The sequence below is a fragment of the Amblyraja radiata genome, chromosome 5, assembly GCF_010909765.2.
Source record: "Amblyraja radiata isolate CabotCenter1 chromosome 5, sAmbRad1.1.pri, whole genome shotgun sequence".
Classification (NCBI taxonomy): domain Eukaryota; kingdom Metazoa; phylum Chordata; class Chondrichthyes; order Rajiformes; family Rajidae; genus Amblyraja; species Amblyraja radiata.
In genome coordinates this window covers 106,415,121-106,559,299 of record NC_045960.1, presented here as the reverse complement: position 1 = coordinate 106,559,299, position 144,179 = coordinate 106,415,121, and the positions used below count along the sequence as shown (strand labels likewise).

Genomic DNA, 144,179 nt, shown 5'->3' with positions numbered 1-144,179 from the left:
TAAGTTTGAGAACAAGGAGAGGGACGGCACAGTGGTGCAAGCTGGTACAACCGCTGCCTCACAAGTCCAGAGGCATAGGTTCAATCCTGACCTCAGGTGCTGTCTGTGTGGAGTTTGCATGTGCGGTTTTCCACCGGTGGCTCTGGTTTTAACATAGAAACATAGAAAATAGGCGGAGGAGTATCGGTCCTTCGAGCCAGCACTGCCATTCAATATGATCATGGCTGATCATCCACAATCAGTACCCCATTCCTGCTTTTTCCACATAACCCTTGATTCCGTTAGCCCGAAGAGATAAATCTAGAGGGCCTGTCCCACTTTGTGATTTTATGGGCGATTATGGCCGTCAGTGACTGACACCAGATGTCGCCTGAAAACCGTCGAGTCGTACGACAGGATGCGACACCCCTGCGTCAAGGTAATAATAATAATAATGGATGGGATTTATATAGCGCCTTTCTAATACTCAAGGCGCTTTACATCGCATTATTCATTCACTCCTCAGTCACACTCGGTGGTGGTAAGCTACTTCTGTAGCCACAGCTGCCCTGGGGCAGACTGATGGAAGCGTGGCTGCCAATCTGCGCCTACGGCCCCTCCGACCACCAGCAATCACTCACACACATTCACACACATTCACACACAGGCAAAGGTGGGTGAAGTGTCTTGCCCAAGGACACTACGACAGTATGCACTCCAAGCGGGATTCGAACCGGCTACCTTCCGGTTGCCAGCTGAACACTTAGCCCATTGTGCCATCTGACGTCACTCTGCGTCACCATGCGTCACCAATTTCCACGTGTCACCATGGGGCAGGGCGCGCGGCACCATGCGTCACCATAGGACAGCGTGCGACAGCATACGGCAGCATAGGACAGCGCCTGCGACCTCACAGCCGTCAAGCGGCGTCAATGTACGTCCACCGCGACACGATATACGGCAAGATTCGACAGGTTGCGTCATCTGGGGCGCGTGACGCCAGTTGATTAACCAGCTTCCCTATAAAAGGGGATGCGCCGCGACGCATCATGGCGCACGGGTGACGCGTGGTGAAGCACGGTGATGCAAAATAAATTAACATAGGCAATGACCGTGCGTCATCACGCATCGCCCGTACGTCATCGTGCGAACGGGCGCACGGCAAGACACGCAGATGTCGCGCAAGGATTTTGAATATTCCAAAATCCTGGGGCGGCAGGGAGATACTGTCGCCTAAAATGTTGCCCAAGTGAGACAGGCCCTTAACTCTCTTGAAAACTCTAACTCTCTCTTTTTCTCACACGCCCCAAAGAGGAGCGGGTTCGTAAGTTAATGTGCCCTCTATAAATTCCCTGCAAGTGTGTCGGGAGTGGATGAGAAAGTGGGATAACGTAACACTAGTGTGAGCGGGTGATCGATGGTTGGCATGGATTATTGATTATTGATTAATTAATTGAAAGATGCAACATCGAAACAGGCCCTTTGGCCCATTTATCAATCATTTGGAGTTCATGACAGCCATGAATTCATGGCAGCCATGGCTTTATTGCCCTCTTGTGGTAATTTGTACATTTTGTCCAACTATGAACCTGAATTTCATTCTACAACAAACATCCTAGCTGGCTTCTGTTTCCTGATTGTAAAATCCAATTGTACAACTCTGTTTTACTTTTGGCCCTTTTCCAGATTTCACAGAATTCAGCGATAGTTTTAGTTTCAGTTTAGGTTTTAGACTTCAGAGGCACAGAGCGAAAAACAGGCCCTTCGGCCCGCTGAATCCGCGCCGTCCAGCGATCCCCGTACACTAGTTCTATCCTGCACACTAGCAGCCATTTTACAGAAGGCAATTAACCTACAGACCTGGAGTGTGGAAGGAAACCGGTGCACCCGGAGACAACCCACGTGGTCACGGGGAGAACGTACAAACGTCAGGCAGACAGCACCCGTGGTGAAGATCGAACCCGGGTCTCTGGCGCTGTGAGGCAACAGCTCTACCGCTGCGCCACCGTGCAGCCGCAGGTATTTAGGTTAATTGGCTTCAGTAAAAATTGTAAATTGTCCCCAGTGTGTAGGATATTTATATGTTATTTATTAATATTTTTATTTCAAACAGAATAAAAAAATAAAAAGCAAGTATGAAACAGTATACAAAAAAAACCAAAACAAGAATTATTTCTAAAGTGTCATAAACAATATTTATAAACAAATGAATCGTATGTGTCCGAAAAGGAGCAGGAAGAAGGCTAATTCCCACCCCTTATAATTCGAGCGAAGTCCGCGGGAAGTTTGCCCGTGACGTACGGCGTCGAGGTGGCTGCGGGCCGGCAGGCCATTGCCGCGCGGAATTTTTGAACAAGGTCAATTTTTCGGAGCCCCGCGCTATGTCGGGACCAGCTCCGCACAACTCCATACGGCTCCGGCGATCGAAGTGGGACCGGCTCCGCGAGGCCGTACGGATCAAGCGACCACGTTAGGTCGCGCTTGCCGCATGCAGGCGCATACTGGTGGGACCGGCCCTTTAGGTCGCGCTTACCGCATGGAGTCGCATGCTCGTGGGACAGGCCCTTTAGTCATATATACAATCCATCAACCTATAGTCACCCTTCCCAATACAATCAGTGTAACAAATATCCCACTCAAAATATCGCAATCAAAATAGTGCTAGTGTCGGGGTGATCGCTGGTCGACGTGTACTCGGTGGGCTGAAGGGTGGGTTTCCCCACTGTATCTCTGCAGTCTGAAGTCTGAAGTATATTAGTGTCACATGTATTGAAAAAAGTGAAAATCCTTTGTTTTCATGCTCTCCAACCAAGTTAGATATAACCATATATGAATGGTGTTCGTGTGGAGTTTCTGACTTCCTGAGTTGAACTGACGGATAAATTCTGTGATAAATAGTTTCTTCTGATTATTGAAGCCACAGTGTATTTGCAAGCATCGATGTACCAGTTGAGGCATCCCTGGAGAAATGGAATAGGTGACGTTTCGGGTCGAGACCCTTCTTCATACTGCGTCGGGGGAGAGAGGGAAAATGGACATATGATGGGGTTCAGAACAAATCAGAGCTGGCACCGATGGCCAAGGAAAAGTGGAGCCCACAATGGTCCATTGTTGGCTGTGGAAGGGGCGATATCAGAGGGATATATGGATGCGAAGAGTGGAACTGGCAGGTCGGCTTGGTGGGGGAGGGGCGGAGAGAGAGTGGGAGTGCAATGGTAACTTGAAATGAGCTAAATCAATATTCATACAGCTGGGTTGTCAGCTGCCCAAGTGAAATATGAGGTGCTGTTTCTCCAATTTGCCTGTGGGGCCTCACTCTGACAGTGGAGGAGGCCCAGAGCAGAAAGGTCAGTGTGGGAATGGGAGTGGGAGTTAAAGTGTTCAGCAACGGAGCAACCATGTACCATCCTATACATCCAAGTCTCTGCCTCAGAGGGCGGTGGAGGCCGGTTCTCTGGATACTCTCAAGAGAGAACTAGATAGAGCTCTTAAAGATAGCGGAGTCATGAGGATATGGGGAGAAGGCAGGAACGGGGTACTGATTGGAGATGATCAGCCATGATCACAGTGGATGGCGGTGTTGGCTCGGAGGGCCGAATGGCAATAGACAATAGACAATAGGTTCAGGAGTAGGCCATTCGGCCCTTCGATCCAGCACCGCCATTCAAAGTGATAATGGCCTACTCCTGCACCTATTGTCTATTGTCTACATTTAGATCGAGAGAAATAGATCAGGTAAAGGCAAAGAGTCTCTTGCCCAGTGTAGGGTGATTGAGAGGCAGATTGCATTGGTAGAAGGTGAGGGGGGAAAGATTTAATAGGAACCTGAAATGGGTAACTTATCCAAACAAAGGGTGGTGGGTGTATGGAACGAGCTGCCGGAGGAGGTAGTTGAGGCAGGGACTATCCCAACATTTAAGAAACATTTAGACAGGTACATGGATAGGACAGGTTCGGAGGGCTATGGGCCAAACGCGGGTAGGTGGGACTAGTGCAGTTGCTCCAATGTCTTTGTCTACGTGCCCAGGCATGGCCCCCACATTCAGTTGCCTGTGCAGAGTGATACTGCCAGACATTTCGTTGCTGGCATTTCATATCAGGACCGTATCCAGACAGAGAGGTGACGTTTCGGCAGGTGATATCCCAACATTTAAGAAACATTTAGACAGGTACATGGATAGGACAGGTTTGGAGGGATATGGGCCAAACACAGGCCCATATGTAGATGGGACAAGTTCATGAGGTTAATTCCCGGGATGGCGGGACTGTCATATGTTGAAAGAATGGAGCCACTGGGCTTGTACATACTGAAATTTAAAAGGATGAGAGGAGATCTTATTGAAACACATAAGATTTTTGTATTTAATTTTTATTTGAGGAAAAGAAATTACAGTACACCTGACAAATTGCATTACATTTCCCTCCATTTTGTTTTTTATATATAATAACAAAATAACCCTTACCCACCCTCCCTAATATATAAGATTATTAAGGGTTTGGACACGCTAGAGGCAGGAAACATGTTCCCAATGTTGTGGGAGTCCAGAACCAGGGGCCACAGTTTAAGAATAAGGGGTAGGCCATATAGAACAGAGTTGAGGAAAAACGTTTTCACCCAGAGAGAGGTGAAACTGAGGAATTCTCTGCCTCAGAAGGCAGTGGCGGCCGATTCCCTGGATGCTTTCAAGAGAGAGTTAGATAGAGCTCTTAAAGATAGCGGAGTCAGGGGATATGGGGAGAAGGCAGGAACGGGGTACTGATTGGGGATGATCAGCCATGATCACGCTAGAATTCAGAAGATTGAGGGGGGATCTTATAGAAACTTACAAAATTCTTAAGCGGTTGGACAGGCTAGATGCAGGAAGATTATTCCCGATGTTGGGGAAGTCCAGAACTAGGGGTCACAGTTTAAGGATAAGAGGGAAATCTTTTAGGTGAGAAAATCATTTTTTACACAGAGAGTGGTGAATCTGTGGAATTCTCTGCCACAGAATGTAGTTGAGGCCAGTTCATTGGCTATCTTTAAGAGGGAATTAGATGTGGCCCTTGTGGCTAAAGGGATCAGGGGGTATGGAGAGAAGGCAGGGATGGGATACTGAGTTGGATGATCAGCCATGATCACATTGAATGGCGGTGCAGGCTCGAAGGGCCGAATGGCCTACTCCTGCACCTATTGTCTATTGTCTTTGTCTATGGCCGGTGTGGGCAAGTTGGGTCGGAAGGGCCTGATTCCACGCTGTATCTCTGCTATGTGATATTGGGCCACTTGTCTTGACTCTTGCTTTGTTTTCGATGCAGGTGTTACAACTGCGGAGGCCTCGACCACCACGCGAAGGAATGTAGTCTACCTCCTCAGCCAAAGAAGTGCCATTACTGCCAGAGCATCACGCACATGGTGGCCAACTGTCCCCTCAAAACTCTCCCCCCCCAGCCCCTCGCCCCTCCTCAGGGAAAGCACGAAGCCGATCCTCAGCCTTCCACCTCCACCCCCTCCTCCCACCAAGCCGCCCTCCCCAGGGGGGAAGCAGCGGGGGCACAAGGCCCCCCGGCCCCGTCTCGCCCGCAGGAGGAGAAGGCCGAGTCGGAAAACTCCACCAAGTCATCCCACGAGGCCGCCGCTTGTCCCGAAGAACCCACCAGGAAAGGGTCCGCTGTTCAGAAACGGAAAAAAACAGAGAGCAAGTGACCTCCTTTGAATTTTTTTGTCAAACACACGCACACACACTCACACACACACACACACACACACACACACACACACACATATATATATATATATATTATGAGAGAAAAGAACAAATAGGATCTCAAACTACCTCAAAACTTGCAAAAGTGAAGGGGAAGTAAAATCACACGCGCTGCCAGTCCTTTCATTGGGGGATGAATGAGCTGAGTCTTAATTCAACCCGTGAGAGGTGTTGCCGTTTGGATTAAATTCACGCACGTCCAATGTGCTCTATTTTTTACCTAAATATGCAGGATAGAGGCCTCTCCCTCCGTACCACGCACCCGGCCTAGCGCGGCCTTCGGGTGCTCCGGCGGTGTGCGTTCTTTTTGGCTTTTCTAATATCTTTGATACCGTGCGTACTCTTCGCCCAACTCTCGCCCCCAACTCCGGACTTCGACCCAAGCAATACGAATAACACTACGACCAGACCCGGTTGCACAGCTAGCTCCACCCACGAGCCGGATCGATCGATCGATCGATCGACGATGCCCTTAACACACGTTGAATACCAAAGGAAATCGAGACATCGATGCTGCCAGAGTTAGGGCATCGAGTCAATCACCAAGTGTCTGGCTGGATGTCTGCTGATTTTATGTGACAATAAATAATACACGGCTGTGCGTTTACTTCTCTGTGCAACACCGCTGCTGAGGTAAAAGCCTCTTGTCTTGAACTTGGATATCGGTTCGTTGAAACTACAGATAATGTGAATGTGTTTGTGTGTCTGTGATGCAAATGCCTTTTTTTTTTGAGGTGTGGGGTGGGGGGGGGGGGGGGGGGGGGAGGAGGGGTTTATTTTGTTCATTGTGTCTTAAACTCGAATCTGTGAACACTGTAGAATACTTTCATATAAATATATATATATATCTATGTCCCGATATATATAGGTCTACATTATAAAAAGAAAAAGATTAGGAATTAGTGTGCTGAAGATTTGAATGTCACGTCACTTCTGCTGGTGTTCGGTAGGCAGCAGGCAACTTTGTTTCTGCAAGAGATGCAGTATTAGTTCAACATTTTTCTCTAAAAGGTCCACCTAATGCAAGATGATTCCAGCCTCAATAGGTTGCCTCAACCACATGAACTTGGAATTTCCATTGGTTATCAGCTTCCACTTAAGAGTGTGGCACTCGGAGAAGAAACCACTTCAACCACAGCCTGATGAAGGGTCATAGGATGAAGAGTCATGGAGTGGAAACAGGCCCTTCGGCCTGACTTGCCCACACCGGCCAACATGTCCCAGCTGCACTCGTCCCACCTGCCTGCATTTGGTCCATATCCCTCCAAACCTGCCGTATCCATGTACCTGCCTTAACTGATTCAATAGACAATAGGTTCAATAGACAATAGTTGCAGGAGTAGGCCATTCGGCCCTTCGAGCCAGCACCGCCATTCAATGTGATCATGGCTGATCATCCCCAATCAGTTCCCCGTTCCTGCCTTCTCCCCATATCCCCTGACTCCGCTATCTTTATGAGCCCTATCTAGCTCTCTCTTGAAAGTATCCAGAGAACTGGCCTCCACCTCCCTCTGAGGCAGAGTAGGCCATTCGGCCCTTCGAGCCAGCACCGCCATTCAATACGATCATGGCTGATCATCCACAATCAATGTTGGGATAGTGTGCAAGAAGGAACTGCAGATGCTGGAAAATCGAAGGTACACAAAAATGCTGGAGAAACTCAGCGGGTGCAGCAGCATCTATGGAGCGAAGGAAATAGGCAACGTTTCGGGCCGAAACCCTTCAGATAGTCCCTGCCAAAACATAAACTCTCATTCGAGGAGAACGGTCCTGATCTGAAATGTCAGCTATCCAAGCTCAGTTTAAGGAAACAGGGTGGAAACAGGCCCATCGGTGTGCGTAGGGCAGTGTTAATATGCGGAGATCGCTGGTCGGCACAGATTCGGTGGGCCAAAAGGGCCTATTTTAGTGCCATATCTCTAAACTAAACTAAACTAAAGATCTTGCTTATGTGGAAATCACTCCGAGATATTAGTTTTAATTAGTGCCCATGATAATCAAACTTATATTATTAGCAAAAAACGCAGGAAATAGAACCACAGTGATACAGCGTGGAAACAGGCCCTTCAGCTCAACTTGCCCACACCGGCCAACATGTCCCATCTACACTAGTCCCACCTGTCCGCATACTCCTCTAAATCTAAACCTTAGGCAGTAACAATCATCAAAGCTGGGCTTTTCCCAACTGGAACAGAACAATCAGGAAAGGAGTTCCTAACAGCATTAGCTGATACTATCCCCCCCCCCCCAACAACCAGAAAAGACTCAAATCCTCCAGCTTTCTCTCCCCCTATCTGCCAGAGGAGGTGGTTGAGGCTGGGACCATCCCAACGTTTAAGAAACATTTAGACAGTTACATGGATAGGACAGGTTTGGAGGGATATGGACCAAACGCGGGCAGGTGGGACTAGCGTAGCTTGGACATGTTGAGTCTGAAGAAGGGTCCCAAACCAAATTGTCACGATCAGTCCGAAGAAGGCTTTCCGACCAGAAACATCACCTATCCACGTTCTCAAGAGAAGCTGACACACCACAGCACAGTGTGTCCTTTGTGTAAACCAGCATCTGCAGTTCCTTGTTTCCAGTGTTAGGTCGTTGGGTGTACGAACATTGAGCTCATAAGTTCATAAATTCATAAGTAATAGGAGCAGAATTAGGTCATTCGGCCCATCAGATCTACGCCGCCATTCAATAGATCTATCTCTCCCTCTTAACTCCATTCTCCTCCCTTCCCCCCATAACCCCTGACACCCGTGCTAATCAAGAATCTATCAATCTCTGCCTTAAATATATCCATTAATGGCCTCCACAGCTTTCTGTGGCAATGAATTCCACAGATCCGCCACCCCCTGACTAAGTAAATTCCTCCTCATATGCTTCCTAAACATACCACCTTTTATTCTGAGGCTGTGCCCTCTGGCCCTAGACTCTCCCACTAGTGGAAACATCCTCTCCACATCCACTCTATCCAGGCCTTTCACTATTTAGGTAAGTTTCAATGTCCCCCCCCCCCCAGCCCCCTCAACCTTCTAAACTCCAACGAGTACAGGCCCAGTTAGACACCACTGAGACTCTGTGAGAGGCATCAATGTGGAGTGTCACTGCTCTCTGCTTTATAATGCACACCAGAGAGTTATGTTTCCAAAGGGCAATTGCTGGCAGTTAACAAAAGTAAAAGGAATGAGCCGTAACAGAGCATGAATCAACGGTGGTGCAGCGGTAGAGTTGCTGCCTTACAGCGCCAGAGACCCGGGTTCAATTCTGACTGCGGGTCCTGTCTACGGAGTTTGTACGTTCTCCCCGTGCTCCAGTTGCCTCCCCAACTCCAAAGGCGCGCAAGTTTGTAGGCTGATTTTAAATTAAACGAACATTGCCAAGGTTGAGTCTGAAGAAGGGTCTCGACCCGAAACGTCAACCATTCCTTTTCTCCGGAGATGCCGCCTGACCCGCTGAGTTACTCCGGCATTTTGTAGGTTAATTGGTTTTGATAAAATTGTTAAATTGTCCCTCGTGTGTAGGATAGAGTTAGTGTACAGGATGATTGCTGGTCGGCGCGGACTGGGTAGGCCGAAAGGCCTGATTCCGTGCGGTATTTTTAAAGTATAAAACTAAAATTTTCTCATTCGCTGCTCATTAAAATCACTGGGGGTGTTAGAAATTAATTCATTTCACTGAGCAGTTTAGTTTTGTTTAGTTTAGTTTAATTTAGAGACACAGCGCGGAAACAGGCCCTTCAGCCCACTGAGTCCGCACCGACCAGTGATCCCCGCTCACTAGCACTATCCTACACACACACACTGAGGACAATTTACAATATACTGAAGCACATTTTTTACCGAAGCCAATTAGTCTACAAACCTGTACGTCTTTGGAGTTTGGGGGGAAACCTGAGTTCCTGGAGAAAACCCACGCGGGTCACTGGAAGAACGTACAAACTCCGTACAGACAGTACCCGTAGTCAGGATCGAACCCGGGTCTGTGGCGCTGTAAGGCAGCAACTCTACCGCTGCGCCATCCTGCTGGTTCAGTCTTATTTTTTGGTTGATGCATCTAAGCAAGTCCTGCATCTTAGCAAGACCTGCCTCGGTGCTGCTGAATGCGATTGAAGGCTTAGTTTAAACAGTCACTTTTCACTTCCCACTATTAATCAAGTTATAAAATTTCATTAGATATACTGTGGAAAAGGAAAGGGCAAGAACGTACAACAAACTGAGGTCAGGAACTGAACTGACCTTGGCATCTCATTATAGTTAATGGAATTGGGATGAAGGTCGCTCCTTTGAACTGCTATTTAAATGGCATTTCAACACATCCCAAGTGATGCTGGCAGGAATGCTCGAATTTCTTTGTAAAACGCCCAGCGATAAACATGACTGAATGAGGGCAGTGCATCGCTTAAAACCCGGGTTGGATTTAGACCTGCTACCACCAAGTTCCTAACATTAACACGGTTCACCGGGATAACGTTACATGGTGGAACCTGCAATTTGCGGTAGGTCGGAAAGAAGGGGAGAAGCCATAACCGGGCTTTAAAAGCAAAGGGGAGTTTTGAACGGCATCTGCCCAGTGGTGAGGTCATGTGCGTTGATGTGATTATATATTTGCCACAGGGAGACTACTTTGTACAAATTCAGGGGGGGGGAAGAGAAGCTATTTGGCTGCACCCTTTCAAAAATACCCCCGGAGGCTTGAGTTCATGTGAAAGCTGATACCGCAGGAGACTTCAAAGTGGATGTATATTGGTCAGGCTGGAATCTGGTCGGCATTAGCCGGACAATGCAAGTATGATAAATTAAGTGTGGCAAACATTTCTGTTCTTCGACACGAGGAAGAGATTGTTGCTTTCCACCTCCGTGGCACTGAGAACAAAAGTTGCTACTCAGTGTGTGTGTGTGTGTGTGCGTGTGTGCTACAGACAAGCATGTACTACCTGAATGTGCGTGGATAGAGCCTGTTTGAAACACTTTAACCCAACGAAGTGTCTGTGACTGAAGTACACAGGCCCCTACTGAAGCTGTCTCGATGTTATACACAGCGAAACGTCCCCATAATCTGAAACCTCGACGATATTGAATGTGTTGTACCTATCGAGAAATGTGCGTTTACGTTATGTAAGGATTATTTCTTTATTTAAAAGTGTATAGACAAATCCAGAGCAGTGCTGCTTAATCTACATGTGTAGGCCTTTTTTTTTTTAATTAAAGAGAAAGAGATTAGGCAAGAAACAACAAGGATAATGCAAGCTCTAAGTCACTTTGACATGGTAAACCAAAGTTTCTTGACCTTATTGAATGAAGAAAGCGTGAATATTTCCTTAGTCGGACAATTCCCTGCTTACAATGGAAAGTTCAAAGCTGAGATAAGATTCTTAGTCAACATGGCCCCAGGCACCAAAACGTTCTTCTCCTGGGGTGCAAGTGAAAAAGACATTGCCAAGCACGTGAAATATCACACTGCAGGGAACTACTGGTGTATCACACTGAACTCGGACCGAGAGCACAGACCAAACATATCTGAAAAAAGACAAAAAGATTGGTTTTGTATTTTTGTATATTGTAATGTTAAGGATCAATATTACTCCAAAGTATATCTCAGGAGAACGGACTTTACTCAGGGAATATACCAAGTAGGTTTATTTTTATTTACAGATTTAAGTACTGGTGACTTATTCAAAAGTACTTTGAACAAACCAAATAGTTTAAGAGACTGATATCGATATCTATATCCACACACTGTTGTTAGTAACTACCTCTGAGCTTTACATAGCCCTATGTTTCTGATAATCAAATTGATGGCATCTTTTTTTGTATTTGTTATTTTTGTATTAAAATAATAACGGTAGAATTGTTTTATTGTACTGAATGCTTATGTACTCACTGATCATAATCCAATGGTTTTGTTGTTGTTGTTGTAAGACTAGCGCAAGTGGAATTGTTACGGTATGTTTTGACTTGGTAAAACAGACCTCTTTTTTAATTTTCTTTCCCCCCCGTTTACAGCAAAAGGCTACCTCATCCCCTTTTCTGTTACAGTTTCTCCAACTTTTTATTGCCTTGCCTTGACGTTAGTTGTCGAAGCACACTTTCAGTGAATTGCCGCTTCAAGCTGGAGAGAAGGAGCAAAGGTACTTTTTGGATTCTGCTCCACTTATCTGGGTGTCAACTTACTTTTTTCTGTGAAAAAAGGTAGGGTGTGTTTTTTTTTTTTTTAAGCTCACAAGTCATGGGAGCAGAATTAGGCCATTTGGCCCATCGAGTCTACTCCGCCATTCAAACATGGCCGACCTATCTCTCCCCTCTCAACCCCATTCTCCCCTGCCTTCTCCCCACAACCCCTGATACCCCTTATTATTCAATCAATCTCCACCGTTACAATACCCAATGACTTGGCCTCCACCGCCGTCTCTGGCCAGAATGTGGCAAGGCAAGGATGATCTTAGTTCCAGCAAAACTCGCAAGAGACTTACGCATTTTTTTTAGTAGAACTACAATGTCGCCATTGAGAGAGAATGTAACGTTATTCATCTTTCAGTCCCACAACACGTTCGTTCAGAAGGCATCGTGGACAGCAACGATCTGCGCGTAATCTAGAAATGTATGCAATTTGCGAGATGCAGAGAATTCATGATTGGTAGGAGGTCGTAGAGAATAATTCCATTAAATACCGATATTTACAAAAGTCCGCGTCTTCAACTCTTCTTCCATGCATGTTAATTTGATGGCATTTTGCGACTGTATGTAACGCGAAAAGCTTCACCGTATATCGCAGTATTTATTTACGGGTGGTTGATGTCGATTGCATTTTATTTTTAAGCAAAGCTTTCTTTGTCCCATATCATGTGCTTTATGGGCCTGTCCCACTTCCGCGACTTTTTCGGCGACTGCCGGCACCCGTCATAGGTCGTTGCAGGTCGGCGAAAATTTTCAGTGTGTTGAAAATCCAGCGGCGACCAGAAAGGCGCTACGACTCTTTGGGCGACTGAGGAGACTACTCACGACCATACAGGCGACACCCTGGCGACATGTCGCGGGATGAAGCCCGTATGGTCGTGAGTATTCGCCCAAAGAGTCGTACCTTGTTCTGGTCGCCGCTGGGTTTTCAACAGGTTGAAGATTTTCGGCGACCTGCAACGACCTGTGACGGGTGCCGGCAGTCGCCGAAAAAGTCGCGTAAGTGGGACAGGCCCATTAGTTTCGATCAGTAGTTGGGCTTCAAAGTGTGTGCATTAGTGGGGTGATTGTCATGCACAATTAAGAGAAGATCTGGCCAAATTCAGAAGTTCATGCTTTAATTCGTAAAGGTGTCAGGGGTTATGGGGAGAAGGCAGGAGCATGGGGTCAAGAGGGAGAGATAGATCATCCATGGTTGAATGGCAAAGCAGACTTGAAGGACTGAATGACCTAATTCTGCTCCTATCACTTATGAACTGTAATGGTTTGAAGCTAACAATAAAGGAAATCCAGCAACTTCAGTGACCATAAGTTCTAGGAGCAGAATTCGGCCATTCAGCCCATCAAGTCTACTCTGCCATTCAATCATGGCTGATCTATCTTTCCCTCTCAACCCCATTCTCCAACCTTCTCCCCATAACCCCGACCCCTGTAATATTTGAGAATCTGTCAATCTCCGCCTTAAGAAAAACAATGACCCAAAAAATCTACAGCCTTCTACAGCAATGAATTCCACTGATTTACCACCTAAAGAAATTCCTCCTCATCTCCTTTCTAAAGGTACATCCATTGATTCTGAGACTGTGGCCACTGGTCCTAGGCTCTCCCGCTGGTGGGAACATCCGCTCCACGTCCACTCTATCCAGGCCTTTCCATCACGCAGATAGGTCAGGAATTCTCATCGGGAGGAAACTTCATTTCTGTGCTTTCTGAATCTGAATCTGAATCTTCTGAATCTCTTGGTTCTTACCAAAGATCCTATAGCGAGCAAGATAGATCACTCGACGAAAAAGACGTAGTACGGTCAAGGGCAGATCCATGGGTAATTTGCGGCCCCATTTCCGTAACCGGCTTCCGTCTCCGCACCAAAGATCCCGTAGCGGAGCAAAGATACTAGTGCGGAGACGGAAGCCGGTTACGGAAACATCCTCGTAAAAATAAAAAGTTACTTGGTAAAAATCTTCTCCTCACTTTCTGAATTTGAACTTATTAACACAAACTGTTCCCCCGCAACGTTGATTACACTGCGAGTCAGGTCGGGTCAGGTTACTGAAATGGATGACAAAAAGGCCCACGTTCCGCTCCGTTGCGTACTACACGTCAGCCCATTGCATTTAGCAGGATTGGTCTATCTTGCTCCGCTATAGGATCTTTGGTTCTTACCGCTCAGATATTGGGTTTCCTTTAGCTCAATGACACTCCCAAAAGTTCCTCCTTCACTGAGGACCAGCGGCCGACCATCTTTTCCAAGAAATATCTCCCCGACCCTTGCAGGATGGAAGAGAGCCCCTCTCAAAGAAGAGACACGCAACGGTGGAGTAACTCAGCGGGCCAGGCAGCATCTCTGGAGAACATAGACAGGTGACGTTTCAGGTCCGCTCCCTTGTGTGTGTAGTCTCTCCACTGACAGGTTAACACACAACTAAAAGCTTTTCACTGTATCATGGTAGACGAGACATTAAACTAAACTAAACTAAAAGAAGGGTCTTCTATACTTCAGGGCAACGGTGCTTTACATAGAAACATAGAAAATAGGTGCAGGAGTAGGCCATTCGGCCCCTCGAGCCTGCACCGCCATTCAATATGATCATGGCTGATCATCCAACTCAGTATCCTGTACCTGCCTTCTCTCCATACCCCCTGATCCCTTTAGCCACAAGGGCCACATCTAACTCCCTTTTAAATATAGCCAATGAACTGGCCTCAACTACCTTCTGTGGCAGAGAGTTCCAGAGATTCACCACTCTCTGTGTGAAAAATGTTTTTCTCATCTCGGTCCTGAATGACTTCCCTCTTATCCTTAAACTGTGACCCCCTTGTCCTGGACTTCCCCAACATCGGGAACAATCTTCCTGCATCTAGCCTGTCCAACCCCCTAAGAATTTTGTAAGTTTCTATACGATCCCCCTTCAATGTTCTAAATTCTAGCGAGTACAAGCCGAGTCCATCCAGTCTTTCTTCATATGAAAGTCCTGACATCCCAGGAATCAGTCTGGTGAACCTTCTCTGCACTCCCTCTGAGGCAAGAATATCTTTCCGCAGATTTGGAGACCAAAACTGTACGCAATACTCCAGGTGTGGTCTCACCAAGACCCTGTACAACTGCAGTAGAACCTCCCTGCTCTTATACTCAAATCCTTTTGCTATGAATGCCAACATACCATTCGCTTTCTTCACTGCCTGCTGCACCTGCATGCCTACTTTCAATGACTGGTGTACCATGACCCCCAGGTCTCGTTGCATCTCCCCTTTTCCTAATCGGCCACCATTTAGATAATAGTCTACTTTCCTTTATCAGTCACATATGCAACTGCGCAGTGAAATTCTTTTTATATGTATTACACATGCGGGTGCCGCCATTTTTGCCGCCATTATTCAAAGTCCGGTCGGCCCGCGCAGTTGATGTACTGGAGCAGTTCCTGTGAACCGACGTCCCTCTCCTCGCCCGGCCATCTTTGTGTCCCGGGGGCGTCTCCTGCAGCCGGCGTTACCCCCCTAAGACCCTTCAAGATCCTTGAAAAGGGTCCTGACCCGAAACGTCACCAATGCCTGCTCTCCAGTGATGCGGCCTGACCCACTGAGTTCCTCCAGCATTTCTGTGCTTTTCCTTGGTCAACCAGCATCTGCAGTTCCTTTGTTTCTACTCTCTCAAAGAAGCCTTGTCTCTGATCAAGGGGGATGTAAACTGGATGCACGATCACATCTCTTCGCCAGAATGAGTTGTCTATAATGAACAGAGCAACCACTGACTCCACCTCAAGTTCCTTGAGTTATGGGCATTTGTTTTAATTTATATTGCCTGTGAGGGCATTAGAGAATTTGAAGTTACCATTTGTGGTTAATTAGTTCTACCACTAAACATTCCTCTTTTATTTCCATTTAGCAGTGTTACTTTGCCAATATTAAGGTGAACTAAGCAGATTGTAACTCATTATTGTGGACCATAGGGATAGGGGTGGTGTCATGAGTTCATAAGAGACAGGAGCAAAAATTAGGCCATTTTGGCCCATCGTCCACACCGCCAGTGAATCATAGCTGATCTATCTTTCCCTCTCAACTCCATTCTCCTGCCTACTGCGCAAAACCCCTGACACCCTTACTAATTGTGAATCTGTCTCTCTCTGCCTTAAAAATATCCATTGATTTGGCCTCCACAGTCTAATTGGGTAAATCCAAGATGGCGACCAATGTGTGCTCATCACAGAAGTTGATCTGCAATCACGCATTATAATCATAGTCATAAAATGATACATCGTGCAAACAGGCCCTTCGGCCCACACCGGCCAACATGTCCCATCTACACTAGACTCACCTGCTTGCATTTGGCCCGTATCCCTCTAAACCTGTCCTATCCATGTACCTGTCTAATTGTTTCTTAAATGTTGCGATAGTCCCAGCCTCAATACCTCCTCTAGCAGCTGGTTCCATACACCCACCACATTTTTGTGAAAAAATGACCCCTCAGATTCCTATTAAATCTTTTCCCCCTGACCTTGAACCTATGTCCTTTGGTCCTCGATTCCCCTATTCTGTGTGTGTGTGTGCGTGTGTGTGTCTACCCGATCTATTCCTCTCACGATTTTATTCACAATCGTCCCACTCTTTTAAATACACTATAAATGGCTCGATTGTAATCATGTGTTGTCTTTCCGCTGACTGGATAGCACGCAACTAAAAGCTTTTCACTGTACCTCCCAACATGTGACAATAAACTAAACTGAACTGAACAAGGCTGGGTAGGAAAAAGCATGGCGCCTGGGTGGGAGGGGAGGGGGAGATGTCAAACTGCGGGGGGCAGGGATTTACAGGTCGGGGAGCATCGGGCCACACGTGCGGTGCGCCTGGGATGCGCAAGGTACTCACGCCACCATCATGCCACTTGCTCTCTCCACCTAGTGTGCCACCCGCCTCCCCTAGCGTGCCACCCGCCAGTTTAGTTTATTGTCACGTGTACTGAGGTACAGTGAAAAGCTTTTGTTGCGCGCTAACCAGTCAGTGGAAAGACAATACATGATTACAATCGAGCCATTTACAGTGCACAGATATATGATAAGGAAATATCATTTAGTGCAAGTTAAAGTCAGTAAAGTCCGATCAAAGATAGTCCGAGGGTTTCCAATGAGGTAGATAGTAGTTCAGGACTGGTCTCTGGTTATGGTAGGATGGTTCAGTTGCCTGATAACAGCTGGGAAGAAACTGTTCCCGAATCTGGAGCCAGCCGCCACCACGATCGGATGCCGCAGTCCGTTATAACCGAGATCCGTTATAAAGAGGTCCGTAATAACGAGGGTAGAATGTATTTCTAATTTCACCTATTAATGTATGGAAACTGTCTTCTTACTCTATATCAAAAAGTTAACTGTTATTTTTGTGTTGTTAAGTTTCACAACTGATAGGAGCAGAATTAAGCCATTCGGCCCATCAAGTCTACTCCGCCATTCAATCGTGGCCAATCTATCTCTCCCTCTCAACCCCATTCTCCTGCCTTCACCCTATAACCCCTGACACCCATACTAATCAAGAATCTATCCATCTCCGCCTTAAATATATCCAAAGACTTGACCACCACATCCTTCCATGGCAATGGATTCCACAGATTCACCACCCTCTAACTAAAGATTTCATCTATTTATGGCGTTAAATTATCATCACTGGTTTTAAACATGCCTTGGCGGCCATTTTAGATTTTCATTCCACACGTTTACAATATTTTTACGGTTGTGTTATGTGTTGGTTGGTATTAAAGAACATTGGGTATTGTACCACTGCAATGCAGGTATGTCATATCTGTTTGGGGTCAACTATACTGTCTAAATATTGGATCACAACACTGATTATCTTCTTTGGCATTAACTAGTTCTACGTCAATACTTAATTCAGAACTGATGTCTTTTATAATTAGCTTTTGGCCTTCACAAAGCCTGGAAATTATTTTACTTGATTTAAAAAAGAATAAATGTATAAGTACCATTTAATAAATGATTCCATTCCCGTACCTTACAAAGTCTTGCAGTCTATTTTCATTAAAAATCACATTATTTCGACACTTTGATTTTAGTGATGGAAATGAACATTGCTCTTCTTCCAGTCCCCCTTCATTGCAGGAAGGACAGGGGGGCTTTGGAGAGGGTGTAGAAGAGATTTGCCAGAATGCTGTAGGAAGGAACTGCAGATGCAGTTCCTTCAGGTTTAATCTGAAGAGAGACGCAAAAGGCTGGAGAAACTCAGCGGGTCAGGCAGCATCTCTGGAGAAAAGGGGAATGGGTGACGTTTCGGGTCGAGAAGCTTCTTCAGACTGAGAGTCAGGGTAAAGGATGCTGCCGGGATTAGGGGGGGCATCAGCTACAAGGAGAATTATGGATAGGACAGGTTTAGAGGGCTATGGGCCAAACGCAGGTAGGCGGGACTAGTGTAGATGGGTCTTGTTGTGGGCAAGTTGGGCTAAAGGGCCTGTTCACACGCCATGAGAGATTGGACAAACTTGGACTGTTTTAGTTTAGTTTTAGTTTAGTTTAGAGATACAGTGCGGAAACAGGACCTTCGGCCCACCTGGTCCATGCCTACCAGCAATCCCCGCACATTAACACTCTCCTACACACAACAACAACACCGTAACACACCTAACTTCGGAACGCTGGAGGCACAGGAGAGACCCGACAGAAATATATAAAATATACTTTTATTTAATATTAATATTATTTTATAATAAAATAAAATATAATTTTTGATTAGTACAGGTGTCAGAGGTTATGGGAAGAAGGCAGGAGAATGGGGTTAGGAGGGAGGGATCGATCAGCCATGATTTAATGGCGAAGTAGACTTGATGGGCCGAATGGCCTAATTCTACTGCTATCACTTACGACCTTATTAAAAATATCAGAGTGGACAGTCAGAACCTTTCTCCTAGGGTAGAAACGTCATAGACAATAGGTGCAGGAGTAGGCCATTCGGCCCTTTGAGCCAGCACCACTTTTTTTTTTAACTCAACATTTATTGACATAACAAAATGCACATACAGACAAAACAAAGGATCACACAAAAGACAATCGCTAAATGGCAAAATACGAATCACCTAACCTCTATTAGCATCGCATCAAATCCTCTTAACATTCTATCATAAAAGCATCTTATTCACAGGCACCAGAGCAAGCTCATCCATTCATTTCCTTAATCAATCTTGGCATTTGTAATCGTACCGGTTTCCATATAGTATACATTTTTCAATCATTCCCTCCTGGTGTTGAACAGCACCACTTTAAGGTAAGAGGGACAAAGTTTAAAGGAGGGACATTTTATATCGGCACCAGGATATGCAGAGAATGGAGGGGAAATTGATCCAGTGCAGGCAGATGAGATCAGTTATCTTGGCATCTTGTTCAGCACAGACATTGTGGGCTGAAGGGCCTTGTCTTATGACGTACTATCCTATGTTCCATGTTCTCCTTTGGCATTTAGTTTAGTTTAGTTTACTAAAGTTAAAAGTTTAGTTATCTTTAGTCAGCGGAAGGACTATACATGATAACAATTGAGCCATCCATAGTGTACAGATACCTGATTAAAGAAGTAATGCAAGATAAAGTCCAGTAGAGACCAATTACAGATAGTCTATGGGAAGGTCACATAAGTTTGCATTAGAACCATATTCTATTCAACATCATTCCCAAAGAGTCGGTACAAATTGCAACCAAATAAACCTCAGGAACATAGAAACATAGAAAAATAGGTGCAAGAGTAGGCCATTCGGCCCTTTGAGCCAGCACCACATTCAAGATGATCATGGGTAGGTCAGGGTAGTGGTTAGGGAGGATCAGATGTTGGAGAGATAGAGAGGATCAGGATATCACAGAAGTTCGGCATGGACTTGAAGGGCCGCGATGGCCTGTTTTCCATGCTGTAATTGTTATATGGTATTAAGGTCAGCTTAAGACAGGGAGATGTCAGGAATATTCAAGATTGTGTTGGTCAGAGAATGCTTTAGTGATGAGGATGAACATTGCTTTTCTTGATCGAGGGGTAGTGAGTGAAGCATTGGACCTGTTATCCAGAGAGGAGATATGTATGCAGTGTTTGATAGTGTAGGGATATTGGTGAAGCATTTAGTTTCGTTCAGTTTAGTGTAGTGTGCCGCAGTGTAGTGCAGTTTAGTTTCTCTGTGGATTGTCACCTTGACGTGGTGGAGAAGCTTACATAGAAACATAGAAAATAGGTGCAGGAGTAGGCCATTCGGCCCTTCGAGCCTGCACCGCCATTCAATATGATCATGGCTGATCATCCAACTCAGTATCCTGTACCTGCCTTCTCTCCATACCCCCTGATCCCCTTAGCCACAAGGGCCACATCTAACTCCCTCTTAAATATAGCCAACGAACTGGCCTCAACTACCTTCTGTGGCAGAGAATTCCAGAGATTCACCACTCTCTGTGTGAAAAATGTTTTTCTCATCTCGGTCCTAAAAGACTTCCCCCTTATCCTTAAACTGTGACCCCTTGTTCTGGACTTCCCCAACATCGGGAACAATCTTCCTGCATCTAGCCTGTCCAACCGCTTAAGAATTTTGTAAGTTTCTATAAGATCCCCCCTCAATCTCCTAAATTCTAGCGAGTACAAGCCGAGTCTATCCAGTCTTTCTTCATATGAAAGTCCTGACATCCCAGAAATCAGTCTGGTGAACCTTCTCTGTACTCCCTCTATGGCAAGAATGTCTTTCCTCAGATTAGGAGACCAAAACTGTATGCAATACTCCAGGTGTGGTCTCACCAAGACCCTGTACAACTGCAGTAGAACCTCCCTGCTCCTACACTCAAATCCTTTTGCTATGAATGCTAACATAACATTCGCTTTCTTCACTGCCTGCTGCACCTGCATGCCTACTTTCAATGATTGGTGTACCATGACACCCAGGTCTCGTTGCATCTCCCCTTTTCCTAATCGGCTACCATTCAGATAATAGTCTACTTTCCTGTTTTTGCCACCAAAGTGGATAACCTCACATTTATCCACAATATACTGCATCTGCCATGCATTTACCCACTCACCCAGCCTATCCAAGTCACCTTGCAGCCTCCTAGCATCCTCCTCACAGCTAACACTGCCCCCCAGCTTCATGTCATCCGCAAACTTGGAGATGTTGCATTCAATTCCCTCATCCAGATCATTAATATATATTGTAAATAGCTGGGGTCCCAGCACTGAGCCTTGCGGTACCCCACTAGTCACTGCCTGCCATTCTGAAAAGGACCCGTTTACTCCTACTCTTTGCTTCCTGTCTGCCAGCCAGTCCTCTATCCACATCAATACTGGACCCCCAATACCGTGTACACAGATATAGTTCAATAGGCTGTTATTGTTCAGAGTTTGTTTGAAGTTGTGTTTAATAGCCTGAAGGCTGATGGGAAGTAGCTATTCCTGAACCAGGATGTTGCAGATTTCAATCTCCTGTACCTTCCAGCTGAAGGCAGTGGGGAGATGAGTGTGTGGCCAGGATGGTGTGGGTCCTTGATGACGCTGCAGCCTTTTCGGGGCAGCGCCTGCGATAGATCACCTCGATGGTAGGGAGGTCAGAGCCGATGATGGACTGGGAAGTGGTTATAACTTTTTGCGGCCTTTTCCGCTCCTGGACGCTCCGGTTGCCGAACCAAGCCACGATGCAACCGGTCAGCATGCTCTCTACGGTACACCTGTAGAAGTTCGAGAGAGTCCTCCTTGACATACCGACTCTCCGTAATCTTCTCAGGAAGTAGAGACGCTGATGTGCTTTCTTTATAGTTGCATCAGTGTGCTGGGACCAGGAGAGATCTTCAGAGATGTGCACACCCAGGAATTGTAGCTCTTGACCCTTTCCACCATCGACCCGTTGATATAAACGGGACTGTGGGTCCCCATCCTACCCCTTCCGAAGTCCACAATCAGTTCCTTGGTTTTGCTGGTGTTGAGATGTCATTGACAGGTTATTGTGCTGGTACCATTTAGTCCAACTTGAAAGTCTTTGGAGTGTGGGTGGAAACCGGAGTAGCCGGAGAAAATCCACACTGTCACAGAGAGAACGTACAAACTCCGTGCAGACAGCACCTGTAGTCAGCATTGAACCTAGGTCTCTGGCGCTGTAGGGCAGCAACTCTACTGCTGCGCTGCCATGCCGCCCATTCACAGGGAAAATTGAAGATATTTCATGACTGAGATGTTGAGCCGAGATGTTGGCACATATATCAACACTGTCCAATATTTGGGATTTGTAAAGGCTGATAGAAAGGGTGGTGGGAAGTTAAAGAAGCAATGAAACCAAAGTGCAGGGAATGATAGTGGGAGATTTGGGATGTTATTGTGTTGCCAGAGGAGTTAGTTGAGGCAGGTACAATTGCAACATTTAAGAAACATTTAGACAGGTACATGGATAGGACAGGTGGGGAGGGATATGGACCAAACGCAGTCAGGTGGGTTAGTGTAGATGGGACATGTTGGTTGATAGACAATAGGTGCAGGAGTAGGGCATTTGGCCCTTCGAGCCAGCACCGCCATTCACTGTGATCATGGCTGATCATCCACAATCAGTACCCCGTTTTTGCCTTCTCCCCATATCCCTTAACTCCGCTATCTTTAAGAGCTCTATCTGACTCCCTCTTGAAAGCATCCAGAGAACCGGCCTCCACCGCCCTCCGAGGCAGATAATTCCACAGATTCACAACCCTCTGGGTGAAAAAGTTTTTCCTCATCTCCGTTCTACATGGCCCACCCCTTATTCTTATGTGGGCAAGATGGGCCAAAGGCCTGTTTCCACACTGTACCACTCTATGAATTGGGTAGGTATGTTAGGGGAGGGGATCTGTAATGCAATTCTGTCAGGGTATTGTTTAAAATCGCAAAAGTAGCTCAGTGAGTCAGACAGCATCTGTGGAGAGAACATGTTTTGGTGCTGTTCGCATCGGGACCCTTCTTCAGACTGATTGCGGTGAGGAAAAGCAGGAAAGGAGAGATGAAGGCAGGGCAAGGCCTGGCAAATGCTAAGTGGATAGAGGAGAGAGAGGATTTTGATCAGCAGATGGGTGGACAAAGGCCAGAGATGAAAAGAAGACAAAAGATGTAAGATAAGGAGAGGAGTAAAATGTGAAGCCAGATGAAAGGATATGGGTAGGAAGGAACTGCAGATGCTGGTTTACACTGAATTTAGACACAAAGTGCTGGAGTAACTCAACGGGTCAGGAAGCACATTTCGGGTTTAGATTGTGGTCTCGACCCGAAACGTCACCTCCTTCTCTCCAGAGACGCTGCCTGTCCCGCTGAGTTACTCCACACTTAGTTCACTAAACTAAGTTAAAAAGTTTAGTTCTCCTTAGTCAGAGAAAATACTATACATGATGACATCTTTAGTCAGAGGAAAGACTATACAAGTATTCCTTCTCTCCAGAGATGCTGCCCGCCCTGCCGAGTTACTCCAGCATTTTGTGTCTATGTTCGAAGGGATATAGATGGCAGCAGGGCCGGATTTAGATGAAGAGAGGCCCTAAGCTGTTCCACTTGTGAGGCCCCTCCCAATCCCCCACCCCCACGACTAGAGGAAGATGGTCCACCAGATTGACACCGATTTGCAACAGAGCGTGGCCAATGAGATAAGGAGCTGGAAAGCTGCGCTTATTTATTTATTTATTGCCAGTGCTAGTGTCGAGTTATTGGCTTAAAACACTATTATTCTGAAATGGAGGGCAATGAAAATGACTGAAGGGTTGTTGAAGAGACTACAGTGCGTTGTGACAGCATATGTTAGAAAGGCCTATGACAGTGTCAAAAATATTATACACCTTGCAGGGCTCTCATTTAATTTATTTTCTCTGTTGTCAGCCGGGCAACCTTGGCAGCTTTTTAAGTTGCCAAATGACAGTTTAGGTGGTCATTCAAGACGGCTTACATGACACGTGCGATAATGTGCTCGGACGAAGTGCGTAGTTACCAGTCGGAATTATGCTCAATGACGCATTCACATATTATTTCTGCTGCAAATAAAGTCACAAACTAAACATATTCACCAATCAAGACATGATATATACCACAATGACATGCAGCAAAATTATAATACGGTATCTCAACTCTTTTTACACATTGAAATGAATGCAATTTCTATTATTTCTTTCCACTTCCAAACGAAAATGTGGTTGGATTATTCAGCGTATGATCAACCTCGGTGAGACCAAGCGCAGGCTTGGCGATCGCTTCGCACAACACCTCCGCTCAGTTCGCAATAACCAACCCGATCTCCCGGTGGCTGAACACTTCAACTCCCCCTCCCATTCCGAATCCGACCTTTCTGTCCTGGGCCTCCTCCATGGCCAGAGTGAGACCCACCGCATATTGGAGGAGCAGCACCTCATATTTGCTTGGGTAGTTTACACCCCAGCAGTATGAACTTTGGCTTCTATAATTTCAGGTAGTCCTTGCTTTCTCCCTCCTTCCCCTCCCATTCATAGCTCTCCCACAGCCTACTGTCTCCGCCTCTTCCTTTCTTTTCGTGTCCCCCCCGACATCAATCTGAAGAAGGGTCTCGACTCGAAACATCGTCTATTCCTTCGCTCCATAGATGCTGCCTTACTCGCTGATTTTCTCCAGCTTTTTTGTCTACCAATGGGATCTCACCACTGGCCACATCTTCCCATCTCCTCCCCTGTTGGCTTTCTGCAGAGACCGCTCCCTCCGTAACTCCCTGGTCAATTCGTCCCTTCCCACCCAAACCACACCCTCTCCTGACACTTTCCCTTGCAACCACAGGAAATGCTACACCTGTCGATTTACCTCCCCCCTCGACTGACTCCATTCAAGGACCCAAGCAGTCTTTCCAGGGGCGGCAGAGGTTCACCTGCACCTCCTCCAACCTCATCTATTGCATCCGCTGCTCTGGGTGTCAGCTGCTCTACATCGGTGAGACCAAGCGCAGGCTTGGCGATCGCTTCGCCCAACACCTCCGCTCGGTTCGCAATAATCAACCTGATCTCCCGGTGGCTCAGCACTTCAACTCCCCTCCCATTCTGAATCCGACCTTTCTGTCCTGGGCCTCCTCCATGGCCAGAGTGAGTCCCACCGCAAATCGGAGGAACAGCACCTCATATTTCTCTTGGGTAGTTTACACCCCAGCGGTGTAAACATTGACCTCCAATTTCAGGTAGTCCTTGCTTTCTCCCTCCTTCCCCTCCCATTCCCAGCTCTCCCACAGCCCACTGTCTCCGCTTTCTTCCTTTTTCACTCTAGTTCTATGTTATCCCACTTTCTCACTCAGTCCCTGCACATTAGTTTCACAGAGGCCAGTTAACCTACAAACCCGCAAGACTTTGGAAACATAAGTGATAGTCTACTCTGCTATTCAATCATGGCTGATCTATCTTTCCTTCTTAACCCCATTCTTCTGCCTTCTCCCCATAACCCCCGACACCCGCACTAATCAAGAATCTATGAACAGCCTTCTGTGGCAATGAATTCCACAGATTCATCACACCATGAGTAAAGAAAGTCCTCCTCAACTTCCTAAAGGAACGTCCTTTTATTCTGAGGCTACGGCCTCTGGTCCTGTCCTCTCCCTCTGTTGGAAACACCCTCTCCATATCCACTCTATCCAGGCCTTTCACTATTCAGTAAGTTTCAATGAGGCCCCCACCCCCTCATCCTTCTAAACTCCAGCGAGTACAGGCCCAGTGCCGTCAAACACCGTCAAACGGAATGCGGGAGGAAACCGGAGCACCCAGAGGAAACCCACGCGGTCACGTGGGGAGAACGTGTGAAGTCCACACGGGCACAGCACCCAAGGTCAGGATCGAACCCGGGTCCCTGGCATAGCGAGGCAGCGACACTGCCAGCTGCGCCCACCGTTTAGCGTCACGTTCACGGTCCGTTTTCGATCGCTACATCGCTTCGGCCCTATCCTCACATTTTTCGCTCTTTTGTCGTGGTTTATCATGGATGCCTAGAGTCGGGAGTGAACAGAAGTATGTAGATGATTACAGCCCTGACATCAATGGAAGAATGTTTATTGGTACGAGGTGAGAAGGGAAAAATGTTCAGTGGACATGCTGGATCATATCCCTGACAACACCATCGCTGTCAGACAAAGCAATCAGTTTCTGCCCTCTCCTCTGACTCCCGCGTGCTTTATGCCTTCCACTCCCTCAAAGATAACACGCTAATCATTCTGCTGCAAGATAAACGTCTACTTTAGTTTAGTTTAGTTTAGTTTATTGTCACGTGTACCGAGGTACAGTGAAAACGTTTTGTTGTGTGCTACCCAGCTGGCGGAAAGACAATACATGATTATAATCGAGCCATTCACAGTGTACAGATACATGATAAGGGAATAACGTTTAGTGCAAGGTGAAACCAGTTCAAAGTTAGTCCGAGGGTCACCAATGAGGTAGATAGTAGCTCAGGACCGCCCTCTAATTGTTGATAGTTGTTGAAATGCAGATGCTGATAAGGAAATTATTATTGCACAATTTTTGTTATTTATTGAACCTTTTTGTTTCTCTTCCCCCCGTTATGTATTGTGTTTACATATTCACATATTCTGTCGTGCTGCAGCAAGTAGGAATTTCATTGTCCCATCCGGGGACATAAGACAATAAAACACTATTGACACTTGAATCTTGGAGTAATGTTGCGTGTAAAACCCCTGTCCCACGGTACGAGTTCATTCCAAGAGCTCTCCCGAGTTTGCCCTGATTCGAACTCGGAGATTTACGGTAATGGCCACTCGTCGGTACTCGGGGCTCTCGTGGACATTTTTCATCATGTTGAAAAATCTTCACGAGTCTTCCCGTGCTTACCTGCCGTTAGCGAGTCTTCCCGAGTACCTGCCGTTAGCGCTAAGTGACGTCCCCGAGCTCCGACGGACCCGCTACGTTCATTCTCCGTGCTTACCTCGAGTTTCATTTTTTTTTAAACTCGGGAGAGCTCTTGGAATGAACTTGTACTGTGGGACAGGGCTATATATAAGACAATGTGAATGGCAATTACTGCTACTGCAGTAAGTTCATGTCGATGATTCCAACACCCTTGCAAACCCAGGCGATTTCTTATCAAACAAGTTCTGGAGTTTGTGGAAGGCAAGCCAGCATCATTTAAAATAAAAACGTATTGAAACCTGGAGTGCCTGTTGTTGTGTAATTAGATCAGAAGATCCAGAGAGATCAATTTCCTCCAGGGAAATAAATCAGGATGTTGTCAGTGCAGGAAGTTGCAAGAGCCTTTGAAATTTCTGGGACGATGAGGTAAGAGCGCAGGGTTTAACTTCGGAAACGTCCAACCCCCTTTCCACATATCTTGTCCAGCGTAACGTTTCACATAATAAATTGCAGCACACTCACGCTATAATCGACCGGAAAGTCAACCGAGTTCAAGCCGCCTCGGAATCGGTCACCTTAAAAAAAAAAAGATCGCCTGGTCCCTGGGAGAAACCCGGAGCTAATGAACAAAGATGCAACAATTACGGGGAGATTTGCAGCGAAACCCTTGTCATGTTTGTCAAGGGCTCGTGGCCTCAAAGAGGCTGAGAGGTTGTGCTGCTGACAGCTATTTCCTGTAGGAAACAGCCTCGTTGAAACATGGATGAGTCAGTGTTCTGCATTCATGACTCCACTCCAGCTTTCCTGGAATTAATTTCTTTCAAGCAAATTAATCCCATGTCGCCGAGACAATTACTGGCTTCTGCGGTGAAGGTTTGAAAGGTACCGAGCTACTATGTTGAGTGCCGAAATCAAAAGAAATATCACATTGAGCGCTGGATTTCGAAGGATGCTTCTTGGAGAGTTTACTTTAGAAACATAGCAACCTATAAAAAAATAGGTGCAGGAAGAGGCCATTCGGCCCTTCGAGCCAGCATCGCCATTCATTGTGATCATGGCCGATCGTCCCCAATCAATAACCCATGCCTGCCTTCTCCCCATATCCCTTGAATCCACTAGCCCCTAGAGCTCTATCTAACTCTCTCATAAATCCATCCAGTGATTTGGCCTCCACTGCCCTCTGTGGCAGGGAATTCCACAAATTCACAACTCTCTGGGTGAAAAAGTTATTTCTTACCTCAGTCTTAGTTGAGAGATACGGCGCGGAAACAGGCTGTTCGGCCCACCGAGTCCGCGCCGACCAGCGATCCCCGCACACAGTCCAGTTCAGTTTATTGTCACCTGTACCGAGGTACAGTGAAAAGCTTTTGTTGCGTGCTAACCAGTCAGCGGAGGGACAGTACATGATTACAATCGAGCCGTTTACAGTGCATAGATACATGATAAAGGAACAGCATTTAGTGCAAGGTAAAGTCAGTAAAGTTCGATCAAAGATAGTGCGAGGGTCATACCAGCACTATCCTACACACTAGGGACAATTTTACATTTTATACCAAGCCAATTAACCTGTACGTCTTTGGCGTGTGGGAGGAAACCAAAGATCTTGAAGAAAGCCCACGTGGTCACGGGGAGAACGTATAAATTCTGTACAGGCAGCACCTGCAGTCAGGATCGAACCGAGGTCACTGGCGCTGTAAGCGCTGTAAGCAGCAACTCTACCGCTGTGCCACCGTGCCGCTCAATGTTGAGTGCCACAATCAAAAACGTATCCCATTGAGTGCAATTTCGAAGGATATTTTTGTTGATAGATTTTATTTTGACCACATGCTTGTCCTGACAGGGCGGCACAATGGCGCAGCGGGTGGAACTGCTGCTTCACAGTGTCAGACCTGACCTCGGGGTGTTGCGTGTGTGTGTGGAGTCTGCACGATCTCCCTGCGTCTGTGTGGAGTTTGCAGATTGTCCCTGCCAATTTCACTACTACAATTTGATCGATCGATTTAAAGATACAGCGTGGCAGCGGGCCCTTCGGCCCACCGGGTCAATGCTAACCATCGATCACCCGTTCACACTAGTTCTATGTGATCCCACTTTCCCATCCACTCCCTGCATACTGGGGTCAATTTTACAGAGGCCAATTGATCTACAAGACCCTGCATGTCAATAGACAATAGACAATAGGTGCAGGAGTAGGCCATTCGGCCCTTCGAGTGTTTGGGGCTTGGGAGAAAGCAGTGCGTTACCTCCGGTGCTCCGGTTTCCTCCCTCATCCCAAAGACATGCAGTGTCTGTAGGTTAATTGTCCTCTGAAAATTGGCCCTAATATGTAGCGAGTGGATGGGTAATTGAGATAACATGGAACAAATGATCGATGGTCGGCATGGATGACGTGAGCAGAAGGGCTAGTTTCCGCGATGTATCTTTAATTCACTAACCTTGCAGTGAAAGTCGGAATAATATCAAAATTATATATATTAATTTATTTTTTTTTTAAATTATTTTTATTAGAAGTACAGTAAATTACAATAATACACAACACATATATCTTAATACATTTTTTGTACCGCTTTATTTATATATTTCAATAGGGATAACGATCTTAACACTTTTGGTTTCTTACTGTGGGTTTTGCACTTAAAAGAATGGCAAGGGGCGGCACGGTGGCGCAGCAGTAGAGTTGCTGCCTTGCAGCACCAGCAACACAGGCTCGATCCGGACTATGGGTGCTGCCTATGTGGAGTATGTGCGTTCTCCTCGTGACCTGCGTGGGTTTTCTCCGGGTGCTCTGGTTTCCTACCATTCTCCAAAGATGTGCAGGTTTGTAGGTTAATTGGCTTGGGTAAAAATTGTGACTCGTCCCTAGTGTGTGGGATATTGCTAGTGTACGGGGTGATCGCTGGTCAGCATGGGCTCGTTGGGCCGAAGGGTCTGTTTCCGCACCGTATCTCTAAACTCTAAAGTCTACCTTATCTATGGCACTGCGATTGTCCGTAGTGTGTGTAGGATAGTGTGTGTGCTGGGATCGCTGGTTGGTACGGACTCAGTTGTTCGAAGGGAGTGTTTCCACGCTGTATCTCTAAATTAACTGAACTAAGCTACACTAAACTCATCTCAACTCAACTAAACAAAACTAGGACAAGGGGTCACAGCTTAAGGATAAGGGGGAAATCCTTTAAAACCGAGATGAGAAGAACTTTTTTCACACAGAGAGTGGTGAATCTCTGGAACTCTCTGCCACAGAGGGTAGTCGAGGCCAGTTCATTGGCTATATTTAAGAGGGAGTTAGATGTAGCCCTTGTGGCTAAGGGGATCAGAGGGTATGGAGAGAAGGCAGGTACGGGATACTGAGTTGGATGATCAGCCATGATCATATTGAATGGCGGTGCAGGCTCGAAGGGCCGAATGGCCTACTCCTGCACCTAATTTCTATGTTTCTATGTTTCTAAACTCAACCATGCCTCTCATAATTTGATATACCACTGTTATTTAGAATGAAATCTCTAGAATTCTCTGCCACAGAAGGTGGTTGAGGCCAGTTCATTGGCTATATTTAAGAGGGAGTTAGATGTGGCCCTTGTGGCTAAAGGGATCAGGGGGTATAGAGAGAAGGCAGGTACAGGATACTGAGTTGGATGATCAGCCATGATCATATTGAATGGCGGTCCAGGCTCGAAGGGCCGAATGGCCTACTCCTGCACCTATTTTCTATGTTTCTATGTTCTATGTTTCTATGAAATGGACTGCCGCCTGTCCTGCTGAGTTACTCCAGCATTTAGTGTCTATCTTCAGAGTATACCAGCATCTGCAGTCCCTTCCTGCTCAACTCTCTATGTCTGACAAGCTTAGAAGGTAAACTCGGTAACGTTACATTGAGCCATGTGTTTCAAAGCGCAGCGGTAGAGCTGCTGCCTTCCAGCGCCAGAGACCCGACTACGATCCTGACCACGGGTGCTGTCTGTACGGAGTTTGCACGCTCTCCCTGTGATCATGTGGGCTTTCTCCAGATTCCTCCCACACTCCAAAGATGTACAGGTTTTCTAGGTTAATTGGCTTTGAGTAAAAAAAAAAATTGTCAATTGTCTCCAGTGTGTAGGATGGTGCTCGAATACGGGGTGATCGCAGATTTTTTTTAATCAAAAATATTTATTCAAATATTAAAATAGTATTTACAACAATAAAACAAAACAGAACCCACCACCATAGTACGAGACAAACAAATAGACAAAGTAAACTACTATACAACTATATTACAAACCTTGTCCAGGGTACATACAACCCCCCTCGGTACCCAGCGGTCCCGGAAATCCCCCAGGGTGCCCGTGGACAGTGCGTAGTCCTGTTCTAGTACCACCCGGGTGCGGAGGGGCAATCGCTGGTTGGCGCATATTCGGTGGGCCGAAGGGCCTGCTTCCACGCTGTATGTCTAAAGTGTAAAGTCTAGTCCAAAGCAGTGAACACTCACTGCAATTAAAGTGTAAATTGGACAGCTTATTCGAAAAGCGCACGTGCATAATTAAACGGGGAATTCAGGAAGTGCTTGGCACATTTCGCCTCAGCTGACCCTGGAGTAGAAGACTCATACCAGGATTCTGCAGAACAACTTTGCTTTGAAACACATGGTTCAATGTTACATTCCCGAATTCACCTTCTAAACTTGTCAGACGTATAGACTAGTGTAGGAAGGGACTGCAGATGCTGGTTTACTCCGAAGATAGACACTAAATGCTGGAGTAACTCAGCAGGACAGGCGGCAGTCCATTTCATTCTAAATAACAGAGGTATATCAAGTTATGAGAGGCATGGTTGAGTTGAGTTTAGTTGAGTTTAATGTAGCTTAGTTTAGTTAATTTAGAAATACAGCGTGGAAACAGTCCCTTCGGCCAACTGAGTCCGTACGAACCACCGATCGCAGCACACACACTATCCTACACACACTACGGGCAATCACCGTGCCGTAAACGGTTTCTTTTCACAATGGCAGGCAGTGACTAGTGGGGTACCGCAAGGCTCAGTGCTGGGACCCCAGCTATTTACGATATATATTAATGATTTGGACGAGAGAATTGAGTGCAACATCTCCAAGTTTGCGGATGACACGAAGCTGGGGGGCAGTGTTAGCTGTGAGGAGGATGCTAGGTGACTTGGATAGGCTGGGTGAGTGGGCAAATGCATGGCAGATGCAGTATAATTTGGATAAATGTGAGGTTATCCACTTTGGAGGCAAAAACAGGAAAGTAGACTTTTATCTGAATGGTGGCCGATTAGGAAAAGGGGAGATGCAACGAGACCTGGGTGTCATGGTACACCAGTCATTAAAAGTAGACATGCAGGTGCAGCAGGCAGTGAAGAAGGCGAATGGTATGTTAGCATTCATAGCAAAAGGATTTGAGTATAGGAGCAGGAAGGTTCTACTGCAGTTGTACAGGGTCTTGGTGAGACCACACCTGGAGTATTGCGTACAGTTTTGGTCTCCTAATCTGAGGAAAGACATTCTTGCCATCGAGGGAGTACAGAGAAGGTTCACCAGACTGATTTCTGGGATGTCAGAACTTTCATATGAAGAAAGACTGGTAGACTCGGTTTGTACTCGCTAGAATTTAGAAGATTGAGGGGGGATCTTATAGAAACTTACAAAATTCTTAAGAGGTTGGACAGGCTAGATGTAGGAAGATTGTTCCCGATGTTGGGGAAGTCCAGAACAAGGGGTCACAGTTTAAGGATAAGGGGGAAATCCTTTAGGACCGAGATGAGGAAAACATTTTTCACACAGTGGTGAATCTCTGGAATTCTCTGCCACAGAAGGTAGTTGAGGCCAGTTCATTGGCTATATTTAAGAGGGAGTTAGATGTGGCCCTTGTGGCTAAAGGGATCAGGGGGTATGGAGAGAAGGCAGGTACAGGATACTGAGTTGGATGATCAGCCATGATCATATTGAATGGCGGTGCAGGCTCGAAGGGCCGAATGGCCTATTCCTGCACCTATTTTCTATGTTTCTATGTTTCTATAAATAAGGTAAACTTTAGACTTTGGAGTTTAGAGATATGGCGCGTAAACAGACCCTTCGGCCCAACGAGTCCATGCTGACCAGCAATCACCCCGTGCACTAGCACTATCCTACACACTAGGGACAAGTTACAATTTTTACCGAAGCCAATTAACCTTCAAACCTGCACGTCTTTGGCGTGTGAGAGGAAACCGGAGCACCCGGAGAAAACCCACGCAGGTCACGAGGAGAACGTACAAACTCCACACAGGCAGCACCCGTAGTCTGGATCGAGCCTGTGTTCCTGGTGCTGCAAGGCAGCAACTCTACCGCTGCGCCACCCTTGAGATCACAATCAGAGCCTTTTAGCCATGATGGAAATGTCGAAGGCAAGTGGACATAGCTTTGAATTGAGAGGGACAAAGTTTAAAGGAGATATATGATGCCAGTGAAAAAAATGATTTAATCGCCCCATATTAAAAGGACAGACATCGTAGGATGAACATCCTAATAGAAAAATATTTCAATGCCACATTGGAGTCCATTCGGCCCATTCGAATTGATGCTGGCTCATTTCCCCCATGCAATCCCATTCCCCCATGTAACCTTTCCCTATAATTTATTCCTCTACATTCCCATCAACGTTAGTTTAGTTTAGAGATACGCATGGAAACAGGCCCTTCGGCCCACCGTGTCTGCACCGACCAGCGATCCCCACACATGAACACCATCCTACACACACGAGGGAGAATATTTATATTTACATCAAGCCAATTAACCTACGTCTTGGGCATGTGAGAGGAAACCAAAGATCTCGGAGAAAACCCATGCAGGTCACAGGGAGAACGTGCACTCTCCGTACAGACAACATCCGTCGTCAGGATGGAACCCGGGTCTCTGGCACTGTAAAAGGGCCTGTCTCACGAACATGCGCGCTCAATGCGGCAAGCGCGACCTAACGTGGTCGCTTGAGCCGTACGGCCTCGCAGGGCCGGTCCCACTTCTATCGCCGGAGCCGTATGGAGTTGTGCGGAGTTGATCCCGACATCGCGCGGGGCTCCGAAAAACTGACCGTTAAAAAATTCCGCGCGGCAACGGCCTGCCGGCCCGCAGCCGCCTCGATGCCGTACGTAGCGTCTCGACGCCATACATCACGCACGAATTTCCCGCGGACTTCGTTCGAACTTCACGTGACTCACTCGACCTCCGCGCGGCCCCCGCTTCCGGTTTGGTTGCGCTCACCGCATGCAGGTCGCATGCTCGTGGGACCGGCCCAGTACGGGGGTCACTCGACCTCCACGCGGCACCCGCTTCCGGTTTGGTCGCGCTTGCCGCATGCAGGTCGCATGCTCGTGGGACAGGCCCTTAAGGCTGCAACTCTACTGCTGCGACTATTATGTCTCTCGTATTTTAATACTTACATTTAGAATCTGTGAGAAGATGTAAAATTGTTGGTAGTCATTGTAAAATACTATGTGCATTTATCCCTTTTATTTCTCTCAGAAATAGGGTTATTTTTCTCTTTACGCTCAATATACGATAGTCTTCCAATCTCTGCTACTGCTGAGCCACGGCTAGGACTCATGAATCTCACCACTGCCATCATCAGGCTGTCTACTGCACTGCATCTGACTTCCCTTTCACCCAGAGCCTTTTCAACTCAGAGAACAAAGCACAGGAACAGGCCCTTCGGCCCACTTAGTTTGCACCGAACATGATGCCAAGTTAAACTGATCTCATGGGTCTGCACATGGTCCATATCCCCCTTTGCCCTGCACTTCCACGAACCAATGTAAAAGCCTCTTAAACGCCAATTTAGTCTAGTTTAGTTTTGAGATACAGCGCGGAAACAGGCCCTTCAGCCCACCGAGCCCGCGCTGACCAGCGAGCTCCTGCACATTAACACTATCCTACACACACTATGGACAATTTGCATTTATACCAAGCCAATTAACCCGAAAACCTTCTATGTCTTTGGAGTGTGGGAGGAAACCGAAGAACTCGGAGAAAACCCATGCAGGTCACGGGGAGAACGTGCAAACTCCGTACGGACAGCAGCCGTAGTCGGGATTGAACCCGGGTCTCTGGTGCTGTAAGCGCCCCTGTCCCACTTAGGATTGTTGAACAGAAACCTCTGGTGACCTTGCGCCCCACCCAACGTTTCCGTGAGGTTCCCGGAGGTTTTGGTCACTCTCCCTAATGGTCGAAAGTTTCCGCGTAGTCGAGGCTTCTTCTATGTTCCTGCGATTATTTCAACAAAATCAAAACCGGCCTCGACTAAAAATAGGTTGCCGTTTGGTCGAAGCCAGTGGAGTGAGGTCGCTATTTACTTACAGGCAGTCGAAGGCCATCTCTTTCGCTGACTGGCCATTTTGATTGGCTCATTGGAGTTTTCAGCAAAGATCCTATAGGATCTTTGGTTTTCAGGACCTAGAAGATCTGCCGGAAGATAAAATGCACGCTAACTTTATTAAACTTCTTAAAACTGTCTCCACTCCTTTTCCTCCCCCCCCCTTCTCTCTCCCCTTCTCTCCCTCCCTCCCGCGCTCTCTAAAGGACTTACCGTGCTCTGTGGCAGCCGTTTACCTTCCTCTACATCACGCAGACAGCGCTCCTCCGCTGTCCCTGGCCTCCCCTTCGCTGTGTGTGTGTGTGTGTGTGTGTGTGTGTGTGTGTGTGTGTGTGTGTGTGTGTGTGTGTGTGTGTGTGTGTGTGTGTGTGTGTGCGGTCGGTAGCAAAGATCCTATAGGTCAGTAGATGCAGCCCACGCTTCGGTCGAGGCTTTCCAGGCAAGTGACCAAAACCTCTGGCGACTCATGGAAAGCTTGGGTGGGGCGCAAGGTCACCAGAGGTTCAAGAGCTCAAGTGAATTTATTGTCATGTGTCCCTGTATAGGACAATGAAATTCTTGCTTTGCTTCAGCACACAGAACATAGTAGGCATTTACTACAAAACAGATAAGTGTGTCCATATACCATAATATAAATATATACACACATGAATAAACTGATAAAGGGCAAATAACAGAAAATGGGTTATTAATAATCAGAGTTTTGTCCGAGCCAGGTTTAATAGCCTGATGGCTGTGGGGAAGTAGCTATTCCTGATCCTGATTGTTGCAGTCTTCAGGCTCCTGTACCTTCTACCTGAAGGTAGCAGGGAGATGAGTGTGTGGCCAGAATGGTGTGGGTCTTTGATGATGCTGCCAGCCTTTTTGAGGCAGCGACTGCGATAAATCCCCTCGATGGAAGGAAGGTCAGAGTCGATGATGGACTGGGCAGTGTTTACTACTTTTTGTAGTCTTTTCCTCTCCAGGGCATTCAAATTGCCGAACCAAGCCACGATGCAACCGGTCAGCATGCTCTCTACTGTGCACCTGTAGAGGTTGGAGAGTGTCTTCCTTGACAAACCGACTCTCCGTAATCTTCTCAGGAAGTAGTGATGAGCTTCCTTGATAATTGCATTAGTGTTCTCGGACCAGGAAAGATCTTCAGATATGTGCACGCCCAGGAATTTGAAGCTCTTGACCCTTTCAACCATCGACCAGTTGATATAAATGGGGCTGTGGGTCCCCCTCCTACTCCTTCCAAAGTCCACAATCAGTTCCTTGGTTTTGCTGGTGTTGAGGGCCAGGTTATTGTGCTGGCACCGTATGGACAGTTGCTCGATCTCTCTTCTGTACTCTGACTCATCCCCATCAGTGATACGTCCCACAACAGTGGTGTCGTCAGCAAACTTGATGATGGAGTTCGCACTGTGACTGGCTACGCAGTCATGAGTATAGAGTGAGTACAGCAGGGTGCTGAGCACGCAGCCTTGAGGTGCTCCCATGCTGATTTTTATCGAGGCTGACACATTTCCACCAATACGAACAGACTGTGGCTTGTGAATGAGGAAGTCGAGGATCCAATTGCAGAGGGATGCGCAGAGACCCAGTTCTGCGAGTTTGGTAACCAGCTTGGAGGGGATGATTGTGTTAAATGCCGAGCTATAATCGATGAATAACAGCCTGACATATGAGTTTGTGTTGACCAAGTGGTCCAGAGTGGTGGAGGGCCAGCAAGATCGCATCCACCGTTGATCTGTTGTGGCGGTAAGGGAACTGCAGTGGGTCCAGGTTTTTGTCGAGGTAGGAGTTGATTTGCTCCATGATCAACCTCTCAAAGCACTTCATCACCACCGGCGTTAGTGCCACTGGTCGATAGTCATTGAGGCACGTCACCTTACTCTTCTTGGGCACTGGTATAATTGATGCCCTTTTAAAGCAGGTGGGAACCTCAGACCTCAGAAGTGAGAGGTTGAAAATGTCCGTAAAAACTCCCGCCAGTTGTTCCGCACAGGTTTTTAGAACACGACCGGGTATACCATCAGGTCCAGGTGCTTTTCGGGGGTTCACCCCTCTGAAGGATTTCCTGACGTCGGCCTCTGTGACTGAGACTGAAATGCCATCACAGCGAATGGGGGATCGGGAAGGCACATCAGTATTCTCCCTATCAAAGCGTGCGTAAAACGCATTGAGCTCGTCAGGGAGTGATGTTTCGCCGACATTCGAGCTGCCTCCTGGTTTCGCCTTGTAGGAAGTGATTGCATTCAGGCCCTGCCACAGCTGCCGAACATCTGTCTCATCCTCCAGTTTGGAGCAGAAGTCCCTTTTGGCCTTTTTGATGGCCTTACCAAGGTCGTATCTGGTCTTCATGTAGGCCACTGTATCATCGGACGTGAATGCCCTGTGTCTGGACTTCAGAAGAGTGCGGATCTCAAAGTTCATCCAAGGTTTCTGATTTGGAAACACTCGGAAGGTTTTTGTAGGGATGCAGTCCTCCACACATTTCTTTACGAAGTCTGTAACGACTGTGGCGTATTCATTCAAGTCCGTTGCCAAGACCTTGAACATTGCCCAGTCTACAGACTCCAAACAGTCCTGGAGTTGTTCCTCTGCCCCCCCTGACCAGCTCTGGGGTGCGCTCTTCATTTGCTGCCTGTAGGCAGGAAGAAGCAGCACCGCGGTATGGTCGGATATACCGAAGTGAGGGCGAGGGATAGAACGATAGGCATTCTTGATGGTGGTGTAGCAGTGGTCAAGGGTGTTAGGTCCTCTGGTGCAGCAGGAGACATGTTGGTGGAAGTTAGGGAGTGATTTCTTTAGGTTTGCCTTATTGAAGTCCCCAGCAATGGTGGTAAATGCCTCGGGGTAAGACGTCTGGTGTTTGTTGACCACGGCGTGCAGCTCCTCCAGTGCCAGACGGACGTCTGCTTGGGGTGGGATGTAGACCACGGTCACGATGATGGAGGTGAATTCCCTTGGGAGGGAGAAGGGACGGCACTTCACCGCCAGATGTTCCAGGTGTGGAGAGCAGGAGTTGGACAGGACTGCCACGTCTGAGCACCAACGGTGGATGGAGAAACCTTCAGGCTGGACCGCTGAGTCTGGGGAGCTGGGGGTAAGCCATGTCTCTGTGAAACAGAACACAGAGCATTCCCTCAGCTCTCTTTGATAAAGCAGCCTTGCCCTTAAGTCCTCCACTTTGTTTTCAAGAGACTGTACGTTGGCCAGTAGGATAGTAGGGAGAGGGGGCCGAAGTCCACTGCGCTTCATTCCGTTCAGGTTTCCTAAGTGGGACAGGGGCATTTGATAGAGCTTGTAGGGCTAGTGGAATCAAGGGATATGGGGAGAAAGCAGGCACGGGTTACTGATTGTGGATAATCAGCCATGATCACAATGAATGGCGGTGCAGGCTCGAAGGACCAAATGGCCTCCTCCTGCAGCTATTTTCTATGTTTCTATATGCATCTAAATAATAATTTGTATTTATCTAACTAATCACATCTGTCTATTTAATCATAATCGTCAGTCTACAGTATGTATTGTATTTAACTATCTAATTGTATTTACCTCTTTTATTGCATCAGCCTATCTGCCTGTATATTTATTTCCATCGAAAGTGAGAGATCATAGTCAGTGGTGGCTACTGAGGAGACATTTCAAATTCATTGACCTTCGACCCACCGAGTCCGCGCCGACCAACATCCCCATACACTAGCATTATCCTCCACACTGGGGATAATTTACAATTATTACTGAAGCCAATTAACCTACAAACCTGCACGTCTTTGGAGTGTGGCAAGAAACCGGAGCACCGGTATAAATCCCACGCAGGTCACGAGGACAGCACCCGTAGTCAGGATTGAACCCGGGTCTCTGGCGCTGTGAGGCAGCAACTCTACCGCTGCGCCACCATGTTGTAGCGGGCGATATTCTTGTAAAACGTTGGGTGGGTCGGCAGTGGTGAAGGTTTACAAGTAACTTATAGAACACTGGCGGGTCGGCAGTGGTGAAGTTAGCAGCTTCAAATTTAGTTCAGCTTTAGTTTCAGAGATACAGCATGGAACTGCCCTTCGGCCCACCGAGTCCGTGCCGACCAGCGATCACACCCGTGCACTAGTTCAACCCTACACACGAGGGGCAATCTACAGAAGCCAAATAATCTACAAACCTGCAGGTCGCTGGAGTGTGGGGGGAAACCCGAGCTGCCGGAGGAAACCCACGCGGTCACAGGGTGAACGTACAAACTCTGTACAGACAGCACCCATCGCCAGGATTGAACCCTGATCTCTGGCGGTTTCACTGTGCTGCCCTTCTCTATTATAGTGAAAGTAAGAGAAAACCCTTAGGAACCTTTGGTGCAACCTTTTCACCCAGCAGGTTGTGTGTATATGGAACGAGCTGCCACGAGAGGTAGTTGAGGCAGATATAGTCATAGAGTGATCAGTGTGGAAACAGGCCCGTTGGCCCAACTTGCCCACACTGGCCAACATGTCCCAGCTATACTAGTCCCATATGACACAGCATCCACGTGGACAGGTGCATAGATAGGAGTGGTTTAGAGGAAAATGGGACAGAGGCGGGAAAGTCGGACTAGCTTGCCTGAGGCATCTTGGTCGGATGGATGTAGGGCCGATGGGCCTGTTTCATAAGTGCATGTGTTCATAAATTCTAGGAGCTGAATTAGGCCAATCGACCCATCAAGTCTACTCCACCATTCAATCCCTCTCAACCCCATACTCCTGCCTTCTCCCCATAAACCCCGACACCTTTCTATGACTATGACTTAATAGATGTATTCACAATTATGAAGAAATTGATCGAGTAAGTTAGGAGGTGCTATCCAAATGCCGATAAACAAAGGAATCAGCAATGAGATAAAACAAAAAGTGTGCACCGATAAATAATGGTTTGTAATGCACAACCTGAAGATTCTGTCATAAGTTAGAAAAAGAAATTGGATAAATATTAATTAATTATTTTTTAGAAATACAGCATAGAAACATGTTGGCCCACTGAGTCCATGCCAACCAGTGATAACCCATTCACTAATTCTAACCTACACACTGGGGACAATTGTTACAGAAGACAATTAACCAACAAACCTGCATGTCTTTGAAATGTGGCAGGAAATCGGAGCACCGGGAGCAAACCCACGTGGACACGGGGAGAACGCACAAACTCCGTACAGACAGCACCCGTTGTCAGGATCGACCCTGGGTCTCTGGCGCTGTAAGCAGCAACTCTACCGCTGCTTCACCCAAATAATCCGCTTGGGTAGATAACAATCCAACAGTATGTATATTGAAGGTTTGTTTAAGAAGGAACTGCAGATGCTGGAAAATCGAAGGTAGACAAAAGTGCTGGGGAAACTCAGCGGGTGAGGCAGCATCTATGGAGCAGGGAGTTGAAGTGCTGAGCCACCGGGAGGTCAGGTAGGTTCTTGCGGACCGAGCGGAGGTGTGGCTCAGCACTTCAACTCCCCCTCCCATTCCCAATCCGACCTCACTGTCCTGGGTCTCCTCCATTGTCAGAGTGAGCAACACCGGAAATTGGAGGAACAGCACCTTATATTCCGCTTGGGGAGTCTGCATCCTGCGGGCATGAACATTGAATTCTCCCAATTTTGTTAGCCCTTGCTGTCTCCTCCCCTTCCTCAGCTCTTGGGCTGTCTCCTCCCATCCCCCAGCCCTCGGGCTCCTCCTCCTCCTCCTTTTTCCTTCCTTCTCCCCGCCACCCCCTATCAGTCTGAAGAAGGGTTTTGGCCCGAAACGTTACCTATTTCCTTTGCTCCATAGATGCTGCTGCACCCGCTGAGATACATGGATAGGACAGATTTGGAGGGCTATGGACCAAATGCAGGCAGGTGGGACTAATGTAGATGGGACAGTATAGGAAATTGGGCCAAAGGGCCTTTTCCCACACTGTAAGACAATGTTTGTATAAATGATAATAAAGTTGCAAGGTTTGCATGAAAGAACATGGGAGCGGAACTAATTGAATAACTCTTGCAATGAGGCAGCACAGGTATAAATGAGAAAATGACTGGTGAGATTATGTGATGTTGGGAGATTAATAGGATTGTAGAGCTCCCATACCAGGGTTATTTTGAACTAATGTTGTGGCTGATCAAGCTCTGAAGGTTAAAATCATTTATCTTCGGTGTCTGACGACCTCTGTTTTATTCCCCCCAATTTAGTTTCAGTGTTAGGACCCTGATGAAAAAAGATTTATATCAGAGTAATTTTTAAGCAGTCAAGCCTTTTTACATCAGATTGCACAAGAACAATAGCAAAATAGATTGAAATGCCTGACATTCCAGGCAGAGTTAAACTGTGGGTATAGCCAACGCAGGTAGGAATGCCTTACCTTCTGACACACAATGGAAAGCGGTTTTGCACTTTGTTCCATGCTGTGAAAAATCATAGGTTCCAGGAGCAGGATGTGGTAGGAAAGGAATCTTTGCCTCACCTGGAAGGGCTGTTTAGGTCCCTGGGTGGTAGTGAGGGATGAGACGTGGGACCAATTGTTACACTTCCTAGGGAGACAAGTGAATGTGCCTGGTATGGGGATGGTGTGGAGGGAAAGGGTGGATCAGGGTGTCTTGGTGCATTGTCCCTGCAGAAGGCAGGAAGGGCTGAGGTGGGGAAGATGTGACTGGTGCTTGCAAGGAAGAGATTGTGGATGTTTATTGAACAGATCATTGTTCAGGTTGGCGCAGACTGTTTCCGTGCTGTATCTCTATAACCAAACTAATATTGTTCGCTAGGAGAAGTTGACAACGAGGCAGGAAATGTAAAATTTAATCAGGACAGTGAGACTGGTCAGAGATCTAGGATGGGGAGGGATAGAGGGAGAGGATTACTTGATGTTTTCGAAGTCAATGTTCATACCGCTAGGCTGTAAGCTACCCAAGCAAAATATGAGGTGCTGTTTCTCCAATTTGCGTTGTATGTCCTTTTATAATTTTATACGTTTCTATAAGATTCCCCCTCATCCTTCTAAACTCCAGTGAATACAAGGATAGTCTTTTCAATCTTTCCTCATATGACTGTCCCGCCATCCCAGGGATCAATCTCGTGAACCTACACTGCACTGCCTCAATCACAAGGATGTCCTTCCTCAAATTAGGAGACCAAAACTGTACACTGTGGTCTTACCAGAGCCCTATACAACTGCAGAAGAACCTCTCTACTCCTATACTGAAATCCTCGTGTTATGAAGGCTAACATTCCATTAGCTTTCTTCACTGCCTGCTGCACCTGCACGCCAACTTTCAGTGACCGGTGTACAAGGACACCCAGGTCTCGCTGTACCTCCTCCCTTACCTAACCCATTGAGATAATAATCTGCCCCCTTGTTTTTGCCACCAAAGTGGATATCCTCACATTTATCTATATTATACTGCATCTGCCACACATCTGCCCACTCACTCAACCTGTCCAGGTCAACCTGCAACTTCCTAACATCCTCTTCACAGTTCACACTGCCACCCAGCTTTGTGTCATCCACAAATGTGTTAGTGTAAAGAAGTGTTATCGACACACTGTAACTTTACTTCATTTTATTCATACTGTAGCATTACAGAGAGCACTAGCTGTACGTGGTCTGTCACGGAAACTAGAGAGCGATATGTGGGTGGGGAGGTTGTAATTATACTTGTGATATGGGGAGTGGTTAGTAGTGATGAGGTAACTATATTAAAGGCACATGCATATCTCATCTACATCCTTCCCCTTGGAAACGAAAGGCAAACAAAGTAGTGACAGGGCGACCACGTCTCATGCGCTAGAAACGGTTAAGCAAAGTCGCCATAGCGGACAGGCGGCTTGACAACACGTCCCGACCGGGTTCGCATCTCGCCATCTTCCCTCCCTGCAGGAAGAAGTGGAACAGGTGCAGACGGCCGAACTGGAACGGGGGAGCTGGGAGGGGACGGAGAAGACAAGGGCAGAAAGGCAGGAGGGGATGCGGGGTCAGCAGCGGGCAGCGCGCGGGCAGGCGAGGGAGGACGAGCCGGAGGAGGATTGGACTGATAGAGCTGAGAGGGTAGAGACCGTGGCATGCGAGGAGCGGCGGGCAGAGCATCGCCCGGAGGCCGAAATTGCAGTGGGGGAGCAAAAGGATCCGCGGGCGGCGGTCGTGACTCGTTGACGAGCCGCAGGTGTTGGCGGGACTGGCGGTAGACGGTTCCTGCATGGTCGACGAGATAGGACCTAGGCGACCCAGCAGAGGCGATGACGGTAGCGAGCCTGGAGTGACCGGAGGGGGTCTGCATGCGGACGGCCTGACCGGGGTAAAGGCACGGCAGGGGGCGGCAGGACTTGTCATGGGAGCGCTTCTGAACATCGCGCTTAAGGGCAATGCGTTCCTGAACAGCAGCGGGCTTGAGGACAGAGGGGATGAGTGAGCGCTGGGCCACCGGGATCGGGGGTCTGGTAGTGCGAGACATGAGCCGCTGAGCAGGGGAGCCCATGGCAAGGTCACGGGATATGTTGCGAAGGTTGAGGAGGGCTAGGAAGAAGTCGGAGTTAGACAAGCAACATTGTTCCAGCAAGTTCTTTGCACTGCGGACGGCTGCTCGGCCAGACCGTTGCTTTGCGGGTACTCAGGGCTGCGGGTACTCAGGGTGAAGTGGCGGAAGTTCCAGCTGGTAGCGAAAGCCCTAAACTCGGAGCTCGTGAATTGGCTGCCGTTGTCCGACTGCAGGCTGGCCGGGGTGCCAAAGGTAGAGAAATGGCGGCGCAGCTTATCGACAACGGCCGAAGAGGTGAGGGAATGCAGCTGATCTACCTCGAACCAGTTGGAGTAGGAGTCGACGAGGACCAGGAAGTGTTTGCCTCGCCACTCGAAAATGTCAGTGGCAACCAGGGCAGTTCGGGTGCAGCCTGCTGCAGAAGCGGCTGTCGTTGCTGGTGGGGGGCGAGACTGTTGCAGGTGGAACACGAGGAGACCCTCTCCCGGATGTATTGAGCCATACCAGGCCAGTAGAACTGGCTCTGGGCGTGAGACAAGGTGGCTTCGGCCCCAGGATGACCGCGGTGAGCGGCCTGAAAATAGTGGTTGTGCAGCGCAACAGGCACAACAACCTTGTGTCCTTTCACAACCACGCCGTCGTGCAGCACGAGCTCATCACGGACCAGGAAGTAGGGCACGGCGCCAGCCGGCAAAACGGAAGGACGGTCGGGCCAGCCCTGCTGGATGATGGCAGCAAGCTGTTGCAGGGCAGGATCATCGGCAGTGTGCTCGACCAGGAACTTCATCTGCTGTGAAGGGACAATATTGACATTGAGCACCATCAGGTCAGACATTTCATAGGGGTGGCGATCTGTGGATGTCAGCGGGGCGCGGGATAGCGTGTCGGCCACGAACATGTCTTTGCCCTTACGATAAACAACTTCGAAAGTGAAGCGCTGGAGCTGCAGCATCATGCGCTGCAGTCGGGATGAGACAACATGGATCGACTTGTTGAGGATGGTGACAAGCGGCTGGTGATCAGTTTCAATGGTGAATGTGTTGCATAGTATATAGTCCTTGAATTTGGAGCAGGCAAACACCACGGCCAGTAGCTCCTTCTCGATCTGTGCGTAGTGCTGTTCGGCAGGGGTCATGGTACGGGACGCGTAGGAGACTGGCAGCTGCAGGCCGTCATGGAGCTGTAGGCAAGCGGCACGAGCCCGAACTGAGAGGCGTCGCAGGTGATGATAATGGGACGCTGCAGGTCAAAACATTTAAGTGTGGGGGTACTGATTAGCTTGGATTTAAGAATGTCGAAGGCTTACTGGTGTTGAGGGAACCAAGCCCAGGCCGTGTCCTTCTTTATCAAATCCCTCAGGGGTGCGCTGAGCTCGCTGAGGTCGGGGATGAACTTCCCCAGGTAGTTTACCATGCCCAGGAAACGTTGCAAGCTGGGCACATCAGTAGGTGATGACATCTCGGAGATGGCAGCCGTTTTCTGTGGGTTGGGTTTCAGCCCCGAGGCTGTGAATACATATAACCATATAACAATATAACAATTACAGCACGGAAACAGGCCATCTCGAACATATTGGCCATGTCCAACATATGTGACCTCCGGGACGCGGAATCGGCACTTCTTGGGGTTTAGTTTCAAGTTGATCTTCCGGGCCCGGTCTAGGACTTGACGGAGGTTGAAGTCGTGCTCAGCGACATCCTTACCGTAGACCAGGATGTCGTCAACGATGATGGCACACGGTAGACCGGCAAACAGCTGCTCCATTGTCCGTCAGAACACCTCGCTGGCAGAGTTGATTCCGAATGGCATTCGGAGGAACTTAAATCTGCCGAAGGGGGTGCTGAAAATTGTCAGGTCGGAGGAATGCTCATCAAGCGGTATCTGCCAGAAGGAGCTCTTGGCATCGAGGACAGAAAAGATTGTGGCCGGACCAACCTGTGCAGCGACGTCCTCTACTGTTCTCATGGGGTAGTGCGGGCGTTTGATGGCAAGGTTTAGGTCTTTGGGGTTGATGCAAATGCGTATTTCGCTTTTGTCCTTTATCGCGGCAACAACCATGGTGGAGACCCACCTGGTGGGTTCGCTGACCGCCTTTAGGATGCCCATTTTTACCATGCTGTGCAGCGTCGATTCTACTTTGTCCTTCATGGCGAAGGAGACACGGTGTGGCGCATGGACCACTGGCTCGATCTTGCGGTCGACGACAATCTTGTAGTTGTAGGGCAGCTTGCCCAGCTCGTCATCAAAGCGGTCAGGATATTCAACCAACGGGTCCATTAGGGCCTGCACCTTGTGGATGTCACGGTGGAAGGAGACCAGGCCCAAGTCCTGGCATGCTTGGATGCCCAACAGGGTAATGCAGTTGGAATCGAGAAGATAGAAAGTGAGGGGCCGAGAGGTTTCCAGTATCTTGCAGCGCAGAGTTGCCTTTCCCACAGGAACAAGCACCCCTTCCCCCGTAGGCATGTAAAGTGGAGCGATCACAAGTAACTTGCTCATTAGTCCTTATCTTTCTGAAGAGGCTTGTTGACATAACATTTGCAACAGCTCCGGTATCAATCTTAGCGGTGAAGGTCGAGTTGTTCACAGTCACACGAACTGAAGGGTCTGTTATCACAGCAGGTGCATCCAACAGAGAAAATATGCTGGTCTCCTCCTGAGAGGACCCAGATTCAGACACAGGGAGTTCGCTGAGATGGTACTGGGAACCGAGCTCGCTATCAGCTTGCTCCAAGTTCTTTAACATACGCCTTGGAGCAACAGGCTTCCCACGGGAACGGCAGGCAGCAGAAAAATGGTTCAGTTTCTTGCAGTAATTGCACGTTTTGCCCAAAGCAGGGCATACGTTGTACTGATGAGTGGCAAAGTTACAATTGGGGTACCTTTGCTGGGCGCGTCCCCCGGGAGCAGTGCCGGACCCCGGGGGTCGTGGCGTGGTCGTGTTCCGCCGACGGCTGGTAACGCTGGCAAAGTTAATGTCCTGATCAGCCGGTGACACCGCCGAGGTGACAGCTTCGGCTAAACAGCAGGCATGCATAGCTTCGTTAAAAGACAGGTCGGGCTTGCGCAAAAGTTCAGCCCTTAGCTTTTCATCGCGGAGACCGTAAACCAGAAGGTCCCTGGTCAGCTCCTCGGGGGTCAGCGTGTCAAGGCTGCACCGCCTGGCCAGGTGTCGCAGCGCAGCGACATAATTCTCGGCAGATTCACCAGGGTGCTGACGCCGCCCGAACAGTTTAAAACGTTCTAAAATGCAGTTAGAGGGAATGTCGCAAATCGCGGTAAACTTAGCCAATAAACATACCGGGTCCCGAGCAGATTCACCCGCAGCGTAGACGAAGAAGTCTGACCGAGCCAGGGCATCGGGACCAGCCAGGTTGAGAAGCAGAGAAGCTTTGACTTCTGGGGTGGCAGCAGGATGAGCGATTGTGACATAGTGGTCGAAGTCACGTCTAAAGACATCCCATCGATGGGCAATGTCTGAATCGAAAACGAGCACATCTGGTTTGCGGCAAGAAGTGGCCATAACGAGGAAATAAGAGGGGGGGGGGGGACAGAAAACTGGGGAAAAATTAAATAAACTGGTCTCCAATTGGAAGCGTGGGTTCGAATCCCACTTCTGACACCATGTAAAGATTTGTTATCGACACACTGTAACTTTACTTCATTTTATTCATACTGTAGCATTACAGAGAGCACTAGCTGTACGTGGTCTGTCACGGAAACTGGAGAGCGATATGTGGGTGGGGAGGTTGTAATTATACTTGTGATATGGGGAGTGGTTAGTAGTGATGAGGTAGCTATATTAAAGGCACATGCATATCTCATCTACAGTTAGTGTCGCTCCTAATTCTCTCTTCCAAATCAGATGATCAGCCATGATCATACTGAATGGTGGCGCTGGTTGAAAGGGCTGAATGGCCTACTCTTGCACCTATTTTCTGTGCTCCATTATTTTCTGTACTACATTATTCCTACCCCCCTTCTACCCTATACTGCTCTTACCCTGCACCTCACCACAAACTACACCCCACCACACCCACACTGCTCTACACCCACACCACCACACCTCACCATACCCACACGACACTACAGCCCACCACACTACAACCCACACCCCACTACACCCACACCACACCCCACTACACCCACACCCCTCTACACCCACACCCCACTACACCCACACCCCACTACACCCACCTCCACACCCCACTACACCCACATCCCACAACACCCCACCACACTACACCCACCACACTACACCCACACCCCATCCCACCACACCCCACCCCACACCCCACCACATCCACACCCCACCACATCCACACCACACCCCATCCCACACCCCATCCCCACCACATCCACACCCACACCCCACCACATCCACACCCCACCACATCCACACCCCACCCCACACCCCAGCCCACCACACCACACCCAACCCACCACAGCCCCACACCACACCAACCCCACCACACCACACCCCACCCCACCACAGCCACACCCCACCACAGCACACCACCCCCAGCCCACCACCCCCCCACCAACAGCCACACCCACACACACCACACCACACCCCACACAACACACCCCATCCCCACCCTCCCCACCCCACCACACACCACACCCCCCAATCCCACCCCACACATCCAACACCCATCCCCCACCATCACCCACCACCCCCACCCACACCCCACACCCCACCACATCCACACCCCACCACATCCACACTACACCCACACCCCATCCCACCCCACCCACTACACCCACACCCCACCTCCACCTCCACACCCCACCACCTCCACACCCCACCACCTCCACACCCCACCACCTCCACACCACACTACACCCCACACCCCACCACATCCACACCACACTACACCCCACACCCCACCACATCCACACCACACTACACCCACACCCCACTACATGGGGTGTGTGGTTGGGGGGTGGGACCGATAGATCCTATCCGACGATAATAAAGACTACATCACCCAGAACGCACCGCGCGCACATCCGGTTGGTGTTCCCGGGCCGCATCCAATGGTGTGCAAGGATTATCGAGCTCCGCTCCACAGGTCCTGTAGTCTTTGATGGTGCGGGCGGAGGGCCCGGAAGTGCGGGGACGTTCGGCGGCTGGAACACTCACACTAACCGCCCGGGGTTCGGCTGGCGGTTTGAACGCGACGCCGGGCGCGCGGCAGCTGCAGCAGCGCAGACACTGAGAGCTCGAGCCCGACTACAGGGGGGGCAGCGCCGGGCCCCGGGGAACGGCAGCACCGGCACCAGCGGCCTCCTCCTCCTCCCCCTCCTCCTCCCCGCTCTCTTCTTCCACAGGCGGCTCCTGCAGATGATGGAGCGGGCGATGGAGCAGCTCAACGTTCAGCTGAGCCGCCTGACCCGCTCCCTGAGGCGGGCGCGCACCGTGGAGCTGCCCGAAGGTGTGCGGGGAGATGGTGGTGGGTGGGGGTTGGGGGGGCTCAGGGGTGTGTGTGTAGGTGTGGGGGGGGGGGGCCCAGAGGCTGTGAGGGATGGGCCCCAGGGTGTGGGGGTGTCATGGGCCTAAGGGGGTGAGTGCTGGGTAGGACTAGGGTGAGGGCTGGGTAGGACTAAGGGGGTGGGGGCTGGGTAGGACTAAGGGGGTGAGGGCTGGGTAGGACTAGGGTGAGGGCTGGGTAGGACTAAGGGGGTGGGGGCTGGGTAGGACTAAGGGGGTGGGGGCTGGGTAGGACTAAGGGGGTGGGGGCTGGGTAGGACTAAGGGGGTGAGGGCTGGGTAGGGGCATGTGAGGGCTGGGTAGGACTAAGGGGGTGAGGGCTGGGTAGGACTAGGGGTGAGGGCTGGGTAGGACTAAGGGGGTGGGGGCTGGGTAGGACTAAGGGGGGGGGGGCTGGGTAGGACTAGGGTGAGGGCTGGGTAGGACTAAGGGGGTGGGGGCTGGGTAGGACTAAGGGGGTGAGGGCTGGGTAGGACTAAGGGGGTGAGGGCTGGGTAGGACTAGGGTGAGGGCTGGGTAGGACTAAGGGGGTGGGGGCTGGGTAGGACTAAGGGGGTGGGGGCTGGGTAGGACTAAGGGGGTGGGGGCTGGGTAGGACTAAGGGGGTGGGGGCTGGGTAGGACTAAGGGGGTGGGGGCTGGGTAGGACTAAGGGGGTGGGGGCTGGGTAGGACTAAGGGGGTGGGGGCTGGGTAGGGCTAAGGGGGTGGGGGCTGGGTAGGACTAAGGGGGTGGGGGCTGGGTAGGACTAAGGGGGTGGGGGCTGGGTAGGACTAGGGGTGAGGGCTGGGTAGGACTAAGGGGGTGGGGGCTGGGTAGGACTAAGGGGGTGAGGGCTGGGTAGGACTAGGGGTGAGGGCTGGGTAGGACTAAGGGGATGGGGGCTGGGTAGGACTAAGGGGGTGAGGGCTGGGTAGGACTAAGGGGATGGGGGCTGGGTAGGACTAAGGGGGTGAGGGCTGGGTAGGACTAAGGGGGTGGGGGCTGGGTAGGACTAGGGGGGTGGGGGCTGGGTAGGACTAAGGGGGTGGGGGCTGGGTAGGACTAAGGGGGTGAGGGCTGGGTAGGACTAAGGGGGTGAGGGCTGGGCAGGACTAAGGGGGTGAGGGCTGGGTAGGACTAAGGGGGTGGGGGCTGGGTAGGACTAAGGGGGTGGGGGCTGGGTAGGACTAAGGGGATGAGGGCTGGGTAGGACTAGGGGTGAGGTCTGGGTAGGACTAGGGGTGGGGGCTGGGTAGGACTAGGGATGAGGGCTGGGTAGGACTAAGGGGGTGGGGGCTGGGTAGGACTAAGGGGGTGAGGGCTGGGTAGGACTAGGGGTGGGGGCTGGGTAGGACTAAGGGGGTGAGGGCTGGGTAGGGCTAAGGGGGTGAGGGCTGGGTAGGACTAAGGGGGTGGGGGCTGGGTAGGGTGTGGGGGCTGGAGGTAGGGGCATGCGATGGCTGGGAGGTAGGAGGGGGTGAGGGCTGGAGGTAAGGGCATGCGATGGCTGGGTAGGATGGGGTGAGGATTGGGAGGTAGGAGGGGGTGGCTGGGCGTCTGAAGGTTAAGGGCAGAGCCCGGGGGGGGGGGGGGGGGGAGGGGTGGCTGGGCATTGAGGTTAAGGGCTGGGGGTAGAGGGGTGTGAGGGTGGAAATGAGGATTTGAGGGTCTGGGCCCAGTTGGTGGTGAGGATGAGTAGCCCAGGTGTTTGGGGAGTGGGTGAGATGGATGGGTGCGGGCCTGGGGAGGAGAGTGAGTAATAGGCCCAGTGAGGTGAGGGCTGGGTCGTAGGGGTGAGGACTGGGGGGTGGCCCAGGTAGTTGAGTTGTGTGGTGGGGCATGGGTGATGGGACAAGGTGGTCAAACGTGGAACTGGGCTACTCTGTAGCGGTACTGTGGGATAGAGAGTTCCAGAGTTTGGATGTTGTGGCGATTAAGGACCAGCAATATAATTCCTCGTCAATGCAGTGGTCTGCAACTGAGGGGAACCTGTTTTTTCCAGATGGTGTTTCCATGCACCGACAGTCCTAGTGTTTAATAATACATAGACAATAGGTGCAGGCCCTTTGAGCCAGCAGTACCATTCAATGTGATCATGGTTCATCATCCACAATCAGTACCCCATTCCTGCCTTCTCCCCATATCCCTTGATTCCGCTAGCCCTAAGAGCTCTATCTAACTCTCTTTTTAGTGCATCCAATGAATCGGCCTCCACTGCCTTCTGAGGCAAAGAATTCTGCAAATTCACAACTCTCTGCGTGAAAAGGTGTTTCCTCATCTCAGTTCTAAATGGCCTATCCCTTATTCTTAAACTGTGGCCCCTGGTTCTGGACTCCCCCAACATGATGGAGGATGGGGATGTTGAAGTCTTCTGGCTGAATGACTGCAGTGCATAAGGTCATATGTGATTGGAGCAGAATTAGTTCCATCAAGTCTACTCCACCGTTCAATCATGGCTGATCTATCTCTCCCTCCTAACCCCATTCTCCTGCCTTCTCCCCATAACCCTTGACACCCGTACCAATCAAGAATCTGTCTTTGCCTTAAAAATATCCATTGATGGCCTCTGTGGCAAAGAATTCCACAGATTCACCTTGTTAATCTTGTGCATCTTGTTAATAATAATAACAGTGTTGCAATCTTTGGTTGCAATGTTGGCTGAAAGGAATGTTTAGTGTTATTTATAAGATGCTATTTAAAAAATATGATTTGTTTTCAATGGTGTTGTGATCCCTGAGTCATTGCCTATGTGCTGATCCAGATACAGTCCTGCCCAGACTTGTTCCTGGTCGGTGTTGGAGTAGTCTAGGGTTGTCAGGAAATGAGTCACTTGTATGTTACACATCCTCATTGTTTTTGTAGCTATGGCTTTTGTTGTGGTTGGTGAAGTTGAATTTCTGGTAATTGGTGATTGCCAGAATATTAATACTGGTAGAGAGTGATGACATTAACTGTCAAAAGTATGTTAGGCTTGCTTCTTTGAGATAGTCATTGCCTGAAAGTGTGGCATCAGAATCGTCCAAGCATTATGGAAAACTGCTCCTTGAAGAATAATCAACCAGCATAATCAAGGACGAGTCTCACTCTGGTCACTCCCTCTTCTCCCCTCTCCCCAAGAGGTACAGAAGTGTGAAAACATATACCTCCAGGTTCAGGACTGTTTCTTCCCAGCTGTTATCAGGCAACTGAACCATCCTATCAACAATTAGAGAACAGTCCTGAGCTACCAACTACCTCATTGGAGGCCCTTGGACTATTTTAATCTGACTTTGCCTTGCACTAAACGTTAGTCCCTTTATCATGTATCTCTACACTGTGGATGGCTCGATTGTAATCATGTATAGCCTTTCAGCTGACTGGTTAGTAGTATACAACAAAAGCTTTTCACTGTATTTCAGTTCAGTTCATTTTATTGACGCATTTACTGAGGTGCAGTGAAAAGCTAGGCAAGTATGCCAACTTAGTCGCCATAGACCAGGTGGGCCAAAGGGCTTGATTCTGTGCTGTTTAACTCAAAATTGACTTGCCTGGAGTCTGTTTCCATTGGTATCTAGTTTGCATCTAATCAAGGGATGTTTGGCAGAGAGGAAATATTTAAAAACTGAACAATATTCTTTGACTTCATAATTTAACGTAATGTGCATGAGACCTACTGAAAATCTTGTAACAATGTTGTCTTTTAACCACAATAACAAGCTATGTGTTTTGTTGTAGATAATGAAACTGCAGTTTATACATTGATGCCCATGGTCATGGCTGATCAGCACAGGTGAGCATTGTTTAGAGTCTAATTGATCTGAATTGTTTGAGATTAAATAGAAAGGCAAAGTATGTGGCAATAGTCCAATGGAATGAAACTGTTACCATCAGGGGTAACACAGATTTATATATTGTATGCAGATAAAAGCAGTTGGACCTTTTACTGTTGATCAATTTCATTTTTACTTGAGGGCCAGTGATTTAGGTTTGTTATTCTGGTTATCATTCTTGTATTTGAGCGTGCTTTTTTTTTTGTGTTTTAAGCATTCACAGCTGGTGCGGTACTTGCAAATGCAATGTACATAACTTCCTGCTCTGTCCCACAAAACTGTCCTGGGCTCATTCTGCAGAGAGAATTCTGTCCTCCATTAGTGTGTATTTTCAATCTCATACCAATGCCATTTATAGCCATAATTAAATCAGGCCAAATCTGAATAGATTTTGTTTCACTTAAAATAAAAAGATACAACGTGCTGGAGTAACTCAGCATGCAGTCAGGCAGCATCTTTGGAGAACGTGGATTGGTAAGGTTTCGGGTCGGGATCCATTTTCACGCTGATTGTGGTTGGGGGGTGGAGAAAGCTGGAAGAGAGGAGCGGCAGGACAACCTTGGCGAGTGGGGGGGAGGTTGTTGGGCAAAGGCCAGAGATGACCAGACAGTGTGAGATTAGTTAGTATGGTATGTGTAGGTTAATTACCTAAAATCTCACTTCAAGTGGAAGGCTAAAATTCATCCAGATGTTTAAGAGAGTATGGATATAGGCTAGTTGCAAAAGTGTGTTGATATTATATAATAATAATAATATCTTTTATTGTCATTGCACGTCAGTGCAACGAGATTTAGTATGCAGCTCCAACCGATGAAAAAGAAAAGTAAAATAAATAAATAAGCTGTGTGTCGTGACCATCCGAGGGAGACAGTCCAGGGGGGGTGGGGGGCACTCAGCAGGGCCGGTTCAGAGCCGCTATAGCTCTTGGAATAAAGCTGTTTCTGAGTCTGGAGGTACGGGCGTAGAAGGCCTTGTAACGTCTGCCGGAGGGAAGTAGTTCAAACAGTCCGTTACAGGGGTGTGATATTCCAGCTAGTTAAGGATTTCATTGGAGATCCCTAATTTTGGTTTAATATTAGTTATTTTAGGATAATTCCATGTAATTTATCACCTTGCTTATATTCATGCCATTTCCTATATTATTGAATGTAGAAAGCAGTCACTATAACCATATAACCATATAACAATTACAGCACGGAAACAGGCCATCTCGACCCTTCTAGTCCGTGCCGAACACGTATTCTCCCCTAGTCCCATATACCTGCGCTCAGACCATAACCCTCCATTCCTTTCCCGTCCATATAACTATCCAACTTATTTTTAAATGATAAAATCGAACCTGCCTCCACCACCTTCCCTGGAAGCTCATTCCACACAGCCACCACTCTCTGAGTAAAGAAGTTCCCCCTCATGTTACCCCTAAACTTCTGTCCCTTAATTCTCAAGTCATGTCCCCTTGTTTGAATCTTCCCTACTCTCAGTGGGAAAAGCTTATCCACGTCAACTCTGTCTATCCCTCTCATCATTTTAAAGACCTCTATCAAGTCCCCCCTTAACCTTCTGTGCTCCAAAGAATAAAGCCCTAACTTGTTCAAACTTTCTCTGTAACTTAGTTGCTGAAACCCAGGCAACATTCTAGTAAGTCTCCTCTGTACTCTCTCTATTACTAATTGAAGTAAAGTTGTTTATTATTTGTAAAGAGATTTTATGAACATGTTAAAAACAAATGTTTGAATTGTGATGCAGTTAAATTGGAAATCTATTATCAGGATTTAATTGAAGCTATTTACAATGTGTAATAAATGCTCTTTTTAAGATCTGTTACAGAGTTGTTGACAAATTCAAAATTTGATGTCAATTATGCTTTTGGTCGTGTCAAGCGAAGCCTGTTACATATTGCTGCAAAGTGAGTTTCTGGATAATTTGCGGTTTGTATTATTAGTTACAATTGCATTATCGCAAACCTCATCTTGTATTCCATTAGATGTGTTTCTCAGTTAGAAATACAAGTAAAGAAATAGCCTAGAAAAAGGGTAGGATCCTCAGTTGCCTGAAATCAATCCTTTCCACATGTATTGGCAAATTTGGTTAGGTTTTATGGATGGAGGAACAAAGAATTGCTAATTGAATTGACTAAAAGATACAGCATGGAGACGGGTCCTTTGGCTCATTGTATCCATGCTGACCATCGGTAGTTCTATGTTGCCCCACCTTTGCATCCACATCCTGCACTCTAGGGGGTAACTTACAGAGACCCATAAACCTATACATCTTTAGGACTCTTCAGCATATTGCCAAAGCATGTTTCGTGTAAAATGTTCCTGCAGCTTCTAAAATATGATTTTTTTTTTTTAAGTCAGGAGATTGGGAATGCCCGGGCTTTTTTTCCACAAAATTTAATTCATTAAATTATTTACAATATTATCTCTGCAACAAACAATAATACCCACCACCATAATGCAAAAATTGCCAAGTATTCCTTACTACTAAATACCAAATGACTATATTTGAGTTCACTTGAGTTTAGTTTCACTGTACCTTGAAACACGTGACAATAATAATCTAAAATAGGCAGTTGTGCTTTCATATCGACAACCACCTCCAAAAGTAATAGCAGTTTTCTTTCATGGAGAATGTCTTCTAATTATTTTCACTTGGACCATCTCCCTACGGCATCCAGATCTCACCGTCTCTATCATAGGATACAGACTATTGACTGACATCTGCTACGAACCACCTGACTCCCATAGCTATCTAGACTACACTTTTTCCCACCCTGCTTCCTGTAGACTATCCTCTACTCCCAATTCTGCACCCAGGATGGGGTTTTCCATACTAGATCATCGGAGATGTCCTCATTCTTTAGGAAATGGGATTCCCCTCTTCCATTATAGATGAGGCTCTCACTAGGGTTTCCTCGATATCCCGCAGCTCCGCTCTTGCTCCCACTTCCCCCATTCGCAACAAGGACAGAGTACCCCTTGTCCTCGCTTTCCACCCCATCAGCCATTGCATACAGCATATAATCCTCCAACACTTTCACCACCTCCAACGGGATCCACATCTTCCCATCTCCACCCATTTCTGCTTTACGCAGATACCATTCCCTCCGCAACTCCCTGGTCAACTCATCCCTTCCCACCCAAACCGCACCCTCTCCAGGTACTTTCTTCTGCAACCGCAGGAGATGCAACACCTGTCCCTTTACCTCCCCCGTGGACTCCATCCAACACCCCAACAGTCTTTTCAGGTGAGGCAGAGGTTCACTTGCACTTCCTCTAACCTCTACTGTATCCGCTATTCCAGGTGTCAACTTCTGTACATCGGCGAGACCAAGCGCAGGCCTGGTGATCATGTCGCTGAACACCTCTACTTAGTCTGCCTTAACGTACCTGATCTCCTGGTTTCTCAGCACTTTAACTCGCCCTCCCATTCCCAATCTGACCTTTCTATCCTGGGCCTCCTGCATTGTCAGAGTGAGGCCCAGTGTAAATTGGAGGAACAGCACCTCATATTTCGCTTGGGTAGCTTACACCCCAGCTACCCAATTGAACATTTAATTTTCTAACTTCAAATAGCCCTTGCTTTCGCTCTCTCTCCATCCCCTCCCCCTTCCCAGTTCTCCCACCAGTGTTACTGTCTCCGACTACATTCCATCTCTTTCCCGCTCACTTCCCTGACATCAGTCTGAAGAAGGTTTTCGACCCGAAACGTCACCCATTCCTTCTCTGCAGAGATGCTGCCTGCCCCGCTGAGTTACTCCAGCATTTTCTTTTAATTATTTATTAAGTTGAGTTTGGTTTATTTTCATGTGTACCAAGGTACAGTGAAAAGCTTTCGATGCGTGCTGACAAGTCAGCAGAAAGACAATACATGCTTACAATTGAGCCATCCACAGTGTACAGGTACATGATAAAGGGAGCATAATTAAAGTAAGAAATGTTGTTGTTAGAGAAGAGATTTAAAAGAGGGGAGGGATTATAATGTGTGATTGCAGATCCATTTCTGTGGCTATCACACAGAGCCGCTTGGGTTGGACACTATCTTGGATTCCTGATCCAGGATACAGTAACTTTATAATACATTCTGCATAATGCTCATTAAGATCCTAAACTTGAAAGTATTGTGACTTTTCATCCAGTATTTTCCCATCATTGGGCACTGTGTTCGCGTGCAGTCCTTGCAGCCTCCATTATCTTGCTCATATAGCGATTCCAGTGATATGTTAGGTTTGAATAGGAGGGTGGTTAATCTGTGGAATTCTTTGCCACAGAAGGCTGTGGAGGCCATCAGTGGATATTTTTAAGGCAGACGTAGATAGATTTTTGATTAATACAGGGTATGGGTGAGAAGGCAGGAGAATGGGGTTAGGAGGGAGAGATAAATCAGCCATGATTGAATGGCGGAATTGACTTGATGGGCCAAATGACCTAATTTTACTCCGATCACTTATGACCTTAGGATGTCCATTTGGAGGCTTGGTTCTTAGTTGATTTTCATTGTGCATTTTCTGATGCAAGTGATTGGCAGGAAGATGTATTGTCCTTCTCTGGCCTACTCTCCAACCATAATGACTCTCTCTTCCCAAGGCGGGAATAGCAGCACGGGAACGGATCTATTAATTGAATTTGTTCACATTAAAAAAATATTAAATTTAAAGGGCACATTTTTTGCTACAAATGTTGTTCTGCCTTAGAAAATTACTTGTTGATTAAAAATATATTTTTTGACATTCTATACATAACTAATTGTTATAACTATATCTTATAATCTTATAACTATGTTGAGATCTGGCAGTTGGAATTATCTAAAACAAAATATTGAAGGTAGACACAAAAAAATAAAATATTGAAGATAGACACAAATTACTGGAGTAACTTAGTAGGTCAGGTAGCATCTCCGGAGAAAATGAATAGGTGATGTTTTGGGTAGGAATTTTTCTTAGGGTTCTGACCTGAAACCTCACCTATTTTTCTCCAGAGATGCTGCCTGACCTGCTGAATTACACCAGCATTTGTGTCTATCTTCGGTTTAAATCAGTACCTGCAGTTTCTTCCTACGCTTTAAATTGTTATTTTGCATAGAAATTAATATTTTCATTATCTCTGGTACAGTTGTGGCTCTGTTGAATGCCTTATTCTACTTCTGAAGAAAGGAGCAAATCCAAACTACCAGGACATTTCTGGATGCACACCCCTTCATTTAGCAGCAAGGAATGGGTGAGTGTACTAAGGCATTATAATCCTTTTGAGAAATGTACTTTTTTTCACTTGGTAATCTTTCATTGAAAGTATGTTTATTAAAACTAAAGTATGTATTCATAGTGAAGCAATTGAAATTTTACAGTAACATTTGTTATTTTCTGGGCTTTGAATGTGACCAGCAATGTATCAGTGTCCATATCTTCACAGGTTGGTGATGAGTCACGTTCATAAGTTCTAGTAGCAGAATTAGGCCATTTGGCGCATTGTCTACCATGCCATTCAATCATGGCTGCTCTGTCTTTCTTTCTCAACCCTATTCTTCTAACTTCTCCACGTAACCCCTGACACCCTTACGAATCAAGAATCTGTCAATCTCCACCTTAAAAATATCCATAGACGGCCTCCACAGCCGTCTGGCAGTGAATTCCACAGATTCACCACCCTCTGATTACAGTTATTCCTTATCTTTCTAAAAGTATGTATTTTTGTTCTGCGGCTATGGCCTCTGGTCCTGGACTCTCCCACTAGTGGAAACAGTTCTTATCGAGCTGCCTAGTCCTTTCAGCGTAGGTACTCCTACGATGATCTTGGGTGGGATTTATATCCTCCGTCAATGAAAAGAGGACAAAACGTCAGGACGGTCGAAGACTTAGTTTAGTTTATTATTGTCACGTGTACCGAGGTACAGTGGAAAGCTTTTTGTGTGGCTATTCAGTTAATGAAAAGTGTATGTAATTACAATCAAGCCGTTCACAGTGTACAGATGCAGGATAAAGAGTTTAAAATTTGGTGCAAGATAAAGTCTGTTAAAGACAGTTCGAAGGTCTCTAATGAGGTAGATGGGAAGTCAGGACTCCACTAGCTGGTGAGAGGACGGTTCAGTTACCTAATAACAGGTGAGATTAGCTACATGTTATACTTGCAGAAGTCCAAGATGATGATATTCAAGATAAATACACTTTTTGTCCATTGAATTTGGGCAGACATTGCTGATAATGCATTCATGGGAGAGACAGTATCTCGTGTGTGTGTGTGTGTGTGTGTGTGTGTACACAAGTGAATGAGCCCCATTCAAGTTGTGAGCTTTCTTTTGGCCCCCCCCCCCCCCCTTTTAGTAGATAAGTTTGATAAATAAGAGTGGTTGTCACGGTTTGTGTTTGTTTGTAGGCAGAAAAAATGTATGGGAAAACTATTGGAATATTCTGCTGATGTGAACATCTGCAACAATGAAGGGCTGACTGCAGTAAGTTTGGAATTTTCTATTTTTCCTCTGAATGTGCCAATTTAAACAGCAAGATGCAATGCATAATGTTTTGTTTAAGAAGGAACTGAATATGCTGGAAAATCGAAGGTAGACAAAAATGCTGGAGAAACTCAGCGGGTGAGGCAGCATCTATGGAGCGAAGGAAATAGGCGACGTTCAGGGTTGAGACTCTTCTTCAGACTGATGCATAATGTTTTGTGCCTTTTTGTAATATGTAGATTGATATATTGATAAGCTGCCTTCCATGTTTTAGGATATTGAAAGTCCTTTTAGGTAAAGGAATAAAAAAAAAACGTTTGGTGTCTGTTGGAACATTTTGTCTGGATGAGACAGTACAGACAGTACAGAAATAAGGTTAATGTTTTTGTTTTGCAATCTTGCCTTGTATTAGGTGTTTTCCAGTGGAATAGGTGAGATGTCTTCAATCACAGATTGGTTGGAGCATGGAAGGAAGTCATTCAGTCATTTCATAGGAAATAGGAACAGAATTAGACCATTCGGCCCATCAAGACCTCAGCCATTCAATCATGGCTGGTCTATCTTACTCTCTTAATCCCATTCTCCTGCTTTCTCCCCATAACCCCTAATACCCTAGTACTAATCAAGAATCTATCTCTGCCGTTAAAATATCCTTTGACTTCATCTTCACAGCCATTCTTTGGCAATGAATTCCACAGATTCACCATCCTCTGACTAAAGGAATTCCTCCATCTCTTTCCGAAAGGAATGTCCACTAATTCTGAGGCTATGACCTCTGCTCATGGTTCTCCCACTAGTGGAAACATCTGCTCCACCTCCACTTTATCCAGGTCAATCTGTAGCTGTGCTGTGCAAGAGCAATCTCGGTCCGCACACTACTCTGTCCACTCCTTGGAGCCTATAAACGTTCCTTTCAGGTGCTTATTCATTCCCTTCTAAACTCAACATTCTGTTGCTGGCAGAGATGGACACAGTGCTCAAGTAAGCAGGACTATGTATAAACACTGCTGTAATTTCTACATGGTGAAACCAAAATGTATAAAAATTACCTTTATTAAAATCTGACGACGTGCACTTTAACCACATGTGATTGTTTTCAATTACAAATCTCAAATTGTGGAGTACAGGCAAATAAATAAATGATGGGTCTTTGTCCCAAACATTATGGAGGGGACTAAGTGTATGGATCTCTTTGCTCTGTTCATTGAGGCAGCAAGCGGGCATGACAAATGCATGGACATTTGATGTTCTTCTCCAGTCTTCACACAGTTATCGGCTTCAATCCAGGGTAGGAGCATCCAAAATGTGTAGGAAGGAACTGCAGATGCTGGTTTGAACCGAAGATAGACACAAAGCTGGAGTAACTCAGCGGTTCAGGCAGCATCTCTGGAGAAAAGGGAATGGGTGATGTTTCTGGTCGAGACCCTTCAGACACAGTCAGGGGAAAAGGAAGCGAGAGATATAACGATGTAGAGAGATGTAGAACAAATCGCAACAGAGAATTTTACTTTTTAACTAATGATGGCAAGTCGCTAACAGTTAGAGAACAAAATCCTTTGCAGATTCATTGGCTGGCTGTTAATGGACGCACTGAGCTTCTTCACGACCTAGTGCAGCACGTCACTAATGTGGATGTCGAAGATGCGATGGGGCAGACTGCTTTACACGTGGCCTGTCAGAATGGGCACAAGACGGTGAGTGTACATGCCTTGGTAGTGATTTGATGTCAATGAATTGTACCTGTCAGCCACAAGTGCATTCTCTTTATGGGGGGGGGGGGGGGGGGGGGGGGTTGCGGGGTGTGCCTCATGCAGCTGACCTTGAAGGCACTGGAGGCCATACCCCAGTCCCTCTCCAACCAGTCCACTCCCTCCATCTGTCACTACCAGCAGCACCCTCACCTCTCTGGTCTTTGGGGCATCCAAGCTTCCATTACACGTGGCCATTGGGTCTTTGTTCTCGTCAGCCGCCGGGCCCGTCCTTGTTCCATGTTCTCGGTGGTCGTTGTTCGTCCTGTCCTCGTTGCCGGTAATCACTCCGCACCAACACGGCTCCACGCTGCTGGCTGGGCCCACTCTGCCACTGCTGCGCAGCGCTTGCCATGAGTATCCCGACTACGCTGGCCTGGAGCTTCGTCAGTGTAGAATGTACCATTCATCTTCCTTTCCTTGCAGATTCCAAAATCAGCAGCCTTTTGTTCTCCATTTATCACCTCCCAACCTACATTGCTACCTCAACCCTCCCTCCCCCAACTGACTCATCACACATGTACCTACCTACCTATCATTTGCTAGCTCTTGTCCCACTTCTCTCTCTCCTTTCTTGAAAAGTGGGATAACATTAGCTACCCTCCTGTCCCACAGGAAGTGATCCAGAATCTATAGAACATTGGAAAATGAACACCAATACGTCCACTATCTCTAGAGCCTCCTCCGTGAGTACTCTAGGATGCAGACCATCAGGCCTTGGGGATTTATCAGCCTTCAGTCCCATCAGTCTACCCAACACCATTTCCTGACTAATATGAATTTCCTTCAGTTGCACCATCACCCTAAGTCCTCAGTCCCTTAGTACATCTGGGAGATTGTTTGTGTCTTCCTTAGTGAAGACAGAACCAAAGTACCTCTTCAACTCTTTTGCCATTTCCTTGTTCCCCTTAGTAAATTCACCTGTTTCTGTCTTCAAGGGATCTACATTTGTCTTAACTAATTTTTTTCTTCTTCACATACCTAAAGAAACTTTTACTATCCTCCTTTATATTCTTGTCTAGCCTACCTTCGTACTTCATATTTTCTCCCCGTATTGCCTTTCTAGTTACCTTCTCTTGATCTTTAAAAGTTTCTCAATCCTCTGGCTTCCTGCTCATCTTTGCTATGTTATACGTCTTCTCTTTTATGCAGTATACAGTAACTGGTAATTTACCATCAAATTGGCTTGAATATGTTATAATATGAATTTCTGTTACCCTGTGGAAACCATTTCTGTGCATTCCATTCTGCTTGTGTTATTTTTACCCTTGTATTATAGTTTTGTGTTCATGATAAATGTGAAATTTAGCTTGTCAATCCACATGATGTACATTCCTCTGTTCTATGTCACTTTACTCTGCTGCAATGTATGTTGTGGTTTGGGTCTTGGCTCCTATAATAAGTACTGTTCTAACTAGAATGTGCATGATGGTAGTTCTGGTTGCCCACGTTTAGGAAGGATGTCATAAAATTAGGAAGAGTGCAGAAGAAATTCACCAAGATGTTAGTGGAACTGCAGGCTTGAGTTATAGGGAAAGGTTGGATAGGCTTGGACTTTATTCTTTTGAGTGTAGGGGGCCGACCTTATTGAGGTGCACACAATCACGAAGGATATGGATAAATAAACACCTAATCTATTACCCAGGGAAGAAAATTCTAAAACTAGAGGACATAGGGTTAAGTGAGAGGGGAGCAATTTAAGAAAGACCTTTGAAGTGTAGTCTATATCTGGAACAATTTGCTGTTTGCCATAGAGAAGTATTCTTACCTTTTGAATCATTAATGTTCTAAACTTCAAACATGTCAAAGTTGTTCTTTTTTATGTGCAAAAACTAAATTGCAGTGTCCTGATGCCTTGGCTAGCCTTTAAAAACATTTTTTTTTCTGCTACCTTTCTAATTTGTGGAATTTATTGCACACAACTTCACTTATGTGACAACAGGTAATGTCAGTTTTGAGATGACCTTTGATTTTGTTATAAAGTAGTTCAATATCGTCTTTTTTTCTTCCACAGACAGTACTTTGTCTTCTGGACAGTGGTGCAGATATTAACAGGCCCAATGTTTCTGGAGCTACTCCTTTGTACTTTGCTTGCAGGTACCATTGAATTTTATTTTTAAGAATTACATTGAAGTTGGACTTGAATTCTGCAGTTGTTTCCTTTTGCTTTGGGTTGCATTGCACTAATAGAAAATGACATAATTTTAAACATCAGCAGCTAAACTGATGCTTTGAACGAAGCAAACTGTTATAATAGCATTAGACAATTTACAATGTCATTTAGAACGGAGACGAGAAAACACTTTTTCTCACAGAGTGGTGAGTCTGTGGAATTCTCTGCCTCAGAGGGCGGTGGAGTCAGGTTCTCTGGATGCTTTCAAGAGCTAGATAGGGCTCTTAAAAATAGCAGTCGGGATATGGGGAGAAGGCAGGAACGGGGTACTGATTGGGGATGAACAGCCATGATCACATTGAATGGCGGTGCTGGTTCGAAGGGCCGAATGGCCTACTCCTGCACTATTATCTATTGTCTATTGACTTTGAAACTGTCAACAAACCAAAGACATATTTGATGTTAGACACCAAATGCCGGAGTATCTTAGCGGGTCAGGCAGCATTTCTGGAAAAAAGGAATAGGTGACGTTTTGGGTCGAGACCCTTGTGCAGACTGAGAGTCAGGGGAGAGGGAAGCTTGGGGTGTGAAAAGGTACAAAGATCAAATTAATTTGATGTATTTTCTTCAATGACAATGCAATATATTCTTAACTGGCAATCAGACATAAATAGGCCACGTGGCCCGCACTTCAATTATACTTTTCCCCTGTGCGGCTTGAAGCTCTGATCTCAACCGCAAGTTCCACACAATCGTGTGTAGTCATCTGTGTCATAATAGATTTCTATTTGTAAAACTTTTCTTTTCAGAAGAGGTAATAGAAGAAAGCTATTATCTTTTATCCAAATTAGATCTGATGGGACGGAATTTCTGTAAAGAGTGCATTTTACCTCCATGCAGTTTGTAGAACAAGCAGCTATAATCTACAGCTTTTGTTGCTGCTATCAAGTCTTAATGAAAATTGCTCAAATATTGAAGCAGTTGCACCGTAACGATGACTGCCTCTTTCTCAAGTGTTTCTCCCCCTCAGCCTGAGGTCACAATGGCTGAATAAGTTAAGAATCATGGGCGTCATCATGTTGTAGATTTGCTGCCTTACAGTGGCAGAGACCCAGGTTCGATCCTGACGACGGGTGCTGTCTGTATGTGGTTTGTACATTCTATCTGTGACCTGCATGGGATTTCCCCGGGATTTCTGTTTTTTCCCCACACTCCAAAGACGTACAGGTTTATAGGTTAATTGGCTTTAGTAAAATTGTAAATCGACCCTAGTGTGTGCTGGATAGTGTTAGTGTATGGGGATTGCTGGTCGGTGTGGGCTGAAGGGCCTGTTTTCGCGCTGTATCACTACACTAAACTAATCAAATGCATAATATTGTGCCTCATGGTAAGCAATTTGTGGCTTGACAGGGAAGATGCAAGGAATTTCTCCTGGCTGCGGTGTCATGATCTCAAAATAAAGTAATTAGTCATTCAGGACTAAGATTAAAACTTTTTGCATTAAGGTAGTGAACCTTTCAAATTCTCTGCGTAGAAAGACTATTGGGCTATATGTCTAAGAGTATTTAAGATTGAGTGATAAATATTTGGATATGTAAGGAATATGTGACTCTTACAGGAAAGTTGTAGGTAAAAGATTGGCCATTGGATTCTGAGCAAGCACAAGGGGCTGATGGTGTGGAAAGTAGATTCTCTACCAATGCTCTACTGGGAAAGCTAGAGAAGTATAACTTGTGTGGTATTAAGCCACTACAACATGATGTATTTATCTTGAAAGTAGCTGTAGAATGTAATTTTTGTGGGTAGCAATTGGGATGTTTAAATTTTTAAACGCTATATAAGTGCAATTTATTTATAATGGACATTTGTAATAAACGTTCACAAGTTGTTTATAATAAATGTAGAAGGCAGGAAAATGGGGTTGAGAGGGAAAGAATGGTGAATCTGTGGAATTAATTGCCACAGAACGCTGTGGAGGCCAAGTCAATGGATATTTTTAAGGCAGAGATAGTTAGTGAAGTGTGTGCATGTGTGGGGCCTTTTCAGAGTGTGCGCATGTGCAGGGTCTCGGGCCGGCGAGGCCTGCGGAATCAGCCATGTTTTTCCAGACGTTTTGAAGTTATGTATTACAGAAATTAATTGCTTAACGCTTAAGTAAATTATGAGTGGCGTAAAAGTTTCATTTGCCTCACAACAATTTAAGCAACTTAATCTCAGAAGTTAAGCAGTGGCATCGAGATGGAGAAACTATTGAAACCACAACACTTGGACCTGGATCCCAACTCACCTACTGCTGCAAAGGAATGGAAGCACTGGCTTCGTACACTAAATAACTTATTTGATGAGTGTGGCGACAATGCACCAGACAAATTCAGGACATTAATAAGCTCTGTCTCTTATGATGTATATGATTACATAGAGGAATGTACAACTTATGATTCTGCTATTGATGTACTAAGCAGACTCTTCGTTAAGACACCCAATGTAATATTTGCTCGACACCTCCTTTCTACTCGTAAACAAAAACCTGGTGAGTCACTTGATGAATTTTTACAAGAACTTCAAAGACTTAGTAAAGACTGCCTTCAAAGCAGTTACAGCTGATCAATATCGACAGGAACTTATTTGAGACTCTTTTATCAATGGTTTGGCATCGCCTTTAATACGACTGAGACTATTAGAAAACAAAACCTTGGATTTACAGCCAGCTTACAATCAAGCTTACTCATTAGACTTGGCTCAAAAAATTCAGCTTATGGCTCATCTAATGTGTATTCTGCTGCAACTGCTACAAAAGAATCTCACCCAAGTACTAAACTATCAAATTCCTTTGAAAGAATCAGAGAAGAAATACACTGCGTTTGAAGCAAATGGGAAATTATACCACTACTGCAGACTTCCTTTTGGTGCAACTAATGGTGTGGCTTTTTTTCAGAGAGATGGACAAACTTGTTGAACAGGAAAACCTTAAATATACTTTCCCTTTTGCCCCTGTCCCACTTAGGAGACCTGAACGGAAACCTCTGGAGACTTTGCGCCCACCCAAGGTTTCCGGGCGGTTCCCTAAGGTTTTTGTCAGTCTCCCTACCTGCTTCCACCACCTGCAACCTCCGGGAACCGCACGGAAACCTTGGGTGGGGCGCAAAATCTCCAGAGGTTTCCGTTCAGGTTTCCTAAGTGGGACAGGGGCATTATCTTGATAATATAACTATTGCAGGAAAAGACCAAGCTGAACATGACGAAAATGTGCAACTGTTTTTAGAAGTTGTACATTCTAAAAATCTAACATTAAATGAGGCTAAGTCAATAACATCAGTGTCATCAATTAATATACCTGGTTATTAGGTTGGAAATGATATAATCAAGCCCAATCCAGAAAGACTCTGCCCACTCCAAGAGATACCTGTTCCAGCTACATTAACCTCTATTCGAAGGGTTCTTGGTATGTTTGCATATTATGCTAAATGGATACCAAATTTTTCTGATAAAATTCGACCTTTGATTAGAGCAAAATCTTTCCCCCTTGACTCTACAGCAATTGGTGCCTTTACTTCTTTAAAGAAACAATTAGAATCTGCGACATTACACGCCATCTATGAGGATCTCCCCTTTGTTGTTGAATGTGATGCCTCTGATTTAGCAGCACCAGCAACATTAAATCAAGGAGGACGACCAGTGGCTTTCATGTCTCGTACTCTCCAAGGTAGTGAATCGCAATACCCACTCATCGAAAAGGAAGCTACAGCAATTATTGAAGCAGTGAGAAATTTTCTTGCTCGCCAGCACTTCACAGATCAGCGTTCAGTAGCTTTTATGCTGGATAATCGGAAACGAATGAAGATTAAAAACAGTGAGATTCATGAATGGAGGATTGAAGAAGGAAGATTGATCAAAGCTACTCAACCTATGGAACGTTTGAGTATTGACTTCAAAGGGCCTTTACCCTCCTCCTCTCGAAATGTTTATATACTTACCATAGTTGATGAATATTCGAGGTTTCCATTTGCCTTTCCTTGTCCAAATATGTCAGCTGTTACGGTTATCAAATGTTTAGATCAACTGTTTTCATTCTGTGGATTTCCAAGTTACATACATTCTGATAGGGGCACCTCATTCATGTCAAAAGATTTAAAAGACTACCTTTCTAATAGAGGAATTGCAACAAGTAAAACAACACCACATCATCCTATTGGAAATGGTCAGGTTGAGAAGTATAACGGAATCATTTGGAAAGCAGCGAAACTGGCTTTAAAGTCAATTGACATACCATATCAGCAGTGGGAATGTGTTCTACCCGATGCATTACAATCCATCAGATCTCTACTGTCAACTGCTACCAATACTACTCCACATGAGCAGTTCTTTAACTTCAAACGGCGTTCTTCTAGTGGTACTTCTCTGCCATCATGGTTGACTAGCCCTGGGCCTGTGTTGCTTCATCGTTATATCCGATCAAATAAGAATGAGCCTTTTGTTGATGAAGTTGAACTGACTGATGTCAACCCTTCTTATGCAACTATCAAATATCAGGATGGACGTCGGTCAACTGTCTCACTTCGTGACCTTGCACCATGTGCGTCTTCTCCATCAGCTCCATCACTCCTTGATAATATTAATCGAGAACTTCCTTCAACACTCCCATCATCCCCTATGGAAACGTCTATAAGTAATTCTAAAATTGGAAATGTAAATAACAATATGAGTGAAGTTGATGACCAAGCAATATATGTACCACCAGCTATTGAAACACCATTATCTCCTGATGCTCCAGTGCTGTGACGGTCATCAAGACATACTAAACATCCTGACCGTCTCAACTTATAAATAGGAGGGGAGAATGAAGTGTGCGCATCTGCAGGGTCTCGGGCCGGCGCGGCCTGCGGAATCAGCGATATTTTCCAGACGCTTTGAAGACGTATTACAGAAATGAGTTGCTTAAAGCTTAAATAAAGTTTAAGTAAATTATGAGTAGCGAAAAAGTTTAATTTGCCTCACAACAGATAGATTCTTGATTAGTCGATGTCAGGGGTTATGGGGAGAAAGCAGGCGATTGGGGTTGCGAGGGAAAGATGGATCAACCATGATTGAATGGCAGAGTTGGCTTGTTGGGCTGAATGACCTAATTTTGTTCCTATCATTTATGAATTTATGAAGCTAGATTAGCCATGATTGAATGGCAGAATGGACGATGGGCTGAATGGCCTAATTCTGCTGCTGTGACTTATGGACATGTCTGGGAGTAAGTTTGGGTTTTATTTTTGTCACACGTACCAAGGTACAGTGAAAAAAGCTCTAAAGCTTCTGCTCCTTTGACTTCTGCACTTATGAATGCGCACTCTTTTCCTATAGGGACGCAGCGTAGTTTTGTGAGAATTTGGGAGCAACTTGGCAGGAAGGAGACTTTAGTCGTTGTCAAGTAAGTGAAAGAATGTTCCTGGGCATGAAGCTACTTAGCTTCATGTCATGTGGCACCAGTCAGTAAACTGATTTATGCAACCAAAATCAGCCTACTTATTACTGCATTGCCTTGCATGGTTAATTGGAGATAAGAGGATAACAGGTGCCAGTGTGAAGTAAGCCCCATTATGCCACGTAAGTGAATTTGAATAGTTGGCTAGATACGACAGATCTATTTGCCTTCAGGTTTGAGATGCTAGAAGGCAGGAACACCCAGCGGTTGTTAATCCAGGTGCAGTCCTCTCCTATCTCTCTGATGATGCAGCAGTTCATGATTGAGAAAATGGCCCAGATACAGTGAGGCTTGTTGTAACTTGGCCTCTGATTATACCACATATAAATCAGGGAATGATCCCTAAATGTGGGATCAGCAGGAGAACAACGCTTCAAATCAAAAACTTTTGAGATTTAAGTAATGTAATTTGTGTTGGAAGGTTTCAGATATTCTCTTGCCAAATCTTTGATGCCCTTTACTTAGGGCAGTTAATACCTACAAAATTCTGGGACATAGGAAGCAAGTTTTTAGACATCAGTTGTCTTTGCATTTTTATTTTTTGCCTTTTAGATTGCTTCCTTTTTGCTATGTTTTGCTTCTCTTTTAAATAGTGAAAGTTGATGCAATTGATTCCAAAGTTGTATTCAATTTTCATTGAAATTTTTGTTTGTTCCCAGCACACTCCTTCCCCCCCCCCCCCCCCCCCCACACACTTTTGTCAGCTAATCTGTCTTGTTTTTAAATTGTTTTACGTATAGGATCTGTGATCTATTACTGTGTTAGAAATTAGTGTAAGTTATGCCACAATGCTGGAGTAACTCAGTGGGTCAGGTAGCATCCTGCTGCATTGATACTGCCTGACTCGCTGAGTTACTCCAGCATTTTGTCTGTCTTCGGTATAACCACAATCTGCAGTTCCTTGTTGTGTACGTGCAGAAATCTATTTGATCCAAAATCACAGCTGCAAGGAAAAGTAGAACATTATGAAGGACACAGGGTGCTGGAGTAACTCAGCAGGTCAAGCAGCATCTCAGGGGAACATGGATAGGTGACGTTGCTGGTCAGGACCCTCCAACAGACCCCAAGATGGTTGATGTCGTGCCGGCAGTTGGAAATAAAAAGCTCCAGCACTTTGGGTCCTTTTGTGTATTACCTAGCATCCGCCATTCTTTGTTTCTAGGTATATTTTATGAATATCGCTTGTATATTTCTCTTGTGAACGGACACGTTTTTTGGCAGGTGAAAATATCACAAACAGAAGTAAGAGGCTCATTACTCGCTGTTGCGTAATCCATTGTCCCACTGTTCCTTCTCATCCTGTATTGCAGTTCCTGATTTTCTTTAGTTTCCCCCCCCCCTTCACTTACTCCTCCCTCCCATTATTTACATGCAATGGTTCAATCGTTTATTGTCACATGTACTAGATACAGTGAAATACATTCTTTTGCATTCTGCACCAGGCGTCCCTTCCTCATGGTTTTACCTCTGTTCTCCACCCTGCACCTTTTCACTCCATTCTTGCCTTCCCTTCCCTCTCACTTATTGCCTACGAAGTCCTTCCCACATCCTCTCTTGCCCTTCAACTCTAAGAGGAACCAATGTGTCCCATCATTGATCCAAATTCCCCCTCAACTGGTGTTCCTCCATCTATCTACATGTGAACTTTCCATGCAGCAGTGTGTGGTCTCCATTTGTCATTGATTTCCTTACCTGTGGATCTTGTGCTGTACAGCTGGTAGCTCACATTAAAATAAATCACACATAGGCAAGCTTCCACTCCACTTGAAGTTCAGTAGCTGGCACAATATGATTCCATGAACAGAGCACTGCTTACAAAGTGAAATTACTCATCCACTTTGACATCGACATTGCTGGCCTGTAGATAACCAGCTCAAAGAACAAGTTGGTGTGTGTATTTTGTGGACAGACAAAGTGAAAGGGAAACACATTCCGCTTAGGTTGAGCTTTGGCATCAGATGGGTCTTCCTGTGTGACTACAATACCAAGATTGGAAAAGACACAATCCTCTAGCGAAGAAATAAGAGTGAAAGCAAACGCCAACACAGCTACCCGCTGACAAAATGCTTGGAGCAAAGTATTTTTTAAATTGACATCCTTTTCACAAGGAGTTGCACTGACGATCTCATGGCAAAGTCCCTGATAAAACCACGTACCAGATATATAAAGTCATCATCTAAGCAAGGGACTTATATCCCATGTTTTGATGGGTAATGATTACTGTTCTGTTGGGTTCATCGACCTGGGCCCAGAACAATAGTTGAAACCGAAATAACTTGCGTATAATAGGCGGATGGATTTCAGTTTCCTGCTTTTTGTCCCTCCTTCCCTTGCTTTAAATGATGGTTGTGGTTATTCAATTTACGGCATATTTCCAGAATGTAAGGAATTTTGGGAGATCACAACCAGTGTGTCTAACCAACAACTCTCACCAACGTCTACATATGCGCCGTACAAAGCATTTTTATCGGATCTAGTCACATTCCCAGTATTGTCACGTTGCCTGATATCACAATGTAATTTCTTGACATAGGCTGGTACAGAAAAAGCTGAGTTGGTTTAAGATGTCTTGCAAAGTTAATGGTTACAACTTCTGAAGTTGATTCATTTATCTGTCAATTTATTACAGTCATGGCCAAAGAGATACAGCTCAGATCTTGATTTCAAGAGGTGCCAAATACTTACCTGACAAAAATGGTGTTACTCCACTGGATCTCTGTGTACAGGTATAACTGCCCGTTGCTCTTTCTGCTATGGTGACATAAGAAATGTTTAGTTTCGAGATACAGTGTGGTAACAGGCCCTTCGGCCTACCGGGTCCTCACCGACCAGCAATCCCCGCACACTAAAACTATGGACAATAGTAGGGACTATTGTCCATATAATAGTGGATAATTTACACACTGAGGACAATTTACATTTATATCAAGTCAATTAACCTACATACCAGGTCTTTGGAGTGTGGGAGGAAACCAAAGATCCCTGAGAAAACCCACATAGGTGATGGGGAGAACGTACAAACTCCGTACAGACAAGCACCCGTAGTCAGGTTTGAACCCGGGTCTCTGGCACTGTAAGGCAGCAACTCTATCACTGCGTCACCGTGCCGCCCCTTGGTCTTTTATTTTCCATACATTGGAGGAACAAAAACTAGACTCAAGACATACAAGAGTATATTCAGCATATATTCTAATGGCTAAATAACAAAGTGACTTTGAATTTAAACTAATCTGCAGATGGACAAGATTGATCATAAACATATAAAATAGCTGCAGTGGTACGATGATCGCACCTTTGAGCTTACCATGGCGGTCAGGTTGATCATGGCTGATCATTTATTGCAATGCATTTTGCGACTTTTTCCCCTATGTTTTGTAAAAAGACCCATTAATTCCTACCATTTTCTGTGAACCATTTTTTAATCACGCCATGACATTATTCCCAATGCCATAGCTTTAATTATTTTACACACAAATGTTTTATCATACTTTTTGAAAATCTAAATAGACTACAAACATGGGTTTTTGCTACCAGTTAGAATCTTAAATCCTTGGCAGGATTTTTAAATGTGACTTTTTAGAAACATAGAAAATAAGTGCAGGAGGAGGCCATTCGGCCCTTCAAGCCAGCACCGCCATTCATTGTGATCATGGCTGATCGTCCCAAATCAATAACCCGTGCTTGCCTTCTCCCCATATCCCTTGATTCCACTAGTCCTTAGAGCTCTATCTAACTCTCTCTTAAATCCATCCAGCGATTTGGCCTCCACTGCCCTCTGTGGCAAGGAATTACACAAATTCACAACTCTCTGGGTGAAGAAGTTTTTTCTCACCTCAGTCTTAAATGGCTTCCCTCTTATCCTAAGACTGTGGCCCCTGGTTCTGGACTCGCCCAACATTGGGAACATTTTTCCTGCTTCTAGCTTGTCTAGTCCTTGTATAATTTTATATGTTTCTATAAGATATCCCCTCGTCCTTCTAAATTCCAGTGAATACAAGCCTAGTCTTTTCAATCTTTCCTCGTATGACAGTTCTGCCATCCCAGGGATCAATCTCTGGAATTTCTTTCCAGAAATTCACAAATTTTGTCTAATCCTGTGGATATTTTGTCTTGTTATCTTATTTTTTATAATAACGCCTGGTATTTTTCCCCATTACTGCCGTCTGGCTAATCGGTTAGTGGATTTCCTTTTTCTCTCAATCCGTTTTTAAATGGTGGTTACATTTGCCTAGCTGCAGAAACGACCTCATAATGTATGGCTTCTGGAAAGTATCTATTTGAAGAAGGTGAAGCATTTTATGTTTAGGTAACAGATTAGTCAAAAATAATGTTTTCATGCTTTCACCTCTATAGGGCGGGTATGGGGAAACATGTGACATTTTAATCCAGCACCATCCCAGGCTCTTTCAAACACTTATCCAGATGACACAGAATGAAGATATCAAGGAAAGCATGGTAATAATTCTATTTTACCAAAATCATGAGACTGGTTGATAGTTTTAAATGTACTTTTTTTTCAGTTTGCAGGAGAGACAGAAACATGTAAAAAGAGAACTAATTGTGGTCATATTGTTCCAACCTTCACCATCTCATATTACAATGTGCGCTCAATTCAGTTTGAAAATTCTGATCCTTTGGGTGAGATCTTTTTAAAAACCAGGCCATTTTATTCAAATACCAGTGTTTCATTCAAGTACCTTTAGAGCTAGCAATTATCTCGTTAGATGCTGAAAAAGCATTTGACCAGGTAGAATGGCCATATTTATTTTCGGTGATGGAAAAATTTCAACTAGGAGAGAAGTACTGTACATGGGTTAAATTGTTATATTCTAATCCAACAGCTAGAATATTAACAAACAAAATGTTATCAACTAAATTTAATCTCTCTAGAGGCTGTAGACAAGGATGCTCACTATCCCCACTATTATTTGCTCTTGCAATCGAACCCCTAGCAGAAAGCGTTAGAAACCATCCAGGAATATTTGGATACAATACTAGAGACACAAGGAATAAAATCTCCTTATATGCAGATGATATACTAATATATATTACAAAATTAGAAACTAGTATTCCAAACCTATTAAATCTAATAACTCAATTTGGCCAGTTTTCGGGATATAGAATTAATTGGAATGAAAGCGAAATCATGCCAATAACAAAATTCAATTTACATACAATACAACAATCCCCTTTTAAAATAGTTAAAGATAAATTTAAATACTTAGGAATCTATGTAACTAAGACGTATACCTCTTTATTTAAACTAAATTTCCCACCCTTACTGAATAAACTACATAAGAATATTCAATACTGGAAAACACTCCCCATTTCTATGCTTGGGAGAATTAATGCTATAAAAAAGATTTTTTTACCGCAACTGCTGTACCTACTTCAATTAATTCCGATATATATCCCAAAAACTTTTTTCAAAAAAGTCGATTCCATTGTTACAAGTTTTGTCTGGGATTATAAGAATCATAGAATAAGTTAAAAACATTTATGTAAATCAAAGATAAATGGAGGTTTGGCTTTGCCAAATTTCTTATTTTATTTTTGGGCAGTCCATATTAAAAACATGAATTTCTGGCTGGAAGAAATGGATCAACAACCAGATTGGCTAATGATGGAAAAGGAAGACTGTCTACCTTTTGAATTTGGACCGATCATATTTGCCCCCACAAAACTGCACAAAAAAACCTATAAAGAAAACCCCATAATACATAGTGGAATACGAATTTGGAAACAAATAAAAAAAGATTTAAAATTGAATAATATTCCACTCTGCCTTCCCATTGTAAATAATCCTTTATTCAAATCATCCTTTATGGACAAAGGTTTCACACAATGGAAAAATTATGGAATCAAAAATATAGGACATCTTTATGGGAAAGGTACTTTTCTTTCATTTCAAGAGTTACAACAGAATTATGGACTGCACTCAAATAATTTCTTCAGATATCTACAAATTAGAGATTATGTTAAATCTAATACACAAGTCTACAGGAATAGGGAATCAGAAATTCTTGATGAATGTCTGAACAAGCATCCTAATACTGAAAAACTAATAGCTTATATTTATAACACCCTACTAAACAACGAGGTACCACCGACCGAACCATATAGATACAAATGGGAAAATGAAATAGGTCACCCTATCACGAAAGATATGTGGGACGAAAGTTTACAACAAATACATCAATGTTCATTAAATGCCAGACATACTTTAATACAATTCAAGGTCTTACATAGACTACACTACTCTAAAATAAAACTAAATAGAATCTTCCCACAAATCTCTCCTATTTGTGATAAATGTCTACATCTAGAGGCTAATTTAACACATACGTTTGCAAACTGTATAAAACTTAAACATTTCTGGACTGATATTTTTGAAATAACTTCAGAAGTTATTAATACAAAACTGGACCCAGACACAAAATTAATAATACTTGGAATATCAGAACAAAGCTTAACACTCACAACAAACCAAATAAATTTCCTCAACTACAGTATAATAACCGGGAAAAAATTAATATTAAAATTTTAGAAAGGCCCTACAACTCCCACAATTAAAATGTGGATTACGGAAATGTCGGAGACCCTATACTTAGAAAGAATTAGACTTGTCTTAGTGGACAAACAAGATCTTTTCCATAAAATTTGGGCTCCATTCATTAACTATCTGAAGGGATAGATTGGCACAGCACGAGGACCCAACTGAAACTTGAACTCAGGAACAGATGAAAAGCTATACTTTATAACCTACGAACCTATCTCCATTGACGTATTACAGGTAACCCATTCCACCCCCCTTGTTTTTCTGTTGTGTGTTTTTTTTTCTTTCTTTTTTATTTGTAACTTTCTACCCTCTCTTTTTCCCTCTTTCTATAAAAAATAAAAACACTAGAAGCAGAAGTAATTGATAATGGAAAATTTTAATAATGTATGACTGATGTATATGAAAAGTTTTTTTACTATAATATGTAACTACATTTTATAATATGTCTACTTCTAATAAATAAATAAAAAAATTAAAAAAAGAAAGGAGATGAGGTGGAATTTCTTTAGTCAGAGGGTGGTGAATCTGGAATTAATTGCCATAGACGTTGGTGGAGGCCGTCAATGGATGTTTTTAAGGCGGAGATTGACAGATTCTTGATTAGTACGGGTGTGAGGGGCTATGGGGAGATGGCAGGAGAATGGGGTTGAGAGGGAAAGATAGATCAACCATGACTAAATGGGCCGAATGGCCTAATTCTGCGCCTAGAGCTTATGGACATGGACAAATACATTTGTATTGGTGATATTTCTCCATAATACCTACGATCTCAGTATGTCTGTAAACTAGAGTGTAACATTTTGTACAGTATTCCAGGTATGGCCTCGTCAGTACACGGTTTGAATGAATACTTTGTTGTCACATGTGACAAATCACAGTGAAATTATTTGCTTGCACACCCAAAGTATGCAAATAGTCACCACATAAAGGACTCTGACAAAGTTACAAAGTATCCACGCTGACCCATTTTTACAAAAACTATGTGCTCTTATCTTGTGCGAGAGCCTTTTATGTAGCACCTTGTCAAATGCTTTCTGAAAATCTAAATACATTACATTGACTGGGTCCATTATGTCAACTCTACTTATTACATCTGCAGAGGGTGCGGGGAAGATTTACGAGGAAGTTGCCAGGACTAGAGGGCCTGAGCTATAGGGAGAGATTGAGCAGGCTAGGACTCTATTCCTTGGAGTGCAAGAAGATGAGGGACCATCTTATGGAGGTGTACAACATCGTGAGAGGAAAGGATTGGGTAAATGCAGACTCTTGCCAACAGTAGAGGACCAGAGAACATAGATTTAAGGTGGGGGGGGATTTATTAGGAACATGAGGGGTAATATTTTTACACAAAGGGTGATGGGTGAATGGAACGAGCTGCCAGAGGAGATAGTTGAGGCAAGTACTATCGCAACATTTAAGAAACATTTAGATAGGTACATGGATGGAATAACGTTAGAGGGATATGGGCCAAACACAAGCAGGTGGGACTAGTGGGGATGGGACATGTTGCTCTGCGTGGGCAAGTCGGGCCGAAGGACCTGTTTTCACGCTTTATGGCTCTATCTCCAAAGAGCTCGGGCACGTTTGTCAATTTGGATTTATCTTTCATAAAACCATATTGACGAGGTTTGTTTATATTCTTCTCAATGTCCTGCACTCCCTTAATTATAGACTCCAGCAGCTTAAATGGACATTAACCAGCATATAGTTACCTATTTTTTTTTTTTTTTGTCTTTCCTTTAATAATGTCACATTTACATTTTTATAATCCTATTGTTTCTTCCTGGAACTTTTGCATTTTGGAGAAATCTTAACCAATAAATTCACTAATTCTGTAGCAACATTTAAAACACTGAGGTGATTGGAGCTTAATGACTTTAGTCCAGTTAGTTTCACTAATAACTTGTCCCTCATGAAAGTGATGTAGTATAAGTTCTAACGAGTTAATTTTGGATTTTTGTTGGCTTTGCAAAAGACAACATTGTAAATATTTTAATTATTAATTAAAATGTCTAAAAATCTGATTTATTTTGTACTTAGTTGCGTCAGGTTCTTGAGCACTTGTGCCCACAGAATGAGAACCAGTATCAGAAGATCCTCACCAGTCTTGCGGAAATTGCCACCACAAATGGCCACAAGTTGCTAAGGTGAGTTGAAGTAACTTTTTTTACCTGAGGATATGTTATAATTTTGACTCTGATTTGCACAGTTCACCAATACCATTTGAAGGATCCAATTAGTGTGACAATAAATATTAAATTGTGACCCAGATCAAACTTTTCTTTCAAAATTGTATTTTCTAATTTGGTTAAGTTACGTGTGCTGGTCTATGACAGTGTTAGTTTAGTTTAGCAATACAGCGCAGAAACAGGCCCTTCGGCCCACTGAGTCCGCACCGACCAGTGATCCCTGTACCCTAACACACATTAGACTATTTACAGTTTTACCAAGCCAATTAACCTACAAATCTGTATGTCTTTGGAGCACATGGAGAAAACCCACGCAGGTCACAGGCAGAAATAAAAACTTCGTACAGACAGCACCCGTAGTCAGGATTGAACCCAGGTCTCAGGCGTTGTAAGCCAGCAACTCTATCGCTGTGTCACTTGGGTACAATATACTTGGTGTATTGTTGATGTTGAATGGTATTGTAGTCATCTACATAGAAACATAGAAAATAGGTGCAGGAGTAGGCCATTCAGCCCTTCGAGCCTGCACCGCCATTCAATATGATCATGGCTGATCATCCAACTCAGTATCCTGTACCTGCCTTCTCTCCATACCCCCCTGATCCCTTTAGCCACAAGGGCCACATCTAACTCCCTCTTAAATATAGCCAATGAACTGGCCTCAACTACCTTCTGTGGCAGAGAATTCCAGAGATTCACCACTCTCTGTGTGAAAAATGTTTTCCTCATCTCGGTCCTAAAAGATTTTCCCCTTATCTTTAAACTGACCCCTTGTTCTGGACTTCCCCAACATCGGGAACAATCTTCCTGCATCTAGCCTGTCCAACCCCTTAAGAATCTAACCAGCTGATCAAGGCCGATTACTGAGATATACAATTGAAGGTCTGTTTACATGCACTTTTAGATGAAAGCACTTTGACCTGATGAAATTGTAATGAGGGACTTGTGGGAATGGGTTGTATAAGACTTTTTTGAATGGTAAATGGTTTCTCAAAAAATGGTGACCTATTTAATTATAGATATGATGGAACACCAGGAATGGTGATTTTGTACCTATATTCATCTGAGTTCATTATTGCTGGATTATTGCAGCATAAAACCCAAAGAGCATAAACTTTTAATTGTAAATTATCTTGCACATAATCTGGCCATTATTAGTTTAAACTGAATGATTTCTGTTCTACAGTAATTAAAATATTTAGAGATCGAAAAAAGTGTTCATTTTTGTTTAGCAAAGTTTTTCCAGGCTTATATGGCAACAATAAATAAATCCTACTTGTTTTCCTCCTCAGTATATCAAGTAGCTATGAAGCTCAGATGAAGAGTCTGTTGAAGATAGTGCGAATATTCTGTCATGTATTTCGCCTAGGCCCGTCCTCTCCCAGTAATGGAAATGACATGGCTTACAATGGAAATAAAACTCCAAGAAGCCAAGTTTTCAAGGTCAGAAAATTGTATGACGTTATTAGGAAGATTGAAGTAAAAGAGATGAATTTCACAAAGCATGCAAACGTTAATCAGACATCTCTTGAAAAAGAAGTAAGTTTGGTTAACAGACTATGTACATGTTTACAAGTCACATGAAACATAAAATAAATTTTTACTTTCCCTGAAATGTGCTTCAAAGAATCTGCTGATTTCATAAAATGCATTTAATTTTAACGTGTAAACTTTGTCGCATTTTCCAATGCAGTAGTTGCCAATATAGTTGCTTTCAGTTTTCTAGTTGATGTATTTCGCTTCAAGCTTTGTTTTGCTCATGCTTTTGACGTTGTATTATTAAGTTTGGTTCCTTTGTGCTTTTGGGGCAGCATCCCTTTCCACTGATCCATATATGTGTCCCGCCCACTCCCCTGACATCAGTCTGAAGAAGGGTCTCGACCTATTCCTTCTCTCCAAGTGATGCTGCCTGTCCCACTGAGCTACTCCAGCATTTTATGTCTACCGTAATTTTTATTTCCGCATGATGCCTGGCGCAACTTTAATTTTGGAGCTTGGCTGACAGTACTTAACAGAGAGCCAACATTAGCACTGAGCATTCATGCCAACCACATTCACATCTCTTGCCCAGAGTAGGGGAATCGAAAACCAGAGGAGACAGGTTTTAAGTGAGGGATGAAAGATTTAATGGGAACCTGGGTGGTAACTTTTTAACACAAAGGGTGGTGGATGCCAGAGGAGGTAGTGGAGGCAGGTAGTATAACAATTAAAATATTTTTCAACAAGGACATGGATAGGAAACGTTGGGTCGAAAGGCCTGTTTCCGTGCTGCTATTACCGAGTCTATGACGTGCTTAGAGTCTTGGGCTATCAAAGCCATCCAATGTTTGAATGTCATTTTGATTACCAGTAAATCTAAAAATATGTTTTAAAAAGAGCTTTAAAAAAAATCAGAGCTTGCTTTTACATATAAAAAGTTAAAAAGTGGACCTGAACACACAAAACCATTTATTCAAGTTAGCGAGCAATAAAAGTACAAAAACATACCGTACTCTGTTTTAACCTGGCATGAGTACGACAGAATTTCGAGAGATTCAGAGAGAGATTTGGCTGATGAAGGCAAGTGGGATATGGTTAGGTTAGGTATCTCGGTTGACATGAACAAGTTGGGTCTGTTTCCAAACTCTGCAGCTCTGATTGTATTGGACTCAAGAGTCCAGGTGAGCAGGACAATAGACAAGACCGAGACAGCTATTAGCAGGTGCTGAGGTGGGCAAAACATCACTGCAAATTTAGAGCACCAGGAATTCCATAGTGCTATGAATGTATTTGTCACCATCCATTCTAATGTTGGTGCTATTCTTTGTTTTCTTCTATGCACGTCTTGGAATGCTTTCCCCCTCTTACCTTGGACATGCTGAGCAGAAATCAGCAGATGCTTTTGTTTCTCCTTTACAAACGAAAGCACTTAAAGAACTTCTTAATCTCTCTTTGTACATCAACCCTGATATATCAAAAATCCTTCAAGTGAGTCTTCTGTGTACTGTCTCCATCTCTAGGAGAGAAAAATCGTAAATGTACTCCAGGTATGGTCTCACTAATGCCCTTTTCAGTCGCCTCAAAGCACCCCACTCTTATACTTCTTGCAATAAAGACAAAAATGTTATTAGCTTTCCATCTGAACCTCAATGTGAAATATTTGTTTCAGATGGGAGACCCCCAAATCACTATGTACTGTAAAGGTTTATAGTAATTTACCTTGTTTTACTACTGTATACATTTATTGCCCAATTTTTTCCCCTAAATCAGTGACATCAAAAGTATGTTGTTAAATTTCTTTTGGATATGCTAAGATTGTGAAGTGTCCTATGCACAGATGGAAGTCATTAAGATGTAGATACAAGGAACTGCAGATGCTGGTTTACAAAACAAAACAGGGCTGGAGTAACTTAGTAGGTCAGGCAGCATCTGTGGAGAACATGGATAGGTGATGTTTTGTGTCAGGACCTTCAGTCTCAAAATGCCGAAACATCACCGATTCATGTCTTCCAGATATTCTGTCTGACCCGCTGAGTTACTCCCAACACCTCCCCCCCCCCCCCCCCCCCCCAGTCATTAAAAGTTGAGTGGTTTTTGGAAATGAAGATTAGAAATCACTGTTTGTTATAAATTGATGAATATAAATAAGAATGACGTCTCAGTAAACAAAACACTTTCTGTATCTGCTGAGTTCATGCAAGTGTTGATATGCCCACCTTTCATAATTGAACTTGCCTATTCAGAAGTTCATAAGTTACAGGAGCAGAATTAGGCCATTTGGCCCATCAAGTCTACTCCATTCAATCAAGGCCGATCTGTCTTTCCCACTCAACCCCGTTCTCCTACTTTCTCCCCGTAACCTCTGACACCCGTACTAATCAAGTTTATTTTTTAGGTAGATGATGAATTATTAATATTACACACTTATATTGTTCACTGTGGTTCAAGCCAGGTTGTCTAACATTGTATAAGGGGCACAGGCTTGTAAAAGTAAAGACTTTAAGATGTTTTGCATTTATAACTCAAAATAGTGCCGAGAGTAAGAAAGTATGACTTTGCATTGCTGCAAAGTGAAAGGAGCTTCTAAAGCTTGATCAAAGGTAAGTTTTAAGAAAAGTATTTCTCCTTTTCTCCTCTTTCCACCCTTCCCCACCAGTTTAATTTCTTCAGCTCTTCACTCCTTCCCTTTTTTACTCAAATTGCCAGACACACATCAATATTTATGATAGAAAAACAATGTCTACACAATTTCTGGGAGAGAGGGGTTTTGTTTTCTTGTTTGTAGCCTTTCTATGATACAAGTTGTTAGCAAATAGATTTAAATACAGCACTTGGATTTCTAATTTATATATTTGATTTGCGGACTCGCTCCAATGAAAGAATTGGTGTTTTCAGTTATTTGTTTGCTTTTTTTCAGCCATTAGAACTACTATGGCATTCGCTAGATGAGTGGTTGGTTCTCATTGCTACAGAATTGAAGACAAACCAAGAAGATTCTGAGATGGATACCAAAAATATCACTTCCATTTTACTGAAGCAGAGAGCCCAAGAGCAGAGAGCAGTTGTAAATGCTCAGGTGCTTGGCACCATGGGAAAAGACGTCTTGGAGCATCAGCACCCCAACTTGGAGAAGCTGGAAGATGATGGTGACGACCAGATGCAGGACGTCAGCTCAGATGGCTTAGATGTAATTTCTAAGACAGCAAATCGACTCAGTGCAGTGATCCAGGCCTTTTATATGTGTTGCTCCTGTCAGATGCCGCAGGGGTGAGAAGTCAAAATTTGAGTTAATTTTGGTCATCGCCTAAATATTAACTTCAATGATTCAATGATACTTTATTGTCACATGTACCTGGGTACAGTGGAATTCTTTGTCTTTGCATACAATGCACAAGTACGCACAGAGTCGCCACGTATCTGGCGCCGACAAAGTTACAAAGTACTCAATTATAGTCCCGATGGTCCCTCCTTGTTCTTGGCGCCCCCACCCCCCCCCCCCGCATATGTGCTTAAGTTGTCTGAAAGTGAAATGCACTCTACAGTAAGAGAATAATTAAATTTGTTCCCTAGAAGATGAGACTGGGGAATTAAAGCAAAGTGAGATATATACAAAAGCAAATTGACTCCATTTGAACCGAGATCTAGTGTCAAACAGGGTTTTGCTGCTTCTAAATGTCTGATCAGATTGGAAAAATGTAAACATGAGTAAGATATAGACAAAGGCTTATAAAGTGTGCTTTGATTTTACAGAATGACATCACCTCGCTTCATTGAATTTGTGTGCAAGCATGATGAAGTTTTGAAATGTTTTGTGACAAGGTACGTAAATGTTTTCTTGTGCCTCCTTTGTTATCTGCTTTCATTCTAGAAGTTAAACTTTTTTTTTTTTCCTGCAGAAACCCTATAATAATATTTGACCACTTTCACTTTCTTCTGGAATGCCCCGAGTTGATGTCAAGATTTATGCATATCATCAAAGTGCAGGTATTGATTAATTTCTCAAAGTAAAAGGTACCTTCAGTTTCTGAGCAATGTTATGAAATGTAAAGGTTTAATCACGTTCAATTTCTAATCTTAATTAAATGTCGGGATTGTGATGGCTGTTACATTTAACTGTAGGAAGGATCTACAGATGCAGGTTTATACCAAAGACAAACACAAATTGCTGGAGTAAGTCAGCGGGTATGAGGTACTCTTCAGTCTGCAGAAGGGTTCCAACCCGAAACACCACCTATTCCTTTTCTCCAGAGATACTGCCTCATCTACTGAGTTACTCCAGCATTTTGTCTATCTTCTGTTGCATTGAACTGTGTATTTTATGGTTGTCTTATTTTCTTATGTTCAAAAGATTGACTGAAGTCATACCCCTAATTCCAGTCTAATGATGTTTTCACTGGTTTATTGTGTTTCCAGTGAAGGCAGAATTTGGTTCAGTTGCCATTCCATTTTGCTCTCATACCAAGGAAATAATTGTGTGAAGGTACAACCAGTAAATTATTCTGCAGACGATTGAAGAAGGAAGGAAATGGCAGGCTTAAAGACTGCCCTCTCCTAAAATCACTCCCCCCCCCCCCCCCCACTGTCTTTGTTTTTTTTAAATTATTCCCTCCAGTGAAAACTGTGTCCTTGTTCTGAATTGGTGTGAATAATGGGGAATAGAACAGAGACGAGTACAGTGTGGGAACATACCCATTGACCCACGATGTCTGTGCTGAACTTGTTGCCAAGTGGCACTATGTCTGCTGAACTGCCTGCACGTGATCTGCATTCCTCTCTGCATTTCCTTGTGCCTATCCAAAAGCCTCTTAAATGCCACTGGCAGCGTGTTCCTGACATCCACCACTCTGTGTATATTTTAAAAAAAATTCCCTGCACATCTCCTTTTAAAGATGCCCCTCTCACTTTAGACATAAAATGCTGGAGTAACTCAGCAGGAAGGGCAGCATCTCTGGAGAGAAGGAATGGGTGATGTTTCGAAGTCTGAAGAAGGGTCTTGACCCGAAATGTCACCCATTCCTTCTCTCCAGAGATGCTGCCTGTCCCGCTGAGTTATTCCAGCATTTTGTGTCTATCTTTGATTTAAACCAGAATCTGCAGTTCTTTCCTACACCTCTCACCTTAAAGCTATGCCACCTGGTCTTATACATTGGCACCTTGGTGGATAATATTACTGTCTACCCCATCTATACGTCTCATCATTTTATATACTTCTATCAGATACCCCCTCAACCTCCGACGGTCGGTCCAGAGCAAGCAATCCAAGTTTGTCCAACCACTCCTAATACCGTCTCACCTCTAATAATCTATCATGATCACCATAGACACACACAACAGGCTGGAGTAACTCAGCAGGTAGACAAAAATGCTGGAGAAACTCAGCAGGTGAGGCAGCATTTATGGAGCAAAGGAAAAAGGCAACGTTTCGGGTCGAGACCCTTCTTCAGACAGATGTGGGGGTGGGGGGGGGGGCGGGAAGAAGAAAGGAAGAGGCGGAGACAGTGGGCTGTGGGAGAGCTGGGAAGGGGTGGGGAAAGAGGGAGAAAGCAGGGACTACCTGAAATTGGAGAAGTCAATGTTCATAGCGTTAGGGTGTAAACTGCCCAAGCGAAATATGGGGTGCTGCTCCTCCAATTTACGGTGGGCCTCACTCTGGCAATGGAGGAAGCCTTTGGACAGGAAGGTCTGATTTGGAATGGGAGGGGGAGTTGAAGTGCTGAGCCACCGGGAGATCAGGTTGGTTATTGCGAACCGAGCGGAGGCGTTGGGCGAAGCGATCGCCAAGCCTGCGCTTGATCTCACTGATGTAGAGCAGCTGACACCTGACTTGGCAGGTCAGGCAGTATCTCTGCAGAAAAGGAATAGGTGATGTTTTGGGTGGAGACCCTTCTTCAGACTGAGAGTCAGGTGAAAGGGGAACGTGAGATATAGATGGTACTTGGGAGAATTGAATGGAAGATATGCAAAAAGCAATGATAAGGAAATGTGGGGCGCACAAGTCAAGTTAAGAGTTTATTGTCATGTGTCCCATATAGGACAATGAAATTCTTGCTTGACGAGGCCATTGTTGGCTGTGGGATAGGTGATAACGAGTATACAGAGGATCTCAACAGGACGACAGTAAAACTACTAGGGTGGGGGAGGGACGGAGGGAGAGGGGATGCAAGGGTGACTTGAAGTTAGAGAAATCAAATTTATTACTGCTGGGTTGTTAGCTTCCCAAGCGAGATGAGGTGCTGTTCATCCAATTTAAGTTTGGCCTCACTCTGACAATGGAGGAGGCCCAGGACACAAAGGTCAGTGTGGGAGGGGGAGTTAAAGTGTTTGGCAACCGGGAGATAGAAACGTAGAAACATAGAAAATAGGTGCAGGAGTAGGCCATTCGGCCCTTTGAGCCTGCACCACCATTCAATATGATCATGGCTGATCATCCAACTCATCCATCTAAGATCATGTAGTGTGAGGCGCACTGAGCGAAACTGAATAGTCACATATTGACTTAGATCCACTGATAGGTGACAATGATGAGACCAAGGGATTCTTGTTACTATTTTAAGGTTCTGACCTTTTGTCTATTTGTCTCTTGCTTTAAAATGAAGAATCGGTGTTAATTATATCTTCCATTCTTATCTAGCCCTTCAAAGATAGATGTGACTGGTTCTATGAACATCTTCATGCTAATCATCCTGATTCTGACATGGTGCACAGGCCTGTTCATGAAAATGATATCTTGCTTGTTCATCGAGGTACACAAGTTATTTATTTTGACCATTGTTATGACTTGTAATTTGAATGTTACCATTTGATGTTGTTCAGTTGAAGATGGATTTGCTAATACAGGTGCACAACCTTTTATCCGAACATCCAAATAACGAAAACCTCCGAATAGCGGCCATTTTTTCGGTCCTTGAAGAAAGGTCCTTGAAAACGTTCACTGAGGGCGGCCTGCAGAGGTGACAGCGGAACCTCCGGTCGGTCCTCGAAGAAAGGGGAACTAAATCCCCATTCATAAAAGAGAAGGTGAGGGTATATTGCGCGGGAGGGTTAATAATTGACAATCTGCTGCTGCCTGCCCGCTGAGTTAAAAAGTTCCCACGGTCACGATACACAGTGTATCGTGAGTCAGTTTCACCCCACCTACACCCCTCTGCTTCCCGGCCATGTGTGTGACCCCTTCCCTCCCCTCTCCAGCCCATTGCACCGGCGCGGGGGCTTTGCACTGTCTTCACGTCGGCGATGCTAGCAGGACCGTGCCAGTCACCGGAGACGTCAGGACCAATTGGACATCGACCACCAGGCCCACCGCAAGCACGGAGATCCCAGAGACCCACAGCCAGCAGCAGCCCAGCCCCGTTCCAACTCCAGAGGAAAACTGCAAACTGGCCGGAGACGTCAGGACCACCAGAAGCCATTCCCCGAGCTGCGCCCCTTCATCGGGACACCGACCCCCAGGCCCACTGCAAGCACGGAGATCCCAGAGACCCACAGCCAACAGCAGCCCAGCCCAGCCCCGCTCCAACTACAGAGGAACCTGGGTTGCGGATGACGGGGTGCAGCTCGGAGCGTCGTAGAGGCTTTTTCTTTCACAGGGAGCTTTCTGCTGTCCGGCAGAGAAGAAAGGCTCTACAACAAACCTATCCCCCGCTCGACTCCACGGAGGAGCGTCCATTTGGGGGGGGGGGCAGCAACAAGGCGGTAGGACCGCTTACCCGGCGCTCCGCTATCCCGACACCGTGCCGAGCCCAGCCCGCTAGCGCCTGAGCAGCGGGCTGGATCTAAAGCCAAGGAAGAGGCGTCCGGCCAGTGGTTCGGGGAGCGGGTTCCTGTTGGTCCTGACGTCTCCGGCCACCTGCCATCCTCCGGGAACTGTACCGCCCTTGCAGGAGAGTGGGGTTGTTTGCGGTTGCAGAGGAAGGGGGCAAGGGCGGTACAGTTCCCAGTCTCAGCTCCAGTCCAGGGGGGTGGCCGGAGACGTCAGGCCCAACGGGACACCGACCCCCAGGCCCACTGCAAGCACGGAGATCCCAGATACCCACAGCCAGCAGCAACTCCAGCCCAGCTCCGCTCCAACTCCAGAGGAACACGTAGGGGCAGAAGCTGATGGTGTGCAAGGTACGTCTTGTTCTTGGGGTGGCGGATGAGGGGGCGCAGCTCGGGCTGTGGGCAAACTGCCACTTGTCGCCGTAGCGGCCCATCGGGGAGCGGATTCCTCTGGAGTTGGAGGGGGAGGGGGGGGTATTGTGCTGTTTGATCGTCCCCTGCTATCCCAGGGACAGGGAGACACAGCGGCTTTTTAGACTGGTGGGCAATCACTTCCAAAGTTCTGCCCACACAGTCAGTACACCTCTCCTACACTGCATTTCATATAAACATTTATTCTGCAAGAAAAAACTACATTGAAGACTCAAACTCTTCGAGTAACTGCCGGGATCAAGGCGCAAACTCGCGACCTTGCGGATATGAGCCGAGCACTCTACCACTGAGCCAGCCATTAAAATCTACGCTAAAAAAATTCCATTCCGAAGACCGGCAAATTCTGAATTACGAAAAATGTCTGGTCCCAAGGCTTTCGGATAAAAGGTTGTGCACCTGTAACTGCCTTTTCTGAGGTAATGTCAGTTCAAAACAAATTTAAACCGTACGTAATGCCTTTTAATGAAGTAAAAAGAGCACACTGTGAAGTTTTCCTTCAATATGATGTAAGAATTATTTTACTCAAACCTAAATTACAACATGGTGCACAAATGACCTCGTAATGCTGAGGAAACATGGAAATTCACATAACTCAAATAAGACGTTTGAATTTTGCTCTGGGCTTTTAATTTATTTTAAAAGAAATGGTATGGCATACAATTTTTCAATTTTACACAGGTACTGAAGTGATAGTTTATTGTGTTCTTGAGAAGGAAAGGTTTGGATTTTCCGCTGGGATGGGTTATTCCCAAATCAAGGATGAGCTTTGACAGTTCCCTCCCTGATCCAGTGATGATCGCAGCCCAATTCCTGCTTTGCAGATATTTGCTTGTGTTCCTCCCATAGCAGGGTCTCTGCTCATGTTGTCGACCTCCCCATGACCTGTCAATTGACCTCAGTCAGGCGATCGACAACAAACCGAGACAGCAGCAGCTCCGCGGCTTGGCACCAACCCGCCAACCTTTTTAGGGCGGGCACCTACGGGTGTCGAACCGGAATGGCATCACCCTGCTGCAGACTTCTGTTGCCTCAATGCAAGAAGAAGAAGGCTATTTGAAGGCACAGTGGACCAGTGGTAGAGTTGCTGCCTCACTGCACCAGAGACCTGGGTTTGATCCTAACTATGGGTGCTGTCTGTGCAGAATTTGTATGTCTCTCCATGACCGTGTGGGTGCTCCGGTTTCCTCCCACACTCCACAGACGTGCAGGTTTGTAGGTTATTTGGCTGTGGTAAAATTGTAAATTGTCCCTAGTGTGTAGGATAGTATTAGTGCACTGGGTGATCGTTGGTCGGCGCGGACCTGTTGAGCCAAAGGGCCTCTTTCCGCGCTGTATTTCTAAACTAAACTAAAGCCTATGCTGTTGTAAATGGAAGAATGAAGCAGGTAGCTTTTTGAAGCACCTAGAGTGAGAGCAAATGTGAGATTTTTAAGCAATAATAATGGAATCTAAGTGTTTTAGGGCAGCACAGTGGCACAGCTAGGGAAGCAAGTGGCACAACTGGCAGAGTTGCTGCCTCATTGCTGGATACGTGTTTTCGATCCTGATCGGGTGCTGTCTGCGGAGTTAGCACATTCTCCCTGTGAACGCTAAGGTTTCCTCCAGGTGCTCTGGTTTTCTCCCACATTCCAAAGATATGTCCATTTGTTGGTTAATTGGCCTGAATTGTCCCTAGTGTGTGGGAGTGGGTGCGAAAGTAGGATAATCTAGAACTGATGAGAATTGGTGATCGATGGTCGCCGTGGACTCGGGGTCGAAAGGGCCTGTTTCCATGCTGCATCTCAAAACTAAACTAATGCAAGTGCAAACAAAGAAGTGGCCACTTCTTGGCTCTATACATCTACTTTTTGATGTATTGCTTCTGTTGATCATATTTAGTTAAAGTCATTGAAGAAGGGTCTCGACCTGAAACGTTGCCTATTTCCTTCACTCCATAGATGCTGCCTCACCCGCTGAGGTTCTCTGGCATTTTTGTGTACCATGGAAAATATAATGCATGTTAATTCTAATAATGCATTTTGTTAATCATATTTGGTTACATGTTTGCGGCTAATTTGTGTGTGAGGATGTCAAGTCTATTACATCCAGCAGTGCTCAACATAAATAGTTGTCTTAATCACATCCATTACTTTGTTCTGGAAAATGCAATAGTAACACAGGTTCTCATTTTGTAGATTCAATTTTCCACAGTAGCTGTGAGGTTGTTTCAAAAGCAAGCTTTGAAAAATTGAAACAAGGTGTTGCTGTGCGATTTCATGGAGAAGAAGGGATGGTATGTGCCATTTCCCTTTCAGAATGAGTAATGTTTTCAATAAATTCTGGCACCCATGTTCTGTATTTAGGCAATAGAGTTGCTTTAATAAAACATTCAACGTAAAACAGTGCAACACAGGACCAGACCCTTCTGGTCACATTCTCCATGCCAAACATGATGCCAAACCAAAGATAAACACAATGCTGGAGTAACTCAGCAGGTCAAGCAGCATCTATGGAGAAAATGAATAGGTGACGTTTTGGATTGAGACCCTTCAAACACCAAATGTCACACTTTTTTGTGTCTATCTTTGATTTAAACCAGCATCTGCAGTTCCATCCTACACACATAGAAACATAGAAAATAGGTGCAGGAGGAGGCCATTTGGTCCTTTGAACCAGCACTGCCATTCATTGTGGTCATGGCTGATCATCCGCAATCAATCAGTAACCCGTGCCTGCCTTCTCCCCATATCCTTTGCTTCCGCTAGCCCCTCGAGCTTTATCTAACTCTTAAATTCATTCAGTGAATTGGCCTCTACTGCCTTCTGTGGCAGAGAATTCCTCAAATTCACAATTCCCTGGATGAAAAAGTTTTTTCTCATCTCAGTTTTAAATGGCCTCTCCTTTATTCTTAGACTGTGGCCCCTGGCTCTGGACTCGCCCAACATTGGGAATTTTTTTCCTGCATCTAGCTTGTCCAGTCCTTTTATAATTTTATGTTTCTATAAGATCCCCTCATTCTTCTAAATTCCAGTGAATACAAGCACAGTCTTTCCAATATTTCCTCATGACAGTCCCGCTATCCCGGGATTAACCTTGTGAACCTATGCTGCACTGCCTCAATAGCAAGGATGTCCTTCCTCAAATTAGGAGACCAAAACTGCACACAATACTCCGTGGTCCACCAGGGCCCTGTACAACTGCAGAAGGACCTCTTTACTCCTATACTCAAATCCTCTCGTTATGAAGGCCAACATGCCATTAGCTTTCTTCACTGCCTGCTGTACCTGCACGTTTACTTTCAATGACCGGTGTACAAGAACACCCAGGTTTCGTTGCACTTCCCTTTTTCCTAATCTGACACCATTGAGATAATAATCTGCCTGCTTGTTCTTGCCGCCAAAGTGGATAACCTCGCATTTATCTACATTATACTGCATTTGCCATGCATCGTCCCACTCACTCAAACTGTTCAAGTCACCCTGCAACCTCCTAGCATATTCTTTGCAGTTCACACTGCCACCCAGCTTTGTGTCATCTGTAAATTTGCTAATGTTTTAATCCCATCATCTAAATTGTTAATTTATATTATAAATAGTTGCGGCCCCAGCACCAAGCCTTGCGGCATTTGATGTCTAAATCAACTTTTATCTGCCTGCACATAATCCATATCCCTCCATTCTCTGCATATCCATGTACCTATCCACAAGTCTCTTGAACACAATCATAGCTGCCTCCACCACCACCCTGTCAACATGTTTGAGGCACTCATCACCCTTTGTGTAGACATAACTTCCCCCTTACATCTCCTTTAAACTTTGCCCCTTTCACCTTAAAGCTATGGCTTCTAGTATTTGACATTTCCATTCTGGGGGAAAAGCTTCTGACTGTCTACCTATCTATGGCTGTCATAATCCTACATTCTTCCATCAAGTCTCCCCTCAGCCATTCCAGAAAAAAAGTCTATCCAACCTCTCCCGCAGCTAATACTCACTAATCCACGCATCATTCTGGTAAACCACCTCTGCTCCCAAGCCCAAAGCCTCCATGTCATGCTCATAAGTCCTAGGAGCAGAATTAGGCCATTCAGCCCATCAAGTTTACTCTGCTGTTCAATCATGGCTGATCTATCTCTCCCTCCTAACCCCATTCTCCTGCCTTCTCCCATAACCCCTGACACCTGTACATCTCTGCCGTAAAAATATCCATTGACTTGGCTGCCACAGCCTTCTGTAGCAAAAAATTCCACAGATTCACCACCGTCTGACTAAAGAAATTCCTCCTCATCTCCTTCCTAAAGGAACGCCCTGTAATTCTGAGGCTGTGACCTCTAGTCCTAGACTCTCCCACTGGTGGAAACATCCTCTGCACATCCACTCTATCCAAGCTTGTCACTATTCGGTACGTTTCAATGAGATTCCTTCCCTCATTGTTTTGAACTCCAGCGAGTACAGCCCAGTGCCGTCAAACGCTCATCATAGGTTAACCCACTTATTCAGAGAACATTCTTGTAAACCTCCTCTGAACCCTGTCCAGGGCCAGCACATTCTTCCGCAGATATGGTTCCCATAATCAGCCTGACCAGCGCCTTGTAGAGCCTCAGCCACATCCTTCCTGTAATCGGGTGACTAAAACGGCATAATAATCCAAATGTGGCGTAAACAAAATCCTATAAAACTGCATCAAGACCTTGTGACACTTGTACTCAATAACCCAACAATGAAGGCAAGCATATTATATGCTGCCTTTACTACTTCATCTACTTCTGATGCCACTTACAGTGAGTTATGGACTTGGATTCCAAAATCCCATTGTACATCAATGCTGTTAATGTTGTTAAGGGTCTTGTCATTAATTATATATAAAATGCAATACCTCACACTTGCTCGGATTAAACTCCTTGTGCTATTTCTCTGCCCATTACTGTAGCTGATCTATATCCTGCTGCATACATTGACAGTATTCCTCACAGTCCACAAAAGTCTTCCACTATATAGAGATTATACAGGTCTCAGTACCGATCAGACCATCCTAAATATTATCCTTGCAGTACAACCTTTTGTCTTCTATCAGTAAGCGAGTTATGCATTCATGCGACAGTCATTTATAATCCTGTGCATCTTAATCTTCTAGATCGGTCAACTATAAGGATTTTATAAATGCCCCACTAAAATCCATGTTGACAACATCCACAGCTCTACCCTCATCGATCACATTCGTCACCTCAAAAAACTCAATGAGTTAGTAGGTCTACAAGTTAGTAAATCTGTAAATTATTTTTCAAAAGTGATTTATTTCAAGAGAGCTAGAATACAAAAACGTGGATGTAATGCTGAGGCTCTAAGGTGCTGGTCAGGCCGCATTTGGAATATTATTAATAGTTTTGGGCACCATATCTGTGGAAGGATATGCTAGCCCTGGAGAGGGTCCAGAGGAGGTTTACAAGAATGATCCCAGGAATTAGTGGGTTAACCTATGATGAGCATTTGACGGCACTGGGCCTGTAGTCGCTGGAGTTTTGAAGAATGAGGTGAGACCACATTGAAAAGTACTGAATAGTGAAAGGCTTGGATAGAGTTTTTGATTGGCTGGAGATTGACAGATTTTTGATTAGTACGGGTGTGAGGGGTTATGGGGAGAAGGCAGGAGAATGGGGTTGAGAGGGAATGGTCGATCAGCCATGATTGAAAGATGGAGTAGACTTCATGGGCTACATGGTCTAATGCTGCTCTTTAAATTTATTAGATAATCTGCTTCCTCATCCCCTCTAGACCTATACATTAATCCCTTCCCTCTGGTTTTAGAAGTTTTCTGTTGTCTTTTCTAAGTGCTTCCTAATTTCGTACACTTATGCTCACCCCACTCATCCAAGGAAAGTGTTCTAGGGCAGAAATTGTTCTAGGGCCCTTCTGCTTTGCAAATTGCTCCTAATTGTTAAACTTAACCAGTAGAAATGGCAAACATAAATCTGGTGATAAATATTTATTTACCCTGTGACATCCGATCAGTTAGTGATCTGACCAGTAACTTTCAATGTTCTGGCAATTTGAGGGAAAAAAAGTCGATTAAAAAATAGATTGCTTTTAACTGCTGTGACTGCAGGCTTGCCAGTGGTCTGTTTTACTTGTCTATATTTATGTCACAGGGTGATGCAGTGTGGAAACAGGCCCTTCAGCCCAACTTGTCCACAACAGCCAACATGTCCCAGCTACACTAGTCCCACCAGTCTGCGTTTGGCCCATATCCCTTGAAACCTATCTTATTCTTTAACCTGTCTAACTTTCTTAAATGTTGGGAAAGTCCCTGTCTCCTCTGGCAGCTCGTTCCATACACCCACTATAGTGGCAGATTATTATTTTGTTCAAGGAATTGCTCCCTCTAGCCACTCTGAGGAAAACATGGGGTAAGGAGATAGTGTAGTTTACGCATGGGAGCTCTCCACGAGAGATTCAAAGCCGGCGATCTTATAGAATCGGATCTTATAGAAACATATAAAATTATAAAGGGACTGGACAAGCTCGATGCAGGAAAAATGATCCCAATGTTGGGCGAGTCCAGAACCAGTGGCCACAGTCTTAGAATAAAGGGGAGGCCATTTAAGACTGAGGTGAGAAAAAACTTTTTCACCCAGAGAGTTGTGAATTAGTGGAATTCCCTGCCACAAAGGGCAGTGGAGGCCAAATCACTGGATGGATTTAAGAGAGAGTTAGATAGAGCTCTAGGGGCTAGTGGAATCAAGGGATATGGGGAGAAGGCAGGCACGGGTTGTTGATTGGGGACAATCAGCCATGATCACAATGAATGTCGGTGCTGGCTCGAAGGGCTGAATGGCCTCCTCCTGCACCTATTTTCTATGTTTCTATGAAAGATAAATCTTCCAAAACACAGTCTCTTGATTAATAGTTTCTTTATTGTCGAAGTAAAACAGTAAGATATTCATCCAAACTCCTTGTTAGGTACACTTTAGTGTTACTCGTAATCAAAACTTTAGCATATGCCTCCGACATGTGGCTTCTTTAATGTTAGAAAGCTTCGAATGGTCGAAAGATATGCCCTCGCGCCATGCCTCCTCTGAACTAAACTAAAATACTACAAGCTTCTGCCCGAGAATCCCAGCTGCAAACACGCCTCCAACTACGTAATAAATCCCACCCACATAGTTACAGGCAGACAAAATTTAAAGGCAAATGCCATAATTTATGACACACCAATGGCCGCTACACCCACCACACTTTGTGTGGAAAAAGTTACCCCTCAGATTCCTATTAAATATCCGACAACCAATTCCCCTACACTGGGCAAGAGAATCTGCATCTACCCGATGTATTCCTCATGTTTTTTATACACCTCCATAAGATCAAATGTCAAATTAATCTTTCTTAATATGAAGCAAATTGGCACCCAAAATGTCCAGATAGTTTTGAGTCCCAGTTCTCTTGAAGAAAATCCTGGGTTGCTAATTTGGCAGTGATCAGGGCAAAGAAGAAGAGAGTCTAGATAAAATAATAAACACTTGAAGGACTGCAAACTTTTTAAATACATTTTTAGCTGGTGTGGACACAGCTGAATGATTGCTTTCTGTGTCATAAACTGTCTAAATGTTATAAGTTAATGAGAAATTTTCTAAATAGTATTGGTAAGATGTCCAATCGCTTTGACTGAGAGATGCACTAGGGGCTGAGTTTGATGAAAGGGTGATGGGAACAAAGAGCTAGGGTGTCTACTGTTAAATCTGATATTTCCTTTGCTTTCTATTGCCCATTTTTGCATTCAGGGCCAAGGAGTGGTGCGTGAATGGTTTGACATTCTGTCCAGTGAAATTATTAATCCAGATTATGCACTCTTCACTCAGTCAGCTGATGGTATGTGTTTCTGATGCACTTTAATGTTCATTGCGGGTTTGAAATCTTTAAGGTCTCAGCCTTTTCACCATGCTGGTACCTTCAAGCTTGTTAATGGACATTTATCCAAACTAAATTTCAATGGTGGTTTATTTGTGACATATGTAACTGCACAATTTTGCTTGCATATATTACACATGCAGACACTGCCATGTTTTGGCGCCTTTTCCAAAGCCCAGCCGGCCCGCGTGCTCGATGTACTGGAGCAGTTCCCATGAACCGACGTCCCTCTCCTCGCCCGGCCATCTTTGTGTCCCAGGGACACCTCCTGCAGCCAACCTTGAAGGCGCTGGAAGCATTACCCCGGTTCACCCTCCTACCGGCCCTTGCTGCTCGTGTCCGACGTCTCCAGCTCCCTCACAGTTACACCGACCGACCGATGTGCCTTTACGTCTTCCGTGCAGGCACCGCGGCCACAGCACCTTGGGAAGGCCTCTGCCACCTGGCCATTTTGGAAGTTACTTGTTTGAGTGTATATTTTCTTTTATCGATTGTGCCAAGGAAGCGATTTACTTTTGATTGATCTTTTTTTGTTGCAGGTTCCACTTTCCAGCCAAACAGCAATTCCTCAGTGAATCCGGACCACTTGAATTATTTCCGGTTTGCAGGGCAAATTCTAGGTTTAGCACTTTATCACCGACAGTTGGTTAACATTTACTTTACACGTTCGTTCTACAAACATATACTTGGTAAGAATTGTTTGGCTTGAAGTTTATGTTTAGTTTAGAGATAGAGTGGAAATGGGTCCTTCGGCCCAACAAGTCCACGCCGAACAATTATCACCCCGCACACTAGTGCTATCCTGCACACTAGGAACATTTTACAGAAGCCAATTATCTGACAAGGCTGCAAGGCTGGAATGTGGGAGGAAACTGAGGCACCCGAAGAAATCCCACGCAGTCACGGGGAGAACGTACAAGACAGCACTCACAGTTGGGAGCGAGTCCAGGTCTCTGGCGTGGTAAGGCAGCAGCTCTACCGCTGCACCACCGTGCCACCCATTTAATTTGAGCTTACGTTTCCAAGAATAGCAATACATGGATGAGAAACCACACATCGAGTGCATGTGTTATTTTGGTTTGCAATCACATCTATGTGATGAAGAAACAGGCTATATTCAATAAATATGGGAATAAAAAGGGTGGGCACCTGTAATGTTTGATGTTGAGGAAAGGGGCCTTTGTTAATAACAATACCAACCTTTATTTATCTGGAGTATAAAATAGCATCTCAAGGCTTTACATAAAATCATCACTTGATTTTGAACTCAACAAAAGGTGCCCAAAACCATACTCCAAAGGGATTTTAAGGAATGTCATGCAGGGTTTACGAGGAGCCAAAAAATGTCGGGGTTGGGGGAAAATTCCAGGGGCTAGGATCTAGATAATATATAGACCGCAGAAGAGGCTGCGGTATGTACATACTTTTGCTCATGAATACACAAGTTTCATAGAGTCATACAGCATGGAAGCAGGCCCTTTGGGCCAACATGCCAACGCCGACCAACATGCCCCATCTACACTAATCCCACTCGTCTCTTCTCAAATTCAACAATTTTGAGGGTGTAGAGGATGGACATCTAAGCAGGCACAAAATGCTGGAGGGGGACAGGCAGGATCTCTCAAGAGAAGGAATGGGTCTCGACCCGAAAAGTCACCCATTCCTTCCCTCCAGAGATGCTGCCTGTCCCGCTGAGTTTCTCCAGCATTGTTGTCTACCTTAGATTGAAACCAGAATCTGCAGTTCTTTCCTTCACATGGACATCTAAGCAAATGGTTTAAAACAGAACATAGCACGGGAACAGGCCCTTCGGCCCTCGATATCCGTGCTGAGCATGATGCCAAGTGAAAGTAATCTCCTCTGCCTACGTGTGATTTACATCCCTCCATTCCGTGCATATCCATATGCCTGTCGAAAAGCCTCTTAAACACAATTATCATATCTGGCTCCACCCACACCACTCGTAGCACATTCCAATGTAGGGATATAGGTTATGTGCAGGTAGATGTGATTGTCTTGGCGTCATGTTCAGCACAGACATTGTGGGCCGAAAGGCCTGTCCTTGGGCTGTTCTCTGTTACTCCAGTACTTTGTGTCTTTAGTTTTAGCAGGGTTGTGAGGGTGTCAAAGATTATGGTGAGAAGGCAGGAGAACAGGGTAGATCAGGCATGATTGAATTAGCAACGTTACAAAATTTTGAGATTTTAAAAATCAAGTCTTTAATTTATCCCATCAGATAAAGCATAAAAATAAGTTTAATTTGACACCTAATTCACTTTCATATCTTCAGTATTAAAAAAGTTTTCATACTCGGAAATTGGCATCTTGTTCCCTATTGCTTTTTCATTGACTTAACACAAAAGCTGTGATCGAGAACATTTAAAAGCCGATAACTTTCTTAAAATTTAAGAGAACTGAAAGAAATTTTCAATTTTTATAGATTGAAGCATTCTGAAACAAATATGAAACAATCTTACTTAGATGACTTGAAATTAAAGCATATAATTAGTTAGTTACCTAATTGTAGCTAATTACAAAATTCAATTACTAGATCTAAACATCTATCCATTTCTTAAGAATAGATTAACATTTTTAAACAGCCTAAGTGTCCAAATAACATTCACACAAGAATTCAGAATATAACATAATTTTTAAATCTCATTGTCATGGGTTTATAGGCCAGATGGAAAGAATTTGATGTTTAATACCTGTAAATTAATGGCCATTTAAATCCGCTTGCGAGTGGGATTTTCTGGAACGGGACCATTTGGAACGTTCAGGATGTGGTGAATTTAGTCCCTCATATCAGCAGCACATACACTGCCGGTTCTTCTGGGGGGAAAATCACCGTTTCACAACTTAAAATGTGAATTAAATACATCTTAAGAAACACTTTTATACATAAAAATAAACTACTTTCTTTTACCTTGTCATCCATAAAATCCGTCCCAGTTGTCGGGTTTGACGGCTTCAGAAGCTGATTTTAAAATCATTCCAGCGATTAACTTGTCGGGTGAATTAAAAAAAAAACACACAGAACGGTCGTAGGAACGATTCTTTAGCAACATCTTGCACTCCAACAAATATAATTCAGGACCAGGTCGGGAATTAACCCCGCCCCCCCCTCAAACGCGCCAAAATCGCGCACACGGCCAGTGGCCGAATTGCAGCGCCGCTGAAGGTAAGTTTTGTAACATACCTAATTGAATGGCAGAATAGACTTGACATGAACTTATGAGTGGTAATTTTCCACATTCACATGTCTTTTGTCTTGGTTAATGTAGGGACGTTGGGGTTTTGTTTTGCTCTAATTTTGTGTTTTTAGTGTTGTGAATACTGTTTACAGACCTGTAATGCTGTTGGAAGTAAGGATTTTGTTCTGTTTTCGGTACATATGATGATTATAGACTAGATTCTCACTTGCACTTAATGGTTAATGGTTGTTCTGTTCTGGATTTTTTTTTTCAGGTACCCCTGTAAATTACCAAGATGTGGCATCCATAGATCCAGAGTATGCTAAAAACCTTCAATGGATTTTGGACAATGACATTAGTGAACTGGGCCTGGAACTTACATTTTCCGTCGAGACTGATGTATTTGGTGCAATGGAGGAGGTGCCTTTAAAACCAGGGGGCATTAGTATTCTTGTCACACAGGATAATAAGGTAAAGTTAGTTATAACGTTGCTTCATCTTCATGTGGCAGCTGTCTCTCACCAATCATCGTTGGCCATTAATTCTATCAGAGCTGATGTGGTCTTATAATCAGAAAGTTTTTCAGTATGTGGATTGCACAGTTTACAGTAAATAACATCATATGTTTAACAATGTTAATGAATACAATTTAACTTGGAAGATAATTTTAGAATCTCTGCTACATATAAGGTTACAAACATTCAGATTAGTTTATTGTCGTACACACCAGAGTGCAATACAAACTCCTTATTTGCATGAAGCGCAGTAAACTAATGTTTAGTCAGTAAATGGCAATGATTCACCAATAACTACAACAAATTCAAAACTGCAGAATAGTGCAAATATTGTGGTGCAATCTGAAAAAGTGCAAGAACAGAAAAACTGACCAGCAATAATGCAATAACCGAATGAGGTAGAATTGATTGGATGGAGGAAATGTTATGATTAACTCTGACTGAGGTCTGCCAGTGGATAAAGGTCAGAAACCAGTCATACAACGTTGAAACGGGCCCTTCAACCCCAACTTGCCCACACTGACCAACATGCCCCATCTATACTAATCCCACCTGCTTGTGTTTGGCCCATATCCCGTCCAAACCTGTCCTATCCATGTACCTGCCTAATTGTTGCGATAGTTCCTGCCTCAACTACCTCCTCTGGCAGCCCGTTCTGTGCACCCACTACCCCTTCATGTGGAGAAAGTCACCCTTCAGATTTCTATTAAATCTTTTTTCCCTTCACCTTCAACATATGTCCTCTGGTTCTTGATTTCCGTACTTTGGGCAAGAGACTATGTGCGTCCACCCGATCTATTCCCCTCATGATTTTATACACCTCTATAAGATCACCGCTCATCCTCCTGCGCTCCATGGAGTCCCAGTTTGTTCAACCTCTCCTAATAGCTCAGTCCCCCTGGCAACGTCCACGTAAATCTTCATTCAAGAGAATGAGAAAAGATTTTTCCATCCAAAGATTGATTCACATTTGGAACGCACTTCCTGAAACGGTATTGGAGGTAGGTATTGTCACCAAAGTTTCAGTGAATCTGAGGTGCCGAAATTCTTGGAAGCTGGTTGATTGCTGAACTTTTGTATTGGTCGTACATAGGCATAGCCGCTATTGTGTTGGAGCTAAACAAATGACTATCTGGAGTACTGTTTAGTTATATCACTGAGAACATTTCTGCCCAGCTTAGTGAACCAGTATTTGTGTAAAGAGGCGATGAATTAACATGTAAGGTTGAAGATCCTTCAGCTGACAGTGTCTTTGACTGAAATGGTAACTCTCACTCTCTTTACACTTAATCTGCCTGACTTGAGTTTTTCCAGTGGATTTTATTTTTGGAATTTTTCAAGGCCTTAAGTTTCTAAGACCTTGAAGATAGCTACCTGGATTCCATGTGTTAAATTAGGAGTAAAGACAAGGCCTAGCTGGATTGCATTTCCTGGGATTTGGAATGAAGCGGGTGATTTGACATCGTATTTTCACAGTATTAAGTGAAATTGAGGTGGTTGAGGAAGGAAGAATTTCCACTGCCTTTTTCACCTGGAATAGTTAAAGGTGTAGATTTCTTCAAATAGCTTGAGAAATAAGAAATTGTCATTCAGTGTATTACCCACAGGTGTCATCTTGTATAAAAAGTTTTTTGGCCCAAGTCTTTTTAACATAAAGGCTGCAGTTGTGTCTCTGGACCAGTATGGACTAACGATCTGGGAATGAGTTTGAGAGTGAAGTACAAAGCCAGCATCAGCAAAAGGCCTCTCAAAACTACCAGTTTGTTATAATGGCTAAAAGGCAAATGAAAGGTGCTAATGCTTAAATGTGCCATTTTAACTCATCTCTGCGTGCAGTATCTCAGTTAATGGGCTTCCTACGAGTTGAACATTAATGAACTACCGTTTCTTTCTAGGCCGAGTATGTTCAGCTGGTCACTGAGTTACGAATGACTCGAGCTATTCAGCCTCAGATAGATGCATTTTTGCAAGGCTTTCATCTATTCATCCTACCATCCCTAATTCAGCTATTTGATGAATATGAGCTGGTAAGTGCACTTTGTATCAACAATGTATTCATCCAGGGTATGTGATTAATGTATTGATACGTGTAAGTAATTAAGGAGTGGAAGAAAAGATAAACGAGGACATTAAATGCTTCAGACAGTCATGTAACCCCCTCAGCTGCTTTCACCGTGCAAGTGTTCCTGTACTGATCCAGGTATCCATGTACCTGTCTAAATGTTCCTTGATTATTACAGGTGTAACGGGTTATGGGGAGAAGGCAGGGACATACTGTCGTTGTGTCCTTGGGCAAGACACTTCACCCACTTTTGCCTGTGTGTGAATGTGTGTGAGTGATTGGTGGTGGTTGGAGGGGCCGTAGGCGCAGATTAGCAGCCACGCTTCCGTCAGTCTGCCCCAGGGCAGCTGTGGCTACAGAAGTAGCTCACCACCACCGAGTGTGACTGAGGAGTGAATGAATAATGCGATGTAAAGCGCCTTGAGTATCTAGAAAGGCGCTATATAAATCCCATCCATTATTATTATTATTAGAGATAGATCAGGCATGATTGAACGGTGGAGTAGATGATGGGCCGAATGGCCTAATCTGGTCCTATCACTTATGACCTTAAGTATTTCCATTTTAAGGATGCTTGAGTTCCTGTGAGCTTTGTTGAGCAAAATTTTGTAAATGATCAAGGCTAAGTGATATATGTCATGGAAAAATTGGTGAAATGTATTCGCATGCATGGAATGGTGTGTTATATTACCATAGCATAAGCTTTGTAAATGAAAGATACAGATCCGAAATAGTCGATGAGTGAAAAATCAGTAAATTGTAGTCATAAAGTCATAGTGTTAAAACGGGCTCTTCAGCCCAACTTGTCCACATCGGCCAACATGCCTCATCTACACTAGTCCCACCTGTCTGCTTTTAGCCCATAACCCTCCAAACCTATCCTTGCCATGTACCTGTCTAAATGTTTCTTAAACGTTGTAATAGTACCTGCCTCGACTACCTCTTCTGACAGCTTGTTCCATACACCAACTACCCTTTGTGTGAAAAAGTTACCCCTCAGGTTCCCATTAAACTCTCCCCTCTCTCCCCCCCCCCCCCCCCCCCCCCCCAACCTTAACCATATGTCCTCTAATTCTCGATTCCCCTACTCTGGGCAAAAGACTCTGTGCATATACCCGATCTATTCCTCTCATGATTTTGTACACCTCTATAAGATAAACCCTCATCCTCCTGCACTCTAAGAAATTGAAGTGTCAGCCCACTCAACTTCTCCCTATAGCTCAGTCCCTGAAGCCCTGGCAACACCCTCTTAAATCAAATCAGAGGACATAGATTTAAGGTGAGGGGGAGGTAATGTCATGGAATCCCACAGCATGGAAACGGGCCATTTGGCCCAACCCGTAAATGCCGACTAAAATGCCCCATCTAAACTAGTCCCATTTGCCCACATTTAGCCCATATAAAACCTTTAAACCTTTTCTATCCATGTACCTGTCCAAATATATTTTAAACGTTGTTATAGTACCTGCCACACCAACCTCCTCTGGCAGCTCATTCCATATACCTAACATCTTCTGAGTGGAAAAAGTTGCCTCGGGTTTGTTTTGAGACTTATCCCTCTCACATTAAATGCTTAAGAAAGAACTGCAGATGCTGGAAATATCGAAGGTAGACAAAAATGCTGGAGAAACTCCATAGATGCTGCCTCACCCGTTGAGTTTCTCCAGCATTTTTGTCTACCCTCTCACATTTAAGATGTGTTCTCTTGTATTTAATTCCCCCATGTCCCAAGTCTGATGAAGGGTTTCGGCCTGAAACGTTGCCTATCTCCTTCGCTCCATAGATGCTGCTGCACCCGCTGCGTTTCTCCAGCATTTTTGTGTACCTTTAATTCCCCCCATGCTGGGTAAAAGTCTCTGTGCATTCACTCTATCTATTCCCCTCATGGTTTTATACACATGAATTTATATACCGTATAAATTGCTGTTTGATTAACATTAAGTTGAGATGTACAAGAATGATCCCTGGGATAATTGGGTTATCGTATGATGGGCGTTTGACGGCACTGGGCCTGTACTTGCTGGAGTTTATAACGATGAGGGGGACCTCATTGAAACTAACCAAATAGTGAAAGGCCTGGATAGAGTGGATGTGGAGAGGATGTTTCCACGTGGGAGAGTCCAGGACCAGATGCCATAGCCTCAGAATAATAGGACAAACCTTTAGAAAGGACATGAAGAGGAATTGCTGTAGTCAGAGGGTGGTGATTTTGTGGAATTCATTGCCACAGACGCCTGTAGAGGCTGTCAATGGATATTTTTGAGGCGTAGATTTGCTGATTCTTGATTAGTATGGGTGTCGGGGATTATGGGGGAGAAGGCAGGAGAATGGGGTTGAGGGAAAGATTGATCAGTTGTGATTGCATGGCGGAATACTTGGGCCGAATGGCCTAATTTTGCTCCTAAGACTTATGAACATTAGGAAGCAGTTGATAGTCCAAAAAGTCATCTTATTATGGACTTCTTGATCTCACAACTGTGAAGGGATAGTGTCAAACTGTGAAGACTGTGCCATATGGTGTGACTGTACTTCAATAGACTTCTCAAGATCATTTTCAACTGAGTTAGATGCTAATTTTTAACAACATGACCCTGAAGAGATGCCTGATAGAGTTGAGAATTAAATCAAACAATTTTTCTATTAACCTTTCAAAATGACATGTAATAATACTGGCAAAGTCGGTGTAGAGCTTTGAAAAGGGAAGTTGGGATTAGCACAATGTAAGCGTTTTTTATTTCTAGTCTTAATTTTGTTTCTCAGCTGCATGGTAATGATGACAAATTGTTCTCTAAAGGAATTACTACTGTCTGGCATGCCAGAGATTGATGTGACTGACTGGCAAAGCAATACTGAATACACCAGTGGCTACGAGAAAGAAGACCCAGTGATAAAGGTGCAAATAACACAATAGCAAATAAAATCAATTTCCTGTGTACCTGTTCTTCAATATTTAAGCTGCTTTATTAATATATAGCAGTACAGATCACATCTCAAAATAGTCTCAAGAAAAATATACTTCAAGGTTGAAGGAAGATACCATGATGAAGAAATTCCAGAGACGTGCAAAATGTAGTTAGTTCACAATTCATTACTTGCGCTGCTAATCAGGTTTTTTGGGGGAATTGCACTGCAATATCAATTTAAAATAGGCTTTCGGATTATTATTGTCACGTGTACCAAGGTACAGTGAAAAGCTTTGCTTTGCATGCAATCCAAACGGATCAATATACCATACATGAATACAATTAAGTCAAGTTCAATTACTATAGATAGACCAAAGAGGGAAATACAGAGTGCAGAATATAATTCTCCGCATTGTAGTGCAACAGTTCCAGAGACAAAGTGCAATGTCCACAATGGGGTGGAGGTGAATCGGACAGTACCCTGCCTTATGGAACGACGGTCAGAAGCCTAATAACGGAGGGGAAGCAGTCGTTCCTGAGAATGGTGGTGCATGCTTTCAAGCTTCTCGACGAAAGGGCATAGCTTAAATTTAGTTAGGTTCAGTTTATTGTCACGTGTACCGAGGTACAGTGAAAAGCTTTTGTTGCGTGCTAACCAGTCAGCGGAAAGACAATACATGTAATAGAATTGAGCCATTCACTGTGTACACATACATGATAAAGGAAATAATGTGAATAATGTTTAGTGCAAGAAAAGGCAGTAAGTCCAATCAAATATAGTCTAGAGGCTTTCCAATGAGGTAGATGGTAATTCAGGACTGCTCTCTAGTTGTGGTAGGATGATTCAGTTGCCTGATAACAGCTGGGAAGAAACTGTCCCTGAAACTGAAAATCGTTAATATTTACCAAAATGGAAGATTAAGCAGGATACAGAAATGCACCAACTATCCTCTTATTAGCAGCAGTGGAATAATACATTACTATATACATTATATAATAATAACTGCATTCAAATTGTACTTGGGCCATCTCCGACATCTCGCTACCATTTTTTGATCTCACAGTCACCATCGCAGGAGATAGACTATGGACTGACGTTTATTATAAACCTGCTAACTCCCACAGCTATCTAGACTACACTTCTTCCCACCCTGCTTCTTGTACTCTATCCCCTACTCACAATTCCTCCATCTATGCCGCATCTGTGCCCGAGATGAGGTGTTCCATACAAGGACATCTGAGATGTCCTCATTCTTTAGGGAATGAGGGTTCCCCTCTTCCATCATAGATGTTCCCGATGTTGGGGAAGTCCAGAACCAGGAGTCACAGTTTAAGAATAAGGGGTAGGCCATTTAGGACTGAGATGAAGAAATCCTTTTTCACCGTGAGTTGTGAATCTATGGATTTTTCTGCCACAAAAGGCAGTGGAGGTCAATTCATTGGATATTTTTAAGAGATAATTAGATATAGCTCTGAGGGCTAACAGAATCAAGGGATATGGGGATAAAGCAGGAACGGGGTACTGATTTTGGATGATGAGCCATGATCATATTGAATGGCGATGCTGGCTTGAAGGGCTGAATAGTCTACTGCACCTATTTTCTATGTTTTCATCTCTATCTCCCTCTCCTCTGACTCAGTCTGAAGATGGGCCTCGACCCAAAACATCCCCCATTCTTTCTATCCCGAGATGCTGCCTGTCCTGCTGAGTTACTCCAGCATTTTGTCTACGGTTTAAAACAGCAGCTGCAGTTCCTTCACAGTGGAATAATACTGTTAATATCTCAGTCATAAGACATAGGGGCAGAATTAGGCCATTCAGCCCATCAAATCTGCTCAGCAATTAGATCGTAGTTGATCTATTTTCCCCTTCAATTCTATTCTCCTGCCCTCTCACCGTACCCTTTGACACTCGTACTAATCATGAACCCATCAATTTCCGCTTTAAAATTACACTATGACGTCCTCCACTGCCATCTCTGGCAATTAATTCCACATATATACTACCCTTTGGCTGGAAAAATTCCTCCTCATCTCCATTCTAAAGGTACGTCCTTTTACACTGAGTCTATGCTCTCCGATCCGAGACTCTCCCACCTACTAGAAATATCTAGTAGGTGGGAGTAGTGCCAGTAATATGTTTGTGGCTGCAGGAGTCAGTACTTTAGAAGCTATCCTAAGACACCACATGTATAAATTCATTTGCAGGATAAATGACTCTAAAAATGTGCTTATTGTGGCCTTGACAAACATAAGGGTTAACACTACACGCTACGAATCCCAGTTGTGGAGACACTGGTATCGTTGTCTCGTTGTAGGACATTGATCATCTTTTAATCTGGATTTTTAACTTGAGTATTGTGGGTTTTTGTTAAATATAAATTATGATGTTTTTATGTGATTACCATGATTTTATATATATTTATGATATTTGATATGCAATGCATTTTTTAATGTAATGTTGCCCCTTGTCTGGACCTTGAGTCCGTAATGAAGTTTATTATTATTATTATTATTATTATTATTATCCTCTCCACATCCACTCTATCTAGGTCTTTCATTGTTTGCTTGGTTATGAGGTCCATCCTCTTTCTAAGCTCCAATGAGTACAGGCCCAGTGCCGTCAAATGCTCATCTTACATTAACTCAATCATCCCCAGTAAAAATAATCAGACACTTTAGGGAAAGGAACCTTTTGTCTTTACCTATGCTGAATGGGACCCCAGGACCATAGCACTCTTAAGTACTCTAGAGTCATCGAGCATGGAACTGCCCTTTGGCCCAACTTATGAATGCCAACCGATATGCCCCATCTAAGCTGGACCCAATTGCAGCCCATATTCCTCTAAACCTTTCCAATCATGTCCAAGTGTTTTTTAAATGCTGTTATAATAACCCAACTCTCTCCTCTGGCAGCTCGTCCATATACCCACCAACTACATAGTTAAGTAAAATGCCCCTCGGGTCCCTATTAAGTCTTTCTCCTCGCACCTTAACATGTCCTATGGTTCTTGATTCCTCAACCATGGGTACTGGCCTTCTGCAATGGTCGATCATTAAATTTATGAAAAACTCCAACAATCTTAAGTCTGTAGTGAACCAAGGCTTGTACTGTGTTGCTCAGACATCAAAGTATAGGGCAATGAATGCAAGTCATTATAGTGTGGCCAAGGGTAAGATTGCATATAATTTGTCATTATTCTTTTTAAAGCTCATGCGGGAAGATTGCATGCAAAGTGTACGCAATCGCCATTTAAATGACTCATTTTTTCTTTTTCCAGTGTTTCTGGGAAGTTGTGGAAGAGTTCACTCAAGAAGAATGTGTGTTACTATTACAATTTGTGACTGGCAGGTAAGGCAATCTGATCAAAATTGTTAATTTACTGAAGCCAAGTAACTGAATATTAGTGTGTAGGGAGGAACTGCAGATGCTGGTTTACACCGAAGATAGACACACAATGCTGGAGTATAACTCAGCGGGGACAGGCAGTATCTGGAGACAAGGAAATGGGTGATGTTTCGGATCAAGACCCTTCATCAGACCGGGAATCTTGACTCCCCTGAGTCTCAACCTGACAAAGGGTCTCGACCCGAAACATCACCCATTCCTTCTCCAGACATGCTGCCTGTCGCTGAGTTACTCCAGCTTTTTGTGTCTCATTTTGACTGAATATTGGTTATGGCCATCTGTTTGGATCAACATGTATATCCTGCTAGCTTTAATGACTTTATAATTATTGAAAGCTTGAGAGCGGTAGGGAGCAAACTAAGGAAAATCAGAACAGTGCATCAGTGCCAAATACACAAAGCATAATTTGTTTTCCAGGTTTCACAGCAGCTTGGGAATTAGAGCTAGTATTAGGAATACTATACGATAGAACTTTATTTATCCCAGGAGCGAAATTGGTCTGCCAACAGTAATTTTAAAAAAAAACACAAGAAGATCGATGAAACATGAAATTAAAGTGACGAGTGGAAAGGCCAAGATTGGGGATGTGCAAAGATTGGGGGTGGGAGAGAGAAGGGGAGTCGGTCTATCCACGACAGAAGGGGGAGAAGTTGTACAGTTTGATAGCCACAGGGGAAAAAGGACCAGTGGCGTTCTGTAATGCATCTTGGTGGAACACGTCTGTTGCTGAAGGTGCTCCTCGGGTTGACCAGTGTGTCACGGAGGAGGTGAGCTGTATTGTCCAAGATGCTCCGCAGTTTGAGGAGCATCCTCCCCTCCAAGACCATCTCCAGTGAATTCAACTCCACTCCAAGGACAGAGCCAGCCTTCCTGTTGACAGCAGCAAACTTGCAATTCACAAAATTAACAGATCTATAATTTTGGGAGGTGGAGCTTGAATTTAATTTCATTATTATCACGTGTACTCGGGTACAGAGAAGAACCTTTTTTGAATGCTATTCACACAGATCAAGTATACCATAAATAAATATGATCAAGTCAAAGTCAAATACAGTACATAGAGCAAAGGGAAAGATAGAGTGCAGAATATAGTTCCTTGCATTGTAGCGCATCAGTGCCATTGACAAAGTCCAATGTCCGCAATGGGGTAGAGGTGAATTCGACAGTGAAAAAGCTACTTTTCTTAACAACTAAACCAGGTTCGCTTCTTAATAAACAGACACCACACAAACTGTTTGGTAGACCAGTTCACAACTTTACTTTTTATCGGCCGATGGAAGGGAGGGAGAACTCCAGTCAAGTGACCAATGTAGACATTCGACTGTCCTCAGTCCACTTCTCTGAACAACCGAATTACATTGCATTAAATAGGGTTTTTTTGTCCCCTTAGCACATTCCACAGACATTAGTCATGGTCAGAGGTACAGGAAAAGGTTTCCACAGAATGCATCACATTAAAGGCATTTTGTTTACACAGTACAAGATAACATTGGCCATTTGGTTTACGGCATCTTACTTCAAAGAGATCTAGCTACTCTCTGCTTGTCACTTGGGAGACAATGTTATGGTATTTATTATCTCACACACCGCAACCCGAGGCAAGCCTAATTTGACAATAAAGATAAGCTGTAAGCTAGCCCAGAAACCTATTTTAATATTTTCTTATTTTTGTAACTTTATTCGGCTTCATCAACAGTACCCTAGCATATGGAAGGCTTGTTCAGAAGCCTGATAACAGAGTAGGAGAAGAAGTTGTTCCTGAGTCTGGTGGTGAATGGGTACAAGTTTATGTACCTTCTGCCGTACGGGAACAGGGAGAAGTAGTGACCATGGTAAATCTTTGATTATGTGGCTGCTTTTCCAAAACTGCATGACGTGTAGATGGAGTCAATGATGAAGGTCTTGTTGGTGTGATGGACATGGACAGTTTCTTGCGGTCTTGGGTGGACCTGTTCCCAAACCACTCGCTGATGCAATCCGATAGTAAGCTTTCTATTGTGCATTTGTAGATGTCTGAGTGACGGGAGACATGTCAAATTTCCTCTGTCTCCTCAGGAAATAGAGGTGTTGGGTGTGCTTCGTGGCAGTCCCATCAAGACGATCTTGAATTATTTGGGATTTTCATTATGCAGCATTAATTCTAACAACGCATTACAAGTTGTATCTCTTTTGGCTAATGTTACTGAAGAAGCTGTCTAGTGGATTAAAGTATAGTAAATGCATCAATCTGGTTGTTTAGTTTATTGATGCGTGTACCGAGCTTTATTGCCAAAAGCTTTTGTGATTACAATTTGTACTATCGTTAGTGGAACTTTGTTAAATTGTTGGCAATAAAATAACATAAATGGCCAGAAACTTGATTGTCTAACAGATTTCTGCGATGAGAGGATTTGACAAATCTGACTCTTTTAAGGCATTGTATCAATTGACCAACACCAGAGATACAATCCTAAAGAACTTGGTGAACTCTCTGTGCTTGCATCATATTTCCCTGTTATAAATTATCTTGCCCTCTATTTTTGTGGCATTCAATCCTTTGCATGAAAGAAGGCATCTAGTGAAGTGGAGGTAAATCGGACAGTACTCGAGCATATGAACATAGCTACAGTGCAGTTTGACCATCAGGTTATGCTCATTTTGGATTCTTGTCAGAGGTTGCTGATGCATAGGAAAGGATCAACCAGTAGTGTAACATTCTGACCTAGAAGTCAACTCCCCCATTGAATGTCATTCAATCGTTGTCTGACCAAAAAGACCGAAGAGGCATCGGTCAAATCATTTCACTGCACTACTTTTTGTAAATGATACTTTAGGAGAAAATCCTCCCTCATTGCCTTACTCAATGAAGGTTTTCCCTGAGCAGATAGACTTGACAGGGTGAAGCATTGATAGATGAAGCATTGTAAGGTATGCAATACTTCCTACATCTGCCATATCAGCAAGACCATTTTTGAATGACAAATTGGGAGATTTTGATATTCAAAGAAACTTGGTGGTCCTTGTTAGCAGGTGACTGGAAGCTTTGGAAATCAGGTCTGTTATCTTGGTGTGAACTGGTTTCTTAAAATTAAAATGTTAACATTCCTACTCACTAGTTAGGCTCACATGTTGATGCCCTGTACTAAGTGTGACATTTGTATTAACTTTTTGATATGACTTTTTGACTATCCCAACGTTTAAGAAACAGACAGGTACATGGATAGGACAGGTTTGGAGGGATATGGGCCAAACGCAGGCAGGTGGATCTGGTGTAGCTGGGACATGTTAGCCGGTGTGGGCAATTTGGGCCGAAGGGCCTGTTTCCACGGTGTATCACTATATGACTCTTGAGTGTATTTCAGTGAAAATGAACAGATTGTATTTGTGCATTTATTAATATGTTCTTTCGTTTCTACACTTCATTGTTCAAGTTCTCGAGTCCCTCATGGTGGTTTTGCGTATCTGATGGGTGGCAGTGGGTTGCAGAAGTTCACGATAGCTGCTGTGCCATACACTTCCAACCTGCTTCCCACATCCAGTACATGGTATGTACAATTCACAAGCATCGCAAAATGGTATTACATTTACAAGTTTGTGAAATCTTTAATTTCATCTACAGTCTTTTTGGGTGATTAATGCTCTATGACAGGAAGATAAATGTAAGCAAAATAATCAATTTTTGTTAAATTTGTGAGTGAATACTGGATTGTTTAATCTTCTGTGAAATTTTGCTACGGTATACAGGAATCTCTTCAAGAAATTCATCCCAATTTATCACCTATTTGATCAAACAATTTTTACCTGGATTGGCATTTATCAAGCACGCACAATTTTAATATGTATAAATTATATATATATACAATTATATATATTTGTATTTATGGATCTTATGGGCGGCACAGTGGTGCAGCGGTAGAGTTGCTGCCTTACAGCACTAGAGACCTGGGTGATCCTGACTACAGGTGCTGTCTGTACGTAGTTTAAGTTCTCCCTGAGACCACGTGGATTTTCACTGAGTGTTCTGGTTTCCTCGCACACTCCAAAGACAGCTCCTGTAAATTGTTCCTAGTGTGTACGGGTGAACTAGTGTATTCAGTGAGCCCAAGGAGCTATTTCGATGCTGCATCTCTAAAACAAAACTCGTAAGTTGATAGTAGACAGTAATTTTGTTTGATAAAAATAATTGCCACTACAATGTTAATAGACAGTATTTTTATATTTGACTAAATCTCATCTGATTAACAAGCCATAAATTATTGCATGCCTTAGAATTATTTAAGTTTAAAATGTGCAGAATGGACTGTAGAACACCCTCGCAATGAATATTCACAGATTACCTCACAGCCCAATATATTTCGGGCACATTTGGACACTATCTCAATTGTTCTATTTTCTAATCATTCAATGGATGTGTTCTTAGCAAGCTAAGTAGCATTTAATTGTCCTTGAGAAGGTGGTGGTGAACTGTTGCTCTGACTGCTGCATTGCTGCGGTTTAGGGAATGCTGCTGGGGAGAGTTCCAGTATTTAGGCCCAATGGTGAAGGAACAGGGGTATATTTCTAAGTCAGGATGATATGTGGCTTGAAGGACGATTTCCATGTGGTGGGTGGGTGTCCTAAGATGTAGAAACTTTAGAACTGCAGATGCCTCCATCTCTGAGCATCTGCTACCAAGATGAGGTGTTCAATGCCAGGCCATCTGAGATGTCCTCCTTCAGGGAATGTGGGTTCCCCCCGAGCTACTATCTACCTCAGGGCTTGTATACTGTGGAATTTAGAAGGATTAGAGGGGATCTTATTGAAACATATAAGACTATTAAGGGTTTGGACACGCTAGAGGCAGGAAACATGTTCCCGATGTTGGGGGAGTGCAGAACAATGGGCCACAGTTTAAGAATAAGGGGTAAGCCATTTAGAACTGAGATGAGGAAAAACTTTTTGAGTCTGGAATTCTCTGCCTCAGAGGGCAGTGGAGGCTGCTTCTCTGGATGCTTTCAAGAAGCTAGGCAGAACTCTTAAAGACAGCGGAGTCAAGGGATATGGGGAGAAGGCAGGTACGGAGTACTGATTGTGGATGATCAGCCATGATCACAGTGAATGGCATTGCTGGCTCGAGGGGCCAAATGGCCTACTCCTGCACCTATTGTCTATTGACTTTATCTTGCACTATACATTATTCCCTTTATCATGTATCTGTACACTCTGGACGGTTTGATTATAGTCGTATTGTCTTTCCGCTGACTGGTTAGTACGCGACAAATGCTGTTCACTGCACATCAGTACACATGACAATGAACTAAACTAAATTACTTCAGATGCTTACTGTGTAGGCAGGGACTGTAGATTGTTACTCCAGCATTCTGTTTTGTTTAGAGATATAGCCCGAAAATAGGCCCTTTGCCCCACCGAGTCTGCGCCGACCAGCGATCTCAGCACACTATATAGGTATGTTGCAAAGCCTACCTGAAGCGTCGCTGAATATCTGCCGCTGAGGTTGTGCGCGATTTTGGCGCCGTTTAGAGGGGGCGGGTTTAAAACGCGATTTTCCCTAAGCTGTTCCAATCGAAAATGTTCAGCCTAGTTAATTATTAACGAAAAATCGCTGATAGACCCCGTCGCAAAAGCTATTATTAGGTTTAAAGGCCTCGAATAATAGTTAAAGTAGTTTAAAAATCAATCTTTAAACCCGCGACCGTCAGCAACCGCAGGGTCTCATAAAGAAAATAGCAGAAGGTAGGTTGTATATTTTTACATTCAAAAGGGCTTCTAAAGATCCTTTTATACAAAATTTAATATTGCGAGTAGCTCAATTTGGCCCCATTATATCGCGCAGTATTTTTCTCGGCATTTGAGGCACAAATCTACCGCAATGTGAACGTTCTAAACCAGCGCGTTCCACAGGGACCCACTGGAAAGCTGATTTAAATGGGCATTTATTTACAGCAATTGAACACTGAATTCCTTCCATTTGGCCTATAAATTAATGTAAATGAGATTTAAAAATCATGTTTTATTGTGAATTATTTGTGAATATTATTTGGACATTTAGGCTATTTAAAAATGTTAATCATTTATTAAGAAATGGATAGATGTTTAGATCTAGTAATTGAAGTCTGAAATTAGCTACAATTAGGTAACTAACTAATTATATGCTTTAATTTCAGGTCATCCAAGTAAGATTATTTTATATTTGTTTCAGAATGCTTCAATCTATGATAACTGAAATTTTCATTCAGTTCTCTTAATTTTTAAGAAAGTTATGGGCTTTTGACTGTTCACGATCACAACTTTTTTGTTATGTCCATAGAAAATCAATAGGGAACAAGATGCTCATTTCCGAGTATGAAAATGGCCATAACTTTTTAAATACTTGAGATATGAAAGTGAATTAGATGTCAAATTAAACTTATTTTTATGCTTTATCTGATGGGATAAATTACAGACTTGATTTTTAAAATCTCAAAATTTTGTAACATTGCTACACTATAACTCTATCCTACACACACTAGGGGCAATTTACAATTTTACCAAGCCAATTAACCTACAAACATGTATGTCTTTGGAGTGCGGGTGGAAACCAGAGCACCTGGAGAAAAACCATGCAGGTCACAGGGAAAAACATACAAGCCCCGTTCAGACAGCACCCGTGGTCAGGATCTCTGGCGCTGTTAGGTGGCAACTCTACCGCTGCGCCATTGTGCCGCCCTATTTTCTTGTGTCTATATTCAGATGCTTACCTTGTTCACATTTGTATTTATAATGGGTATCATTCAGTACTTTGTACAAATTTAATGTTGCAAAATATCTCTCTTCCAGTATCAACATGTTGAAATTGCCAGAATACCCCAGCAAAGAAAACCTGAAAGATCGGATTCTTGTAGCATTGCACTGTGGAAGTTACGGATATACAATGGCATGAGTACATCCGAAGCCTTGGAAGTGACTCTGAGAGAGAACTTTATTCCTCAACCCAGTTTAATAACGCTCCTGATTTTAAAATGTCGTTTCCAGGCTCACGGGCAACTTTGTCGTTTGCACTTTGGTGTACGCATGGCAGGCACTGAATGTTCGCGTCAGGCATTATGCTGGCGTGATATTTTTTAGGAACTTTTGTTTTTAAAATTGTTGCACACAACTCATCATGCATTTGTGCGAAAAGCATAGGAATTTGAAAATAGTTGCTAAATAAATAGAAATGGTATTCTGAAATGCATAACTCAGCAAACTTGAATTTGTGGCTGGAATATGTGGGGTCAATTGCCAAACGTCATATATTTAAAGTAGAGGACAAAGAGGAAGCCAAGATTTCATTATATTTTTTGTAAGATAAGGAACAGACAGATGCTTTATTTTTTTTTGTGGTGTTAATTTTTAGTTTACTATTCAGACTACATAATTTAACATCTCTGTGAGAGGGAGGGCATTGTCGATAGAAATAACCAGAATATATTTAATAGATCGTTCAAACAACCAAAATTACTTTGCAGAATTTCTGCCAAATCTTAATAGCCATCTTAAAAAAAGGATTGAACTGTGTTATGAAAGTATTTGTATATTGTGAAAATGATGCATTGTATATATTGCTATGTTCTGTACATACAGTGTAATGCACTTGCCTGTGTTTCTTGATGTTTGCATGACTTTTTAGGGGAAAAATATTAAATTTCTTATTGAAAAATTTGCCATGGTAGATAAATAGTATTATTTAATATTTAGTTTAATAAACTGATATTGTTTGTCATCTTGCAGCATATCTTTTTCTACAATTAAATGTTCCAAACAGGAGAAATGTCTCTAAGCTTACTTGGTTCTCTGTCTTTTGTTTACTAAAGTAGTCAAACAGGATTCTCCTCCCTTGGTGCGTATTGTGCCAGAGTTGACATGCTCCCATTAGGAGCTTATTCTCAATTTAGATAGTACTCAGAGAAAATATTCTCACTTAAGGCAGAGCCCTTGCGCTAAGTAGTTCTGCTGCGTGTTTAGCAGTCAACAACAGCTTTCCACTGTGCCTCTGTACACATGACAACTCAAAGCCCTTTTAGAGGAAGTCTTATGCCAAGACCATATTTAAATCGGCTTGTACTCGCTAGAATTTAGAAGATTGAGGGGGGATCTTATAGAAACTTACAAAATTCTTAAGGGGCTGGACAGGCTAGATGCAGGAAGATTGTTCCCGATGTTGGGGAAGTCCAGGACAAGGGGTCACAGTTTAAGGATAAAGGGGATATCCTTTAGGACCGAGATGAGAAAACATTTTTTACACCGAGTGGTGAATCTCTGGAATTCGCTGCCACAGAATGTAGTTGAGGCCCTTAGATGTGGCCCTTGTGGCTAAAGGTATCAGGGGGTATGGAGAGAAGGCAGGTACAGGATACTGAGTTGGATAATCAGCCATGATCATATTGAATGGCGGTGCAGGCTCGAAGGGCCGAATGGCCTACTCCTGCACCTATTTTCTATGTTTCTAATAGAGGCCATGAATGTATCAAGTTAATTTGACATGTGTGTAGGAAAGAATTGCAAATGATGGTTTCTACTGAAGATGGACACAAAATGCTGGAGTAACTCAGCGGGTCAGGCAGCATCTCTGGAGAAAAAGAATAGGTGACGTTTCGGGTTGGAACCCTTCTTCAGACTCTAGATGGTCTGAAGGTTCTGACCTGAAACATCACCTATTCCTTTTCACCAGAAATGCTGCCTGACCCGCTAAGTTACTCCAGCATTTTGTATCTATCTGAAGTTCATTTGACCTATTGTACTGTACTCTTGAACACGAAGAGGTTTGACCTCATCAATCACTGTTTTGGATCAATGTCAAAATACCTTAACTTGAGATATTATCGTGTCCTCTCAACAGCTGCTGTCAAAGCTGATGTGTACTTTCCCCGCAGACTTTATATTTTACTCTACTAACAAATATGCAGTGAAATAGTCAAACCAACAAATAAATTAAAACAAAAATGCCAAACTGAATCTAATACTGCACTGAATGTGCATTGGGTGCAATCTGTAAGATTCGGTTGAATTCAGAATACAGTTTTCATGCTGTTTGTGCTGTATACTATCCAGGCAGAATGATGTGCTTTTACTCCATAATTTGTGTAGATTTAAAATAAGGGGTAAAGGTTTTACATGGGATCTGAAGAAGGGTCCCAACCAAAGCGTCACCTATCCGTGTTCTCCTTAGATGCTGCCTGACCCGCTGAACTAGTGAGCACTTTTTGTGAACCAGCGTCTGCAGTTCCTTGTTTCTGCAACCGGTCAGAATCATCTTTGGGATACAAATTTGTCCTCAGTTCATGTTCATGAGTTCTAGGAGCAGAATAGGATCATTCGAACATCAAGTCTACTCCACCATTCAATCATGGCTGATCTATCTTTTCCTCTCCGCCCCATTCTCCTGCCTTCTCCCCATAACCCTTGACATCTGTACTAATCAAGAATCTCAAACTCTGCCTTAAAAATATCCATTGACTTGGCCTCCACAACCATTTCGCAATGAATTCCACAAATTCACTACCCTCTGACTAAAGAAATTACTCCTCTTTTGAAAGGTATGTATTTTTATTCTGAGCCTGTGACCTCTGTCCTAGACTCTCCCACTAGTGGAAACGCCCTCACCACATCGATTCTATCCAGGCCAGTTGCTAGTGTTAAATAGCTATTTTTTGTGTGCTACTTCTGAAACCCTATTGCAGTTTAGGCATAGTGCACAATTTATGAATAGAAATACAGCAGACATACACCACTAGTTCTCATCTTTAGCACATAGGAACAGGAATGAATTTATTTTGGCAATTCCTCATGGCAATCAATATTCCACACCCTTGTACTCTGGTATTCAAAGTAATTTTAAATATGCTTCAGGGCACGATAGAGTTGCTGTCTGTATGGAGTTTGTACGTTCTCCCCGTGACCGTGTGGGTTTTCCCCGAGATCTTCGGTTTCCTCCCATACTCCATAGAAGTACAGGTTTGTAGGTAATTGGCTTGGCATGCATGTATACATTGACCCTAGTATGTGTAGGATAGTGTTAATGTGTGGGTATCGCTGGTCGGTGGGCCGAAGGGCCTGTTTCCGTGCTGTATCTCGAAGCTAAAAAAATAAAGATGTAAGAAATCGACCCCAGATGAATAGGAGGTGGTCACTTTGGCTTTAATTGAAATAAAATTAATCAAATCAGTGCCGTAGGTGGCCGCTGTTTGTATACGTTGGGTACACAAGCAAAGAATTTCACTGTGTTGTCATGTGACAGTATTCCATTCCATTCAAATTTATAGGCACAAGTGCAGTCAGATAAAGACGTAATAAAAATCTTGCTTGCAGTGCCATCACAGTGGCATAGACTCAGACATCTCAGCGTGGTTTGGGAACAGCGTCATCCAAGATAAGAATTTGCCAGAAGGTTTGTCGGACAGCGTAACCGGGAGGGAGCTGGAGATGTCGGACGTTTGGCGCAAGGGCCCGTAGGAGGGGGAACCTGGGTAATACTAATAATAATAATAAATTTTATTTATGGGCGCCTTTCAAGAGTCTCAAGGACACGTTACAAAAATTGAGCATGTAGAGGAAAAACATGTAAGGGGAATGAAATAAATAGTAGAGACATGACTAGTACACAAAGTAAAGATAGAATTCAATACAAAACACAGTATGAGGCAATTAATGCACAGATGAAAACGGAGGGGGACGTGGGGCTAAGGATAGGCAGAGGTGAAGAGATGGGTCTTGAGGCGGGACTGGAAGATGGTGAGGGACACGGAATTGCGGATCAGTTGGGGGAGGGAGTTCCAGAGCCTGGGAGCTGCCCTGGAGAAGGCTCTGTCCCCAAAACTGTGGAGGTTGGACTTGTGGATGGAAAGGAGACTGGCTGATGTGGATCTGAGGGACCGTGAGGGTTGGTAGGGGGAGAGGAGGTCAGTGAGATATGGGGGGGCCAGATGGTGGAGGGCTTTGTAGATGAGGACCAGGTGATCCGGTGGGAGATGGGAAGCCAGTGAAGTTGTTTGAGGACTGGAGTGATGTGATGCCAGGATTTGGAGTGGGTGTTGAGTCGGGCGGCTGCGTTCTGGACCAGTTGGAGTCGGTTGATGTAGGTGGAGCTGATGCCAAGGAGAAGTGAGTTGCAATAGTCCAGTCGGGAGGAGATGAAGGCATGGATGAGTCTTTCAGCAGCGGGCGGTGTGAGAGAGGGTCTGAGTTTGGCGATGTTGCGGAGATGAAAGAAGGAGGTTTTAATGACATGGCGGATGTGAGGCTCAAGGGAGAGGGTGGAATCAAAGATCACGCCAAGGTTGCGGGCCTGGGGAGATGGGGAGACAGTGGTGCCGTCGATGGTGAGAGTGGGGTTATTGATTTTGCTGAGTGTGGCTTTGGAGCCTATGAGGAGGAATTCTGTCTTATTGCTGTTGAGTTTGAGGAAATTATGTTTCCTTAATGACTCCAGCGCCTTCACGGTCGGCTACAGGAGGCGCCCCCGGGACACCAAGGTGGCCGGGCGAGGAGAGGAGAGGGACGTCGGTTCACTGGAACTGCTCCCGTACATCCCGACTTTGGACTTTGAATAATGTCGGCGCCCGCCTGTGTAATATATGCAAAAAGAATTTCACTGCAGTTGCATATGTGACATAAAACACTATTGAACGATTGAACAGGGAGTTGCGGATGTAGCCCAGTCCATCATGCGAACCAACTAGGAGGTTCATCCATTGACTCCATCTAATGAAGGACCAGTCTCACCCTGGTCACTCCCTCTTCTCCCCTCTCCCATCTGGCAAGAGGTACAGAAGCGTGAAAATGCACAGCTCCAGTTTCAGGGAGAGTTTCTTCCCAGCTGTTATCAGGTCACTGAACCATCCTCTCACCAACGCGAGTGGTCCTAACCTCCCAGGGGATGATGGTGTTGAACCCTGATCTGAGAAACTGTTGCCCGACGTATGTTTTTTAGTTTAGTTTAGAGATACAGAGCGGAAACAGGCCCTTCTGCACACCGAGTCGGCCCCAACCAGCGAGCCCCATACATTAACACTATCCTGCACGCACTAGGGACAATTTACAATTTTACTGAAGCCAATTAGCCTACAAACCTGTACGTCTTTGGTGTGGATGAATTTGAATAAGTTTATTGGCCAAGTAATCACATACAAGGAATTTGCCTTGGTGCTCCGCGCGCAAGTGACAACATGACATACAGTGACAGTTAGGAATGATACATAGAACATTAAACATTAATAATGTTTGGTATGTGGGAGGAAACCAGAGCATCCGGAGAAAACCCACGCAGTCTCAGGGAGAACATACAACCTCTGTACAGAGAGCACCCTTGGTCAGGATCAAACCCGGGTCTCTGGCGCTGTAAGACAGCAACTCTACCGCTGCACCACCCATGTGTTCCTGTTATTCAGATGGTCTCGAGGAGAGTGGAGAAAACCAGGGGCCACTGTTTAAGAATAAGGGGTGAGCCATTTAGAACGGAGACAAGAAAACACTTTTTCTCACAGAGAGTGGTGAGTGTGTGGGATTCTCTGCCTCCGAGGGCGGTGGAGGCCGGTTCTCTGGATGCTTTCAAGAGAGAGCTGGATAGGGCCCTTAAAGATAGCGGAGTCAGGGGATATGGGGCGAAGGCAGGAACGGGGTACTGATTGGGGATGATCAGCCATGATCAAATTGAATGGCGGTGTTGGGTTGAAGGGCCGAATGGCCTACTCCTGCACCTATTGTCTATTGAGCCAGAGAAAGCTATAACCAAAATCCTTTATGAAGAGGTCCATTAAAACAAGGCATGAGAGAAAACTGGTCATACAGCATGGAAAAAGGCCATTCGGCCCAACTTGCTCATGTAGACCAAGATGCCCATCTATACTAGTCCCATTTGCCTGCAATTTGTATCTGTTATTATAAACCAGTATTTGCAGTTGTAGATTGGGCTGTATACAATCCAGTGGTATGAATGTTGATTTCTCTAATTTCAAGTGACCCCTGCTTTCCCTCTCCATCCCTTCCTCATCCTGGTTATCCTGCTAGTTCAACTATTCGCATCCATATATCCCTTCCGTTATAAACCATATAACAATTACAGCACTGAAAACAGGCCATCTCGGCCCTTCAAGTCCGTGCCGAACACGTATTTTCCCCTAGTCCCATCTACCTGCACTCAGACCATAACCCTCCATTCCTTTCCCGTCCATATACCTATCCAATTTATTTTTAAATGATAAAATCATAACCTGCCTCCACCACTTCCACTGGAAGCTCATTCCACACAGCTACCACTCTCTGAGTAAAGAAGTTCCCCCTCATGTTACCCCTAAACTTCTGTCCCTTAATTCTCAAGTCATGTCCTCTTGTTTGAATCGTCCCTACTCTCAATGGGAAAAGCTTATCCACGTCAACTCTTTCTATCCCTCTCATCATTTTAAAGACCTCTATCAAGTCCCCCCTTAACCTTCTGTGCTCCAAAGAATAAAGACCTAACTTATTCAACCTTTCTCTGTAACTTAGTTGTTGAAACCCAGGCAACATTCTAATAAATCTCCTCTGTACTCTCTCTATTTTATTGACACCCTTCCTATAATTAGGCGACCAAAATTGTACCCCATACTCCAGAATTGGTCTCACCAATGCCGTGTACAATTTTAACATTACATCCCAACTTCTATACTCAATGCTCTGATCGTTATAACCTCTTCCACATAACCTTCATTATAACCTCTTCCACAGCCAACAATGGACCATAGTGGGCTCCACCTTTCCTTGGTCTTCGGTACTGGCTCTGTTCTGAACGATTTTATACCTCTAGTATCCCTCTCCCCTGACTCCCAGTATGAAGAAGGGTCTCGACCTGAAACGACACCTATACCTTTCGTCTTGAGAGGCTGTCTGACCCTCTGAGTTATTGCAGCATTTTGTGTCTCTCTGCAGTTCCTTGTGTCTTTGTGAAGATGCAGTATTAATTGCATTACTGACAACTGTCACTAGATGGTGCAATAGGTGCATAAAACAATCTTATTTACACTTCTCCAGTGCAGAGCTGAAGAAGCACTTATTCTACTCTCAGCAAGAAACTTAACTGAACAGACGCACTTGAAATACTGTGTAGTTGAAATATTGCACTATCCTGTTATTCAGTTATTAAAAATGTCAGAGCAAATCAGACATTCTGTACTGATGCACTGAGTGAGCTTTTATTTTTTTTTTTAAGAGTCAAGTCAAAAGTGTTCAATTGTCAGATTTGGCTTGAAAGAGCTGCAGGTGTAGTTTAGCTTAGCTTAGAGATACATCCCAGAAACAGGCCCTTCGGCCCACTGAGTCTGCACCGACTAGTGACCCCCCACCCACTAACCGTATCTTACACACACTAGGGACAATTTGCTTTTTTCATTTATACCAAACCAATTAACCTACAAACCTGTACGTCTTTGGAGTGTGGGAGGAAAGCAAAGTTCTCGGAGACAACCCACGCAGGTCACGTGGAGAACGTACAAACTCCGTACAGGCAGCACCCGTAGTCGGGATCGAACCCATGTCTCTGGCATTGTAATGGGCCTGTCCCGACTTAGGCTATTTTACAGGCGACTAGGCTGTCGCCACATGGTCACCGGGTCATGTTGAAAAATGTTCGGGGACAGTCGGCGTCAGTGGGTTTGACGCCAATGAGCGTAGCGTGACTTCTCCTGACGTAGGTGCTGTCGTAGTTGTCGCCAGGTTAACGTAGGTTGCCGCTGGTGCTGACTTCGTTTTTGTTCTTGTTAAAGTAATGATTCTATTTCAAATTTTATGACGAAGGGGGGTCCATTGCCTATTTCCTTCGCTCCATAGATGCTGCTGCACCTGCATAGTTTCTCCACCATTTTTGTCTACCTTCGATTTTCCAGCATCTGCAGTTCCTTCTTAAACAAGAACTCTTTCTAAGACTTTTGACAATATGCCGGCTAAAGCTATGGGCCTGTAATTATTTAGGCTGCCTACTTTACCAGCTTTGCCCTTAATGACCGGCACTAACAAAACAGACAACATTGGGTCTGGTATCAAGCCATGAATCATAAAGCCAGTAAAACAAATAGCAAGGAGAGGAGCTATCTTCATACTCACATACTTAAGATGTTCAGCAGGAATATGATTTGAGCCACTTGCTTTGTTGTTGGACAGCTTGTTCATGGCATGATACACCTCATGTGACATAATCACCATTGAGGCATTACTCTCAATATTGTCCACCCTATACAAGTCACCTTGGACACAGTTGAATAAAGTACTACAGGGTACTATGTTGTTGCCATAACTCCGCGATATTAGCTGTTCTGGAGATTCCATCTACAGTGCATGGTAGAGATGTTTTGCAACTGTTAAGAGCCCTCACTTCTTTCCAAAAATCAGTAGCATTGTTACTTAGCAGCTTCTTAGCCATGGAATCAGCCCTCGTAGCTTGCTCATTTTTACAGATGAAGCGAACAGCATACTTATAGCTTGCATTAGTGAGCTTCTTGTACTCAAACACTGGGTCTACCTGCCATAGCCCATGATTTAGTGGCTTCACGGGCTTCAGTATGATACTCAGTTACATACTGATTCCAGCCAGGCCTGATGCTATGTGTCTTATTTTTATGCTTGCAGTAGGGCTTACTGCCTACATATAGAGCGCTTACTCTATCATTATACGTGGAGCAGATATCTCTCCTATGCTTCATATCCTTACAATTAACATCACTACATATTATTGCATCTTTCGGTAGATGAATATTGCTTAAGGATTTATCTGTATGGGCAGAATAGGCTAGGGTGTCTTCCCTTGTGAGCGTTGACCAGTCCAGTTTTTCTGTGTTAAAGTTATTTCTATCTCTGGGTACCACAGGTATGTGTTCAGCATTTATTGTCATAGCAACAGGTCTATGATCAGTCATTGCTGCCCCGTACAGAATGCTCATACACCCCAATGCAACAACATATAAATAAATGTACAATATTCAATAATAAAATTAATTGATAATCAGTAATACCAGATAACCAGAGGGGGTAGCGCAGCGGTAGAGTTGCTGCCTTACAGCGCCAGAGTCTCGGGTTCGGGCCTGACTATGGATGCTGTCTGTACGGAGTATAACGTTCTTCCTGTGACCGCGTGGGTTTTCTCCAGGGTACAGGTCAGGGTGTTTTTGACAGGGAGAACCCCCACCAACCACAATCTCTGAAGAAGTTGTCTCACCTGTATCCACCTATCACTCGCCAAGCTTTGTCCCACCCCCATCTCTCTTCTAGCTTCCCCCCCCCACCCCCCTCCCCCTCCCCCACCCTAATCAGTCCAAAGAGAATCAGGTCCTGACCCAAAGCTTCACTTGTCCATGTTCCACAGGGAGGCTGAGTTACTCCGGTGCTTTGTGTCTTTTTTTGGACACTAGCATCTGCAGTTCCTTGTGTATACAACGGCCAACAATGTCCGTGCTGAATGTGATGTCAGGCTAAACTAATCTCCTCTGCCCACATGTGATCCATACGTCTCCATTTACTGCATATCCGTGTGCCAATCTAAACACCTCTTAAATGCCACTGTTGTATCTGCCTCCACCACCACCATTGTCAATGCATTCCAAGCACCCACCACCCACTGTGTAAAAAACCTGCCCTACATAGCGGGTGGCACGGTGGCGCAGCGGTAGAGTTGCTGCCTTACAGCGTCAGAGACCCGGGTTCCATCATAATCTCCCGTGCTACCTGTACAGATTTTGGATGTTCTCCCTGTGACCGCGTGGGTTTTCTCTGGGTGCCCCGGTTTCTTCCCGCACTCCAAAGATGTACTAGACGTAAAATTGTCCCTAAGTGCGCGTAGGATAGTGTGAGTGTGTGAGTGTCGGTGGTCGGCGCGGACTTTTCCGCGCTGTAGTTCTGAAGTCTGAAGTCAAGTCTAAAGTACAGCTCTCCTTTAAACTTGGCCCCTCTCAACTTAAAGCTACACCCTCTAGTCCTTCACTTCTCCTCCCTGGGATAAAGGTTCTGACTGTCCACCCGAGGTAAGTTGGGGGAACGGTGAAGAAAGTTTGTCTGACTTGAGAGCAGATTTTAGAACTTGCAAACCAGCTCGGTGGCACAGCGGTGGAGTTGCTGCCTTACAGCGCCAGAGACCCGGGTTCGATCCTGACTACGGGTGCTGGCTGTACGGAGTTTGTACCTTCTCACTGTGACCTGCGTGGGTTTTCTCTGAGAACTTGGGTTTCCTCCCACACACCAAAGACGTGCAGGTTTGTAAGCTAATAGGCTTGGTATAAAATGTAAAAACTGTCTCTAGTTTTAGACTCAGACTCAGAACTGCTGTAGCTTTGGGAGCAACAACAGCAGCAGGAGGTTAGCAAGAGATACGACTGATTGGCTCTAGCCCAAGTGGGAGGAGAGAAGTGAGTCAGTGCCGGGAAAACAATTGAAAACTGAGGAATTTGGTTTGTAAATTGGTAAATCAGGCAATTTATCAGTCAATTTAAGCAAGACTGCTCTTAGCGAGCGGCAGTGAGTGAGCGAAGTGCCCTGTGAGAAAAGTGTGAGTCTTTGGCTCGAGAGTCTTCGGCGAGGAGGCTGAGGAGAGGAGACTACGCAAAACACTGCAGAGGGAGAGACGAAAGAAGGAGATGTCAGGCAAGCTGATTCAGTGCGATGCTTGCAGTATGTGGGAGGTCAAGGACACCGCTGGTGCCTCTGGCTGCTACAAATGCGAAAAGTGCATCCAGGTAGAGCTCCTGAAGGGCCGTGTTGGGGAACTGGAGAAGCAAGTGGATGACCTCCGGTTCGTCCGAGAAACTGAGTCGTTCCTCGACAAGTCCTACAGTACGATTGTTACACCTAAGGTACTGGAAGAGAGAAGGTGGGAGACAGTGAGAACGGGAGGGAAGCATGGAATGCCAACGTCCCCGGGTGTTGTACCTCTTGTGAACAGGTTCACCCACTTAGAAGCTGTCGGGACAGAAGAGGTGTTTACACTGGGCGGCGGACTGGCTTGTGATGCGAATAGGGCTGTTGAGCCGAAACCAAAAAGGCCTAAGGCAGGCAAAGCCATTGTAGTAGGAGACTCCATTGTGAGAGGTACGGACAGGGGTTTCTGCGGCAACAGACGGGATGCGAGGATGGTGTGCTGCCTTCCTGGTGCCAGGATCCAGGATGTCACGGACAGAGTGCAGAAAATCCTCAAGGGCGAAGGTGAACATCCGGAAGTGGTAGTGCATGTCGGCACAAACGATGTCGGAAAGAAGGGGATGAATATTCTGCAGCGTGACTTTAGAGAGCTCGGAAAAATGCTGAAAAGCAGGAACTCCAGGGTTGTTATCTCCGGTTTGCTTCCAGTTCCTCGTGCTGGCGAGAGCAGGAACAGGGAGATACGGGACCTGAACGTGTGGCTGAGGAACTGGTGCACGGGGCAGGGATTTAGATTCTTAGATCACTGGGATCTGTTTTGGGGTAAGGGGGAACTGTACAAAAGTGACGGATTGCATCTTAACAGGTGTGGGACCAGCATTCTGGCAGGCTGGTTTGCCACTGCTACACGGGTGGTTTTAAACTGAATAAGGGGGGTGGGGTGTCGAATGGGCTAGTGGAGGATGGAGTTAAAGGGAAAGGGGTTCTTAAATGTGTGAGCGTAGAGACAGAGGGGTGTAAAATGAGGGTAGAAGCAATAGGTAGCAAGGAGAAAAGTAAAAGTGGCAGGCCGGAACATCCAGGGCAAAAATCAAAAAGGGCCACTTTTCAACAAAATTGTATAAGGGGTAAGAGTGTTGTAAAAACAAGCCTGAAGGCTTTGTGTCTCAATGCAAGGAGCATTCGTAATAAGGTGGATGAGTTGAATGTGCAGATAGCTATTAATGACTATGATATAGTTGGGATCACGGAGACATGGCTCCAGGGTGACCAAGGCTGGGAGCTGAACATCCAGAGATATTCAATATTCAGGAGGGATAGAGAGAAAGGAAAAGGAGGTGGGGTAGCGTTGCTGATTAGAGAGGAGATTAACGCAATGGAAAGGAAGGACATTAGTTTGCAGGATGTGGAATCGGTATGGGTAGAGCTGCGAAACACTAAGGGGCAGAAAACGCTGGTGGGTGTTGTGTACAGGCCACCTAACAGTAGTAGTGAAGTTGGAGATGGTATCAAACAGGAAATTAGAAATGCGTGCGACAAAGGCAAAACCGTTATAATGGGTGACTTCAATCTACATATAGATTGGGTGAATCAAATTGGCAGGGGTGCTGAGGAAGAGGATTTTTTGGAATGTATGCGGGATAGTTATCTAAATCAACATGTAGAGGAACCAACGAGAGAGCAGGCTATTTTAGACTGGGTATTGAGTAATGAGGAAGGGTTAGTTAGCAGTCTTGTTGTACATGCCCCCTTGGGCAAGAGTGACCATAATATGGTTGAGTTCTTCATTAGGATGGAGAGTGACATTGTTAATTCAGAAACAATGGTTCTGAACTTAAAGAAAGGTAACTTTGAGGGTATGAGACGTGAATTGGCCAAGATTGACTGGCAATTAATTCTAAAAGGGTTGACGGTGGATATGCAATGGAAGACATTTAAAGACTGCATGGATGAACTACAAAAATTGTTCATCCCAGTGTGGCAAAAGAATAAATCAGGGAAGGTAGTACATCCGTGGATAACAAGGGAAATCAGGGATAGTATCAAAGCGAAGGATGATGCGTACAAATTAGCCAGAAAAAGCAGCATACCGGAGGACTGGGAGAAATTCAGAGACCAGCAGAGGAGGACAAAGGGCTTAATTAGGAAAGGAAAAATAGATTATGAAAGAAAACTGGCAGGGAACATAAAAACTGACTGCAAAAGTTTTTATAGATATGTGAAAAGAAAGAGATTAGTTAAAACAAATGTAGGTCCCTTGCAGTAGGAAACAGGTGGGTTGATCATGGGGAACAAGGATATGGCGGACCAATTGAATAACTACTTTGGTTCCGTCTTCACTAAGGAAGACATAAATAATCTGCCGGAAATAGCAGGGGACCGCGGGTCAAAGGAGTTGGAGGAATTGAGTGAAATCCAGGTTAGCCGGGAAGTGGTGTTGGGTAAATTGAATGGATTAAAGGCCGATACATCCCCAGGGCCAGATAGGCTGCATCCCAGAGTACTTAAGGAAGTAGCTCCAGAAATAGTGGATGCATTAGTAATAATCTTTCAAAACTCTTTAGATTCTGGAGTAGTTCCTGAGGATTGGCGGGTAGCAAACGTAACCCCACTTTTTAAGAAGGGAGGGAGAGAGAAAACGGGGAATTACAGACCAGTTAGTCTAACATCGGTAGTGGGTAAACTGCTAGAGTCAGTTATTAAAGATGGGATAGCAGCACATTTGGAAAGTGGTGAAATCATTGGACAAAGTCAGCATGGATTTACAAAAGGTAAATCATGTCTGACGAATCTTATAGAATTTTTCAAGGATGTAACTAGTAGCGTGGATAGGGGAGAACCAGTGGATGTGGTGTATCTGGACTTCCAGAAGGCTTTCGACAAGGTCCCACATAAGAGATTAGTTTACAAACTTAAAGCACATGGCATTGGGGGTTCAGTATTGATGTGGATAGAGAACTGGCTGGCAAACAGGAAGCAAAGAGTAGGAGTAAAGCGGCCTTTTCACGGGGCAACTTGACGCAAGAGTTAACCGGAGTTTAACATCGTGGGAACCTCGTGCGATAACAGTACGGCATTCGTGGACCATCGTGGACCACCGTAGCGCTAACAGCAGGTCATCGTGTAACTTGGTCACTCGGGAGAAAATTCAAGAAAGTTTGAATTTCTCCAAGAGTGACTTGTACACTTGTGGTTGAGTATTGCAACATTATATGAACGTAGTGGCCAGTGCGATATCCGTAATAACTCTTGCGGGTACCGTGGGAACTCCTGCGAACGGTGAACCCGGAAGCTGGACATAGGGAACAGAAGGTGAGTAAAAATTATCTTATGTGGGATTGAATTTAAAAAATAAATAAAAATAAAGATTTGCATCCGCATATGGACATCAACTTATTCATGAGTTATGTTAATGAGATTCAAGAAAATAACTATAATCTTTAAAAGGGACTTTAAAAGGGACTTTACTGAAAGGTTACGCATTTTTATGGTCCGTGAGAAATTTTTCACATGTACTTCTTTGAGAGATACAGGTCGGAGTCCTCGGGTCCAGGGGTCCGGAACGCTACCAATCAATGTTGTACAGAGACCCGTGTAAGGAGTGAACTGCACATGCTGGTTTAAACCGAAGACAGACACAAAAAGCTGGAGTAACTCAGCGAGTCAAGCAGCATCTCTGGAGAAAAAAAGCTGATGTTTCGGGACGAGACACATCTTCAGACTCAATTCCGATTAGGCTGTCTGAAGAAGGTTTCCGGTGTTGGGGGAGTCCAGAACCAGGGTCCCAGTTTTACAGTCTACCGTGGGAACTCTTTAACTCAGTAAAGTAAAGTAGCCTTTATTGTCATATCAGCGCACAGGCAGCAGTTGACTGTTGCTCTATTCAGTTTCCCAGGGGGTCGGGACGGGACTGGAGTTGGGAGAGAAAGGTGGGGGAGTCGAGGGAGAGGAGGGGGAGACAGATGGGGGTGTCTTCATTTACTGACGGCGGGTGTCTGTCACTGAAACAGGCAGGTGAGATTTCACATCCACCTTGTGTGTGCCTCTCTCTCTCTCTCCCTCCCTCTTACACAGGCTGAGAGACTCTGCCTCTGTGAGTGTACGTCTCTTTCTCCCCCTCTCCCACACACAGTAAGACCGAGGTACTGTGCTCAGTCCATCTGTGTCTCCCACATACACAGTAAAATATGTCTCCAAATGAGCCAATTCAACCAAGGGAGGATATATATAGTGTGTGAAAAAAAAAGTTACATCATTTGTGTCACGTGTAGTTCACGATGTTCATTCAAGATTTAACGGGAAAACTCGGGAAACGGACAAGTCACTCGCACAAATAGCAGAAATGCCGAGTACCGTGGGAACTCTTTATCTACCCCCCGTTATATCGTACGAGACTCGTGCTGGACCACGACCTCTTCACTCTGGTGACATCTTGCGTCAACTCGCCCCGTGAAAAGGTCGCTTTAACGGGTCCTTTTCACAATGGCAGGCAGTGACTAGTGGGGTACCGCAAGGCTCAGTGCTGGGACCCCAGCTATTTACAATATATATTAATGATCTGGATGAGGGAATTGAAGGCAATATCTCCAAGTTTGCAGATGACACTAAGCTGGGGGGCAGTGTTAGCTGTGAGGAGGATGCTAGGAGACTGCAAGGTGACTTGGATAGGCTGGGTGAGTGGGCAAATGTTTGGCAGATGCAGTATAATGTGGATAAATGTGAGGTTATCCATTTTGGTGGCAAAAACAGGAAAGCAGACTATTATCTAAATGGTGGCCGACTAGGAAAAGGGGAGATGCAGCGAGACCTGGGTGTCATGGTACACCAGTCATTGAAAGTGGGCATGCAGGTGCAGCAAGCAGTGAAGAAAGCGAATGGTATGTTAGCTTTCATAGCAAAAGGATTTGAGTATAGGAGCAGGGAGGTTCTACTGCAGTTGTACAGGGTCTTGGTGAGACCACACCTGGAGTATTGCGTACAGTTTTGGTCTCCAAATCTGAGGAAGGACATTATTGCCATAGAGGGAGTGCAGAGAAGGTTCACCAGACTGATTCCTGGGATGTCAGGACTGTCTTATGAAGAAAGACTGGATAGACTTGGTTTATACTCTCTAGAATTTAGGAGATTGAGAGGGGATCTTATAGAAACTTACAAAATTCTTAAGGGGTTGGACAGGCTAGATGCAGGAAGATTGCTCCCGATGTTGGGGAAGTCCAGGACAAGGGGTCACAGCTTAAGGATAAGGGGGAAATCCTTTAAAACCGAGATGAGAAGAACTTTTTTCACACAGAGAGTGGTGAATCTCTGGAACTCCCTGCCACAGAGGGTAGTCGAGGCCAGTTCATTGGCTATATTTAAGAGGGAGTTAGATGTGGCCCTTGTGGCTAAGGGGATCAGAGGGTATGGAGAGAAGGCAGGTACGGGATACTGAGTTGGATGATCAGCCATGATCATATTGAATGGCGGTGCAGGCTCGAAGGGCCGAATGGCCTACTCCTGCACCTAATTTCTATGTTTCTATGTTTCTAGTGTGTGTAGGGTAGTGTTAGTGTTCAGAGGTCGCTGGTTGGCGCGGACTTGGTGGGCTGATGGGCCTGTTTCTGCACTTTATTATAAGGTCACAAGTGATAGAAGCAGAATTAGGCCATTCGGCCCATCAAGTCTACTCCGCCATTCATTCATGGCTGATCTATCTTTCCCTCCTAAAGGGCCTGTCCCACTGTATGAGGTAATGCAAGAGTTCTCCCGAGTTTCCCCTGCTTTGAACTTGGAGAATTACGGTAATAGTTGTTCGTAGGCACTGAGGGCTCTCGTGGACATTTTTTGCAGCGCTGAAAAAACTTCACGAGCTTACCGCGTTTCCCGAGTACCTGCCGTTAGCGTTATGAGCCGCTACGAGACATCCACGAGCTCCGACGTACCCGCTGCGTGCATTCTACGTACGTACCACAAGTTTGATTTTTTTTTAATACTCGGGAGAGCTCTTGAATTACCTCGTACAGTGGGACAGGCCCTTAACCCCATTCTCCTGCCTTCTCCCCATAACCTCTGACACCCGCACTAATCAAGAAATCTCTAAACTAAACTCAAAAGAGGAAAAATCCACTGTTGCCGCACTCTCGTTGATCAACAGTAAGTAAACAGTCAGGTTGCCCAATTTTGTTGGCTGTATTCCAAACCATTTGAAGCAATTATTTAAAATGTGCATTATGGAATAGAACACGCTAAATACACGGCTGCTACATTTAACCAGATGTAATGTTCACCAACCTTCTGAAGGACACCGTAGGAAATAGATAGATAGATAGATATAATAGATAGATATAATTTATTGCCACACAGCCAGGCTGGTGGAAATTTGGGTTGTCTGCAGCGATACAATAATAAAGAACACACAACCACAATAAAACTGTAACACAAACATCCACCACAGCATTCATCACTGTGGTGGAAGGCACAACATTTGGCCAGTCCTCCTCCATTTCCCCCCCGTGGTCAGGACCAGAGTCCAGAGTCAGTCCAGGATCGGCTCTTCCTCACCGGAGACCGCGGCTTTAAGTTGCTGTAGGCCGCAGGCCGGCGGTCGAGATTTAAAGTCCCCGCCGCAGCCAGAAGCACCGTAGACTGCAGGGCCGGCGGTCGAAGCTCCCCTCCAGGGGTGATGGTAAGTCCATGCCGGACCCGCGGTAGAAGTTGGCCGCGGGCCGTCAGTGATGGCTTCTTCTTCCCCCGGGTCCCCCACGAGGGATGCCGGGCTGTAGACGCCGCACCAGCTGGAGCTCTGCAGACCGCGACTTCAGGCTGCGACTTCAGGCTGCCGGCTGCCTCGTGCCAGCGAAACGGAGCGCTCCCCTCCAGCGAAGGCTCACCCGCTCCACGCCGAGAGTCCACGCTGCGCCCGCCGCTGAAGCCCCGGGCACGTCTCCGGGAAAGGCCGCGTCGATCCTTGATGTTAGGCCACGGGGGAGGCGACCTGGAAAAAGTCGCCTCTCCATGGAGGAGGCGACCGAAGCGGTTTCCCCCTTACCCCCCCACACCACCCCCCACACACAAAACACACAAAGAAACATTAAATACAGACTTTAAAACATACTAAAAAAAATAAAAAAAGGTTGAAAAACTGACGAGCTGCTTGACATGGCTGCTGCCAGAGCAGCGCCCCCTACAAATATCCACCTGGGTGCAAACTTTCCTCGTTACAACATTCTGGCTTATAAGCATGTGTCCCCGACAACTCGCACCAACCACTACCGATGCGCCCTTGATAGCATTTTATCGGGATGCACCGAAACTTGGTTCGGGAACAACCCCATCCAAGGCTGCGAGAAGTTGCAGAGAACTGCGGACGCAGCCCAGAACATCGTGCAAACTGGCCTGCCTTCCATCGACTCCATCTACACCTCACGCTGCCTCGGCAAGGCCAGCAGCATCATCAAGGTCCAGTCTCACCCCCGGACACTCCCTCTTCTCCCCTCTCCCCTCTCCCATCGGGCAAGAGGTACAGAAGTGTGAAAATACACACCTCCAGATTCAGGGACAGTTTCTTCCCCGGCTGTTATCAGGCAACTGAACCAGGCAACTAGAATAAAGGGGAAGTACACCAAAAAAGCTGGAGAAACTCAGCGGGTGCAGCAGCATCTATGGAGCGAAGGAAATAGGCAACGTTTCTGGCCGAAACCCTTCTTCAGAATAAAGGGGAGGTCATTTAAGACTGAGGTGAGAAAAACCTTTTTCACTTAGAGAGTTGTGAATTTATGGAATTCCCTGCCACAGAGGGCAGTGGAGGCCAAATCACTGGATGGATTTAAGAGAGAGTTAGATAGAGCTCTAGGGGCTAGTGGAGTCAAGGGATATGGGGAGAAGGCAGGCACGGGTTATTGATAGGGGACGATCAGCCATGATCACAATGATTGGCGGCGCTGGCTCGAAGGGCCGAATGGCCTCCTCCTGCACCTATTTTCTATGTTTCTATCCTATCACAACTGACCTCCCATCTACCTCATTGTAGACCCTCGGACTATCTTTAATCGGACTTTGCTGTACTTTATCTTGCACTAAACATTATTCCCTTTATCCTGTATCTGTACACTGTGGACGGCTCGATTGTAATCATGTATTGGTCTTTCCGCTGACTGGATAGCACGCAACAAAAAAGCTCTTCACTGTGCCTGGGTACAAGTGACAATAACTAGACTAAACTAAACTAAACCATGTTCAGCCTACAAACATCATGCGGAAGGTGATAATGTGTAGGAAGGAACTGCAGATGCTGGTTTACACCGAAGGTAGACACAAAGTGCTGGAGTAACTCAGCAGGACAGGCGGCATCTCCGGATGGTGACGTTTCGCATCGAGACCCTTCTTCAGACTGAGAGTCAGGGGAGAGGGGAAGGTATAAATGAGATAAGGAAACATATCGCTACTGTCTGAAGAAGGGTTCCGACCCGAAAAGTCACCCATCCTTTTTCTCCAGAGATGCTGCCTGACTGGCTGAGTTAAGAGCCTGTCCCACTTAGGAGACGTTAACAGCAATCTCTGGTGACCTTGCCCGCCACCCAAGGTTTCCGTCAGGTCCCAGGAGGTTTTGGTCACTCTCCCTAATGGTGGAAAGTGGTTTCCGCGTGGTCGAGGCTTCATCTAGGTTGCTGCTATTTTTTCATCATGATTAAAACCGGCCTGGACTAAAAATAGGTTGCCGTTTTAAAAATCGATCATTTTTTAGTCGCAGGTCCAGTCGAAGCCGGTTGCGGCGCTAGTCGAAGGTAGTCAAAGGGAGGTCGAAGGAGGTTTTCGTCACAGTCGAGGAAGGTTTTCAACATATGCGTGGGAGGTGGTAGGAGGTTGCAGGTCAACTCGACCTTGATTTTTTTTTGGGTGGTGGACAAGGTCACCAGAGGTTGCTGTTTAGAAACATAGAAACATAGAAAATAGGTGCAGGAGTAGGCCATTCGGCCCTTCGAGCCTGCACCGCCATTCAATATGATCACGGCTGATCATCCAACTCAGTATCCCGTACCTGCCTTCTCTCCATACCCCCTGATCCCCTTAGCCACAAGGGCCACATATAACTCCCTCTTAAATATAGCCAATGAACTGGCCTCAACTACCTTCTGTGGCAGAGAATTCCACAGATCTCTGTGTGAAAAATGTTTTTCTCATCTCGGTCCTAAAAGACTTCGCCTTTATCCAGTGGCGGACTGGGCCTAAAAATATTGGTTGCCAGGAGACAAAGGGGGCCCACCCACAACTACAATGCTATCATTTAACAGGGGCCCACTTGCTATCACTTCATTAGGGGCCCACTTGCCATCGGGCAAGCTGACACCCTGGCCAGTCCGCCACTGCCCTTATCCTTAAACTGTGACCCCTTGTCCTGGACTTCCCCAACATCGGGAACAATCTTCCTGCATCTAAGCCTGTCCAACCCCTTAAGAATTTTAACCATATAACCATATAACAATTACAGCACGGAAACAGGCCATCTCGACCCTTCTAGTCCGTGCCGAACACATAATCTCCCCTAGTCCCATATACCTGCGCTCAGACCATAACCCTCCATTCCTTTCCCATCCATATAACTATCCAATTTATTTTTAAATGATAAAAACGAACCTGCCTCCACCACCTTCACTGGAAGCTCATTCCACACAGCCACCACTCTCTGAGTAAAGAAGTTCCCCCTCATGTTACCCCTAAACTTCAGTCCCTTAATTCTCAAGTCATGTCCCCTTGTTTGAATCTTCCCTACTCTCAGTGGGAAAAGCTTTTCCACGTCAACTCTGTCTATCCCTCTCAAATTTTGTACGTTTCGGTCTCCTAAGTGGGACAGGCCCTTTACTCCAGCTCTCCGCGTCTATGCGCAAGGCGATAAATGTGCTTGGAGCACAAGCCGAGGGCTCTGCTCCTGACCGAGCTTGCGGCAAGACCAGCGAAACGCAATCTTCAACTTCAGTCTGCAAGGGAAATCTAGTCATTAGTTTCCACAAGTTGAATCTACAATCCTATGTATCAAAGAAGACTTGCCAGGTAATTGATGACCAATGAGGCCCCAAGAGGAGTCTTGGTTATGACTTGCGAGGATTTGCACAGGCTAAGTCATAATTGGCTATTGTGCACTGGCCCGCACTTTCTTATTACCTGAGGTGCATGAACGCAGCACGGTGCAGAGATAATCCATCAGTTTTAAATTAAGGCTTATGGCACCAAACAGATTCACTTTAGAAAGCTATCCAGCTATCGCCTACAATTTTATTGTTTGCCTACATCAGGGTCTCTCCACTGCAATAATAAATTGCCATTTCAAAACTCACAAGACATATAATTAATATTATCTTTGCTTTGGACCTTCCTTTAGGGATACAGGGTGGAAAAAGGCCCTTCGGCCCACCGAGTCCGTGCCGACCAGCGATCACCTCGCAGGCTAGCGTTAATCCCACACACAGTGAATTTACAGAAAAGTCTACTTTAAGCGTCACATAGGTCGGGGGGGGGTCACATTTTTGGCAACAACGCTGAAGACAAGATTCGACTGTCAGCTCCTTGTGCCAGTTGTACCAGAGGTGGACAAAAATGCTGGAGAAACTCAGCGGGTGAGGCAGCATCTACGGAGCGAAGGAAATAGGCAACGCTTCGGGTCGAGACCCTTCTTCAGACTGATGTGAGCGTGGGAAGAAGAAAGGACTGGCGATCTCATCTAGAGATCCCAGGCTCCCGATGAAAAGTTCAGCGCCGCCGCCCGCAGCTGGTCGCTCCACAGACCCGCAGCTCGGCGATGTTTTCCTCAGCGAGCTTCAGCTCACCGGAGCTCCAGCGCGGCGACCCAGGCAAGGCATCGCCCGCTCCAGCGCTGTGCCGCTGCCGAAGCCGAGGTTCTGGGCGGTCCCCGACAGGAAACGCCGCTCCAGGCCCGCTGGTAGGCCGCGAGGACGGGTCGAAGCTGCAGCCCGGAGAAAAGCTGCCTCTCCGACCAGGTAGGGACCCTGAAAGGTAGTTTCCCCTCCCCCCCCCCACCCCCCACATAAAAAAGTCTGACCTCCAACAAAACACTTTAACTAACAAAATAAAATAAAAATATGAAAGACAGACAGCTGCTGGCTGGGCAGCCAGGCACAGGACAGCGCACCCGTAAGTATAAGGAGAGAAAGAAGAAGAAAAGCGAAGAAAGAGAGAAAGAAAGAGAGAAAGAAGAGAAGATAGAGAGAGAGAGTAGAGAGAGAGAGGAGAAGAGAGAGAGAGAGAAGCGATAGAAGATGATCTATAGAGAGAGAGAGAGAGAGAGATATGAGCCTGCATCCTCGCCTATATCGATCGCGCAGCGCTTGCTCTCTTCGATCTAGCTCGCGCCTCTCTCTCTCTCCTGCTCTCTCTCTCGCTCTTCTCTCTCTCTCTCTCTCTAGAGAAGCTCGATCGTATCAGATTCAGTCTGAGTTGCACCTTTAGAAGCACTAACAGTAAATAACTATTGAATCAGTCACAAGCACTTGTATAGAGCACTGATGAACATGTTTACTTGCACATACTATTTCTTTTCAGCTTCGCTCAGCTTCATGAACGCACACATCATTTAGTTGCATGAAAGTACACACCATGTGACTGAAAAACAGCTTCTTCCCCTCTGTTAGGCTTTAGAACGGCCCTTCCATAAAACTAGGGTACTGTCCGATTCACCTCGACCCCATTGCGTGCATTGGACTTTGTCCCTGGAACTGATGCGCTACAATGCTGAGAATTATATTCTGCACTCTGTATCTTCCCCCATGCTCTACCTAAAAAGCCCTCCACCATCTGGCCCCTCCATATCTCACTGACCTCCTCTCCCCCTACCAACCCTCACGGTCCCTCAGATCCACATCAGCCGGTCTCCTCTCCATCCACAAATCCAACCTCCGCAGTTTTGGGGACAGAGCCTTCTCCAGGGCAGCTCCCAGGCTCTGGAACTCCCTCCCCCAACTGATCCGCAATTCCGTGTCCCTCACCATCTTCCAGTCCCGCCTCAAGACCCATCTCTTCACCTCTGCCTATCCTTAGCCCCACGTCCCCCTCCCTTTTCACCTGTGCTTGAATTGCCTCATATTGTGTTTTGAATTGAATTCTGTCTTTAATTTGTGTACTAGTCATGTCTCTACTATTTATTTCATTCCGCTTACATGTTTTTCCTCTACTTGCTAAATCTTTGTAAGGTGTCCTTGAGACTCTTGAAAAGCGCCCATAAATAAAATATATTATTATTATTATTACCTATTGTACTTGAGTTTGACTTGATTTTATTTGTGTACAGTATTGTCTGATTTGATCGGATAGCCTGCAGAACAAAGCATTTTCATCGTAACTCGATACATTAAATTTGAATCTAAACCTAAACCTATTTGAGGCAGCACCTCCTATACATTCATGTTTATATGTCCCTGAATCTGGAGGTGTGCATTTTCATTCTTCTATATTAGATAGAACTAATTTAGGTCTATTATTGTCACGTGGAGCGAGGTACAGTGAAAAGCTTTGTTTTGCATGCTATCCAAACGGATCAGATATACCCAGACAAAGATACCTTCAGTTCAAACTCAAGTACAATAGGTAGAGCAAAGGGGAAGATACAGAGTGCAGAATATAGTTCTCAGCATTGAATCATAGTCATAGAGTGATACAGAGTGGAAACAGGCCTAACTTGCCCACACCGGCCAAGAATGTCCCAGCTACACTCGTCCCACCTGCCTGCGCTTGGCCCATATCTCTCTAAACCTGTCCTAGCCATGTACCTGTCTAACTGTTCCTTAAACGTCGGGATAGTCCCTGCCTCAACTACCTCCTCTGGCAACTTGTTCCATGCACCCACCACCCTTTGGGACGACAGATGGCACAATGGGCTAAGTGTTCGGCTGGCAACCGGAAGGTAGCCGGTTCGAATCCCGCTTGGAGTGCATACTGTCGTTGTGTCCTTGGGCAAGACACTTCACCCACCTTTGCCTGTGTGTGAATGTGTGTGAGTGATTGGTGGTGGTCGGAGGGGCCGTAGGCGCAGATTGGCAGCCACGCTTCCGTCAGTCTGCCCCAGGGCAGCTGTGGCTACAGAAGTAGCTTACCACCACCGAGTGTGACTGAGGAGTGAATGAATCATGCGATGTAAAGCGCCTTGAGTATTAGAAAGGCGCTATATAAATCCCATCCATTATTTGTGTGAAAAGGTTACACCTCAGATTCCTATTAAATCTTTTCCTCTTCACCATGAACCTATGTCCTCTGGTCCTCGATTCCCCTACTCTGGGCAAGAGACTCCTTGCATGATTTTATATACAATAGGGAACATTATTTACCATCACCCGCCAGGGGCTTTGATTCTGACATCGGGAGGAGAACGAGGAGTGCAGGGGAGAGATAAGACTTAGCCTTCCATCACAGTGAGGAGGAGATTTGCTGTGATGGATGTTTGTGTAAATTGTTTTGTGTCTTGGTTCTTCTACTTGTGTGAATGACTGCAGGAACCAAATTTCGTTTGAACCTTAGTGGGACCCAAGCCTAAATTCATACTTAAATTCTGGAAAAATGCTGAAATTCTTCCAGTGAAGATGTGGATTACAGAAATGACGGACACATTACATCTAGAGAGAATTAGGTTTATCTTGAATAATAAACAGAAGCAATTTTTAAAAATATTGTCACCTTTTATTGATTTTTATTGATTTTCTCGAACAACACAATATTTGAACACAAATTTGAAATTACTCGTACGGGCATATGGGTGGGTCGATGGGTAGCTCTCCCCTTTTCACTTTCTTCTTTTTTCTCTCTCTTCTCCTTCTTTCTCTCTCTTTTTAATTTTATGTCCTTTTTGGAAAGTATAAAAATTGAAGCTGTTCCCAAAGCTGTAACATTTTTTGCACAAAGGCTTCCAATAAAACATTGAAACCCAAAACAACTAAAAGGAGGGGAACCTCCTACATTGTGTATAGAATATTTTAAACGTCAATAGACAATAGACAATAGGTGCAGGAGTAGGCCATTTGGCCGTTTGAGGCAGCACCGCCATTCAATGTGATCATGGCTGATCAACCACAATCAGCCTGCCTTCTCCCCGTATCCCCTGACTCCGCTCTCTTTAAGAGCTCTATCTAACTCTCTCTTGAAAGTATCCAGAGAACTGGCCTCCACCACCCTCTGAGGCAGAGAATTCCACAGGCTCACAGCTCTCTGGGTGAACAAGTGTTTCCTCATCTCCGTTCTAAAGGGCTTACTCCTTATTCTGAAACTGTGACCCCTGGTTCTGGACTCCCCCAACATCGGGAACATGTTTCCTGCCTCTAGCGTGTCCAAACCTTTAATAATCTTAAATGTTTCAATAAGATGCCCTCTCATCCTTCTAAACTCCAGAGTGTACAAGCCCAGCTGCTCCATTCTCTCAGCATATGACAGTCCCGCCATCCCGGGAATTAACCTTGTAAATCTATTTCTTCTTCTTCTTCTTCTTTCATGTGGCGTGCACAGCCTAAAGTTGTTGGACAACTTGTTCTATTTGATCTTCCGTTTGTGCACGTCGAGTTGATTGCTTTAGTCGAAACAGGGCGGACCACGTGAAGGTTGCAATCTTCCACCCCCTTGTAAACCTACGCTGCACTCCCTCAATAGCAAGAATGTCCTTCCTCAAATTTGGTGACCAAAACTGCACACAATACTGCAGGTGTGGTCTCACTAGGGCCCTGTACAACTGCAGAGGCAGAGAAATATCAGGGGGTTTCCTTCTGAGCATCTATTATTCAGGAAAATCAAACGTTATTACTGTAAATGCTTATGCCACTCGTGCCTTTGGATAAGTGCAGAGCTAACAGCTGAGGTTGAACACAGGTCTCGGGGCTTTGCTGAGCTGTGCAGATCCTGGCAGAGACTGCGTGGGTTGAAGGATCCCTTTACTGTGCAGTACTTCAGAGCACTCTCATTCTGGCATTCCTTCAGAACCAGCATCGACTCCATAATCGGCACTGATTTCATTAAAGTGCGGGCAGGCCTCTGCGGAAATCAGAGTTTGATAGCAGCTGGAATCGGCTCAGAGGAACATAGGTGTGTGGGTTAGGCTACTCAGCCACGGAGGCCTGTTCCACAATTCAATTAGATCCCGTCTGATCTCAACTTAAGGCCCACTTACCCCTGCTCCTAATCCCTAGGCACCACCCACATGCAGCGAAAATCTATCAGCTCAAACGCCTGTAAAGATTTCCGCTGCCTGAATATATAGATCTCACCGCTAAACCCGCGCAGGTCACGGGGAGAATGTACAAACTCCGTACAGATTTAATTCTATCTCCGTTACAGGTTTAATTTGATCTTGTTCCCGGAGCCTCCCGACAGAGGGAGAAAACTCTGATTTCCCCTCAGTCTGAAGAAACATCACCCATTCCTTCTCTCCAGAGATGCTGCCTGTCCCGCTGAGTTACTCCAGCATTTTGTGTCCATCTTCAGAGGGGAACGGCTTTTCCTCTATCTCCCTATCAATTCCTTCATCATTTTAGCAAGGTTCATTAAACCGACCTTCAAGTCTTGACGTGAGGAGGGGAGGGGAGGGAGAGGAGCCTGTTCTCGTCATTTAACCATTTATTTTTCATTTAGTTTAGAGATACAGCACGGAAACGGGCCCTTCGGCCCACCGATTCCACACTGATTCTCAATCAGCGGTACGCACTGATTCTATGCTATCCCACTTTCTCAGCCACTCCCTACATTCCAATGGCAATTTTACAGAAGCCAATTAACCCACAAACCTTGGGATGTGGGAGGAAACCGGAGCACCCGGAGGAAACCCACGTGTTTACGGGGGAGGACGTGCAAACTCTACGCAGACAGCACCCGAGGTCAGGATCGAACCTGGGTCTCTGGCGCTGTGAGGCAGCAACTCTACCGCTGCGCCTCCGTGTTTCACCTTCACAAATTCACATTTCGTTTTTTTAGTTTAGAGATACAGCGCGGAAGCGGGTTCTTCGGCCCACCGGGTCCGCGCCGACCAGCGATCCGCGCACACTTACGCTATCTTACACACTAGGGACAGTTTTTTACATACACCAAGCCAATTAACCTACAAACCTGTACGTCTTTGGAGTGTGGGAGGAAACCGAAGATCTCGGAGAAAACCCACGCAGGTCACGGGGAGAACGTACAAACTCCGTACAGACAGCACCCGTGGTCAGGATCGAACCCAGGTCTCCGGCGTTGCATTCGCTGTAAGGCAGCAACTCTACCGCTGCGCCACCGTGTTAAAGGGTGCACTGGAGTCCGGCCCTTTTAAAAATAATCCCGTCCTAACTCAGTTAAGCTGGACAAGGGCAATGCTGCTCATAGTTAATGACGAAAGAAAGATGAAAGTACTGACAATTTGTAAATAGCACAGGGTGCATGTGCATCCAGTTCACAGGATGGAAAGGGTGCAGAGAGGACTTACGAGGATGTTGCCAGGAGTCCAGGGCCTGAGCCATAGGGAGAGGTGGAGCAGGCTAAAGCCCCTGTCCCACTTAGGAAACCTGAACGGAAACTACTGGAGACTTTGCGCCCCACCCAAGGTTTCCGTGCAGTTCCCGGAGGTTGCAGGTGGTTGCTGGAGGTTGCAGGTCGTGGAAGCAGGCAGGGAGGCTGACAAAAACCTCCGGGAACTGCACGGAAACCTTGGGTGGGGCGCAAAGTCTCCAGAGGTTTCCGTTCAGGTTTCCTAAGTGGGACAGGGGCATTAGAATCTATTGCATGGAGGATGAGGGGTTGATCTCATAGAGGTGTATAAAATCATGAGAGGAATAGATCGGGTAGATGCACAGAGTCTCTTGCCCAGAGTAGGGGAATTGAGGACCAGAGGACATAGGTTTAAGGTGAGGCGGGAAAAGATTTAATAGGAGCCTGAGGGATAACTTTTAAACACAAACGGTGGTGGGTGTATGAAACCAGCTGCCAGAGGAAGTAGTAGAGGCAGGGACTATCACAATGTTTAAGAAACATTTAGACAGGTACATGGATTGGACAGGTTTAGAGGGATATGGAGCAAACACAGGCAGGTGGGACTAGTGTAGATGGAACACGGGCAAGTTGGGCGGAAGGGCTTGTTTATGACGCTATGACTTTTCTGGACTTGCGCTAAGCATCATTCCGTTTATCCTGTATCTGTACACTGTGGACGGCTCAATTGTAATCATAGTATTGTCTATCTGCTGACTGGATAGCACGCAAACAAAACCTTTTCACTGTTCCTCGGTACACGTGACAATAAACTAAACTAACCTAAACTAAACTAAACTAAACTAAACTGAACTGGCCGATTAGGAAAAGGGGAGATGCAACGAGACCTGGGTGTCATGGTACACCAGTCATTGAAAGTCGGCATGCAGGTGCAGCAGGCAGTGAAGAAAGCCAATGGTACGTTAGCATTCATAGCAAAAGGATTTGAGTATAGGAGCAGGGAGGTTCTACTGCAGTGGTACAGGGTCTTGGTGAGACCACACCTGGAGTATTGCGTACAGTTTTGGTCTCCTAATCTGAGGAAAGACATTCTTGTCATGGAGGGAGTACAGAGAAGGTTCACCAGACTGATTCCTGGGATGTCAGGACTTTCATATGAAGAAAGACTGGATAGACTCGGCTTGTACTCGCTAGAATTTAGAAGATTGAGGGGGATCTTATAGAAACGTACAAAATTCTTAAGCGGTTGGACAGGCTAGATGCAGGAAGATTGTTCCCGATGTTGGGGAAGTCCAGGACAAGGGGTCACAGTTTAAGGATAAGGGGGAAATCTTTTAGGACCGAGATGAGGAAAACATTTTTCACACAGAGAGTGGTGAATCTGTGGAATTCTCTGCCACAGAAGGTAGTTGAGGCCAGTTCATTGGCTATATTTAAGAGGGAGTTAGATGTGGCCCTTGTGGCTAAAGGGATCAGGGGGGTATGGAGAGAAGGCAGGTACAGGATACTGAGTTGGATGATCAGCCATGATCATATTGAATGGTGGTGCAGGTTCGAAGGGCCTAATGGCCTACTCCTGCACCTATTTTCTATGTTTCTAAACTAAACTAAACTAAACTGAACTAAACTGAACTAAACTGAACTAAACTAAACAGAACTAAATTGAACTATGTGACTCAGTCAGCACGACTGATGTAGCTTTCTAATGAGTTAATCTCCTGTTCTCCGTCCACGCTCTCCCACAGACTATCACGTACGTCTAGCATTCTCATCTTGACTTGCTCCCAGGTCACCAGCAGAGAGAAAGACCGTGTGTGACCCTCATGCTGCAGTTTAATTATACTTGACAAAGGCCAAAGTCGTCGTAATTATAACAGTAAATAGGCAAATAACAATAATGACACAGGTTAAAGGCTAATTCCATTGTAATTATAATTGTAGATAGAAATTAGTGACAATTATGCTTTCACTTTATGTTCTATGGGGCGGATCACCTGGAGCTCCAATGACATGTAACAGATACAAAGATAAATAAATGACTTTTGTTTGCTTCTTGCTTTTTACATTCAGTTCCTGTTTGGTGTTTGTTACAGTCTGGCCTGAGCCACAAATTGCGGCAAGGAATGAAAACTCCAATCAAAGTAAGTGCTGCATGGAAACTTGATGAATATTATTCAGACGAAGGATGAGATGTTTGGGAAGCAATGGTAGAGTTGCTGCCTGAAGGGGCTGTCCCACTGCGGCGACCTTATCCGCCAGTTCAGAAGAGTTTGCCCCTCGACTCATACTCGCAGCATGGTCGACACGAGGTCCTAGGAGGTCTTTGTAATTCTCTTTCATGCTCGAGGGTAGCTAGGTCGCGGTGTATTTTTCAACATGCTGAAAAATGCCCGCGAGTAAAAAAAGGTCGCCATGGAAAATAATCGATATTTTTTTTGCTGGTAGGTTTAGTCGAGGTAGGTCGTAGTAGGTCGGCATGTTATTCGTAGGTAATCGAGGGTAGTCGAAGATAGTCTTCAGCATAGTCGAAGGGAGGTCGAAGGAGATCGAAGGAGGTCGTCTTAGGGACGACGAAAAGGGGAGGGGAAAGGGGAGATGCAGCGAGACCTGGGTGTCATGGTACACCAGTCATTGAAAGTGGGCATGCAGGTGCAGCAGGCAGTGAAGAAAGCGAATGGTATGTTAGCTTTCATAGCAAAAGGATTTGAGTATAGGAGCAGGGAGGTTCTACTGCAGTTGTACAGGGTCTTGGTGAGACCACACCTGGAGTATTGCGTACAGTTTTGGCCTCCAAATCTGAGGAAGGACATTATTGCCATAGAGGGAGTGCAGAGAAGGTTCACCAGACTGATTCCTGGGATGTCAGGACTGTCTTATGAAGAAAGACTGGATAGACTTGGTTTATACTCTCTAGAATTTAGGAGATTGAGAGGGGATCTTATAGAAACTTACAAAATTCTTAAGGGGTTGGACAAGCTAGATGCAGGAAGATTGCTCCCGATGTTGGGGAAGTCCAGGACAAGGGGTCACAGCTTAAGGATAAGGGGGAAATCCTTTAAAACCGAGATGAGAAGAACTTTTTTCACACAGAGAGTGGTGAGTCTCTGGAACTCCCTGCCACAGAGGGTAGTCGAGGCCAGTTCATTGGCTATATTTAAGAGGGAGTTAGATGTGGCCCTTGTGGCTAAGGGGATCAGAGGGTATGGAGAGAAGGCAGGTATGGGATACTGAGTTGGAT

At 45.1% G+C, this 144,179-nt stretch overlaps 2 protein-coding genes and 1 long non-coding RNA gene across 5 annotated transcripts in view; all 3 read left to right on the top strand.

Moving 5' to 3' along the window:
- The window catches only part of lin28b (lin-28 homolog B), a 208,844-nt gene extending 202,517 nt beyond the window's left edge, over nt 1–6,327 (top strand). Inside the window, exon 4 of the mRNA XM_033021922.1 lies at nt 5,278–6,327. Coding sequence (XP_032877813.1) covers nt 5,278–5,665 — 388 coding nt within the window. The 3' untranslated portion in view covers nt 5,666–6,327. The remainder of the gene's footprint in view (nt 1–5,277) is intronic.
- Nucleotides 6,328–8,743: 2,416 nt separating this feature from the next.
- Nucleotides 8,744–29,401, top strand: LOC116973654. Its single transcript, XR_004412102.1, has 3 exons — nt 8,744–8,934; nt 16,971–16,975; nt 29,360–29,401. It is a non-coding gene; the product is annotated as an uncharacterized LOC116973654 (long non-coding RNA).
- Nucleotides 29,402–48,604: 19,203 nt separating this feature from the next.
- Nucleotides 48,605–114,683, top strand: hace1 (HECT domain and ankyrin repeat containing E3 ubiquitin protein ligase 1). Of its 3 annotated transcripts, none has more exons than XM_033021919.1 (24): nt 48,605–48,929; nt 52,681–52,735; nt 54,592–54,681; nt 57,890–57,994; nt 59,147–59,222; nt 60,785–60,916; nt 62,985–63,067; nt 71,183–71,279; nt 72,907–73,008; nt 77,153–77,259; nt 78,594–78,744; nt 81,698–82,047; nt 82,531–82,599; nt 82,677–82,764; nt 85,412–85,523; nt 89,145–89,242; nt 94,721–94,808; nt 95,387–95,536; nt 98,316–98,512; nt 100,452–100,583; nt 103,413–103,511; nt 106,803–106,873; nt 110,341–110,454; nt 113,726–114,683. In XM_033021919.1, exons 1-24 carry the CDS (start codon nt 48,839–48,841, stop codon nt 113,826–113,828), a joined length of 2,760 nt encoding a protein of 919 aa, XP_032877810.1. In that variant the 5' UTR covers nt 48,605–48,838; the 3' UTR covers nt 113,829–114,683. The 3 variants fall into 3 exon arrangements, with proteins under 3 accessions (XP_032877810.1, XP_032877809.1, XP_032877811.1); XM_033021918.1 differs by having other exon boundaries at nt 78,594–78,840; XM_033021920.1 differs by lacking the exon at nt 48,605–48,929 and having other exon boundaries at nt 52,696–52,735; nt 54,603–54,681; nt 78,594–78,840.
- The last annotated feature ends 29,496 nt before the right edge of the window (nt 114,684–144,179 follow it).

What these genes read in the sequence shown, in the direction of transcription:
- hace1 (XM_033021918.1), top strand. Translation starts at nt 48,839, where the DNA reads ATGATGGAGCGGGCGATGGAGCAGCTCAACGTTCAGCTGAGCCGCCTG. An exon ending in TGCATATCATCAAAGTGCAG is followed by an intron (nt 82,765 to 85,411) that starts GTATTGATTAAT and finishes ATTCTTATCTAG; the next exon opens with CCCTTCAAAGATAGATGTGA. An exon ending in TTCATGGAGAAGAAGGGATG is followed by an intron (nt 89,243 to 94,720) that starts GTATGTGCCATT and finishes TTTTGCATTCAG; the next exon opens with GGCCAAGGAGTGGTGCGTGA.